The sequence below is a fragment of the Zonotrichia leucophrys genome, chromosome 8, assembly GCF_028769735.1.
Source record: "Zonotrichia leucophrys gambelii isolate GWCS_2022_RI chromosome 8, RI_Zleu_2.0, whole genome shotgun sequence".
NCBI classification, from domain to species: domain Eukaryota; kingdom Metazoa; phylum Chordata; class Aves; order Passeriformes; family Passerellidae; genus Zonotrichia; species Zonotrichia leucophrys.
In genome coordinates, this window is record NC_088178.1 from 22,402,744 (window position 1) to 22,542,368 (window position 139,625).

The 139,625-nt window shown below is 48.9% G+C and overlaps 6 protein-coding genes and 2 long non-coding RNA genes across 11 annotated transcripts; 4 read left to right on the plus strand and 4 right to left on the minus strand.

Annotated features, from left to right (window-relative positions):
* Positions 1–4,354: 4,354 nt before the first annotated feature.
* PDZK1IP1 (PDZK1 interacting protein 1) lies at positions 4,355–11,454 on the minus strand. Its single transcript, XM_064719527.1, has 5 exons — positions 11,400–11,454; positions 10,991–11,075; positions 7,117–7,225; positions 5,106–5,204; positions 4,355–4,565 (listed from the first exon to the last, which is right to left on the minus strand). The coding sequence occupies exons 2-5, from the start codon at positions 11,055–11,057 to the stop codon at positions 4,493–4,495; spliced, it is 348 nt and encodes a 115-aa protein (XP_064575597.1). The 5' UTR covers positions 11,058–11,075; positions 11,400–11,454; the 3' UTR covers positions 4,355–4,492.
* A 13,595-nt stretch (positions 11,455–25,049) lies between these two features.
* TAL1 (TAL bHLH transcription factor 1, erythroid differentiation factor) lies at positions 25,050–36,331 on the minus strand. 2 transcript variants are annotated; one of them, XM_064720242.1, is made up of 5 exons: positions 36,194–36,330; positions 34,744–34,893; positions 33,125–33,553; positions 32,293–32,384; positions 25,051–28,161 (listed from the first exon to the last, which is right to left on the minus strand). In XM_064720242.1, coding segments are annotated over exons 2-5 (942 nt in total). In that variant the 5' UTR covers positions 34,746–34,893; positions 36,194–36,330; the 3' UTR covers positions 25,051–27,742. The 2 variants fall into 2 exon arrangements, with proteins under 2 accessions (XP_064576311.1, XP_064576312.1); XM_064720241.1 differs by lacking the exon at positions 34,744–34,893 and having other exon boundaries at positions 25,050–28,161; positions 36,194–36,331.
* Positions 36,332–39,912: 3,581 nt separating this feature from the next.
* On the minus strand, positions 39,913–58,500 carry STIL (STIL centriolar assembly protein). The gene is made up of 16 exons (XM_064720102.1): positions 58,280–58,500; positions 57,168–57,275; positions 56,722–56,837; positions 56,434–56,621; positions 55,216–55,463; positions 54,322–54,405; positions 54,124–54,210; positions 52,333–52,480; positions 51,104–51,213; positions 50,184–50,298; positions 48,343–49,395; positions 46,909–47,059; positions 45,952–46,177; positions 43,888–44,080; positions 43,037–43,290; positions 39,913–41,219 (listed from the first exon to the last, which is right to left on the minus strand). The coding sequence occupies exons 2-16, from the start codon at positions 57,257–57,259 to the stop codon at positions 40,400–40,402; spliced, it is 3,885 nt and encodes a 1,294-aa protein (XP_064576172.1). The 5' UTR covers positions 57,260–57,275; positions 58,280–58,500; the 3' UTR covers positions 39,913–40,399.
* Positions 58,501–58,779: 279 nt separating this feature from the next.
* On the plus strand, positions 58,780–73,580 carry CMPK1 (cytidine/uridine monophosphate kinase 1). The gene is made up of 6 exons (XM_064720109.1): positions 58,780–59,177; positions 67,884–68,030; positions 68,899–69,051; positions 70,556–70,632; positions 70,717–70,813; positions 71,293–73,580. Exons 1-6 carry the CDS (start codon positions 59,103–59,105, stop codon positions 71,332–71,334), a joined length of 591 nt encoding a protein of 196 aa, XP_064576179.1. The 5' UTR covers positions 58,780–59,102; the 3' UTR covers positions 71,335–73,580.
* A 6,398-nt stretch (positions 73,581–79,978) lies between these two features.
* LOC135451046 (uncharacterized) lies at positions 79,979–101,481 on the plus strand. Of its 2 annotated transcripts, XR_010441201.1 has the most exons (4): positions 79,979–80,117; positions 80,818–80,931; positions 91,963–92,090; positions 100,238–101,481. It is a non-coding gene; the product is annotated as an uncharacterized LOC135451046 (long non-coding RNA). The 2 variants fall into 2 exon arrangements; XR_010441200.1 differs by lacking the exon at positions 80,818–80,931.
* A 393-nt stretch (positions 101,482–101,874) lies between these two features.
* On the plus strand, positions 101,875–103,528 carry FOXE3 (forkhead box E3). Its single transcript, XM_064720013.1, has one exon. It carries the CDS (start codon positions 101,875–101,877, stop codon positions 103,036–103,038), a length of 1,164 nt encoding a protein of 387 aa, XP_064576083.1. The 3' UTR covers positions 103,039–103,528.
* Positions 103,529–118,080: 14,552 nt separating this feature from the next.
* FOXD2 (forkhead box D2) lies at positions 118,081–120,618 on the plus strand. Its single transcript, XM_064719685.1, is given in 3 exon segments — positions 118,081–119,035; positions 119,038–119,081; positions 119,083–120,618. Coding segments are annotated over 3 exon segments (1,338 nt in total). The 5' UTR covers positions 118,081–118,245; the 3' UTR covers positions 119,587–120,618.
* A 9,024-nt stretch (positions 120,619–129,642) lies between these two features.
* Positions 129,643–139,130, minus strand: LOC135451312 (uncharacterized). Of its 2 annotated transcripts, none has more exons than XR_010441274.1 (3): positions 139,021–139,130; positions 138,778–138,888; positions 129,643–129,804 (listed from the first exon to the last, which is right to left on the minus strand). It is a non-coding gene; the product is annotated as an uncharacterized LOC135451312 (long non-coding RNA). The 2 variants fall into 2 exon arrangements; XR_010441273.1 differs by lacking the exon at positions 129,643–129,804 and adding an exon at positions 134,151–134,234.
* Between the last annotated feature and the right edge of the window lie 495 nt (positions 139,131–139,625).

Sequence of the window (139,625 nt, forward strand, 5' to 3'; positions counted from 1 at the left end):
CAGAGCCAAACACTTTAAAATCTCTTCCTGTTAAGAATCATGCTTAAACCAGGTTTGCGGTTTGAAGGGCCAAAGCTTTTGAGGGAAGATCTCACAGCACCGATGCACCGTGAAGCCCTAATGGAGAAAACTCTTCCAGTTTTCAGCTTAGCCAGGTCAAACTGAGCAGCACAAACATCCCTCCACCTTCAAACGGTGGCAGTTTCTGGACAGCAGCTTGTACAAGATAACCTCCTCTGCCAAGGCAGCCCCAAACGGCTGGGAGAGCAGCCGAGGAGCTGGGTGAGGAGCGGGGCAGCAGGCAGTGACACTGATCTAATCGCCCATTTGCCCCAGTATCTCCCTGGCAGGCAGTGACATTTCTGCGCTGTCTCAGCTCGCTCCTCCGTCACCATGGCTACAGCAGCCGCCAATCCAGGGCGAGCCCTTCCCGAGTACCACAAACCCTCTGGGAGATGCTGGCAGAGCCAGCCCCTTTGGCACGGAGACACCTCGGGGACCCCGGGACAATCCACAGCACCAAAAATTTCCCTTTTCCTTTTTTCCCTCCTCCTTTTCATTTTCTCTTTTTTTCTTTTTTTCTTTTTTTTTATTTTTGAAGCACAAACAATGGAGCTAAAAGGTTGGGTATCAGGCCGATAATCATGAATGACGTGTCGTTATTACACACCACACATCCATTATCTCCCACTCCAGCCATGTCACAGGCGGCTGGAGGAGGGCAGATAACGGGGTGCCTTCATGCAGATGGCTTATTATCAGGATGTTCCAGGAGGGGCTTTAAGACAGTTAGTGATGCTGTTTGCCAGTTAAAGATTAGAGACCCCAGAGAATAATTAACAATCCCAAAACCCAGTTTTTCTGCTGGATTCTTCAGCTTTCTCCCCCCTCCCCCATTCTCTTTAATCTATTCACTCTAGCAGGTGTAATAAAGTGATAAGGACCGGCTCGGGGGATGTTTGTTTGGCTACTACGGGTGTATAAACCAACAATGGATGGCATTTTTCTTCTGGCTTTCAGTGTCTTGAATCGAGACCAAAAACTTTGCAGCCCCCTTGCCCACACACAGCCACCCGTCCATGCTGTGCTCCTGGATCCCACCTGGGTGGCTGGGGCTTCTTCCCCACCCAAAGGACCACGGGGGTGGGACAGGCTCCCTTTTTTTCCTCTGAAGATCCAAATCACACCTCCTGGGTGTCAAGGTGCCCAAGGCCAGGATAAAAACCCCAGGTTTGCTCAGGTGCAGGGATAGAGCTGCTTCCAGCAGCAGTTTACCTGAATACAGCAAATCTGTAATTAAACTACCTTGGGATAATTTATGCCATAGGTGTCCACCTATACCTGAATACAGCAAATCTGTAATTAAACCACCTTGGGATAATTTATATCATAGGTGTCCACCTGCCCAAAGTGCTCCAGTTACAGCTGAAACATCTCAAGCCCTCATAGCTAAAGAGCCTCAGGAGAGATTGGGGAAGCATCAGAGTAAAGGTGGCTTTCAACAAGATATCTCGCTATCTGGGGCTCCAAGAGATGGGTCACAAAGAAAAGTCATTATACACCTCGTAACAAAGTGGGGATGCTAAAAATCCCCCACCATGAATATCTTCTGCCCCAAAAGAGACTATCCTGTCTGCAGCAGACCACAAACCTGGACATCTTCCTGAAGCCCAAGGCTTCAGAGATAATGGCGTTATGGAATGGGCGGTAGGATGGAGCACTCATGGTGTCCTTACCCTTCACTGGTGGGCGTGGGGAGGCTTGTGAAGGACACCTTCTTCCCCCTGTGGTGTTGGGGAGGATTTGGCCCTCGGGCAAGTTGGCTTAGGGCCCTTCAGAGAGCTCTGTGAGGCTGTGGGAGGTGCCCCTCACCTGGGGATCTCAGGTAGAGCCCGGACTCTGGAGGACATTCCCCAGCTCATGGAGGCTGTGTGGAAGGCACGAGCACTGGAACACCAGAAGTTGTCTTCCCAATCACGCTCATCCTGCCAGGGAGGGATGAGACAGCATTGTGCCTTAAAGAGCATCCCGACCCTATCAGCAAGAGATGAGATATCCTAATTATGGCAGTACAGACGAGGATCTGGGCTGTATCAGCCAGCACAGAAAGGTAAACAAGAAATATAACAATGGACCCTTAACACTCATTAGCTGTGTCAGATAATACCTCACTTTTCTCCCTTTGGGGCTTAAAATCTAATTAAGATTTTCCAACAATAAATTTCATTTATGCTCGCTCCCTTTTGTTCTTTTTAGGATCACACCGAGAAGCGTCTGCAAGCAACTGCTCAGCTCGAGGGAAGGCAGCTTCAGTCAGCCTCGGCTTCTGCTTCACACAGATAGGGGAAACTGAGGCAGGACAGCACCCTGGGCCGTGCAGAGGTGAGATCCTGCTAGGACATAGCACTGGCCCCTGCACAGGGTGCTTTCCCCGGGGAAGTGAACTCCAAAGGAGCACAGGCTGTGATAAGACCAAGCAGGGAAGCTCCTGGGCAAGCCCAGCAGTGAAGCCTTGTCCTTGCTCAGACTCACAGCCATGCCAGGGGTCCGTGGGGAAAGGGACACAGACTGAGACCCCCTGAGCACACCTGCACTCCAACCCCGCATCCAGGCATTGCAGGGTGAGCAGATCGGGCATCTGTCACACATTCACTGTGTACACAGGGCAGGGAATGAACTCCTGTTGTTACTCATTATAAGGACGACATTGTTAACTTCTTTTGCAACTGACAGGTAAAAAATTAATGGGTTCCCTTCCTCTTGCCACACCCCCAGCCCAAGTGCTGACAGGGCAGGAAGAGGCAATGACTAACCCTTAAACCCTGCTGAGAGCAGCAGTATCGCTGAACCTTGGGGAGCTTGGTCTGCTCCAAACCCACGTGATGTTTGGCACCTGTGAGTGGAAAGTCAGGGAGCAGCATCCATCAGGGGCACAGCTGGGGTGCTCCAGGACCCAGCCTGGGGCTGGTCCAGCCTCCAGCTACCCTAGGGAGGGTGGTAGACGGCAACAGCTCTGATGTGATGCTGGGGATGCAGCCATCTACCTTCACATCTGAGGGCTTGACCCCTCTAACCCTTCTGCCTGTTTTCTTCTACTCCCATCCAATTTCTCAACGGGAGCTGTGATTTCTCAATGCCAAGGCTTTGAGGGCATTTTCAAAATACTCACCTCAGGCTCTAGGGAAAATACCTTTTGAAGTGGGGCTGTTACTGGAAGACACCTGCCTGGATTTTTGCGTCTCCACTTGCTCGGGACATCAGCAGCTTCAGCTGTGGGGAGTGCACAGCAGAACCCTAGAAACACCTTGCTCCCAGGGGCTGCCAAAAATGCCCTCTTATAAACCTCCCACCCCAGTGCTGCTCCAGCTGGGCTGCCCTTGGTTGCAGAGTCTTTCTTCACTGATCAGGAAGAGGACCCTTCATGCCACTGGAGTAACTCATGCTCCAGCAATGACCAAAGCATCAGAGGCCTCTCATTTCAATCTTCAAATGCCACAGCTTACAAACACTTGTTGCTGCCATGGTGGCCCTGGCACTGCCCCCACCACAGCAAAAGGCAGGCCCTGGTTAATGAGCAGCCTGGCAGGAGCAGGTTGCACCATGGCCAGCTGCCCCAGGACAGCCAGCACTGGCCAGAGTGGCCCCCAGCCACTTCCTGGCAGCATTGATCAATGGACAGCCTCCAGCCTGGAAGTGGCTCCCACTTGGCTGTAGGGCTGCACATTGGGGTCAGTGGGATTCAGGGAATGCTGCCTTTCACCCATTAAGCAGCACTGAGAAGTGCTGGATTGTTTCTGTGGCTCGGTAACCCCACCTGGCAAATGGAGGGGAATGATGCTCTCACTGCCCTGTAAATCCCTTTGAGGCTCTGGGGCAGTCCAAATGCTGAGTATTCCCTGATGTCCTTCATTCTCCCAACTACCTGAAGGCTGGGAGAGCTGTGGTATGCCAGAAAGTCCTTTGGCTGATTAGCAGAATGACCCTCTTTGCTGTCATAGGCAACAATTCTCTTTATTGCTCACCAGGAAGATATGTACAGAGGGGGAGGTTTGTTCTGACATTAAAATGCATGGTGTAGGTCATAAAAAGGAGGGTGAACTGGGGAGAAAAGAGCAGGTTTTCCTTCAGCAGCTCCCTGGAGGGCAGCTGGGAGTGTGGGGATGTCCCAGGCACCCAGCAGGATCCCCTCTGTGTCTTGAACAGGTCAACACCCTCCTGGGACTTGGGACAACCAGGCAGGGTGACCACCAGGCAGGAGAGGTGGCACCTCCAGACCCCTCCTGGGGACTGATACCCATGTGGACACCAGCCCCAGAGGGACAAGAGCATGTCCCACAGGTGGAAAAGGAGAAGATCAGGAGGTGGTGGTGCTGTGGAGAGGCCAGGGCCCCTCAGTCACGGGGTGCCAGGGCAGAGGGTCTCTGTGGAAATGCCCATCACAGCAGCGGGAGCGGATCGAGGGCAGAGGAGGGTGGTGGGTGGGTGGGTGCTGCTACATGGCTGTGGTGATCACCCTCTCCTCAGGCTCCACGGTGTTCTCGTAGGCATGCTGGTTCTCTTTGGACCTGCACCAAGAGGGACAAGGACAATGCTGAGCTCAATCCCAACACCAGCATCCCCAAAGCCACCACTGGTGTCCTGATCTTGCTGGTGCCAGCTGTGCACAGAGGGAGGGGTGAGATGGGGACCACAGGAGGGGTCACCCTGAAAGGACCAGAGCCAAGTGTGGGGTGGGAACTGCTCTAATTGTTAGTGAGGGCTGTTTTGGCTGTCACCATCCATGTGGTGACTGGTGGTCACTTTTGGTGGTTTCCTCTGTTGGAAAGCTGTGACCTAGCACAAGAAAAATGTGGTGTAGCAGGTTGTGAGATGGTGGATGGATTGTGGGGCTCAGCTGCAGGGATAGGGAGAGATGAGGGAGAAGGGGATACTCCCTCACTGCCTTGGGCTTAGCCCCTGGGAAGGTTAAAAGCCCCAAAAATAGGTGCATGGGAAGTGTAGGACCCTGAGTGGGTGAGACCACAGCTCTGCATGTCTGAGCTCTCCCCAGAGGAACAGAGCAGAGCCTGGGAGACATGGGGAAGAAGTCTGAGCAGGTCCTTCACCTGAAGTCAGCTGCAGCTGATACGTATCTCCCCTCATGGCCGTTGGACGTGACAGCATCTGGCTTGTCCTCCACACTCACCACGTTCTCAGCACTTTCCCTGCAGGGAGGGAAGAGAGGAATTTGCAGGAGCAGCAAAGGAGCTGTGCAGGGGAGCAGTCTCTTACTGCTGGTAACACCACAGAGACAATAAACGACCTGGATGTGATTCTGTCCTCACACACCCTGCTCTGCCTCCTTCCCAGCAGAAGGACAAGGAGGAACACCCTCCAGGTTAGCAGAGGCTGTGCCAAGTGCCAGCCCCTGTCTCCACAGCAGTGACTGCCAGCACTGTGCTGGCAGTCTGCAGGACTCATTGTCAATACGTGGGATTGTTTCCTCCTGCTGACTGGTTTTTCCAGTCTACTTCTGTGTAACCTGTTACAAAACAGTCCCTGTGGATCCCGATGGACACAGAGAGAGCAATCAGGGCTCCGCTGGTGCCTCAGCGCTGGTGCAGGAGGGCTGTCCTTGTACACATCCATGTGAGCAAAGCAGAGCTACTCTCAACAGTGAGCCTGGATGGCTTGGAGAAGGAGGCACTGGGCAGGATGGGGTGTTTGGAGCCAGACTCCAAAAGCTCTGGAGTGAGCTGTAGCCTGAGCAGCACTGGGGTATTTATCAGCAGAGGGTGGGTGCAGGTCCACCCTGCCTGCACTGCCCTGCCTCCTCCAGCCCTTGCCCAAGGGCAATTCAAGAGGCTTTTCCAAGAAACAGGCTGGCATAAAGGCCCTGCCTCCTCCAGCACTTGCCCAAGGGCAATTCAAGAGGCTTTTCCAAGGAACAGGCTGGCACAAGCAGGCAGTGGCCCGAGCTGATAGCTGCTGTCACAGTCACGGCACAGAGCTGGCAGGGCTCCAGGCTGCCGAGCCTTGCTGCTGTTCTTCTGAAGAAAGGCCAGATTAATTAAAACAAGGCACCTTGCCTCCTCAAGCCCTGCTCAGCATCCTCTGCCTCCAGGCTGGGAAAAGGCAGCCGGGCATGGGCAGCAGTGGGAAACACCATCCCTGCCTGCCACTTCATGGGCTGAGGGTTCCTTCAGTGTGAGGACAAAGGTTCCTCTCAGGAAACAAAGACCAAAGTGGCCATATGAATATATATATATACACACACGTTGTATCATGCATTGGTCCAGAATGCATCCCAAAGGGATCTGCTTAAAACATCTCTGGGGCTAAAGCTAACCTGCTGATGCTCAGAGTGTAAGCCAGCTGCCCACCTCCCCAGCCTGGAGAGGCTGCAGGAACATACAGGAGAAAGGAGACTCCAGCCTAAAGCAAACCCACCAGTGCAGAGGGACCAGGAAACAGGTGTGGGTGCTTTTGGTCTTCATCCCTGTTGCCTTTGGGCTCAGGTTCAGGATCAGGTTACTGCAACTTAGCCAGCTGGCCTTGCTCACTGAGCAGGAGCAGCAGCCTGTGACTCTGCTTGGCCAAGGCAGGAGTTAACCCATACCACAGAGCCTTTTTCAGATGAATAAAGACACCACATTTGCCTGTGCCATGGGCTCCAGGTGGAGGGTACTGCCAGTGCCACTACCTCCCTTTCCTCCCAGCTCCTCTCAGTGTGTTCTCACAATTTGGCTCTGTCTGCTTTGCAAAAAAAGCTGGTTCAGGCTTATTTTCCATGGATATAAGGCACATGGGAGCTGCAACCCCAAAAGCCACAGAAAATCAGGCTGGGCCAGGTCCCTGAACACGTTCCCATGTGATCCAGCCACGATGCCACAGCTTTGCCATTCCCAGCCCAGTGCTTTCTTTCCTCATGGCAGCATTTTTATGGTGTAAGCTCCCACCTGGCAATCAGTAACAGGGATCAGAGACCAGGACAGGGAGATGAGGACAGGGAGTCTTGGCTCTCCCAGCCCATCTCCAGCACAGCAAGCACGGTGTTCCCAGTGCTGGCACAGCACAGAGGCTGCTGAAAGGGACACGTGCAGCTCAGCCCAGCTCAGAGCCACCTCCCACACTTACACTTTGTCCTTACACCAGAACCTGTTGACCACGAAAGCGATGGCCACCAGGACTAGGAACACAACTACTGCGATGACGCCCTGTGACCACGGCTGGAGGCTGCCCCGGGCTGCAGGGAGAGAACAGGATATGGTTAGAAATTCATCCTCAGCCTCATCTGCCCAGCTCATCCCATCCAGCTTCAGCAAGCCACAGATGAGAGCTTGATCCTGGAAATCTGAGCAGAATATTGGTGTGGGTTCAGGCAGGCTCACCTGGGTGATAGCAATGAAATAAAGTACAATTAACAGAGTTTTCACTGGTGTTTGCATGTGGGGTGTGGTGCCTGGCAGCTCTGGGCATATCCACCATATCCACTGACATCCACATACAAATACATAAACAAGCACCTTGGGGGCTGGTGACCCTGTGAGGAGGGAGAAAGGCCTGGGGGATATGGAGGAAGGGAGAGAAGGAGAATGTTTGCCAAAGGAAGGCAGAGGGGTTTCAGCAAACTGCTTATTCTCTGTCCTCAGATGCCACAGACACCATTCCTGGGATATTTTCCAAATACTGACTGGTAAAATAAGGATTCCGTAACAGGGAGAGTGTAAGATTTGGTTGCCACTCCCACAGCAAAAAGTTGTCATTGTGGATTTTGGTAAAATGCACCATCCAACGAGTGTCCAAAGCAGCAAATGATCTATGACTGAAATTGAAGGCTGAGGCATTCAGAGGAATAACCTCAGCACAAAGAACAGGTGGGGCTGGTGGGGGCCCAGGCAGCATTGGGGTGGAGAGTGGGGGCCTGGGAGCTGGTTGGGATGGCCCCATTTCCCCCAGGGATGGAACAGACTGACAGGTTCATTTTTCTCTATCCAGACCTAAGCAGGAATCCAGCCATGGGTGGAAAGGCTGTGAGACACATTCCTGGATGTGGGCAGCATGGAAGGGCAGGCAGTGAGAGGAGGAAACCTTGTCCCAGCCCTTGCTGGGATGGCTGCTCCTTGCCTCCCACTGGATTTTGGACAATGTAGCATTGAAAGTAGTCAAACTCATCCTTAAGTGCCATCAGATCAGCACTAAAGGACACCTTGTCCACACAGCCTTTGAGATTTAGTTACCATTTACTCAGCCCCAGCTTTTCCTCACCTGCTGATCAAAAAGCAACCCCTGCACCTGCCCCGGTCCCTCTGCAGGGGCAGCTGGGGCAGGTGCAGGGTGACACCTGCCAGCCCCAGCAGCAGCCTCAGGACACTCAGACCCAGCCAGGGACATTGCCAGGATGAGCTGCCCCAGGATGAGCAGTGGATATTTCAGTCTCCCTCAGGAACTCTACACTGAGCACTTCCTCTGTCTCACAGGAGACAAGCCTCTGCTATAAACAGAAAATAATCTTTACTAGCAGTAGTAAGAGCAGGCTGCGTGCTCCACACGTGCCAACTCCTACCCCACAGACAGATTCACACTGGCTCTGCTGCTAACAGCTCTCCTCTCCTCCCTCTGATTTTGGGGAGGGAGGCTGTCCTTTGGTAGCATCCCCAGCTCCTGGAGCCTTTACTGCAAGAGACTTTTAAATTAAAAATAATAAATAAAACAACAGCAAACCTCAATCCCCAAAACACAGCTCCTTTTTTTCTTCTTGGGAGTGCAATCAGCCTGGCCAGCTGAGTCACCAGCAGGACCAGTCTGGAGAGCAGTGGCACTGCTGGGTAAGGGGCAGTGAGAACAGCCCTGAGGCGCATCTCATTCCCCTCTCCCCACAGAGACATTTGTTGTGTTTCTGCAAGGTCCCAGGGCAGAAACTCAAGCAGGAGGATCTCAGACAGAAATTCCCTCTTGTATCAGCGTGTTTCCACTGAAACACCATTGGATCAGCAGGCAGCCAGGGGTGGTGACAGTGGGGAAGAGCAGGAGTCCCCTCCTGTCCTACCTGGTGGTCCAGGATGCTCCTGCACTGCTGCCCACCATGCCTGTGAGTGCAGCCCCAAACACACCTATTGCCTGCTGGCTTAATTTTGGCTCTCTCTGCATCCTCCCTCACTCTGCCCTTGGCTGCTGGCCACATTTATTTATTAGTTGTGGTTTATTTTTCCTGCCAGACCCAGGGTTTCCAGCCTAAGCCTGGTGGGGGTGGAGGGATGGTCAGGTCCAGGCCTTTGTGAGGTTCCTGCTGGGGTTAAGGGAGTTCAAGGGCAGCCAGGGAATGAAATCAGCAATGACTTAAACTGCCAAATTTGCATCTCGTGATCTTCCAGGGAAGGAGAGAGGAAGAAAAGTGGTAGCAGACCTCCTTGGAGCAAGCATGCTCAGGAGGTACTGGATGGTTTTGCCAGTGAAATCTCACCCTTGCGGCTGCTTCCACCAGATTCCAGAGCATCCAAAGCCAAAAGGGAAAACACCAAACCAAAATCAAGGGTTTCTGGCTTCCAGAAATCAGGCCCCTGCAGGGCCTGGCTGCAGGGGGAGATAAGGATGGTTGGGGAATGGCAAATGCCTCTGCATTGGGCTGAAATACCCTCTGGGAAACTTGCACGGGCATAAGAAAGGAGGAATGGGGATCAGGCAAGAGCAAGAGCTTGATAGGATCTATTCAGGGAGTAAAAGTTCGGGTCCCAGCCTTCCCTCGGGGGCACTGCCTGGCCGCAGTCCCACCAGCAGCACACCTTGCTGCCCTGCCGGGAGGGATGGCTGAAAGGATGAGTCTCACCTGTGGAAACAGGGCTGTGTTCCTGGAAAATGCCTCACCGGGGATGACCCTCCTGGGCCAGCCTGTCCCTCGGGCTCTGCCACCTCCTCTCTGTGTTTCCCCATGGAAATGATGGGGTTTTCCCCCACAAACACGATCTCCGAAGCCAAGCTAAGCAGTGTGGAATCTGCAGCCCTGGCAGATGTGTCTCCTCACATCTGCAGCTACAAACCAGACCAAGGGAAGTGCCTGTGCCAAAATAAACTTGTGCACTTGTTGCAATTCCATTTCCATACTCAACAGCTAATTTGAAGACACAGACCTGCTTTTTAATGCATCTTCTCTGAGTATTTGGAAAGCTTTGGCTGGCCTGTCTTTTCTGCTGTCTAAGGAAGCTGTGCCAGGATCTGAATCCTCATTAAAGGATTTTTTTCTTTTTCTTTACTCTTTCCAAGCAAAACTTTCAACCCTGCTGACAATGGACACTCCAGACTGTTCAATCGTCAGCAAGCTGGTAAACAAACACAGGAAGAGCGGTCAGGGCTGGGGCATCAGGAGGAGAAAAAGGGAGGGAATTTTCCGGGACTTTGGCAGCACCAGATGAGTTTTAATTACTCCTCATTATTTCTAGTACTAGAGGAGCCCTTCGTGATTTTCCTAAAAATAATACCCTATCACAGGAAGTTTCTCTGTTAAGTCTTTGGGAAGAGAAAAGGAGGTCAATTTGCTGAGGAAAATATTTGCTCCCTCTCCTCGCAATGATCAACATTACAGATTAACAGGAGGATCAGAGAGCTCAGGGAGCAACCTAGAGCAACACTTGCTCAAGGATAAGAGTGAGAAAAAAAAGAAAGAAAGAAAAAATCCTTAAGAAAACACATTGCTCATCCCAGTGCACAGTCCTGCCAGAGGTAAAGCAGAGCAGTTTATCTCTGTGCAAGCACCTCAGATAAACCTCAGGTGGCAGTTCTGTAAAACAGGCAGAAAGTCTCTATATCCCAGCTCCAGTAAAACCCCATGGACACCCACCCATCCAGGAGCAGGAGCAGGGATGAATTTTCCTTCCCCAAGACGCAGGGAAGAATTTTCCCTGCCCAAGATGCAGGGATGAATTTTCCCTCCCCTAGCACTGTTGTCCCTTGTCCCCCACCAGCAGCTCCCACCTGCCGGGGGCTCGCTGCCTTTCCCGGGATGTCGGGCCCTTACCTTGCTGGCAGAAGGCGGCTGGCAGCTGCAGGAGCAGCCCCAGGAGCAGCAGGCAGCGGGCGGGCATGGTGGCAGCGGGGCCGGGCTGTGCAGGGAGAGACGGGCACGGAGCGGGGCACGGAGAGCTGAGCAGGGAGAGCAGGGCAGGGACAGCAGGGCACGGAGAGCAGGACAGGGAGAGCCGGGCACAGAGAGCCGGGAAGGCAGAGGAGGGCAGGGAGAGCAGAGCAGGAGACCCAGGCACAGAGCAGGGCACGGAGAGCCGGGCACGAAGCCGGGCAAGGAGAGGCGGGCAGGCAGAGCTGGGAAGGGAGAGCCGGGCACGGAGACCCGGGCACAGAGCCCTGCCGCAGGAATGAGCTCCTGGTCAATTATCAAACGCCCCGAGGAGGAAGGCCGATGCTCTCACCTGGTTATTCAAATCCTGCTGCGGGAAGGAGGCGCCTCTTTGCCCTGTCCCGCCGCAGCCGCAGGGGAATTCGGGGCGCGGTGACTTGAACCTGACAGTCCCCTTAGGTGGGGCGTGGGAGGCAACTCAGGCACAAAACATTTGCATCGGCCCAGGAGGGAAAAAACGAGACCCAGGTGGGTAAAACTGTTCCCCTGTGAAGAGGAGTGTGGTGCCCCCCATTCCCCTCCCCACAGGAGGAGAACAGGGCAATGCCGCTGCAAAAACAGCCCAGAGCCCCAGCTCTGACATCCCTTCCCACCCTGTGGGACCCCCACTCACCTCCCTGCTTTTTTTCTTTTCAACAAGGGTCACTAATAACCCAGAAAAACACATTTGTGACTCTAAAACATCCAATTAATAGACCAGACTCCATGCTGGGTGCTGCCTCTCACCTCCCACACCTTGTTTAATGGGGACACTATTAAACAGGGCAGCCTTCATTTTATTGAGTCATCAGGGCTGGCCCCAAAATTTCTTCAATACCAGAAGAGGTAGAAATAGCCAAAGAGCTGCAGCAGGCCTCAAGGCTTGTCCTTCACAAAAGCTGCACAAATGCTGCAGGGCAGAGAAAGTTGCAGGTCCCGAGTTAAGCAGTTTCCCAGTCCATGTCAGGTTTGGATGACTGGCAAACCCACCCCACTGGAAGAATATAAAATATTTGGCTTCACAGCTGAGAAACTTCAATTGCTCCTGAAGGAAATTATAAAGTTGTGAGCCAAGGATTCCATTGTCACACTTCTTGTGAGGTGTCACAGCATCTTTGAAACCCCACAGCAGCATCTGAGTCCCAGGCCTCTGGGTCTGTGATTTCCACTCCAGGGACCCTGCCTGGGTGCTCCAAATAACACTTAATCCGCTGGGACCCATGTTCAGGAATGTGCAGCACCCTCGGAATGCTCAACCACTGGAAGTGGACTGCCCCTCTTCACCTCAACTCTTTACCCTATATTTACAATAATACCATTTATCCTGAAGACAAAGCTGATCTGACTTTGAGCTGTACAAGACTGAAGGCCAGTTCCCAGCTCTTTCCCAAATTCCTTTCCATGGTCAGGCCCAGCTGCAGTGTGGGATAACCCCACTGCCAATCCCACTAATTTTTGCTTTCAAAATCAGTGGGGCAGGGACTTTCCACTCCAGCAAGGAAGTGTCACAACAAAGCCCCATTATTAGGCCCTGTAAAACCATCTAATCATGTTACAGAGGAAAAGGAATGGCTTGTGAATGAGTCAAAATGAGAGTGAACTTTGGGTTCCCCAAGACGCGGGTAGGAAAGCGTGCAGAGCTCTCCATCTTTGCTGCCTGCCTCTTGCTTTTCTCTGCAAATGCCCAGCAAAAGCAGCCTGGCTGTTTGGAGCAGAAGGCTTTATCAGCAGATCAGAAGTCCTGGAGGAGCTGGTCCTGCTGCTGCCCCCGGGAAATTCAAGGTCTGGGACATTCTGCTGCTGCTGTCCACTCCCTGCCACGCCTGGGGCTGGCTCCTCGGGTTCCTCCTCCATACTCTGGGTTGTGTAATCACCCCAGAGCTCTGCAGAGCACAGCTCCAGGGACTTGGGGTGATTTCCCAAAGACAGGGAGGTCTCAAGGATCCATCCATGTGCTATGGTGACAGGAGATGACAGCCCAGGCCATGGGATGAAGGCAGGGCTCTGTGCCTTTTATACAATGGTATTGCTGTCAGCTCCATCCTGAGCCAACAATATTTTAACAATTGCATCTTCTCACATTTTTATGACATTTAAGACAAGTCAATGATTTTTGGCTCACTGATGAGGCCAGGGAATCACTCAGTGCTTATCTCAAAGCTCCCCTGTGCTCCAAAGCACGTTTAGCCATTAGGAAAGGAAGGTGCCTCTGTGACAAAGCTCCCGTGGCACCTCCTTGGTTGCATGTCCCTGAGTCTGGCCTGGGGGGATGAGAAGCTGCAGTCACTGTAGCAGCCTCCTTGCAGGGGCAAAGTCTGACATTTCAACAAATTATTTGCCAGCCAGGTTTCCCTTTTGGCATCCTGGCTCTGTCTTGGGAGCTGCACTGACAAATAACTGTGTGTTTCTGCTGCTGGCTGATGGAAATCGTGTTGTCTCTCTCATTTAAGCCTCCAGCAAAACCCAGCCATGGTGAGGGAAAGCCCTACAGGTCCATTTGAAAGCTGAGGGAAACTGAGGCACGGAAGGACAAATCCTGCTGGCAGCATTTGGGCAAAGCCAAGTGGAGCCAGAGCCAGCTCAATGCTCTTTCAAGGGCCACGTGAGCAGTGGTCTGTACAACAGATTTTACACAAAGCAGGGATTGGAATTTCAGACTTTACACTCATATACTCCAAAAATTCATGATTATTTCCCCTAAAAAATACATAACTTTTAGGGAAAATTAATATTTGCTCAAAGCAACATTCCTGGATGATATATCTCAAAGCACAGATGCGTCTTTGAAAAACATTGAGGGACTCTGTGTTTTAAAGGAAATAATTTTCTTTCTTCTTTACCTCCTTCACTTCCTTCCTTCCTCCCTCCTTCCTTCCCTCTTTCATCCTCTCCATTTCCTCCCTGTCTCCCAGACAAAGCCATAAAAATAAAAAATACTATAGGACAGCAAACCTGAACATTCCCTAAAGAAGATTGTGGTTTTTTATAGAAAAGTAATTATAAATTTATTACATTTCAATAGCTGCTATGAAACATAAAAATACACACACAAAAAAAAATTTAAAAAAACCCAAACACAAATCAAATGTAAAATTTCTTGCTTCTTTTGACATCTACCATCCAAACCAAATATTCTCTGCTTGTGCCAGGGATCTCCCATTTCCCATTGACACTTTTCTTTCAAATCCTGCCTGCTCTGGATGCTGCCAGGAGAGAGCCAGGAGTGACAACCACTGTGAAAAGGGCATTTTCTTGGCTCAGTGTGCCACTGTGGGTAAAAGGCAGCAGAAAAAGGCAGCTCCTGCTCTGGGTTTTCACTTATCACAGATCTGTACCCCCCTTCTCCTCTTTAAAAATGCCTTCAGACTGCCATGTATTTTCTTATCTATGTGTATTTTCTTATTTATGTAGAACACTCCAGTGCCAATGGCTTGGCAAAGGCATCCATGGCCTTCCCTTGCCCTTAAGGCTGGCTCAGCAGCCCCACTGTGGCCCATGGGTGTTTCATGGGACATTCTGGATGATGTTTTTTACACCAGATGATTTTGGGATGGATCTCTGGGCAGCATTCCCTCCCTCCACTCCCTGTGCATTGGCCTGATGCTGCTGCTCCTACATCCAAGGGCAGCTCTGGGGTCTCTCCTCTGCGCCCCCTGAGCTCCTGCTCCTCTGCCCCTGCCATCAGGAGCTGCCAGGGCTCTGACAGCACCTTCACATCAGCCTCAGGCCCCAGAACTTTGGAAAATCTGGCTGAGAAAACACCCAGATGATCCACCCTGCCTGGGAGGGCTGGGAGGAATCAAACCAAAAACCCCTGCAGCAAGAAGAAACCGCACCTGCCTCGGTTTGCCTTACTGCCTCTGTGATTCCCCCTGGCTGCTCCATCTGCCCAGAGGGAATTCTGCACCCCTAATCACCTCTGAGTGAGGTGGAAGGGAGGAATCAAACCAAAAACCCCTGCAGCAAGAAGGATCCACACCTGCCTCTGCTTTGTCTTACTGCCTCTGTGACTCCCCCTGGCTGCTCCATCTGCTCAGAGGGAATTCTGCACCCCTAATCACCTCTGAGCACGGGGGGGAAGAGCTGCTGCGCTGCTGGAGTGGCAGATAGGAAGGTTCCCAATGCTCAGGGAAGGAGAAAGGAGCTGACTTTGCTCTGGATATTCCCTCCTGCCCAGGGATATCGAATGGAATGAATAATTCGCTATCCGATCATCTCTAATCTTCATCCCATAAAATCAGCAGCAAGCTGGGAGGGTTTTTGAAGCCTCCAGCTGCATTTGCTGATAAGACTTGAGGCAGGAAAGATTGGGAGCCCATAAAAATGATAATCTCAGGCTTCAGTGTAACTTGGTGGAAGGGTTTTCTCCTGTCCTTTCATTAAGGATGGATTTCATGATCTCCCTTAAATAACAACAAGCCTCCTCACGAGGAATCTCCTGCCTGAAAACTGATTGCATCGTCATTAGGAAATAGGAGACCAAGAAGCCACGAGAAAATAGATGGAGCACAGCTGAGCTCCAGGCTAAGGAAAAGAGGGAATTGGAAGTGATTTCTGAGCAGAGAGAAGATCTTCAGGCATTGGGGCTCTGCCTAGGAGAGTTAGGTACTGGCGCTCTGTCAAGCTGCTGGGCACAAGCCTGATGTGAGCCTGGATGTGGAGCAAAGCCTCCTCTTCCTCATCTTGCACCTCCTTGGCATGAAGAGAAACATCATGTCCCATTTCAGTATGATTTGATGCAGCATCCTCTACACCAGCCCCAAATTCAGTGAATCTGGAGAGAAGGGAAAGGGAAAAACTCACCTCAGCAACCATTTACATGTGAATCTCAACTATGATGGATGAAAGGAGGAGAAGGGAAAGATGGCTGGTCTGGTGAGGGTGGGAAGTTTCAGGAAATAATTACCTCAGATGCCAGAAAATTAGGGAAAAATAGAGGAGAAATAGGAGAAAATTAAAAGTGTAAACTATAATCAGATGTTAAATTGCTTTTCTTCAGCTAATTGAAATAATGTTTTCTCTGCTACCCACCACTCTACCCCTTTCAGATGCTAATCCCTATCAAACATGGACTTACAATTACAAATTCATAGGCATTTTTCCCAGGAGCAGAAATTGCTTTGCCCTGTAACCTCTAAGATGAGGTCTTAATAGGAATTCACGAGCAGCCTCTGGTAAAGCTTCATTAGCTGGAGAGAATAGACAAGGGCAAGTTGCAGTGCTCCCGAACCACTCTAGGGAAAAATTAATTTAAATTACTTTGTAAAGTAACAAGGCCAGATAATGTGTTTCCTTCTTGGATTATTGTTTTCCAGCACCCTAATATGGGGGCAGATTAGGTTACTTTGTCTGTCTTGATGGTGGTCCGTGCTAAATTGTGATTTATGGAGGGCAGAAGCCTTTGGAAACACTGACCCCTTGGGCCAGGGCTGGATGGGGTTGGGGCAGGGACCTGGCAGGATCTCACCAGGATGTTGAGAGGCAAGAAAAGCACCTCCAGCACAGCTTCCACACAGCCTGGGAGAGAATCTCAGCTATTAAAGGTGGCACTGCAGCCTTTCCCTCGTTGGAAACTGATCCAAGAGTCCTGCTGCTTTGGGGCAGCTTTAGATTTGTTTCCTGGAGGCCATATCCTAAGCAATGCTGAGTTCTGTGTTTCCAAGGGGTAGACCAGCATGGAAAACCTGTTCCAGAGGTCCCTCAGCAAAGCTGCTGCATGGAACTGATTCCCAGCCACTAAAATATGCTGAAAATCAAGCCTGCAGCTCCAGGAGGAGGAGGCTGTGGTTTCATACACCCCTTGCCAAGCCCTCCCAAAAAGAGTCATAATTCTCTTGCCCTGGCACCAGGCTGGGTGCTCTTCACACTGGTGTGGGTTTATGGAGCTCTGCAGAGAGCCAAGAAGGGGGAGATATGGTGGTGATAAAGCCTTGGCAGAGGGGCTGGGACTCCTCTCAGCAGCCTGGGCACTGCCAGCTCCAGGCATTTTTCACCTGAGCCTTGTCACACAGAATGGGCCAGGCTGGCTGAACCCTCGGGGACTGAGCATCATTCAGCGAGGAGACAAAGAGTGCAAGGGGCCTTTGGGCAACAGACAGCACAGATCATCTCAGCTGATTAAATAGGTTCCCAGCTGATGTGGGAGTCCTGGGAGACCAGCCTGAAGCTGGGAGGATTTATGGACAGCTACCTGAATTGGAGAGGGAATGTATTGATTTTATTGCTGGCATCTGAAGGGGATCACTGCTGTTTCTCAGAGCAAAGAGGGCTGGTGAAAGATGCATCAAGGCAGAGGGGTGGATAGGTAGGTAGAGGGAACCAGGGACAGAAATCCAACCCATTTAATAACTTTTTTTGTCCACACTTACCTGGGGGAAGATGAAAACCCTCATGGCACTACTTTCTGTCATTCTCCCATCCAAAACAGGACTGTAACCCCCAAGGATGCAGTTTATACCATCCCAGCTTCCACAGTCACTTGAATTTTTTCCTCCCCATCAGCCACCCATTGCTGTCCAAGCTCTGACAAATTCTGGACCACCTTTGCTGCTGACAAGCCCTGTGTTTGGTATCTCCCAGCACAATTAATGGGCTCTTGAGTCTTCTTAACTTTGCTGTCTCACAACAGGCAGGACCAAACATCCTGGAACCTAGAGGAGCACCAGGAAAGGCCAGGTCCATGAGCAGGATGACCCTGCATGACTGTCCAGGTCCCCAAGGGGTAGAGAAGAGCCTGCATTCAGTAGGGCACCCCTGCTCAGCACTGCCTGAGGAAGGTGATTTCCTTCATCCCCACACCCTCACTGGGAAAAAGAAAAGACCCTGGGCAGAGGGAGCAGCATCCCCAATACAGAAAACCATCCTGAATATCCTTGAACTTTGAGCATCAACCAGAGCCCTGCCAGCAGGCACCAGCCCTATTTCCACGGTCAGCAGCAGAGGCAGCAGGTTTTCAGGTGCATATCTCCCCTCTTCCCTCTCAGAACCAGGGCAAAAACCTGGAATGTGAACGGGAAAAAAAAATAACCGGGCCATCGGCAATAAGTGAAATGAACCTAATAACCTCCACTTCTTTTCAACGAGCTCCAGTTGTTGCTTTACAAGTGTGCTCCAACCCTGGCGAGTGCCAAACAAAAGCTCCCCTCTCCTTCTCCCTGCCTGTTAAACAGCCCTTTCATTTCAGCGAGATGCATCTGCTGGGTGGCAGCCGCGATTACCATAACACAAGGGTAGGATTTGGCCGGAATGCTTCCCCCTCGACTCTACAACAGGCGGGAGCCTTGGGCTAGCAGGAAAATAAAATGAAAAATAAAGGGCAGGGGAAAAAAAGATTGAATGCATGAAGTCACTTTTTTGGCTGCCAACCAAGCAAACATATGCAGGTAATGGAGGAGAGGGGGAAATCGTCCTCGTCTCCTCAGAGCAGTGACTTCTGTTGCTGGGAATGGGAGTGGGAGGGACATGGAACGGCCAGAGGGAATGTGAGTCCAAGACCTAAAAAAGGCATTTCTCAGATATATTGAAGTTAGAAGAGCTTTTTGGGAAGCTTAACCCATTCCTGAAGCTTTGGAGGCTGCTGGCCCCCTCAGGATGGTGCTGCAGACACGCTGAGTACCCTGAGATGGGGACAGGGATCCAGGGCTCCTGCAGGAGGGACAGGATTGATGGGAAAGGGCTGAACAATGCCGAACAGTGCTGATGTGCCACAGCAGCTCAGAACAGGCTCCTCTTGGATCCAGCCCTGAACAGGTTTTGAGGACAAAAGGTGAAGGCCCCTGGGAGATGCCTTTGCCTGGGACTGAGGAGGAGAGGCTGTTTCCAGGACTGGCGGGACATTAATTAGAACTCAGTAACAGCCACTGGGAGGTGTGAGTCTTCACAGGGTCACCTCGCCTCTGCTGAGGTCCCAGGAGACTCGGCTGCCTGCGCTCCTCTGGCAGAGCCAAGGGGGGCTGCTGACAACAGGCACAGAACCCCCTGCCCTCACATTCCAGGGAACGAGAACTTGCAGAGAGCACCGAGACCCCCAGAGCCTGCCCGAGCTGGGGTAACAGCAGCTGTCCCAAGCTGTCTCTCTGCCTTTCTACCTCAGAATACGAAATTCTGCCGGAAAATAGCTGCAGTGTTCAGATACAGTGGGTTTAACACAGCGATCACCGGTGTGTCGTAACCCCAGGAAGACCTGTGGAGGGTGAAGAGGGGGAAAGGAGAGGGAGGAATGGAGAAGGGGAGGACCAGAGAAAGGGAGGATGGGAAAGGACAGTCTGTAACACACTTTATTTGTAAAACATGATAAACACCAAACCCCGTTATGAGCAAACCGCAGGGCGGGCGCGGCGCTCCCGCGGGGCCCCTCGGGGCGGGGGGCGGCGCCCTCTGGCGGCAGCGCCGGGGGCGGCAGGGAGGGACCGCCCGGTTTTGCTCCGCTTCGGAACCGCCCCGGTTCTGCGGCGGTTCTGCTCCGCTTCGGAACTGCCCCTGTTCTGCTGCGGTTCTGCTCCGCTTCGGAACTGCCCCGGTTCTGCTGTGGCTGAGACTCCGCCACGGAACCACCCCGGCCCCGGCTCCGCTTCGGAGCTGCTCCGGCTGCGCTCCGGTTCCGCGGCGGCTCGGCCCGGCCCCGCGGCGGGAGGCGCCGGTGCTGGGGTGCGATTGATGTTCCGTTTATCTGCGAGCGAGACTTCCCCCAGACCTCTTCAAAGGAGGCGCCCGCCCGGGCTCGGTGAGGGCTCGGGTGGGACCCGCGGGTGGGACTCGGGGCAGCGGGACAGCCCTGGGGGCTCCCGCTGGAGAGCGGAGGAGCGGGCAGGGCCCTGGTGCTGTGGCAGGGTCCCCGCAGGAGGGGACAGACACGCTCCCGCTCACAGCGTCTTTCTGCCTTCTGTGTGGGTGTAGGGCCTTATCCCCATCCCGCGGCACCTGCACGCAGCGATAGAGGGGAGCAGCTCGGAGCAGCATGGAGCCAGCTGCAGGGTGGTCCCAGGGATGGGCAGGGAGCCGAGATAGGAGCAACGGCTGCCCCGGCTCAGCTCAGCCTTCCTGCCGCCCTGGAAATACCCCAGAAAACATCCATACCTGCCTTGGGTGGTTTGGTGCCACCTGACCCAGAAAGGAAAAAAAAACAGCTCAGGGTTTGCAAGGATGAGGCAGGGAGCAGCCTATAAGTGACTTTTGCTGATGGCAGCCAAAAGCAAAGCCACCCTGGAGTTTTGTGTGGTGGGGACAACAAGCAGGGCAGCGTTGTCCCTGTGCAAGGGGGGACACGTGTGAGCATGTCATGGGCTTGGGTGGCTCAAGGACACATGCAGGACTGTATGTTCTCATCCATCCAAATGTGTGTTTAGGACTGCCCACAAATGTGCATCCATGGATGCACCCACAGGAATGGGACGTGCAAGAAGGAGTGTTTGTGTTTGTGCACCATTACAGAGCAAGAGCATTCCTGAGCAGGTCAGTGCACACCCACCTGTCCTGGGCATGGACAGGTATTTGTGGGGTGTGTGTTTGTCACTCCCTGTCACACAGGTGGCTGTGCTGATGTGTCACTCCTGACCCACCTCAGTGATGTCCCACACTGGAGCCTCACCCAGGCTTGTTCCTCACCCTGGCCCAGCATAAACAGGGCGCCAGCTCACCAACAGCACCCCTGGAAAGCACAGAGGTTTCCCCACTCCAAGCAGGTGCTTCCCACCCACAGCATCCACAGTGGCACACTGCTGACCCCATCTAGGACACCCCTGCCAGCCTCCAGCTCCCCTTTCAGGGCCATTCCTGGGGATGGAGCAGGCTGGATGCTCACAGCAGTGGTGCTGCAATGCTGGATGGTGGCAAGACACGACTGGGATGGAGTGGATGTGTTTTGTTTCAGCTACAGCAGCGTGTGAAGGGATATTTCACAGCCAGCAAAGTGCTCTGGAGATGGGACAGCTGCTGTAAAGCATTGCCTGGCTCCCAATCCCCCAGGCAGCCTTGGACAGGCAGTAGGTGAGACCACAGCTGGACCCTTCAGACATGCAGGATGGCTTCACCTCTGGCTTCTGTGGGCTCTGGGCAAGCCCTGGCAGCAGGGTCCTGCCTCAGGATCTGTGCTGCAGGTGCTGACAATGGTGGAAACAGAACAGCTGCAGGCTTGGACACGTTCCCTTCCCTTCCCTGGCATTTGGCCATCTTCCCAGATGTACAACTGGAGTGGGACACTGCTGTTCCCTGTCACAAACACGGGGTGAGCAGGGCATGCAGGCAGCACCCTTCCCCAGCCACTCTAGGCTGGATGCTTGGATTTCTGGAGCCTTTCACTCCCAACAAACCCAGCTCCCTGTCCCACATCAGGAAGAAGCACGGCTTGGCAGCCCCTCACACAAAGACCTGCCAGGTTATTTCACAAGGTGCAGCCAGGATGCTCTGCCATGCCTTTCCTGACACCCTTGAGCGTGCCCTCAAACCTCTCCTAGCCCCCCCAAGCAGTCACCTCCTTCCCTTCTTTCCAGCACTCCTTGAGCTGCACAGTCCAGCACTGAGGAGCGCTGCACCTCAGCTCTGCCGACCCCTGTGCCAAAATCCCTTTGCTGCAGGGCCCATTGCCACCTCGGCACTGCCGGATCACGCTGGTGCCATGCTGGATTTGCCCGAGGGATGGGCGGGAGAGGAGCTCCCGGGCCCCCCAGGTGCTGCCGGCCGGGCTCACATCAAAGCGCCGGGGCTTCACCCGCTCCAGACGCTCCCTCCCATTTCCTGCTGGATTCCCTGCGCCCGCATCAGCAAAACAGAGTGTAAAAATAGAGGCTGGGCTTCACCAAAACACAATGGCAAATTGTTCCCCGGAAAGGTCATTGGGGAGGCTGAGAATAGCTCCAAGAGCAGGGGAAAAGGAACGTCTACCGGGGGGACAAGTCTGAAAGTGCCTGCTGGAGCCACCCCGGGAGGTTTCCTGCATCCTCATCAGTGGTGCACGTCCCCGCTGTGGCCCCTGTGGTCTCAAAGCATCCTCATCCTCTCCCATCCCAGTTTTGCGATGGAAAATAAAAAAATGAAAAAAAACCGGAGGGCGAGTAATAAGGTGAAAGGAGTGGCAGGAGGACCAGAGAGAAAAAACAGGACTGGGAGGAGAGAGAGGATGCTGCTCGCTGCTCATCTCCGTGTGACAGCGCGGTGTCCCCTGGGCATCACCGGCCGGCTGCGGCCTTTGTGTGGCGCTGGGAATGTCAGGGATGAGCCCCGGGATGGAGGGCAGCCCGAGCAGTCCCAGAGAGCCATCAATTACTCCCTCCTGTTGTCACCTCGCCTGTCACAGCGAAGAGGAGGAGCTTTCTCATGGGCTGCCGGGGTGGGAATGTTTGGGTGCTGCCGTTTCCGTGAGCATTTTTGATTCAATTATGTGGGAATGCCCCTAATGAAGCAGGTCCCTACTCCTGGCCTCGGCTGTGTTCCCAGTGCCAGGCTGCCCTCAAGGTGGCTTTGCCAGAAAGGCTGTAATTAAAAACAGATAATGAGGATGGAAAATAGTAGCTGCCCAAATTTGGAGTGATTTTGGGGGTTTTGTGTTCCTTCTTTCATCATTTTGGATATATGAAATTCTCCCACCTTCTCTCTGGTTTTTAATTCAGTTTTATCTCAATGTCAAGTCCTGCTGTTCTCACTCCCCAGTGTCATCCATGCACCTGTAAGGGAAATTTCCTGCCACTGGAAGCCTGAATGTCACTCAGTTCCTGGAACACATTACAAAACTGGATGAACAAAACACCTTTAAATGCATCTGTTTCAAGTTTGTGAAGAAACTGGATATTTCTGGTTTCTTTCTGTGAAGAAACTGTTATTTGCCAGAATATTTCCTGCCCCACAGACCAGAACCCCCATCAGCCTGTGGTGCCAGCAGTGAGAGATGGGCCCCCAGCACTGTCCCAGCTGAGGCCAATATCACCCATGGCACCCAGGCTATTTCCCTCCTGCTGCTGCACCAATCCCTTCTGTGCAGGGGCAGCCAGGACCTTAGGATGCTTTCCCCAGCTTTCTTTTCTGTTTTGCATGAACAGAAAAAAAACTGTGTTGGGTTGGGGTTTTCCCCCATATATTTGAATCCACAGAGCATTGCACATCACCCTTTGCAACATAACATGATTGTAGAAAGAAATTACCATTTGATGAGAAATGGATTAAAGTTTGGAAGACAAGAATGGGAAGGGCTTTAAAAAATCACTTAAAAAAAAAAAAAAAAACAACACAAAAGCAGGTGAATGTCTGCTGCCTTCTCTCACATTTGCATTTTGGTGGCCAAGCAGCACCAAGATCCAGATGCTCAGGAGAAAAAGATGATGGAAGAAAGATGCTTCTTCCAGCATGGCCAGCACAAAGCCACCACCTGAGGACACAGCCCTGGAGCCTGTCCCAGCAGAGCAGCACCCAGGGTGTCCCCACCACCAGGGTCAATCAGGAGTGATGCACATTGACCATCCCACCATGGAGCAGGTGGGGCTGGAAGCCTCTCAGCCCTTTCCATAGGTTATGGAACCTATAAATGTGCACGGAGTTGCTTGAAGCCTTCACCCTGCAGGTGTTTTTTTCCCTTAAGGATGCTTTTTCCTTTGCTGGTTGCAAAATACTTGTGGCTATCAATGATATTTTACTTGAAGAAAGCAAAAGAACAGAAGGGGAGGTGAAAGGAGAATTGTCTGGGCAATGGCAGGAGGCAGGGAGGGGACAGGAGGTGGGAGGCTGAGATAACCAGTGGGTGAGCAATCAGCTCCTGCTGGGCTGGCAGCACAGAGACAGGGGTTAACCCAGATGTGCAGCCGTGATCTCCCAGCTCCAGATAAGCACCCAGCAGCCTCACACTGCCCACACCTGCCCCACGCCTTGTCCCAGAGCCTGGCATGGAACCAGCCCAGCCCTGGCTCCAGGGCTCTGCTCAGCCTGGCTGGGAGGGGACACCCCCACATCCCTCCTGGAAACCTTAAAAGCAGTGTTGGCTCCCAGGCTAATGGGGAGATGAAGTCAGCAGTGAAACTGTTGTGGGGAGGCTTTAAAAAAGCAAGGGATGCTTTAAAATGTTTGTTTAAATAGGCAACAATCTGTAATTCATAGAAATTCATAGAAATTAAAGTCAAGAAAATACTTGTGGTGCCATTCCTGCTCATCTGCTCTGTGCTCAGTATGGTGTCAGCCACCATCAGCAACATGGTGCTGTATACATATATAAATATATATATGTATATATAAAAATACACACACACACACATATATATACATATATATATAATATATATTTTGATAAATATATAATATATATAAGATATATATATAGATAGATACATATATATGTATATATATACATACATACATATATTTTAAAACACACATACATATATATATAAATGTATGTGTATATATATATATATGTATGTATCTCTCTCTATATATATATATTTTGAAACACACACATGTTCAGTGAACTGCTTAGCCTTAAACACTGCCTAATTCGTGCTGTATATTTTTCAAAGCACTTATGCACGTGGCTGTGATAATTTCTTCCCTAAAAAAGAGGAATTACTCTCACTGCCTGTTAAACCATGGCCGAACGCCTGCCCTGGCGCAAAGGGAAGTGGCGTGGCCCCCAGCAGCCCCTTCCTTGCACAGCCAGCCTGGCCAGAAGAAGGGAAAAGGCCACGGGAGCCTTTGGGGGACCCGCCAGTGACAGCTGGCTGAGGAGGGGTGGCTGGTAACGCTCCTGCCGCGGGCATTGCTTCATCGCCCGCCTTCCTTCCTGCCAGCTCTTCCCCCGCCCAGGCTGGACCGTGTGAGTCAAGCAAGCAAAAAAAACATAATTAGCAGATCCTTCTGCAACGTTTTTTGCTGCCCGTTCATGTCTTTGGCTGGCTGGGAATGCGCCACCCCAGCATCTTCACCCCACGGCATTCAGGGATGGAGCTCCAAACGAATGATGGATTCGAGGGATGAGGTGGGATAGAGGCAGACAGCGAGTGGAGGCTGCTTTGTAAAACTTTATTTAGAAATATTCTTGATATATTCATTATATATATATATTTATATATACACACACATTACAACAAATGTGTTTTCTAAATAGCACGTCCACAGTGGGTTGAGACTCAGGGTACCAGGTCTGGTTACTTCATTTCTGCAGAAAAAATGCAGAAATCCAAGGGGGAGGGTGGCAGAGAGAGGGATGGGGCTGAAAAAACCAAAATCGGTAAGGCAGGAATTCACTCACACGGTACGACACTGCCCCAGGGCGCTGCTGCCGACAGGAATGGGGGTGATGGGCCACAGAGCGAGAGGTGAAGCAGGCAGGAGGAGAGGTGGGCAGAGGAAATGTACCATTCAAATCACAATTAAAGTACAACTGTACATGCCCCGGGGACCTGCGGCACTCCCTGCTCGGTGCCTGGGGGTGTTTGGGGTGCTGACAAGGTTGTACCATTTCCCCAAGTGTGCAGCTCCCCAGAAGACACAGACAGGAAGCAATGGGTTTGTGTGGAATGAGGGGTGTCTGAGGGTGAATTATTTTATTTTCTTGTGCCAGGTTAATAACAAGGGTGTAAAACCCCACATACCCACCCAGGGTTATTCGGGAACCAGGAATGGCTTCACCTGTGTGACAGCACTCCCCTACTCCCCTCCCACCCCGAGGGCACCCTGGCAGCCCCCTGCTTGTCTCTCCTAGCCCTGGCACCAGTACCAGTCCAACCTCTCCCTCAGCATCGCCTCCTCACCCCCAGCACCTTCCCTGGTCCCTTCCTCTAATAAAAACCCCCTGCACAGGCAACCCAGACCCAAGAGTTTTCCTCCTTTTCCCCAGTTTAGGATGGGGGAGATTGGTGCTTTCCAAAAATTTGGGGGCTATGCTGGAAATCCTTGCATGGGCCAGGATCCCTTCCCAGGCAACTAATTCTGCCTAACATGCCAAGCCACATGCCAGACTCTTCCCTATTATTTATGAAGAGGCATCAAAACCAAGCAGGGATGGAAATGACAGGGCTCTGGATTAAGCCTGGATGGGCTTGCAGACACCCACTCAAATTCCCTGTGCTCCCTTGTACCTCAGCATCCTTGGGAAGGCACGAGTGTGGTGGAAGGTGTCCCCACTCAGAGAGATTTATTCCCTTCCAAAGGAGGTTTGTGTGTGGGTTTGGGGTTTTGTTCTGCTGTATCATGGTAAGGATTTCTGTGCCCTGACACGTGTGCAGGGGGACAGGATGGGTTTGGGGCAGTTGCTCCATCAGGCTCAGGAGATGGGCTGGTGAGAGGGGGCCTGATGCAGCAGGGGTGGCACGGTGTGGCTCTCAGCTCCCACTGCAGCAGCAGCAGCCTCCTGCTCCCCTGCTCTCCCGCTTCCCAAACATCCTCCTGGGGGGCAGCAGGGTCAGGGGATCAGCCAAGTCACAGAGATCAGCTTTGCAGCAATTTTATCACTCAGGAGTGCAGGCTAATCCCACTACTGTTTTACTGCTTCCCCCAAGATTCAGAGAGGCTGTGGACTCCCACCAGCCTCGACAGGTGAGGACTTTCCTAACACCAGACTAAATCCAGCACTATTGTCCGCATTGGCACAGCTGAACCACCATTTCACAAAATAAAACCAAAAAATTCAAAGCATACCATTAAAAAACCTTTTTATAACCCTATGTACACGCACACTGTTGATACATCATTGACTCATTTTGCCCCTTTTTTTTTTTTTTTTGCTTTTCTGAATTTAAAAATCCCCCAGTCCAAAGAGATACTTCACTAGCAAGTATTTTCTTCCTTTACCAACTCTGAAATTCATCTTTCTGGAGAGAAGTTCTGGCCCCACAGAAACCACTGGAAAAACCCTAGGAGACCACAACAGGCTTGAAATTCACCTGCTGAGTGTAACCAGCAGAAGAATCAGGGACTGGGAGGGTGGCAGAAAATACCTATGTACCTTTTCGTTCATGGATACTGCATGACAGTGTTAAACGGAAGTAATCCCACATCATAAATACAACAAGCCCAAACAATCCAAAATCAGATAGAAGAGAAAGGAAGAAAGGGAAGGGAAAAAAAAAGAAAGAAAGAAAAAAAGAAAGAAAGAAAAAAGGAGAGAAAAAGAAATAGTCTAAATCCTTTTAATAGTTCTTTTGCTGAGGGTATTTTTTCACCTCTTTAAAAAGATACAGTCAAAAGCTCTCGGACAACAGGAATATGTGGCCAAGCTCCTGCTCAGACCAGCTGGATGTGCTCAGGCTGGAGGAGCGCTGCAGCGCTGGTGTGATGCAGCAGTTTCCAGCACCACGTGGAGCTGGAAAGCGCCGGCGGCCTCCGCGGGCAGAGGAAGAGGAGTTCCATGCCTCACCCAGATGGATGTTTGCAAAGAGACGCTCACCAAGCGGTCTGGGAACCCTCTAAATGCCGGAGAGGCGCCAGCCACGTCTCCTTCCCCTCCTCAGAGTCCCATCCCGAGCAGTTCTGTACAACGAAGACGACCTCAACGCTTTTCTCCTCCGTACGGTCGCGTACCTAAACCCCCAACGTTCATCTGGGCTGGTCTGGTCCTCAGCCAGCGCAGGCAGAGCGAGCTCCCGGGGAAAGGCAGAGTCACAGATCCCACAGGCACAAGTTCCAGCAGCTGCACAGGCCCGGCCTGTCCCCCGTGGCCCTCGGGGAGCAGCGTGGGGGTCATCACCGCTGCGCGTTGCCTTCGACGGGGAGGATGGCGTGGTGCAGGCTGCGCGTGTGCTTCGAGTCCAGCGCCTCGTGCTCTTCCGTGAAGCTGTCCGGGCTCGCCGCCCCGTCCAGAGAGCTGCCACAGCTCGAGTTGGGGGACAGCATGTCCTGCAGGAGGTCTTCCTGGACTATCCCCGAGTCTTTGCTCACCTTGCCCCTTTGGTTTCCTTCTTCCTCCTGGTCGTTGAGCAGCTTGGCCAGGAAGTTGATGTATTTCATGGCCAGGCGCAGGATCTCGTTCTTGCTGAGCTTCTTGTCGGGCGGGTGGGTGGGGATGAGCTTGCGCAGCTCCGCAAAGGCCCCGTTGACGTTCTGCTGCCTCCATCTCTCCCGGCTGTTGGTGAAGATGCGACGAACCACCTTCGTGTGAGGGCCTGCAATGCCAACCACGCACAATTAGGAACTGGGTTCAACACATATTACTTTGCTGAATAGGCCACTGCTTTGCAAATTAACTCACTGACTAATTGTAGTGAGGTTTAATCAGCAAGGCAGTGAAACAAGAGTTTCCAGCTAAGTGGAAGCTGAGCCCTTAAGCTGAGAAAGCCGTAACTTCTGTTCAATTCAGTGGAAGGGAAAAATGGAGTTGCATCTCTTTGGATGACTCCTCAGATATCGAAATTTACCTCTCCAAGGAAGAAGGCTTAGGCCATGATATGTGTGCAGAAGGCTGCTATAATTTTAGGGTATCTCATCTCATCAACAAGGATAACTCAGCAACCATGGTCCTAATAAAAGTTTATCTCACTAGATGGCTTTATTTTCTATCCCAAAAATTGTCTAAAGGACACATCACTGGGACGGGGGGAAATCAGCTCGAGAAGAGGCTTTGACAACTCTGAGATCCAGAGGTCTTCCCTGCTGAGAGAGACCAGGGGGTTGCCAGCAGCCCTCTGAATGAAATGAGGTGATGGGATTTGTCCCATAGCAATGAGTACAGGTAGGAAGTGACCACACTGACCATGGAGTGAAGGCAGTGTCCTGCTGGAAGGGTGATCCCTGTTTGGAACAGCTTCATGGCTCACCTGAGGGCTGCCTGCTCTCTGTCATCACTGCCACAGGGCAAAAATTCCCTCTGACACTGCTTGGAGAAGGGGCCCCAATTTGCTGGACGTGCTCATTTGACCTAATTACATGTGACCTCCAATTGCACCTTGAAATTTTACAGCCATGTTTCTGAGAGGGGATGCTACGCAGGATGAAGGCACAAAGCACACCAATTCTCCTTTCAGCACATCAGGCACCTCCTGGTGTACATGAGAAAAGCTTTGTCTCTGTGCTAGGAGAGACCCAAAAGCACATCTGCTGAAAAACACCGTTCTGCAGGAGCAGCAGTGCTGTAAATCAGGATTGCAGGTCCTTGGGTCCATGGAAACCAACTCACATGAGGGAACACTACCATAACATGATTTTATTATTACATCCTTCCCATCATCTCCTCCAGGAGACATCAACAATGGAAGGTCACATCAATCTCATGAAAATCTGGAAGAATGTTCAGGGCAGAAACTCCCATGGTATAGGAAGCACCACATACAATGAAAATTACCTAAGAGTGTGAAGCAAAGCCTTGCAGGTGACACACTGGTGAGATTTACCCCAAAGGACTGTGGAGTTCCCATTCCCCCCATCTCTGTCCTGTATCCCCCACTCTGTGACACCTGCCTAACTTCTCCCTCCTGGTGGGAACAAGTCCCTGGCCTTGGTGAGCAGTTCAAGCCACAGTTCTGACATCACACGGTGGAACCAGCCCCCCGGGGCACATTTAAACACCTTTATTCTTTTCTACCAAAACTCTTGGCTGCCTTGGCTGTGGCACAGGAACCAAACAGGTGTGACTTTTTATGAGTATCCTGGTCAGGCTGTACCTCAGCAAATCCCACCTTGCACAACAGGAGAAGTGGAATTCCTTGTTCCAGCTGATCAGATACCATCAGATACCATCAGATGCCATCACACTTTTCTCTCTTTGGGGGAAGCTGGGTCCCTGCAGCCCAGCACAGCCCTCAGAACCCCCTGCCCTGCAGGGTTTGCATGGGGACACACACTCAAACAGCCAGTGAAAGCTGCCAGCCTCTCCAGTGTGTGAGCAGCCTCACAACACACTCATCACGGTGTGCTCAGAGCTGGGGGTCTCCTAAAGCCACAAACAGCCCCTGGGACAAGCTGGGGGATGCAGAAATGACAAACACCTCCCTGACCTCTAGGATTCCAGTGTGATGCTTTAACAAAGGCAATATTCACCCCCAAAGAGCACCTAATGCCCTCGGTATGAATTTAGGTACAAGAGCTCATGCAAAGGGAAGGTTTCCTGCCCCTGATGTGTGCTGTGCCACAGGATTGTGGGGAAGGTGACAGGGACCAAAGGGACCTCCAGCAGCACTGCTAATTAAGCAGTGAAGAATGTGCTACATCCTACTAAAATAATATGACATTTTTAACACTTTACTGCTATTTCCAGACAAGACAAAGCAACTGTTTTTGAATCCAGAGAGAGATGGTGCTCAAAAGCTATTTACTCCCATAAGGGTATGAGAAATAACCACACCTTGGATACTGCTCATTAAAAAGTATCCTCAAGAGGCTTTCAGTCTTCAAATATGTGTTTCTGTTCACTGAAAATTGATGACTAAAAGGCATCTATTCATAAATTAGTCAGAAATCAGGAAAAAAACACAAAAAAAACACCTGTTCATTTTCATCCAGAGGCACCCAAATCAAGCTTTAGTACATATAAAACAAATTCTGACACCAGTCAACTTCTTGATTCCTGCACCAACTGAATTAAACATATCTTTTAGAAAGAGATCAGGCTTTGGCCAAAACATGTCAAGCACTGGAGGAAATTAAAATGCCCCATAGCTGTGTTATAATAGAAAATCTACTTCTCATAAAAAAAACTTGCCTCATAATTAATTCAAGCAATCAGATGAGAATTTTTGCCTGGATTTTGTTCGAATGGATTGACTGATGCTTTTTTTTTTAATTAGAAATATGAGGGAAACTAATAAAAAGAAGCTCTTCCAAAGTTCCAGGATATACTTTTTTAGAGATCTTTTTGCATTTTTATCTTTACTTCTGGAATTTTAAAGATATTAAATGGAACAAAATTTCCATAGAATAGATAAAGAACTACTACAAAAACTGCACCACTTATTCTCTTGCAGAAATAACCACAAACACAAAGTGTCTGGGAAGACTTTCCTGCCCTTCTGCAGCCCCCAAGGGCTGAGGACCCTCTAGAATGATGCTCCTGTGTGCCCTGGATGTCACCCAGCAGGTGCCCATCAGAGCAATGAGAAAAGTGCCTCAGACCACACAGGTGCCTCAGCATGGGATTTGCATCCCTACAAATTATTCCTGTTTACACAACATAATCTGATACCCTTTTTGCCCCTCAAAAAATGTTGAGTCCAATCTTGGAAATTCACACGAACCAGAACCTGCAGGATTGGTCCCAATCTGTACGCCTGCATCAAAATTTTATGTGTTCAAAATTTTGGTTACAGCCAAGTATTTCTGTAATCCTTAATACCTAATTTAATAGCAAGTGCAAAGCTTTAGTCAGACACCGAGATTGGATGGACTTTTCCCCATAAATGGTAAAACCCAGACAAAAAGCCCTTCTTGCACTGGGGCTGTAACACCCCCTGTCCCACGGGGCTGCAGTCTGAAAGGAGCGGGAGGGGAGAGGATTCTGATTAATGCCGATAATGCCCTGAGCCTGTCATTTCGGGATGCATTATTTTAGAGTGATGCAGGTTATGATTCGATCTTAGATTAGCTGGGTAGAAGGGAAGGGACGGCTAGCTGGAAAGAAGGAGAATTAGTTGTCCAGCAATTGAAATAAAGTGTTTCCAATCGCTAAAGATAAAACGCGTTTCAGCGAATCTCGCGTGTTCGAGCTATTAACTGCAGAGATAAACAGGCCGGCCTTCCACGTGCAAATCGTTCTTGCGAGTGTCCCTTTGCGTGGGCAGAGATCCCCTTGCACACCCCAAACCTGCTGCCCGGAGCAGGCAAACCCTAAAACGCGAGCAGGATGCCCAAGAGCTGGTTTAAAGGCAGGTTATCCTTTCTGCCCAAGGCTGGGCTCTGCGGGGCGAACGCCTCCGGGCTGGAATGGTTTTAGAGACCCAACATCTCACCGCAATGGCAATGGCCCTGATCCGCACTTCAACAAAGACACGCATTTCTTGTCTTCTTTCGGATTTAATCTCTAAGCAATTCGCAGAATAGGGATGTAATTAGCCACAGGCTGAGCTGGGCGCTGACTGAAGGCAAACTCTCCCAGCACGCTGCTGGGAACCGCTGTGTGCTCTGCTTACCGGAGAGCCCCCTGCCTCCCTGGGCATCCTACTCGCGTTTTACGCTTTGGGGTTTTGGTCCTTTTATTATTTGGGGGTTTAGTCCCAGAGTGTGGCATTGTGCAGAAACTTTCCCCCCATGGCAGACAGAGACACCCCTTCCCCCCAAAATGCGGCGCAGGGGCGAAATTCTCTCACCGTCGGTGATCTCCATCTCGTACGGAGAGGGTCTCCGCTTCACCCGGTTGCTGCCGTACATGGCGAAGGAGTCGGGTTCGCCGAAAAACCCGCTGCAAAGAGAGGCGGACAGGCCGTGAGGACACACCGACATCCCCCTGGCCCGATAGGGCTGCCCCAGGGCGGGCGGGAAGCGGAGCTGCTCCGTGACCTCGGGGCGAGCTCACGGCTCACGAAGCGAGCCCGGGGTCGTGCGGTGACAGCACACGCGGCCAGCCGGGGACACGCAGCGGGAGACGCCAGCCCTGCGCGGGCAGGGGGATGTGAGCGGCGTGGGGAGTCCAGGATTGCGGATTTGGGCAGAATCCCCCCATTCCCGCCGCTTCGGGCACGCTCGGCCCCCTGACTGCAGCTCTCCCGGGGAGGCGAGCGGGGTCCGTCCCCGCACACTCCCGGGATGGCTCAGCGCCTGTCAGAGCCTTGCTGTCCCTTCACTCATCTGCGGGACTCGTCGGAGAGCAGAGAGAGCCCGGGGAGCTCGGCAGAGCTAAACCGGTTCTCGTCCGCTTATTGCCGGACCCGTTGCTCTACCCAGGACTTTACCTTCTCAAATTATTTTCCTTCGAGGAACTAATTTTTCGTTTCTTATTTGACTTTCCCCCCGCCTTTCCCCTTTCTCTCTTTGCAAAGTTTGCGTGCAAACCCACGATGATTTTACTGACGATCCCCACGCAGATGAAAGGATGCTGCTGCTGCTGCCCCCACGTCTCCACCCCGCGCCTCCCGCCGCCCCAACACCGCGCGGGACAATCCCTGGGACACCGCTCCGGGATGGGGATGGGGACACACGGACCTGTTGATGGTGGCCAGCGGCTGGCCCAGGTTGTAGAGCATGGCCCTGCCGGGGGGCTGCAGCGGGAGCGCGGGGGGGCTCAGCTGCACCATGCGGGCCTCGCAGGCGGCCTCGGCGGCGCGGCACGGCTCGGCTCCCGGCGCTCTCTGCATCGCCTCGCCCGCCGCCTCACGGCTTTTTATGTCCAGGGAGCCCCCCCTGCGCACCAGCTCGATGACGGGCACGGCGGCGGCGGGGGGCCCGGGGGAGGGCCGGCCCGCCTCCTTGGCCGCCCCGTTGAGCAGCAGCTGGGGGTCCGCCGGCGCCTCCATGCCCCCGCGGCTGCTCTCGGGCTCGCTCGTGGGCTCCGCTTCCGAGTCGTGCCGCCGGGCGGGGCGGGCATCGCGGGGGTCACTGGGGGGCGGCGGGGCGGGCGGCCTGTCCATCGTCCTGCGGAGAGAGGCAGCACTCAGGGCCGGCCCCTGCACCGGCACCGCCCGACGGGGCCCGCACCTCGTCGGGGAGAGACGGGGGAGCTCCCGATGGCCCCAAATAACTCGGGGTTTGCTGGCGGGAGGGGGGGCGGTCTGTTCGTCCACCCCGCCGAGCCGTGCGGTGCCGTGACGTCACGGGGCGCCCCGGCCCTGCCGTGACGTCACGGAGGCTGGCGGAGCGGAGCTTTGACGTCTGGCAGCGCCCCGGTCCCGCACGGTGCGGACGGGCCGGAGCCGGGGATTCACAGCGGCACCGACGGGCAGCGCCCGAGGGTGCGGGTTAAATTGTGCGGCCAAATTGTGCGGCCAAATTACAGCCGAGGCCCAGCACCCATCCCCGCTTTTCTGGGGGTATTTCTCCCCGTTTTGGGGTTCCCCACCCCCGTTTCTGCAGTGCTCGCTGCCCTTCGGAGCCAGCCCCGTCACCGCCCGGCCTGCCCGTAGCGGCCTTACCCTAACGGGCGGCCCCTTCTCCTCCCATGGTTATTTTTTATTGTTATTTATAAACTATCGAAATATACCCGAAACCACTTTTTGGGGGAGAGGGGGTTAACGCAGCCCCTAACGGAGTCAATCCCCGCGCGCATTCGCTGCCGCAGGAAGGAGGAAGGGGCCCGGCCGCGGCCGCACGCACAGCATTGTCCCCCTGCTCCCGCAGAACAAACGCTGTCGCGACAGGGCACCTCGAGCCTCCAGCAGATATCGCGATTATTTCTATGCTTTATCTCCCACTTATGCCCTCGTTCTTTTTTGGATTTTGTTGTTGTTGTTGTTTTGGTTGATTGATTATTATTTTCTATTTAAATAAGGAGCTTCGCGGAGCAGAGAGCTGCCACCCATCTTTCTCGCTCCTTTGCCTCGGGTTATTTTTATTCCGTTTCTGATAAACTGAGTCGCGAGGAAAAACACAAAAAACCAAAACCAAAAATCCAAAAAAACCAAAACCGAACACAACCAAAACAAAAAACCAATTGGGTTTTTTTTGCCATATATCACTATCTCTCTGGAAAATAAAATAAAAATAACTACAACCACCCAACCTAAAGCACAAGTTCTCTGCCTTCCCTCCGGCCACCTTCCCGCCAGCCCTCTAGAAAGAAAAATCTAATTGCCTATTCCGATATTGTATAGGAAGAGATTACTCACATGTGTCATATTTAAGTAGGGACACCGCAAGTCTCTCCTGTTTCAACAAAAGCGCTCTCAGTGTCAGGCTGAATTTACTCCTCCCACCTCAAGGTACTTACGACTTTACAGAGAGGAAGGACACCCGCATCGGGATAAAACTGCTAAATCCTGGGAGGAAGAGAAGGGGGGGAGAAAAAAAAAAAAAAAGAAAGGAGAGGGTGGATCTCGTGGGTCCGGTTTGCCGGAGATCAGTGGAGGGAGAAAGGTGCAGGGGAGAGGGAAGGAGGGGACAGCACCCCCGGGAGGCCCCTGGGAGAGGGGACAGCGGCCACCCCCGGGTCCACCCCGCCGCCGCCGCCTCGCACACGGGGCCACAGCGAGCGACGGCCATGGCCTGGCGTGGAAAAATAAAAACAAACAGAGAAAAAAAATAAAAAAGGCGTGAAAAAAAGCGCCCTATATTTGGGGCGAATTGGGCGGTTTTTTGGACACATTGCAAGCCCGGTCTTCCCGGGAGGAAATCACAGACGGGGCCGGACATCGGGGTTGTTTTTCTCCCGATGGGCTCGCACGAAGCGGCGGCGACGGCGGCGTTTCTCCCACGTCCGGCTGGAAAATTTAATTCCTAAAGGGGCAAATTAAATTCCTCAAGGGGCCGGTTACCGGCCGAGGAACCAACGGCGAGAGCTCACACCGGCGGAGTGAGCCCGCTCCCCGCCGCCCGGCCACAGGAAGGTGAGGCCGGCTCGCCCCGCCAACGAAATCACCAAAAATTAGGTTTTCCCCTACGTAAAAAAATGAATAATCCCGATGCCGTCTGTTCCCGCATTTGTTAAAAAACGAAATACGCAAAACCGCAAATATATCAGCAGAATTTTGCCTTAAATTGGGATGGTTTCGTTTAGAAAAAAATGGAGGGGGGGCATTAAATCCCCGCCCGCTAGTTTCTGCTTCGCAAAATCCTTTTGTTTTCCAGCAGCCGATCGGCAGGAAATTTCCAACCCTAAAGCGCACCTCTCCCGCAGTCCCTTTGTAGGGAAATCGCCCCAAAACGAAGGGGCGGCAGGGAGCGGGGTATGGGGGTTCCGGGGAGCAGCGCTCAGGTTGTGGCCGTGGGCCGGGCCGTGTCCCGCTCTCTGTCCCTGGGGAGGGCAGGGGGAGCCGGGCCCGGGGGTCGCTTCGCCCCCAGCGCCCCCAGCCCGTCCCTCGCTGCCGCAGCCCCGGCGCGGTGGGGCGGCCGCACCCCGCGATTTCAAAGGGGAAAGCGTATTCCTCTCCTCACCGACCCCGCATCAAAGAATAAAACAGATTAAAACCCAACCGCGGAAGAGATTTTGTGTTTTTTCTCGTCTCTCATGTGGGGCAGAAGCCCCCAAAAGCTCCCTCGCTGCCCTCCGGAGCCCCCCAAACCCGCATCCCGCCGCCCCCAGCGCCCAGACTCGTGCGGAGCCGATTCCTCTTTACTCACCATTTGCTTTTCATTGGGAAAAGTGAGTGGAGCCATTTTGTGGCCTACGCATCGCGGCTATATTTGTAGTAAGTGTTGGGTGGCTTCAGCTGGGTAGGCTCTAATTCCACATCACGTCCAGTTTCCTATTTAGTATGGAGAGCGGAACACTACTGCAATGTGGCCGAGAGAGATAAAACCCCAGCAGTGGCCCGCCTGCCCTGATAAGCTTCTAAACCCATTATTTATGAAATGATTCATTATTATTTGGCAATTTTATCGAAGGAAAGCGGAAAATTATTGCAGGGATATGCATAGGAATAACTCCGGAATGCATGCCTTCTAGCTTTTTATGTGTGTGTGCTTAGATGCTCTTAAAAAGACACTAAAAAAAAAAAAAAAAAGAGAGAAAAAAAAAGTAATAAAAAATTGCACTGTGGCTGCCCGCATCTGAATAGCGATTCTTTATTTTAGTCCTCTTGGAGGTTATTATGCCCCTAGTTTGTTTTTTTTTTTTCCTTTTTTTGCTGCTTTTTTTTTTTTGTTATTATTATTAAATATGGAACACCTACTCCGTTCTTAATTAAATTTAATGAGCCAAAATAAATTGTTAGAGATGTTGAGAGAGGGGGAAAGGGTGTGGGCTGCTTTGGGACAAGAGGAGGTAAATAAAGCACATCGAAAGGAGATGTTTTGGAGAAAACCGGCCCCAATCCCCAGCCTTCCCCCCCAGTATTGTATATTTTTGCTGAAGGGCTGAACTGGGGTGAGCTCCCTGTCTCGCCTCCCATTCTGGGGTGGGAGGAGGCCGAGCATTCCTGCCGAGCTGGGGGATGCTGGGCACCGTGAGCGGAGCGGGTACTGAGCCGGCACCTCGAGAAATTCGGGGTGTTATTGGCGTACCCTGGAGGAGAGGGGCTTGGGGAAGGGAGAAAAGAGCCCTGGCTTGCCCCGCAGCAGTGCGGGGATCCAGCGGGGCTGGGGATGGGCTGCGGGGGCCGGAGCTCGGGGCCGGCTGCGCGCCCCGTCGGGGCAGGGGCTCAGCCAGGCCCGGAGAGCTCCGGGCCCGGGCGGACACGGAGCCCCGGCTTGGGCAGGGACCCCCGGGCTGGACACGGAGCCCCGGCCTGGACACGGACCCCCGGCTTGGGCAGAGCCCCGTGCCCCCGGAGCGAGCGGTGCGGGGGCCGCGGTGCCCTGCGCGGCGGTCCCAAAGTCACGGGAGGCGTGGAAAGCTCCCCGAAATGCCCGAGGGTCGCGGCATAGACAGGGGGGAGGCAGGAGTGGCTGGAAGGTCCCAGCCCCGCTCCTCAGGGCACCGGGGGGTAACGCGGCCCCAAAGGCAGCGGCGGGGAGCGGGTTTGGACAGCTCGGGCACTGGGAACCCGAAAATCAACGAAATCACGGCGGGCGCGGGGCGGCAGGGAAGGGGCCCGGGCTGAGCCCCTCCCGGGACACCCCCGGTGCTCTCTGCGGGGCTCGGGCCGTGCGCGGGGCCCGGGGACAGGCGGCGGCCCGGCCCGGCCGCACCTGCCGTGGAGCGGGGCCGGCGGCGGGGCCGGGGCGCGGGGGTCGCCATTGTCTCCCCGCCACCTGCGCGCCCTGCTCAGGGGGAAATGCCGGAGCTGTTATTCTTCCTTTCACTCCTTCCCCTCAGCCTCCCGCTCTGGCCGCGGCCGTGGGAGAGGCTTGCACAGGCTCGGGCCGTGTCCCGGCCGCAGGAGCCCGCACGATGCCGGCGGCGTGCGGGGGGCGGCGGGGCCGCGGCGGTCACGACGCGCCGGAGAGCCCGTCGTGCCTCCCGCCAGGAAACACGACCATGCTCGAGCCGGCTCCTCTCGGCAACAGGAAGCGTTAAAGATAGAACAGCCGGGGCTGGGCGGGGGAGATTAGGAAGCCGAGCATCTTCTGAGCACCGAGGGCCATTCCCAGCCGTGCCTGGGCCCGCTGCGCTGGGAGCCGGGCCGTGCTCAGGCCCGCATTTTTAATTCATTGAAGAGGGATCAAACCCTTCAGTCAGGGTGGGGAGCATCGAAATGATCCAAAGTGAAGCAGTCAGTGATGCTCTGAGCAGGCCTAGCACCTTTTCAAGCTAGCACTATAAATATCTTCCCTTAATTATAATAAATAATAGCTAAAAACAATCTTAAAAAAAAAAAACCAAAAACCAAATCAATAAAGCCTTAACATTGCCCAATTAGCTATGCCATCACCTCACAAGCCAGCTCTGGAGCTTGGGCCTCAGTGCTCAGTCAACAAAGCCAGACCTGGCTTAACGTGTATTTTTTTACCTCAAATTGCAGTGGATGCTTCAGGGGAAAAAAAAAAATCCAGACATCTTGAAATTACTCAGCACCATATTAAGAAAGGAAAATGTTGCTTAAAGGGAAGGGTGTTTTTTTTTGTTTTGGTCCGGTAAATTGACATTTTGCTTGCTTAAAGGTTGCTATCCAGGATTATATGCTTTGTGTAACTTATTATAACACCACACCCTTGTCCTGAGCTGTGTGCAAGTAGTTTGGCTTTTGTTTTCAGATTGTTTCTAGCCCTTGAGCATTTGAAGAAAGTCTTTAAAATATTAACCAATACAGCTGTCATCTTCCTGTGTTTCCAGACATTTTACAATAGGAAACAAAGAACAAAACCCTGCAACAATAGCTCAGAGGTATGAATTGCCTCATTCATCTCACTGGAATGTTCAAAAACATTAACTATTTTTTGACTGATTCAGCAGAAAATGTGCTGGCAGATAATAAGCTTATGCCTGATCCAGGGGAGATTCAGGGACTGAGAAAGGTTTTATTTTTCAGCACAGTAAAGTAGCACCTTTCCTGAAAGGAAGCAAATACCCTTGTTGATGGAAGAGGCTGCATGAGAGGAGAAATTCTGGCTTAAAAGGAGCTGCTGCCTTCCTCTCTCTGTACTGCTTCAAAACAGTACATGGTTTATCTCAGCCCAATTCTGTAATAAATTAATTAGCAATCAGTGCCCACTCAAACATACCAAGAACACTGCAGTCCTTAGGATGTGACTGGAAAAGGCCCAGGATTTCAGTAGAGGGTGTTTTGATCTCTGCTTTAACACTCAGAACAGGAAAGGCAAGGTCAGCACCAGGCTGAACTGCTGTTGAGACAATGCCATCACTAAAACAAAGTTTGTTCCAAAGCCTGTGAGAGAATGCTGATGCACCTAAAAGGCCAGTGAGAAAACACATGGCTCCACCATCATCCCACTGTTCTCCCACCAGGAATGGTGGGAATGGGAATGAATCACCACTTCCAGCCAATTCTTCACCTTGTGCAATATTATCACCACAAGGTGAAGAATTAGATCTGCTTCATTAACAGACTGGAGTGCTTGGTGACAGAATATTTATGTGTTCATTCAGAACAAAGTAAATTATTATTTCTGCTTATCCCACCACGCAGTATCAGACTCCTGATGAGTTCAGTAGCAGGTGAACCACTGAACTTCAAGTTAACAATTTTAACAATGACTGGAAAGCCACATGTCTTAAATAAAGGCAGCATTAGTCAAGTGAAGATTAATTTTTTTAATGGAAACTTTGACCTTTATCAGCAGTATGTAATTTTAAATAAATAGAAAACATAGAGATGAAAAAAATTACAAGTCTTAAAAGTGCCAGCTTTCCCCTGTTTCCTTCAAAGATTTCATGATACAGAGAGTTACATGTGCCATTTTGGCTGAATTTGAAATAATTTTATGCAAAGTAAAGCCAAAGTTATACTTCCCTTCCCCGCAGACAACCCACAAACAGGAATCCAACCATTTCAGCAAACTTCTAAAAATTAGTGCTTTAGTTCTGTTACCCCTGCTCTGCCACACACATTATCAGTGGCTCACAGTTGGCACAAACATGGAAAAGTCTGTTTTTAAAAAGTCAACAAAAGAACACTTAAGTAAAAAATCACCACTGTTAAAAATTATATAAAAGTACATCTTGGGCTCAGGTTGATTCACCTTCAATATGCTCTAAAATCACACCTAACTGTAAACAAAAGTGCACACACATGTCTGTGCTGATCAGCACTGCCTCAGCCAGGCACTTTGAGGTGGCTGTCCCTGAGCTGGCTGAAAGTTCTGCAAGTTTTACACTGTACAACAGAGTGACCTCTTCAAAGAGAGCTCAATCCGTGGTTTCCTGTGCTCCTTTACAGAGAGGGCCCTCTGATTTGAAACAGTGGTTGCAGCCATCTCAAGGGATGTTCAGAACAGCTTTGGTAATTGCCTGAGTTGTTTGACATCAAGGATGGTGCCAACAGAATTGATGCTGTTTGACTGGTTTAACATTTCAAGGGTTGGAGTGCGCAGATTTCCATGAAAGGCCTGAGTATCTCCTTCATCTTTCCTGATAGGTTGTTCAGTGAATTCAACCCTCCCAGGTAACAATCTGGTTTTTGATTTTAAACCCTTCAGGAACTGAAGTGAGTTTTCATTTGCTTGATCTGTTCTGGGAGGAAAAATTTCATTCGTAATGTTTCTTAACACAGGGTTGTTTAATTCTGGTGGAGAAGCATTAGTAACCAACTCTCTGCTGTGACTTTTTAGGTGAATGGGAACCCTTCCATCCACTCTTCTGGGTAATTCAGTCTGGTGGCTGAAGCTGTCCAATGCAGGGGCACAGTTTTTGTCTGGCATGCTTTTGCTTTTGACAGTGCCAAAATTGCCATCTTGAGCCTGCAGCTCCTCTTCATCCTCGCTGCTGTCACTGCCCTGTATCAGCCCATATCGCTTCATGTACTTCTTGGTTGCAAAGGACATGTTGTTGGGAGAAATTAAACTCAGACCCACCATGCTCTTGTCTGTATTTGTTTGCAGGATGTCCTGGAAGGAGAAATCTGTGGGAGGGTTCTGGCCTGAGCGGCTGAGGGACAGCCGGGATAACTGATTTTCACTGAGGTACTTCAGGGCTATGGCGTTGGCTTCCATGCTCAGATCAACAACGTTGGGACACATGCTGACATTGGCAAGTAACATGGAATTTAAGCCAGGCACCACTGCTTCAGGACTTATGCACGCCAAGATGCTGAAAATAAAGCAGCAAAAAGTTACCTTAGCATTACAGGAAAAGCATCAATTTCACAATTTTGCTCACTGTACTGATTTCTCCTTCCTTCTGAACACAGCCCCATCAGGACTGAGATCATATTATCTGCACATAATTAAAACTAGCTACTCATCCCCAGAAGTATCTAAACACTGCCAGAGGATGGATGATATTCCCTTCTCCTTCAATACACACTACTCTTATATGAAGAGCCACCCATCTCTAGCAGGTTGCAGTGCTGGTTTTGGTTTTAAAGCAGGTTTGAACTCTTGATCTTTTCTCACCAGTGAATGGGACATTATGTATGTCTGATCCTACAACTCTAAATTCTACCATTCAGCCCAAATTTTATAGCTGGAAATACAAGCCAAATGACTGAGACCAAGAATATCTTTCCCAATGCATGGTAATTCCAGGATTTTTACAGAAACTCTGACATAGCATTTGTTTCCAGAAGCCTACAAGGTTCTAATTTTTGAAGTACCTTCAAATGAGGAATGTTCATTTGTTCTGTTGCCTGGTGCAGCAATTTCTTGTATATATATCATGTGTTTGAAGACCAAAAGAACAAGCTGTGGTACACCAGTAATGGTTGTAAACCACTGCATTTAGCTCACACATCAAATATTAGTTCATAAAGCCAAACTCCTCATATTAAGAATTAAGAGGCTTCCTATTTCACTAAGCACAAATTCTGAAGTTTACCCAGGGAAAATAAACTGGCTCAGCAACAACAACCACTTATTATGCTATGGAGCTGCACTGTTGTTTCCTTCTCTACTGAGCTGTAGATCTTTTCTCAGAATTGTTTATCAGTCTTGAAAGTGGCAGAAGGAAGGACTCCACCCCACTCCCCAAGTTTGAAGGAAAAAGCCCCAAGAGTTCAAGTTTTGCCTTACAGGTTCACATGTTAGCATGTTATTCACATTAAAAGAACACTGACAGACTCCAGCCAGGAAGGCAGTCCAGAAATCCCAGAAAATCATCCAATAAAATACAAGTGAAAAGGAGAGAAAAAAGGTTAGAAACTGTATGACTGGACACAAGACTTGACACATGGTTGAAGAGAAGATTAATTAGGAGGTGGTTAGATTTTTTTGTTTATATAACAGCTACACACTAGGATCAAGAAGACAATAAGGATGAAAGTGAAGCTGTACCAGGCAGTCAGCCTATGCCTACACAGCTTTGCAAGTAAATTCCTGTGCCTAAAAATCTTCCTTCAGAAGTTACTTCTCTGTTCCTTCCTCTGTTTCAACAAGGCTGTTGTTTCCCTCCCCAGCACTTTCTCTGCTCAAGGCACAGCACCCACAATAACAAGCAATTAGGACAGAACCAGTTTTGATTAGATACCAAAGACACAGTAACAAGTTCACATATACTGGGTAAAGAGCAAGACAAAGGTTAAGAAGCAATGACAAAATACACAGCTGCTTAATGTTCAGTCTCCCAGGTCCAGAGTTGCTCTGGAATACTTGGAGACAGACCAAAGAATTGCCCATAGCTTCCTTGCTGTTCTAGGCAATTACATGCACAATGCTTTAAGAATCACCAGATGCTCTAACAGCAAGAGCTACTTGTGTTCTATTCAAATATTCTGAGTTTTTCTAGCAGAGCTTTTAAACCTATCTGAAATGCCCATAGCATGAGCCAGCATTTCAGTTTTGCAGGAAATGCAGATCAAGGTGCACCCAAATCCCAGTGGCAGTGAACAGTCTTCTCCTGACTCATTAAACCACATCTTCATTTTCAGTTGGATCTGCACATTACTACTCAAAACCACCTGCATTTTTTACCTGGCATTGTCCACTTTGTGTGTATTTTCCTTCATACTGCCTGGTGAGTCCACTGCCACTCCAAGGCTCCTCAGCTGCTTGAGTGTGGCACTAATGACAGTCTCTTTGTCCACCTCTCCTGTGTGAGTCTCTGAAGCCACTTCTGCTGTACCATCAATATCCTGATATGTAGAACCATCATCAACAACAAATTCTGATTTTAAAGGCAAGTGATCTTGCTCTTCTGAGGTCTTTAAGAGGTGGTTTACTTGGCCCTACAGAAAAAGGAGCACATGGCAAAAACATAATGACATACAGGGTCTGTCAAATACCAAATTCCTGACTACACAACTTCAAATACAACTTGATGGGTTAATAGCTTATTCTAACAAAGAAGGCAAATTCAGATACAGTTCAGATGCAATCACTTAAACTCACAGCAGTGTAGTCAAACACTGCAACATCTTACACTTCAAGCTTTCTAAAAGAGTCTGTTCTGAATTTAAACACATCACATACTGATATTCTTCAAGATGAAAATATCCGCCCTTTAAGGGACTTGAAGGTAAAATGCTGTGTTATTTTAAAGGCCACTAATTTGGGAAGTTATCAGCTGAGGTCCTTGAATTAAAAAATATTATTTATTAGATAATAGAAAGTAATCCACGTATGCATGAAAGAGAAGTACAAAATAACCACTTAAACATTCAAAAAAATTGAAGAACCACAAACTCAAGAGTTTTCTGTAGAGCACAATGTGAATCTGAAAACCACAAGCAGCTTTCATTCCTGCCAACACCACATCATAAGTTCAGCAGGGTGCTGTTCTGACTGTTGCATTCAGTGCAGAATATAAAATGTGCATGAGTTACCAGTAAGTCCTGGTAAAGCTTCAGCTCCTCCGAGGGCTGCTGAGGCAGCAGCGGGGTGGGTGGCTCCGAGCTCTGCTCGCTTGTTACCACCACCTGGCTCCTGGCTCCCTCCGATGGCTCTTTCTGTAAACACACACTGGCACTGTCCTCCAAGGATGAGCCACGAGCAAGTGCCTGGGAAACGTTTCCAGGTCTGGAAGAGAACACCAAGATAGCTACATACTTCTTGAAACAGCAGAAGCATCATTATCACAATATGTACTTTATTTGTTCGTAAACAGAGGAGAACAATCAAGTACTGCACACGGATCCTAATGGGTTTTAGTTTTGCCTGCTGCTCAAGGCTTTGCTCCTTTCTGCAGTCAAAAGTCTCAAAAGTCATTTGAGGACTGAGGAAATAGAATTCCAACTGTGCAACTACAACAGCCCAACTAGTTTTCCAAAAGATGATTTGAGAGTGGCAACGGCATTCCTGGACTAGTCAAAACTCAGTGACACACTATGACTTAAACCTGATGAAAGGAAAATTATAAACAATTTGGAATTTGTTTTCAGCAGACCACTTATAAGCCTTTAGGAGCAAATATCTTCTGTATGCTCTGACACATGACTTATTTAAAAAGCTGCTTTTACCAAGGTACATAAGTTCCCATGGGATTCCTGTGGCAGTTTAAAAACTTCTCAAAGACAGTTACAAGTACACACGTGCACAGAGCATCATAAACTGAGAACAAACAAACACCTAGCTGAAATACTTTACAATAAGAGATGTGAAAGAGGAGCTACAAAGGCTAAACACTGAATGAGTTACAACACAATGCTCTGCACCCCCTCATTGGTGTGTGCATTGCATAAGCCTTTGGAGACCAGACATATCAATACTACTATCATCCCAAGAAGATCCTCAAGCAACCTCCTCCCCCTTCCTGTTCCTCCTGAGGAGACAAGTGTAAGATAAGGGAATTTCAGAACTCAACTGATCAATTGCCTGTGTTGAAAGTGATAAGATTTAAAGCACGTGACATACCAGATAGTCAATGTAGGTTATCAGCTACTGTTACACTAGCAATTATTCATCATTCCCAAAAATGTTCCCCTCCTCCTCCTCAAATGAATCTGGGTGATGCTCTACATTCTCACTATAAGATAATTTACAGCTAGTTTACTGGTTTATGAATCCAAGTTGAAGAGAACCTTAAGATGGCATTGTCCAAAAATACCATGTTCATAAGATTGATCTGAATCCATAACATTTCTGATAGCAATATATGTTTGCAGACAGCACTTTAATCAAGGACTATGAATAGTTAAGTTATAGCTTCATTACCATAATTTTTCCCAATATGACTATTTTAGGAACCTAACTTAACTGGAAGGGCATTCCCCCTCTTTTGGCTCTTTATACTTAGGCAATATTAGATCACTAAAGTGCTAAATTGTTGAGCGATCCCTACATAGAAATAGCATGCATATAGATAATTAAAAATATTTTAAAAACCACTTCCCAAATTACTCTGAGATTAGTCACTGCACTATAAAGCAACTGAGCTCAAAAATAATTAACAGCAGTGAAGTCAGTATCTGTATGCACCACTCACAAAGTAATCAGGCATAAAATAAAGAGAAATTCAGGGAACAGCCACATAATCATAAACACCTCATCCCAAGCCCCTCAGAACTCAGAAGGTTCTGAATGCTGACAAGGAAAAGCCACTGTAGGAAAACAACTGAGTATAGCAGCATCCCCTTTTCCAGTCAGGATTTAAGGTAAGAAAAGGAATGCTGCCAGCACAGTGCATGCTTTTGCAAGTTAAAGGCTTTTGCCATCAGCTGCTGCTGACAGGTAGCTAAACCTGCATGACTGATAAATGCAGACTCTAAAGGCAGATGTCTTCTGGTGAGCTGTACAATTCCAAGCATAATTAAAAAATACAGAAGGGAGAGAACACAACAGCTGAGGTCAGACTATTTATAACTCCTGAAGGAAAAAAATATTATAGAAGTAATAACTTACATAAGGCAGTCTAGCACATTATGTGAGCACAGGGTGTTTCTGTTACTTACTGGGGAGTGTTCTGATTAGCTCCTTCTTCCACAAGGTGAATACTCTCTACAAAGCTGGGCATGTCAACCACCCTTAAGGATGAAGCAATACTTGTATTACTTGCATCTTGCTCAGCATTAATTGAAATGTTTATGTCCTCCTTAGAAATCTCTCCATCTTCTTTTTTCCCTTGTGGTATGGAGTTGCCTTGTTTTTCGGAGGCTGTATTCCAAAATAAACTAGCACCTAGGACAAAATTAGAGGTTTAACTATTTAGGAGGAGTCATTACTTTTTTTGAGAGACTTTGGCTTTCTATAGCTAGAGGAATAACTTTCTCCCATTCATGTTTCTTTCACTATTTAAAAAGTGATTTACAGTTTAAATCAGCTAAAAGCTGCCAAAACATCATTCAAGTCCTAGTTTCTTCCAAAGTATACTTGATGAAAATAAATGGTTGCATTAAATAACTTAAATGCATTGACCTTGAGGCTGTTTCAAAGTTTCCTCCAGACTAAGCACAACATTTCCATGGATTTAGCAGGAGCCAATATGTTAATATGCAGCTGTACAGACACAGCTGCATAACTCTCCAAAACTAAAGCAAATACAACCTCCTCTTCATGCATGATTTACAAACAACATCAATAATATATATATTGGCATAGAAACAATTACTTTACAAAACAGTGTATTAAATAAAAAAAGATGTGGAGTTACATGTCAACAAGACAACATTTTAAATAGAACAGCTTTCTAAACCTATTGGAAAAATAACTCTTTCAGTGATGGCAATCAAAGACAAAAGTAACTCCAGCCTAAACTTGCAAATAACACCTCAACAACTTAGGTGTTGTTTGGATCTAGGTGCATGTTTGCACAACTTCTTTCTGCAAAAACATTTCCTCCATGCCCCAATGAACCACAGAAACGTCCAGAAGGAAGCGGTGCCAGTCTGTGCTAATGAATGAAGCGTTACCTGTGCTCACGGCCACGCTCACGCTTCTCCTGGGGCACGGCGGCGGTGAGGTCTGGGTTTCCATGGACACGAGCTCCCCGGCCTTCTCCCCCTTCTCTGCCGCCTCCGAGGAACCCTCCTGGCGAGCCTGAGCCTCCAGCAGGCGCTGGATCTGTAACAGTCATCGCAAAGTTAGCATCTGCACAATAAAATATCAGCTGTGACAGGCAAAAGGGAATTAATCGGGTTCTGCTAAGATCTGGACTCAAACAGGCTGCGCTGCCACAGCAGCCTGAACGCCTTCCAGTTGTCAGCAGTGCACACGGCATAAATCAAAACACCAATTTTGATGTTGGCAGAGCTAGCAAAGAAGATCTTTAAGCACATTGGCAGAGGTAGCACCAAGACAACTTGGGTAAAGCCTGTTTGCACCACACTTGCTGGAAGTATTCCCTCCCTTTCATTCACATACAAAGCCTATTAACCGACTTACCAGCCAAGCATTTATGTGCCCACTGTCCCTACACCAACTTTGTATTAATTACAAAGCTAAGCAATTAAATGATAAAATTAAGGTTGCCAGGCAATCTTCTCTCTAGGATTTTCATCCACCCTGTTCAACGATTAGCTTGCAGCTCCAGGGAGAAATACAGTAACAGTGAAGGCTGCAGTAAGGAGGGGTTTCCCTCATGCACAACCCATGCTTCAGGAGCTTGACTTTACAAACAGGAACTATACCAAAAACAAATTCCAGCTGTCATTTTCTAGTTCAAGTACTGTAGACTTTTCTGTTTGTATTATTCATTACCAGCAGCAAAATTTAAACTGTCTCTTCAGCCCCAAATTATATCCTGCAAAATACAGGGCCAGAAGGTTGATCAAGGGACTGGTATTTTGAAGAAACTTAACTTGGTGAGGCAACAGAGCACAGCAAGACCCCCAAAGTCCAGTTTTCAGCACAAAAAAGACCTGATGAACTAGGAATTCATGCTTTGAAAACTTAAGTTGTCTGCAACAGCTCAGGGAGCTGCAGGCTTGAAGGTGGAAAAAGCAACATGAGAACATTCTGTGTTTCATTATTTACAATAATTCCAAAGTCTGTAGCCTATGCAGTACTTTTTTTTTTTCATGGACAAGCATGTAAGTAGAAAAGCATTTACACAGAAAGTGTATCAGTTTGCATTACAAACAGTCTACTAAAAATAAACCTTCATGTTATGGAAATATCACAGAAATAAAGGCAAAATTTAATTAGATATAAGTAAAATGATTTTTAAAGGGACATCAGTTGGTAAGGCTAATTAAGTCCCCTCTCCATGCCCAAACTGCAACTGGTATGACAGGCTCCCTTGCTCCAACACAGATAGACAACAGTTAATTTAATTCCTTTAGCAGGGGAACTATCGAAGCATAATCACTGAGAGGGCAGAGGAGAAAGCTGACATTTCCACAGACCTGAGCTTGCAGTAATTTGAGTTGTCTGTCCTGCTGGGTGAGGAGCTGGAATGCATCTGGAGATAATCCCATCATGCCATTATCTGATGGAGCTGCAGGAGCAGGCGTGTGCAGGCACGGGGAGTGGGCTGCACAGCACTGCACGCTCGAGGGGCTCGCACTCGATGCCATCCTCATCCCAGCTGATAAGCCACTGTCATGAGAGCAGCTCCCTGTTTTCCCAGGATATCTCACATTTATAGGGCTGCTCGTGGCATACCCTGGGTTGCAGCAAACGTTTGGGCAAATGATGTTTTGATGGAACACTGCACAAGGATTTTGCTGAGCCATCTCCGGTGGGATTTCCGCTCCATGACCGGGGCTCATTTTCCCAACTCCTTGCCATGGGGTTATGGGATTGTACTGGAGAGAAGCAGGACACTGACAGCTGCATGCTGGACAGGAAGGTGGCACTTGAACTGTCACCTGCAGGTCTGGTGGCTGTCTGCAGCTCTGTGGTGACAAAGCAGAGTTGTGGAGGACTGGCTGTGTGGCAGCAGGAAGCTGCTTGGAACCAGGCACTGATGTTCTCCTCGGCAGAGGCTCATCCTGTGGTGTGACACTCTCAGGATTTAACACAAGTTTTTCCAAAGGCTTTCTGGGGTGGTGCACAGATGCATCTGGGGAAGGCCCAGTACAAGGAGTTGAAGGAGAAGATGATCCTGAACTTTTTCTTGATTGAGAGGAAGCCTTCTTACACTGCACCTGCTGCTGTAGTAGAGTTTGATTTCCTCTGCAAGGCATTGAAGCTGGAATTTTCTGGCTTATAGGATTTGGTAATCGTCTCAAAGAGGGATCTCCCACATTAGCAGGAAAGTTCTGCCTGTCTTCAGAGTGCTGGCTGGGGTGACATGTAGGTCTCATGCAACACTTCTTTTTCACAGGCTGATTTGGCACTGTGGGCAGACTTTTAGCACCTGAAGTCCCCATAGGTTTAGATGATTGTCCTGATTCTATGAAACTCCCATCCAAAATAAGTGACAGCTCTGGCACTGAAGGAAAAATTCTGGTAACCTGAAAGGACAATTACACACATAGATGATAATTTAAAAATATTGTCTGCTCTTTGAATGCATGATTTCCTCAAATAAAATGTTTTCATTTAAAAATCAATATATGATGATTATCAGCTTCCAAACCAAACACAAGTTAAACACATTCCTTAAAGACTAGAGAATCCAGAAAAAGCAGCAAGATCTCTAGGATCATTCTGAAAGGAAAATTGCTTTTATACAGTAACAGCCCTGTCTGCCAAATTAATGGTCCATGTCATTTGGGAGTACATGTCAGAATATGGATATTTCCCTTCTAGAGGTGGACTTTGTGTCACCTCTTATTATTCTTAGATACAGGAGATATCTGCAACAGAAAATATTTTGTACACAATTATCACATCCTTCTAGACCTATTTGTGTACAAATACTTATTGTATTTGTACACATTTCAGTGAAGAAAAAAGGACAGAGCAGATCTTTTGGGTAAATGAAATAAAAAAAACCACAAGAGCTGGCTGTCTCTATCTCAGACACTACAGCTCTTCCATTCAACAACAGCGAGATTCCTAAAATAGAAACTACTCTCTGTTTCCAAATCACAGCATGTACAGGAATTTAAAGTGTCTAAAATCCTGGAAAATGGCAGATTAACTACAGGAGTGGGACCCATGGTTAATTTCTTCAATTCTGCTTTCCCTTGCTAGGACATTGAGAGAGAGAAGCTTTTCTCTACAGTTCCCTTAAAATAAGTTCTGCTGCTCCAAGTGTCACATCTGAGATACCCAGAGCAACTATTTATTTAGTTACCTGTTGACTCACTGGGTGAGGACTTGGAATTGGTCTGGGGGATAAATCCTCATCTTCCACACCAGAGTCGTGATCACTTGCTGACAACTTGCTGGGTGAAGAGCCTTGGGGAGGACTGAAACCAAAATATAGCAAAGTAAAAATGCTTGCTTGTTAGAATTGGCAGCAGTAACATGAAATTTCACATTTTTCAATGTGCCATTTACAGTGCATCATTTTTCTAAGAAGCAGTTGCCATCCAACTTCTCCCTGGTTAGCTGGGGAGTTAACCCAACACTTCTAAGATCAAACAATCAAAATAGAAAAGCTGCTTTTGGGCAAGAAGATGCAAACCCTCCCTCCCCACAGCATCACACAAACACAGCTTTTAAATGACATTCTAGCAACAAAGCACTGATATATAGTAAAAAGATAGGAGGTGCTACAGTAAAGATTATAACATGGTTTGAAGGAAAATAAAGGCCATCTTCTAGTCATAGATAAAAATTTGATGGATAAGCCAGGTTCTTAAAAAAATCACTAAGTTTCAAACTATCCGGGTCTTGGAGCTCTGAAAAGTGGGAAGGAAAAAAAGAAATTTTTTTTACTTAAGTAGATTTCAATTAGAGATTTGCTTCAAAGGACAGAGCTCACTTAAATCTTAATAGAGTGAACTAAGCCTCATCAGTGAGGAAGCCTTTTTAGAAGCACCCACTGTATAAATTAAAACCACCAGTACCAAGTAGGCTTTTTTGGATTACAGACAGCTTGACCATCTTACTTGAAAAATACTAACTCTAGGAATAAATAAAAGCACAAACACAGATTTTAATGCAATAGAATGCATGCACAGCTCAACTGACACATAGCACAGATCAGATCAAAACCCTCATCCAATAAATATTTCATTTTTGCACATAAATGGCATTGCAGAGATTTACCTTTTGATTGGAAGTTTCTTGCAAATTCTGCTGAAGAACTCAGTTTCTGCATTTTGGTTTTCTGCACTCAACTCAAACTGGACAGGGCTCTTGTCTGATGCTTCAACGTTCTGGAATGAGATGTTCCATATTTGTGAGGCAGGAAACCTTCAAACTTTCAATCAGTGAGGTACTACTCCCAGAGAAACAGCTTTAAAGACATTTATATGATTATTTGCCGCTTGTCCCCTACTTTCAAATTTTTTTCAGCACTACAAGGAAGCAGACAACTTCCCTTCCTGTTTAACACTGTTCCCCTGCTACTCTGTAAAGGAGTTGGGCTAATTATAGCCATGAGCAGATGCTTCCTCACTGTAACTGCTCAGATACTCCTCCAGGGCTGCCACCACTACAGGAAACAGCAAACGTTCCTGTGCTGCCTCACACACCACAGCTGGGCAGCTCCTGGAGACAACAGCAGTGAGCTTCTGTGGAGAGATGTGTCATCTTAGAAAGCTGAGCTAGCCCTAGGCTAAAGGGAGAAGGCAACCCTGACAAGGAAATTCAGTTGGGAAGAGAGCTGAGCACACAGCACAGCACACACATTACACTCACTGCTTCTCTGACAGAGCACAGCAGCATTTACTGAGCAAATTAACAGCTCAGCTTCAGGTTCTGCACAAGCCTTGGAAAACACATAAGGAACTGAGATTTCCTAGAACTTCCTCAAACCTTACTAGCCATCTCCCAGACTTCTATCATCAAATTCTTTCAGAGAGTTACTTTGCACAAAGATAAAATTCTCCATTAGTAAAACTGATGAAATTAGTAACCTCTGAATTCCTTTTTGCATTTAACTTCAAGCAAAGCACAACACCCAGCTTTGCCCTCCAGCAAGCATTACCCAGAGCAGCTGTCAGATGTGGCCAAGCTGAACACAGCACATCAGAGTAACAAATGCTGCAGGAAGTCTGAGTCTCTGCTCACAAGGCCAGAAGGTCACTAGTAGGAAGGAACACTAACCAAGGCCAACACAGCATGATATACTTAAAAGACGGATGCTTAATGCTATTAGAAAAGTGAACAGTGCTGCCTTTGGAAGTAATTTCTCAATTTGAGGGACAAAATGATGTCACTTTATAGAGCTACATAATTTTCAAACACTGCAGATCCAGTTGGGACACATCATAATGACTCTTTTAAGGTAAATTTTGAAGTACCATGATGCAGGAGGAAAGCAAGACACTTACTTTGAACAGATGAACTGTTTCATGGCAAGTTAGGATCTGAAACCCCAGCTCAGTCTGCCCGCTGCATGGAACACACTCATAAAACTCTGGTTCCTTGTGTGTCAATGAATAAAGCACAACAAGAAAACTCCTAGATTCTGAAAAAACCCTAAAATAGAAGAAAAATACATCTTTAAATAACTTAAACATGAAGAAGGCCCTTAGATTTGCAATACAGTGAACAAATTTTCACATAGTTTAGCAAACGGGTGAATTATAGCATTTTGTGTGGTGCTTAGCTATAGATAGTGCAGAGGGATTTATGACTGTAGCCACATGCAATAATCAAAGAAAAGTCAAGAAATAGGAATAATCCAAGTCCTTTGTATTTCAAACCTTTACTATCACTTAGTACGTTAAATGAATTCCTGCAAGAGTTCAAACATAATAGAGAAGAAAACATCTGTAAGAATGATATTGTGTTTTATTTTCTTTTTAGTTTTCAGTTAAGATGCATTATAAAAGATACTTAATGACTCAGTTACCCCTAAACATTCAAAAAACATTAATTAGCAAAAAGATAATTTTTTTTTGGAAAATTTTATTGAAGGGTTTTTTTTCTATAAGTTGAGAATAGTGAGTAACAACAATCAGCATTTAACACAATTTCAAGGATAATGACAATAATGTGTATTTCCAATAAAAGGTAGGACTAATTTCAGAACAGTTTTTCTTTTTATAGTACTTGTAACATGCTTGTTAATGGCTTTTTTGTTTGCTTTTTCATTAAATAATATATGCAATAGAAAAAGCAGTAGAAACAGGATGCTTGAAAAACACATTCATGCAACTTCAAAGTTTACTTACAACTTAAAGAGTTAAAAATGTATGATGCACAGATTAAGCAGTTAGCCTGCAGAGGTTAATGCTGTTTGCATGGTTCATCAAATCTCCCTAATCCACTTCCATGATGGCATCAGTTAAAGTTAATGAGAGTCAAGCATCCAACTTGCCTATCTAATAATCTAATTGGTCTCTTATCTGTGTTTGGACATATTTCAGTTGTTAAGGGAAAGAAGTCTATTTTGTAATTGCAGACACATCTGTTCACCAAACGTGGTTGCATTTCACAATTTAAAAACAAATGTGGGCAATCAGAAGAAGTGCTTATGCATACAGCATAGAGTCTCATTTACCTGAGGTGCAGTTTCAAACTATAAACACCTGAATTCCCTCCCAGCTCCACACAAATAGAACTCAGCAAATGTTACAAATGAGAAAATCCAGACAATGAGGAATGATTATCCTCTAACATCACAATCAAAAAATACCCCAGAATGCAAACACTCTTAAAAAAAAAAACCTGAACATTTTACAGGAAGTCTAACAGGACAGCATAGGCTGCAAATCAATATGTTTCAATATGTTGGTCAGACACAACCAGGAAGACAACTTATCTCAAAGAAAATGCCCCTAAGAAAAGCTCAAAAACAAAACCCCACCACTGTTTAAACTACTGTTTCCTGCTTGTGGCTTCTTATTTCAACTAAAATGCAGTGACCTTCAGGATATTAATGTTCACCCTCTTCTGACTTTGGGATATCAGCTCAGCTTTCCAACATTTCAGTCACAGAAAATTTTTGTGCAGAAGCTAAAACCAAAAACAACATTTAAACCAGACAGCCTTACCTCTATACAACATACAAATCACAGAATTTCCTCAAATATCTTTGAGCAGAGCCCATGTTGTCATGCATTTCTGTGGAATACTTTTTTAGGTACCTCTATGTTTTACCTATAAAAGTGACTTGCCTTTCTTGAATTGAAGAACTGAACAAATATCGCAAGCAACAGGCCCAGACCTGAGGACTATAGATATGAGTAACTCCACTCAGCCAACTAGAAATAAGAAAAAAAAGTCTAATTAGAGACAGCTCTGGTACCAAATTTTTGCTATGTAATCCCTCAGATACATCTCAAATCAACGTGTGTATTAATCTGAACACTTACACTCCAACTAATGGCAGAGCATAAGCCTTGGGATCAGACTCAAGCAGTAAAAGCAATTTCCTTGTTTGGTCCATAGTAAGGTAGCTGAAACAAAGCAAAAGTTGGGTTGTTTTAGTATTTTGGAAGACAGTTTTTAGGAAAAAAAAAACCTGGAGAGAGAAGTACAAGTTTAGAAAATACTATAAGAAAATAAATTTAGGGAAAAAAATTAAAGATCAAAACTGCTCTTACTCCACACACTTAACAGCAGCTCCCCAGGTTTTCAGCAATTCCCTGGGTATCAAAGAGTTATCAAGGACAAAATTTACATAGTACTATTTGTAGTATTTTAGTGAATACTAGAATTAGTGTTCACAACAAATCCAAGGACAAGCCATGTTAAATTTGAAGAGTAACTTTCAGAGAGGCATTCATGAAGTCCCTATCCAAATAAAATGACATTCAGTTGCTTCACGCTATTTCCCTGATCTATCCGTAGTTCATCCTATTAAATTAGTTACCAGTCAGAATGATGACTTCTCAATACCATCTCAGAAGCACAAAAAGAAAGCTTTGGTTTGCATTCAGTTGCTTTTCATTGTAGGGCAAGCACCTATGGTGTTTAAAAAGCTGGAAGCTATTTACATTTATTATGTTAACTAGAGGTGTGTTCTGCCACTTTCACTGAAGCCAAAAGCAAGAATTTCTATTCAACCAGTTAATGTTTTTCTCCATCCCATTTCCTGATTCTTGTTCAAAATTTTAATACATTTCCAAGGCCAGAAGACATGCCATTATATGTCAATTATTTCACTAAAAAGCAAAGTACAGTTGAGATCGCTCTTACCCACCTCCTTTGGAAAGGCAAGAAACTGACAGGCAACTTTGACAGCTTTAGCACCACCTTTTACTCACCCACATTTGTAAGTTCCTTGAACTTGTGCAATATTCATAGGACTGGTCAAATTTCTTGCTAGGGCTGTTGGAATAATTGGGACAGACTTCACAGGGGTGTATTCCAAAATATTGGCCAGAGTAAGAGAAGCCCAGTAAAAATTAAAGGGTAGATTATCCAGGTTTTCTGTGAAAAAAATGTGAGCTCTGACAGTGAGCAGTTTAGAAAGATCCAGAGATTCTTTACTGCACAGACTCTGCTGCAGACTCTAGAAGTAAGAAAAAAAAAAAAAAGAGTTAAATACACTAAGTTATTTTCCATGATTACCATGATTCAAGATTTATTACACTAGGAATTCAAATCATTCATCACAGCTATTATTGCAGCAGGTACTATACAAAAAGACATTAGCCCAGGTCTCCAAAGCTCACTGCTCTAGTGAATATAATGAATAATGCACAATACACCTGAAAATTAGCTATGCACATCTCAGAATTGTTTTATGATGTATTAGAAAGCATGGGGTTACTAAATGATATAAAAATTAATATAATAACAGACAACTAAAAGGCTCAAGCTGATTTGCCAAAGTTTTCTTACTTGCATTCAAGAAATATGTAATTTAATATCTGGATGTATCATCATGAGAAAGTTCAGGTGTGAAGCAGGCTTAATTTGTATTATAAAATACACACTACAATAACTACTGGGAAAAGTCTACAGGAATGGAAAGTGTATTTAATAGATTACAGCAGAGCACACATCTCAGCTATGGCTGTTAACCTACACAGGGCTCCACACGTTTTGGGCGGGTCACTTGCCTAGCAACACTTCAGCAACAACTGCCCAATACTGCAACTGATTAATGACAGTTTTGAGGGGGAAAAAAGAAAAAAAAAAAAGCTGTTTTCTCTTGTTTAAGTAAGTTTGCTGCAATTGCTGTTGCTTTGCTGGTTTTGGTGGTTAGATCAGCTGAAACACTTTGGTCAGTCAGCAAGATTTTCATCCAAGATTAAAGACTGTGTGATCCTTAAACACCTGTGAGGATTAACTGACTTTACCAGTTTTCAGTACACTTTTCAATGACACTCAAGCAGCTCATTTCACACAATTAACTACATGGTCTTGGTTCAGCCCTAACCTTGCTGTGCTGGAAATCACTCTGTGCATAGTCCAGTGTCCTGCCTGGCAGACATTTCACTGTTTGAGAGACCCAAAAGCTGCTAAGGGATGCCTACCTTGAAAGCCAAGCTGATATCTTCAACACTGTGCACTATTATACTATCTGAACAAGGTCCCCAGGCATTAACTGTACATGGAATCAAGAAGTCTCCAGGAAGGGATGCAGTTGGAATTTTGCCTGATCCACCAGCAACTTCTCGGCCAGGATCAAAACGATCTACTGTCAGCGTTACGCCTTCCCCATCTTCAAAATAAAGAAATAAAGTCAGAGTCCAAGAGAAAACTCAGCTTAACTACAGCTTGAACCAACCAACACTGCCTGTCTACCTCATGTTTAGAATTACCTTCATCTACTGTGAGGGTGCCAAGCAAAAAACAGGACAATGATTTCTTTTCGTTCTGCTTAGCATGGCGATAGGCAAGCCGCAAGGTTTTCTCCACCAGACATATTTTGGGGTTTCTAAAAAGAGATAATAAGCAAGTTTAAGTCACAAATCCTTTTTAATGGTTTTTTTTTTTTAAAGTATCACTTATCCATATGGGAAGAAAATAGAAATAAATTTTAAGTTACTTTAAATTGATGCACCTTCAAGCCACTAGACTGTGTTACACAAAGGAAAGGAAACTGAAAATTTTCCAGTGAAAATCTCTATATGCTTATAACAAATACACTGCTTCCTTTTGCTTTGGGCCTTGCCATAGAACAGACTCAAAAGACAAAATGAGGCTTTGCATCACACACTCCATAATTTATTTTAAGCTTTAGCTTGCCCCAAAAGGGTATCAATACCTGTAATAGGTGATGTGTGTGCCAATGACATCGCCCATGGGGACTGGGTCCCAAAGTGCACACTTGGACAGAGGGAAACTGAAAGGGACCATCCTTTTGGGAACAAATCTAGGAAAATCAGAGATTAAAAAAAATGGATTAAGGTACATTGTTATCTTACGATGTTTAAAAGAAGGAACAAAGGCATGACACAGTAAGAAAATCAAGAAATAGAATACATAAACTGTTTGGACTTTTTTGTTTCAAGTCCAGGCCAACAAAGCAGAAACTTTGTCCTACGAAGTTGTCAGAGTTACAGTCAACACAAAACCTTTACTGTCCACCTGACAGTTTCTTTCTGGAACCTTGGAAGATGTGTAGGCCAAAACACAAGCTTGCAGATAAAGCTTACTTAGATATAATTTAGGGAAAAAAAGTGTTACCACTAATCAGAAACTCCCGTGGCACAAAAAAACTGATTTAGCAAATTTAACACTAGATCAACTTTTTAAAGACCTGTTTTAGTCTCTGTATTTCAAGTGAGCATTCACACCACTTAAACTTTGAAGACTTCTGAAATAAAGCCTTGGCTTAAACAGTATAGTACACATCTTGCAGTCATACTTCAAAGAGCCCTGAAGAAATCAGTATGTAATCACATTAACTTATTTACACTACCAGGATGAGATTTTTCCGAGTTGCCTAAACAAAGCAACATACAAAACAATTGACAGCCCATATAATTTGGCAAATACCCCAACAGATTTTAACAAATAAGCAACAAGTCTCTTTGTAGTTATCTCAAGCATGAAACTTTGCCAAGCAAAGGTGCTTCCTCTGCATTTCAACTTGCCAAGAAAGAACTTTATTTTTAAGGCAGTCCTCCAAAGAACTCAGTCACGATGCACTTCCAGCAGCAGTTAATTAACTCCCCTTAAAAACCAAATGCCAAACAAGCCTTAAGCTTAAATTTATAGAAGAGGACATTTTTTTAAAGCACCACTGTTTCAACTTGACAAGCACGAAGCAGAGACCCACATCCCGTTTTCTCCCACAGCTCTGTATACCCCGAGCCTCACTGGCAGAGGGGCAGCGGGCGCGGTGTGCGCGGCGGGGCCAGAGCGATGCGGTACCTGAGATCCGGGCCGAGCCGAACGGGGTCTGGGCAGGGCCGCAGCTCTGCCCGCTCCTCTTCTCCCTCTCCCCAGCGTGGAGCCCACCCACTGCAGGCCCCGGCTCGGCGGGGCAGCGGCCGTGAGAGCGCAGCGGCCCCGGTAGCAGCGACCGCAGCTCCAAACCCAGCGCGGCCGCTCCCGCCGCGTCCCGCTCGTCCCGGCGCCTTCTGCAGCCCCGGCCGGCCCCCTGCCCCCGCCGGCCAATCAGAGAGTTGAACCCGCCCCCTCTGCCTCACGCGGCCCAATCGGAGCGCGGCGGGGAACGGCTGGCTCGACCAATCAGAGCGCGCCCCGGGGAAACCAACCGCCAGCGCGCGCGCAGGGGGTTTAAAAATGCCAGGGGGCGGGGAGTGCGCAGGCGCACTGCGGCGATGCGGCGGCGTTGCCATGGCAGCGGGGGCGCCGCCGCCGCTGCTGCCGGGCTGGGCCATGCCGTGCCATGCCATGCCGGAAAGGGCTGTGGCGGGGCCAACAATGAACCGACACTCCCGGTCCCGCTGGAGGGCCGCGCCCGCCTCCGCCTTCCCCAGTCAGGGCCTGAGACCGTGAGTCCCCTCAGAGCCGCCGCCACCAGCCCTGCGCCCACGTGCCCGCCCCGCCCCGCCCGGACCCGGAAGCACTTTCCCTCCGCGGGGACAGCGCGGCGGCAGCGGTGCCTCAGTCACAGCCCCGGCCTCGGCCCTGCCGCTCCCCGCCCGCCCTCCCGCCCTATCGGCCGCCCCACGGCCGCCGCCCCGCCGCCGCTGTCCTGCTGCTGCAACGCCGCCGCCTCCTTCTCCTCATGAAGCCCGTCGTCGTCTTCGTCCTCGGCGGGCCCGGGGCGGGCAAGGGGACGCAGTGCGCTCGTATCGTGGAGGTGAGGTGCAGGGGGTGCGGGACCCCGGCCGCGGGGGCCCTGGGAGTTGTAGGATCCCCCTGTGGGGCCCGGGACCCTGTTTGGGGCGGTCGTCTGTGGGTCGTGTTACACAGACGGGGGTGGCGGGACCACTGTCTGCCTTTCAATCTGGTCTCTTGTCGAGTCTCCATCCATTCCTCACTTATTCGAGGCCATAAATAAAAATAGCATCTCCCCTTTAGTGGGTGAAGTGGTGGGGCAGCCCTCAGTCTAGCCCCTCTGTCCCCTTCCACCCCTGTCAGGCCGCCTGGCCCTTTCCCTTCTCCTGCCTTTTCCCTCAGCCCTGCGGGGCCACCCTGCTGGTGGTGCCTGCGCCGGTATCCACCCTGGGGACACCATTGGGGTTTTACATCCACTTTGGGGACACCATTGGGATTTTACATCCACCCTCGGTGTTCCAGAGCCCGCTCCGGCTGTGGCGGGAGCGCGGGTTGCCGGCTGTACCGGGGCCGGGGGGCAGCACGGCAGCCCGGCAGGATTCGCGGTGCCCGGGCGGTGCTGCCCTGCCGGGCCGGTCCCGCAGCCCAGCCCGAGTGGGAGGCTCCGTACACGTCTGCACGGCCACGTCGGAGCTGGGGCCTGGCAGAGGAGGTGGGTGAGGTGTCTGACAGCCTTTGGGATACGTGTGCTTCAAATGGATCAAGGTCCGCGTCCCCTGAGGCCTGTCCCATAAACGTTACAGCTGGTACAGCAGGCATTGCAGGGTGTTGGCTTTTTTACCCAGCGCCATCTCAGTAAGTTGTGGAAGTAATATGTTAAAAATAGAACAAATTAATTTTTTATTTCTGTGACACAATATGATAGAGGTCAAAGGAAATCCTGATCCCATAGATTGTTCATCTTGTTCCTTCTTTTTAAAGAGCTTAAGACTGACAGTATAATTTGACTAAACTTTCAAATTTTCAGTTTTCCGAATACATTTTTCCAGCCTTTTGAGACAACAAATATGTAAGAAAGAGCGGTGGATGATACATGTTGTAGTACTGTCCTTTTAAACACCAAAAACCGCAGGGATAATTACAGTGTATCCAGGTGGATAATTACGGAAGTAGTTAGGGATGAATGCTTTCAAACATGTGTGTATGTTGGATTTGAAACAGCTCTTTTATCTTTCTTTTTTTTTTTTTTTTTTTTTTTTACTGAGCAGTTACATATACTTTTCTTATTAAAAGCCATATAGGATCAAAGCTTATGCATACCCTCATTGAAAGATATGGCTAAGAACTGTGGTGATGGCCATGTTCCTGAATTTGTTGGTGGGAAAGAACCCCAAAACTCCTGGAACAGCCACGTTGTGTGTGTCCTCTGTTCTGGGTGTGCTGTTACAGTTTATCCATGCTGCTGCTACATCCTAGACTTCAGAGTTGTATAACTAAGTTAAGTGAATTTGGTCCAGACTAAAAAATGCCGTTATGACTTTAGTTCTGAAGGATTTAAACCTCAAATTACAGACTTGCGTTCAAAGCAGCATATTCATTAAATTAAATTGTGGCATGGAAGGTTCACAGTGCTCATAAAGCCTTTTTGGTAAGGTCAGATTCAGCCCCTGGCACGTAGAAAACAAATGAGCTTAAACTATAGGGGAACCTTGTAGGCTGTCATTAATGGCTTTCAGCAAACCATTAGTGTGGCCTCGGGGCTGAAGTACCTTATGTGGCTGCTGGCCTGTGTTTAGGAGGATAAATGCCTATGGCTGGATAGGCTGATATAATTGGATAAAGACCACTTTATTAGGAGGAGTTCAAATGAGCCATTGCTACTCAAATAGTATTTCCAGCTAAAAAAAGGAAAAAAGGAAAACCTTGGTTATGCAGTATTTATTTTCTTCTCTAAGCCTGGAAAGGGAAATCCAAATTCGAATAAATGCAGATTTGCTTTAATTCTGCTAATCCTGTTCACTACATGGAAAGAAGTTTATTGCAGTCAGTGAGCTGACAGACAGCACTCAGACCTGTTGAATGCAAAGAACAACCTTCCTGCTGGCTCAGACACCTCCAGGAGAGTCACTGGCTAAACTGGGAGGCAGAGAGGGTCTGAGGTAGTTTAAAGAACAGTTGGACTGATGTGAGTGTGCTGGAAGACTTTAGAAAAGGGGCACATGAGCAGGGAAGTGTGGGTGAAACACAGCAGAGGTACTGGAGAGCAGGAGCTTTTCTAAGCACAGATCCTCACCATGGCCCCTGGCAGCCCCCAGAGAGTCCTGCAGGCAAGTGAGCAGCCTGTGTGCAGTCAATGCTGCCTTTAGGTTGAAAGTGTGTTTTTATTTGTGTTTTAAACCCTCTTGGCAGTTTGCCACAGAGAAAAGGGGGCTGTAGCTGAGTAATAATAAACCTCATTCATGCTTGTTGTAAATGGATGGAATAATGTTAGTTTACATTTGGAATGAATCTGACCCAGTATCTTACTGTAGAGCTTGGAGGTTGTGCTGAACAAAAAGTCAGTATGAGCTATAAATATGTCTTGGTTGCTATTCATACTGGAGATTTGGGACAGAGCACATCACATGTGGAAGAAGTCTCATTTGGCTGAGGTGAGCTCTTGTATGAATTTAGCATCAAACTATTTTTATTAAAAACCAAGGGTGTCTGTGTTTTGTACAGTAAAGGGGATATTATGTACTTAGTACCTGGGAACAATTTCTCAGAGAAGTTTTGTAATTTTTTTGCAGACTGTGCTTTACATTCCCAAAAAAGGGAGATGGATATCCCATGTATGTATTTGTTAAATACTAGTGTAAATCATAACTGCTCAATATGTGTGTGCTGGAATCCCTAAATGTGGAGAAGGCATGTATGCCTGCCAAATTTGGACACAAATGGAAAACTGATTTGAGGGAAGACCTAATAACAAGTGGAAATGGGTATTGACACAGTGTAAGAAAGGGAACAGTGGGTGAGTGATTAGGATTCTTTATCTCCACAGATAAGGTTGGATGAGACAGCTGAACCAGACTGGTTTTCTCCGATACGGAGGGAAGACTCGACTCCTGTGTGTTCCACAGACACAGAATTGTCAGGGAAATGCAAATCAGCAGAACTGCTCCTGTTCTGGAGCAGGTCCTCCTATTTAGAGAGGGATGAAGCAGAATTCCCTCTTAAGTTCTTATCCTCTCCCTTGCAGCCCTGCAGATTAACTCCTGAAACCTTCCACAGCTTTGTTAGGTGGAGCTTGCCATCATCTGGGACTGTTGCGTAGCTGTCACGTGAGGGAGAATATTTGAGCTCTAGTTGAGTGATGTCATTTGAATGCAGGTTCTTGCAGTAACCTTCATGCTTTCCACAGTGTCTCTTCTGTGACTGTGAGATAATGAAATGTGCTTTATTGCTGACTTCGGAACTTTGCGTATAAAATCACTATGGTAAAGTCAAGGAAAAAAAATGCTTTCAGCAAGTCTGCGCAAAATATGCTTTCTTGTGCTTAAATTTTAAATCCTTATAACCTCTGCTTGGGATGTAAAGCTCTTTGGTTGGTGGGAAGAATAATAACCAAATCATTTGTCTTTATTCCAAGCAAGATTTGAGTTGTACTTTTTTGTCTGTTTGTTTTGGCAAGGTGATCTGTAGAGATTTGGGCTATGCAAGGCATTGCTCTCTGTGTACCTAAAATATAATTCACCTCCACCACAGCCTATCCTGTATGTTTGTGGTTAAATCTAAAATTAATTCCACAAAGTGGGATGCTGAGCCTTCTCAGTTTTATAAGAGCATAAGTTGATATCCAAATGGAAGAAGCTGTTAAGTTGCTTTGGGATATATGATAAGGAGATTTCCTAGGGTGAAGGAAACAATGCAAAGAAGTATTCATTGTATCAGAAATGCTCCTCTGAAAGTAGCAAAGGATTTAGGTTTTGCTGTCATGTGTTAATTGTCTTCTAGAAGTCTGCTGAGATACAGTGTTAACTTCCTTGAAGTAAAAACAGGATTTAAATTGTTTGCTTTAAACTCAGCTTCTGAAATCTCTTTAATGAATGTCATGTATTGGTATTCTACTTAGCCTTAAGTTCTCATAGTTGATTTTTAGAATATAAATTTATATTTCTGAACTTTGGAGGTTTTTTAAAAAAACACGGTGAGTGTTTAAATCTACCCCCTGAAGAATTATCCCTGAACATTTTCATTTTGCAGAATACTAGGCATTAAACTTTGGACTTTCTTGAACATACTGGGTGCCTTGTATTGAGTCAGTGCTCCTGAAGCACCTGGGGTGCTCTGTTTGCCCCCCTCTTCCTTGGAGGCACTGTGGGATCTCCATTGTGTGTTTTGGTTTGTTAATGAGAGGTTTTGTTTGGTTTTGTTTCCCAGAGACAATAACATATTTCAAAGTGAGAAGATTTCTTCAATTTTTTAAATTGGAATAAGCAGACAGAAAGTCTATTACTGCATTGTAACCTGTACCCCAAAGATTTAATTCCATGTGCTAGTAGGACAGACAAAAGCTTTCAAGGCTAAAAAAACCCTGAAGGCTGCAGGCTTTGCACAGTTCTGTTTTTATTTTTACTAGTTCTCAAATGGTGTATGTAGCAGATTTTGGTTGTTTATTAAGGTTGCCCAAGATATGACAGGTCAGAACCAGGGCAATAAAAGTTTGTATTTTATTTGTTTAAATCTTAAGCCCTGTGACTTTCATTTTCAAACTAACAATGATAAGCCAAGATAGGAGTCAAGGTCAAAGCAGTAATTTGTGTTTCTCTTGCTCCTTGGCTTCTGCTCTCTTAAGGAAGTCTCAAGCTGTGTGTTTAGTGGGGAGATTTGTTGCAGGACCACCAGGGCTGAATCAGAAATAAAGCCCGTGTCCCTCGGCAGGGGCTGTGGAGGAGTCCCAGCGTCAGCTGCTGCTCGCCCCGATCCTTCCTGACTGCCCGAGACTGCTGGGCACGCTCCGCCTGCTTCCAGCCCGATGTGACTCACGCATTTCCATTTCTATGCATCTGTTCGTTGTATTTACGGAAAACAAAGCCCGTTCTGTCTGCAGAGTGAAAGTTGCAAATCCCGGCTGGCAGAAGGAAGCTGGAAGGGCTGGAGGACAGGGCAGGGAAGGGCAGCCCGGAGAGGCTGCAGTCTCGGGCTGGAATTTGGAGATGTGGAGCTCACAGCTTGTGTGTCCCAGTTTGTCCTGCTGTGACTGACCAGGCAGAGGCAAATATCAAGTGCTGTTCTGATCTGCTCTGCTCTATCCACTGCTGCTCTGATGGGATTGATTGAAAGTTGAGCTCACCTTTCTATTTCACTGGAATTTATAAAATTATTTTTATGTTTTATTTTTTAAAGCAAAATGGGAGAATGTCTTGAGTGGTGTTGAAGGCAGCACTTTTTCATTCACAGTTGATTTTTGTAGGTAATATTTGGAGACCCATACTTCAAAAAATTAATTTTGAAAACAATGAGAACTTGTGTAATAAATAGGTGTGATGCTCACACTACTCTTGCCAGTTTTAGTCAAGGTGTTTAGGGCACAAAATTTTGTTTTATTTTAGGTGAGAGAAACCCTCAGCAAGTGTCCTGAATTGGAGCAAATCATCACAGCACCAGGAGCTTGCACTACTTGTGTAGCAATGAGAACTTGTGTAATAGTAACTTACCAATTTAATCTTTTTTCCTTCTTCTAGATCACACCAGTCTGACAGCATAGCAGAAAGCATTATCTCTAAAATACATTTTAGAATAGTTAATTCTGTATTTTCCCATTTCTTCTGTGTAATACCAAAATCTCTCCAGATTTTAAGTGCTTGGCATCCTAGTATTTGGAAATTGTTTTTTGACCTCTTTTTTTTCCTAAGTTGTCCTTTCATTCTGACATTATGTGCCTAGTAAGAGCTGGGGAAACTGCTTTTTCATTATTTGGCAACCACAGTCCTGCTCCCTTTCTGATTGCAGAAGAGAGTGCAGGAGTGGCAATGAGTCACATTCTGGGGATTGCATCAGGATGTGCTTGGCACTGCTGGAAGTCCTGCTGCCACAGGGCAGACCTTGTCCAGACCTGAGTGTTTGACCCATGTTTTGTGCTGTTACATCACAGTCTCTTCTGCCAGCCCTTGGCATTGCAATGATTTCCTGCAGCTCAGGACGCTTGCTGAGGGTTTCTATGACCTAAAAAGAAAGAAAACTTTGTGCCCTGAACATCTTGATTAAAGCTGGCAAGGGTAGCAGGAGCTCCACATCTCTGCTGCCTTCTGTGTGTGGAGCAGCAGCCAAGCCATTCTCCCCCCTTGTTTGCATTGTTTAAACCCATGTGTTTTCTTTGGCTCTTGGCTCAGCACAGTTCACAAATAGATGTTTTGCCCCTGAAGGAGAGGTTTGTTTTTCTTACAGCCTGGTTAAGCCATTCTGAGGGTTAGTCTTGAATATAATTTATTATTATCTCAAACAAGTCTATTTGTACAAAAGCACTTTTAAACACTTCTGTCTTTGCTTTCCAGTTCAGCTGTTAAAAACTACTTTAGTTTGCTCTTGCAAAAGATGGAGAATTAAAAAAAAAAATTCTGACTCAATTTTGTTTTCATGCATGAAAAGGAAAATGCCAAGGAAAATTAAATGGTTTGGTAATCCTCTAAAACCTAAGGGATTATATTTTCCTCCTGTTTTCTTCTTTGTAGAAACCTGATGTTAAAAAAATCATCATTCTATAACTTTAGCAAGAAGAACTGCATGTTAATTTAGCATTCAGCAGAGTAATGTTTCTTGCTTATAAGGAACAATTTATTCTGGTTTATGGCTTCTGTAGGTTATAAATATTTAGATTTGCAATTAGTTAGGCATATCCAAATGCAATGTACATTAAAGCAAGAGTACAGTGAGCTTACAGAGGATGTCTGTGAAGCTTTTCCTTCACACTTACAGCAAAATCTTGCTTCTGTTTTTTGCCAACTGTGTACAGTTTTGGAGATTTAAGTAATTATATCCCTTCTTAAATTATGACTATGGCAGAACTAACTTTCCATGCTTTTGTGGGTGAAATTGGAAAGCAACTGAAATGTTTTAAAGTCATTTAGTGGGTTGTGTAATATTTCTGTTGTACTTAGTTCAGTAGCCAAGTTTTTAAATCCAAAGTTCACAGCCTCGCCGAGTGTGTAGTCACATTATTATGCCTCTCAGACACCTTGTTTGAAATTTGCTTTGGATGTTGCTGCAGCCAAACTGATAACCCTGAAGTTTTTTGCTGCTGCTTTTGTTTTGTGTAAAAACTTCCAGATGAGAATGTATGTGTGTGCTGTGTTTTGGATGTAGAACTAGCTTAGGTAATAGCAAGGAGATGTATTTATTGCCTGTTTTGATGGACTTATATTTGGTCAAGGAGCATAGTGCACTTTGTTCATTTTCTTGCAGTGTTAAATGAGCTGAGAAAATGATTATTTATAACCATGCATTTCTCTTTGGTCGGAATGTATTTGTTTGCTTGCACTAGGTATCTATTTACAATGATAAATGCCTGAGAAATTCATGTCTAATAAATACTTCCATCAGTATTTTTCATAAGTGACAATTTTAGCTGTAGTTTGAGGTGAAAGAGCAATGGCGTGTGCTGTTTTCCTGCACAGTGCTATCATATTGATGGATCTGAACCTGATCTCTCTGTTTACTCTGTGTGGTGTGGCAGAGGGTGGAACCAGTGTAGTTATTGACTTTGATCTACCACGTCATCCTTAGGAGAAGTCACTGCTTTTCCCCAAGGGCTGCTCTCCGTGGTCATCCCAGGGAAGGAGGTAGCAGGGGCAGGGGGACTGTTTGTGCAGCTGCTGTGTTATAGGTGATTTCACCAAGGCTGGGGAGGAAGCTGGTGCTAGAACCACAACTTGAATATAAGGATTTCTGATTTAGCCTGTACTTGGGACATTCCTCCAGCTCCAAAGGAACTGCAATCACCCTATGTGTTTTCTTTCAGTAGGTAATTAAACAAAATTCTTGTCTTGTTTCTAAACATAACAAAATTGCTCCTGAAAATGGTATACAGAAATACCTGACCAAAGCCCTGTTGAGCATTTTACCCAAGGATGTCCAGTTCTGGAGCCCTCATCTCAAAAAGACATTGGGGTGCTGGAGTGTGTCCAGAGAAGGGTAATGAAGCTGGTGAAGGGTTGGAGAGTGAGTCCTATGAGCAGCAGCTGAGGGAGCTGGGGGTTTTAGCCTGCAGAAAAGGAGGCTTAGGGGAAACCTTGTCATTCACAACTCCCTGAAAGGAATTTGTACTAAGAGTCAGCCTATTCTCCCAGGCAGCCAGCAACAGGACAAGAGGAAATGGCCTCAAGGTGCAGCAGAGGAGGTTCAGGTTGGACATTTGGAAAAATTTCCTCACTGATATGGTTGTCAGACACTGGAACACAGAGTTGGTGGAGTCACCGTTCATGGAAACATTAAAAAAATTACTGCATGTAGAACTTAAAGCTTTGGTGTAGTTGTCACTATGGTGTTTGGTCAAAGGCTGGGCTTGATGATCTTGGAGGTCTTTTCCGTCCTTAATGACTCTGATTGTTACTGTGTGTGTTGTGTGCAGAGTGTGCTCCTCTGTCAGATTGCACACTGAAGGTGGAACAGATCTGTCACTAGCAAGATGCTGTTCACTGGGTTTTTCTGCTGCAAAGCAAGGATAAACAGGGCTGGCACTGCTGGCTGGTGTTGGGTTTGCACAAATGCTCTGCCTGAAGGGAGCCTGTGTTTGCTTTGCCTGTTGCAGAAATACGGCTACACTCACCTTTCTGCCGGTGACCTGCTCCGGGACGAGCGGAAAAGGCCGGGCTCCCAGTATGGAGAACTCATTGAGAACTACATTAAAGAGGGGGAGATTGTGCCAGTTGAAATAACAATCAGCTTGCTGAAGAGGGTAAGGAAAAGGCTATTTCCTTGCAGGGTCACTCCTGCAGAGTAAGCAACAAAGCAGTGGCTGTGTTCTGGCAGAACTGCTTTTCCTCCAGTGTGAGCGGTATGAATGGGCAGACACGGAGCTGCTTCTCTCAGCAATCACTTGTGTTTCTTTCTGACTGCTGGAGAGCTGATGGCCTCTCTGGGGATCTGTGAAAATGGGTTATTTTAATTTTCCTTTATTTCTTAGTGGCTCTAGGAAAAGCAGTGAAACTGTATTTCTTATTTCCCTGCACTAGCTTTTGGACCTCTTGGTCCATTCAGTCATATTTGATTGGAGGCCAGAGGCCTTAAAGGCACTAAGATTTGTAAGTTTTGTCAAAATAGATAGTCAGGTGAAAGAGAAGAACACCTACTGATGTTCTTGTGAAAGGAAAAGCTTCAGCCTCTATTGGATGTCCATGAAATCAATGGGAGTATCTACTTTAAGTCAAAAAAAGGCTGCTGTTCATGGCACTAAATTTATCTGGAGCTTTTCCCTTCAAATTAACTTTAGATCAGGGATATTCTGATGTCTTATTGTGTAAAGACACTTCCCAGAATCTTGTAGAAAATAAGCTTTAAAGCTGGGATTTATTATGAGATTTGTTTGTTATGGGATTTTTGAGCTTTGTGAAAGAATTGATTCAATTTGAACAATAGTTGTGTTGGTGCATCAGTGAATTAACCAGTATGCATTGAAAGTGAAACAAAAAGCACATTTTGTAAATCTGCAATAATCCTAAAATAAATGCTTCTCAACTTACCATGTCAACATCTTGGGGGTAAATTAATAAGTAGATAAATCAGCATATGTGCAGGAGATTGTGAATTGAATTATCTTTTATCAGGCAATGGATCAAACAATGGCTGCCAATTCCCAGAAGAACAAGTTTTTGATTGATGGATTTCCCAGGAATGAAGATAATCTTCAAGGCTGGAATAAGACTATGGATGGAAAAGCGGATGTCTCCTTTGTTCTCTTTTTTGATTGTGACAATGAGGTAATGAAGTGTGTAATTCTGTAACTTCCTTTCTTGTAATATTGTGGGAATCATTCAAGAAGAACAATTAAACTCTGACAGGGAGGATGGACTAATGTAAGAGTAGAAGGAAAACTTGGCCTGGGTGTTTGAAGGATTTTTTGGCAACTTGTTTTAGCCGATGAAAAGCTGCCTGTTTATTGAAATAGACAGCTAATGACAATTGGTATAATCATATGGGAATAAATTATATTGAGGAAGTACTCCAGGCAATTGTATTCTTAAAGAAAATTTATCAAAACTTTAAATATGTTTTACATAATTATTTGGTTACTTTTCAGAAAATGTTACTCTGTTCACCCTTAGTTATTTGTTGTTTAGTCCAAAATTACCTTGATGCAATGTCTGCTTGAATTCTGAAGTGCAGCAGCAATCTTTATTTTCATACTTATGAGCTGTGCTATGGGATAGTCAGTAATCAACATTTTATTCAGCAAGTCATTAAATTACAAGGGCATTTTGACAGTGATGCAGTGCCTTCATTTAATAAGTGCCGTGATGTGCTGTCTTCTTAATTTGTCAGTGCCCTTGAACATAAAAACTGTTATGAGCATCCCAGCACCTTAAGCTGACTTTTTTCCTGTTACCCCTTTGCCTAGCTTCCTGAGATTTTGGCTTTTTATTGTTTTTTTTTTTAATTTATTTGCAATAATTTTGTAATCTTAAAGAGCACATGAGGAATTACTATTTTTCTGTTTTAACAGAAACAAGATAAATAAGACTAAATAAGACTAAATAAATTTTTTCACTTGTTGGGGCATTAATTTTGTGATTCCACTTTTTTACTAGATCTAAAATACACAATGCTTCATGATCTTTACTATGATTGTACTGTCGAGGAAAAATAATTTTTAACTCTTGTCCTCTTGCATAATTTGGATAAATGTATTCATGGAGTGTACATGTGTCAGCTTTGCTTATTTAACTAAAGGTTTAAAAAACTTAGTTCATTGGGACACTTCTGGCAATGGTTAGTTCTTTATTTTTTACTTAGATTTTGAAGTCTTCATTATAATAATGTCAGGTAAGAACATTTTAACTGACAGTAACTTATTATTGTCAGTTTGCCTTACAAAATTCTTGAGAGAACATACAGTGACTTTCCTTTAGTGCAGACATATATTAATAGTCCCATTTGACATGCTGCTTTTCAGAAAGCCTGAACACATCCTTGAAAATCAGGTAATTTTCTTTTTTTTATGTCTCATGTTGGGAATCCAGTCAAATCACAGAGCTTGATGCTGCTTTTACTTCTTCTGACCCCAATCCCATTTTCATAAACTGGATTGTGGATCATCCTTCTCTAGAAGACACTTCCTATGTGACTTCTGGTTACATCCACCAGTTCTGGGCTGTATTTTGTGTGCCAGGCCAGTTTAGATTTGCAGGATTTTTGATAGTTCCTGCTCTCAGGATGGCAGCTGGTGTTCCTGGCTGCAGTCATGCTTCTGGTGTTTTTTTGTAGATCTGTATCGGCCGCTGTCTCGAGAGAGGCAAGAGCAGCGGTAGGAGCGACGATAACCGGGAGAGCCTGGAGAAGAGGTACTGTCCTAAAAACTTTTCTGGTCCCTTCTCTTGATATTTTTCTATGTAATGTGATTTTTTTCTCCCTGTGCTTTCTCTTAGAATTCATACATATCTGCAGTCTACTAAGCCTATCATAGATTTGTATGAGAGAATGGGAAAAGTCAGAAAAGTGGATGCCTCTAAATCTGTTGATGAAGTAAGTATATATATGCCAAAATATGGGGATGACAGGGTGGCAGGGTGTATATTTCTGGCTTTCTTCTGAGATGTGTGTCTGTGTGTGTGATTAGCCTGCTCATTAAGCGCTGATGTTATTACTCAGGGATGCTTTGGAGCTCTTGATTTGACTCTTGAAGGACTGAGTAAGATGTGAATAACTTGAGGAAATTGATCTGTTCTGCTTGAGTGTGAACTGGACTGAACACATTTCCAGTGTTTCTGTGTTTAACAGGGTCTTGCCTTTTACATTTTCATGAGCTTTTGCTCTTCTCAATCAGTGTTGCTCTTCTGTCTGCTTCCCAAAATTGATGCCAGTCCCACTGTTAAAGAATTACTGTGAATGTTCTAAAAAACCCCTATATATTTTTGAAAGTATTGTCAAATACTGTTTAAGTTGGTTTAACTTGGAGTAACTGTTAGATCAATACTTCATAAAATTCTTCTTTATCTTTTTAGGTTTTTGAAAATGTTGTACAAATTTTCGACAAAGAAGGCTAATTCCCAGCTTGAAACTCCATTTCAACTTGTGCTTGAATCTTGCTTGAATAGCTGCTACTGCAGTCCACTCTTTGTAATTATTTTAAAAAGATTTTTTATTTTTTTTTCACATATCTAATGATGATTGGTAAAACAGCTGATTAGAAATGGATCTGTTTTTTAAATAGGAAATCATTTCTTGTGGCTATAGTATACAAGTTTCAGGGTTCTCCATTAGTGCAAGTTCAGTTACTCACATGGCAGAAACACAGTTAATACATCTTTCTGAACAAACTGTTTATTCTGTCACAGTTCTGTGCCTGTCATGGGCAGTCCTTCTTCTTCCTTATTGCTGTACACCTACTTTCTTTTTAAAGATCAACTGAACAGCAGCATTAATCAATGAAGGACCCATAAACCTTGGGTTTTTTTGGATTCTTGGACCAAATTTAGCAGGTTTTTTTTAAGTATAATTTTGCCCCAAATTCCCTTATATCCCCAGACCTGAATTCTCTAAGTCAAGCTACAGTTAGTGTGAGAATCTGTTTTAGCAATTGTCAAAAAACTATGAAATATGCATTTCAGGAACAGACATACAAAGTACTTTATGAAAAGTGGTGCTTCCTTATGACTCTGGATGTAAACTGTCTTGCAGGTTTTTGGATGACATGACCCTGGATTTATCCTTGTTTTAATTTGCAAAAGATTAAGAAAGTCAGTTTAACATTTCAATACTCATTTATCTTAAATGATAGTTATGTTCTTAACTACAGCATAGTCTTCACAAGATGGCAAAGTTCTTAAAAAGTATACAGTAGGCAAAATCTGACAGTTCTGTCTTTTGTAACAAGTGGAAGGGTTCTTCTTTATTATTATTGAAATACTGTGTTACCAAATGCTTTAAGGTTTGTTATCTGGGGAAATATTTTTATGGTTAAACTAGTGAATATGTTTCCCTAAAAATGTGTAATTTTAATAGCTGTTCGTTTGAGAAGTTTGTAAGTTATTGCACTTTTGTTACAATGTGGTCAGATGAGGGAAAGATAATTGCAGAAAAAAAGTTTCAATCCCTGAAACAGTCCTGCTTCCCCCTGTTCTCTTGAATAAGCCAAGTGCAGTCAGCAGGAGGAGCTGGGGTGAGCAGGGAACTGGTTGAAACAACCTGGTTGAAACGTTTGCACAGATGTGGTGCAATTTTGTCTTTTGTTTAAGCTTTCCTGTCCCCTATATAGTATGCGTAGGTCTGGAGGGGCCCAACCATGCATTCCTTTTGTGCCCTAAGCTTCCACTGATGGCATGAAGATGAGAGTGTTAACTGATTTTAGTGCTAGAGTGGTTGTTCCTACATTGACTGACACTCTGATTGCTTTGTGACATGCTAATTACACAGAATTGCAATTCGGAAATCTTAACGCTCAGCTTTTCTTTAGCCATGACTTTCTCTATTTAGGAGAAGGTTTAAATTAAGCATAGTTTTTAATTAGAATCAGATGTATTGGTCCTCATCTTGCAGTCAGATTTGTATTTTCAGGAATTCTCACCTCGCTGAGGTTGTTGAGGCTCCTGGACTGGGCAAGAGATGGGTGCAGAACCAAGGATAAACTGCAGTAGCTTTTCCAGTCTCGTAGGAGCTCAGGCAATGGACTGGCCACAAATAGCTGTTTACTACTGCTGAATATATGGACCATGACTGCTTTTGTGAGTGTGGGGGGGCCAATGCTCCCACTTTATGAATTTCTTGTTTAAAAAAATAAAAGAAGAAAACCTAGAATTTAACTCTTCCTGTATAAGTATGCTGACATGGATAGGATCCAGCAAAACTGCATGTTTTAATATGAAGGTTTGAATCAGGTTTTTTCAAAAGATACTTCAAACTGTGTTCTTTAATCCAATTAGTGAGATTTCATTAACTCTTGCTTCTAAGTTACTGCTTTTTACAAGTTCTGTTCAGAATTTTCTCTCATCATACACTTTTCTGTGTATTTAAGTGCTGAAACAAAAAGATCCTGAAGCAAGTTTTAGAACAACTCCCAACAATGTTTTGGCAATATTGAATTTGGAGTGGATTGTAATGTGTCTGTGCAAGGACTAGATTTTTTGTCATTTTATTTATTGAAGATGCCATTAAATGTGTTACCACTTCTTTCAAGATGGACTTACGATTGAAATAAAAATTAAAGGCAATATGCGAATGTGTTGTGTCCATTTAGCAGCAAAACTGTATAAAGAATTTGAGGAGATCCAATAAACTTTGTTCTGTGGCTTAATGAGTGCTTGCCTTACAGTTATCTGTCACAAGGGATATTTTTCAAATAAATCCATCTACATAAAGTAAGTATTTATTTGAGTTAAATACTTCATGTCGCCACATGCACAGGTATGTGTATAAAAGTTCAGTTTTCACCATCAAAACTGAAGTCCTGAAGATCCTTTTAGGCACAGGAGAAGATCAAACCTTTGCCTGTGGCATTGATACCTTTTCTTGATTTTAGAGGTTTATCAAATGACTGTGTTCATATAGTAGTGCAGTGATAATTCATTTGGCACACATATGAAAGAAAAGTGACTTGGAGTGGTGTAGGAAACACAAACCTATTGTGCACCTGCTGTTGGAGACATTTCTGGCCTGGATTTCTCAGAATTCCTTGCTCAATCAGCAGCTGATCCCCTGACTGCCATTCTCCTGGCTCCACATGTGTACGTGCTATACTCCAGGCTGTTCTTAAAGGAGAGTTGCACAGCATAATATTCTCTAGAAAAGACACTGAGAGGCTGCCAGGCTTATTTTAAAATAACCTATTTTATGTAAAGGTCTGTTACAAAAGAGGTTGTTTTGTCATGTGTAGCTTCCCATTAAACAACTTGTTGAACTTAAAATTATAGAATCATTTGGGTTGGAAAAGACTTCTAAGGCAGAACATCCCTTCCAACTTGAAACTTTACACTGGAAAGATTTGCAGAGCTGGTTTGAAAGGGGTGGGGAAGAGCAGGGGATTTTTCAGTTGTGCCAGGTACCTTTCTGCTGGGAAATCTGCTGAGACTAAAGTTGCTGAAACCTCACCCTGAAGTTGTAGCACCTCCTCAGGGATGGGCTGAAAGGGGCAAAGCTGCCCATTGGATTTGCACCTTTTGGACAGAGATTTTGAGTTAAGTCTCCCACTTTGAGAGCAGGAGCAAGCAGAGAAGACCATAAATACACACTTGAGGATTGCCTCAGTGTAAGATATCCCCCACTAGGAACAATTTGTCCTTAATAAGAACTGGCTCATGAGGGAGTTGTGAGATCTTGTGGAAAATCCTGTCTCTTACAACAGTGGGGACATGTGTGTGCTGCTGCCCAGGCTGAGCTGGGGAGAAGGGGAGAGTTAAATGGAAAAACCACTCAGCTCAGAGCGGAGCTGCCAGCTGTTGTTACCGGCTGGCAGTTCCTGCTGCCAGCATTTAGGAAAGTTGCAGCTTAGGGGATTACTTTCCTCCTCTGGAGTGAGCTCCAGAAGCAGCTCAGTCCCTGCTATGGCACAGATGTCTCTGAAGGCTGTGATCTGTGACAGCTCTGCTGGCCTTCTGCTCTGGGGGGCAACAGTTGCTCCTTGGCACAGGCGGGTTATTCCTTCAAGCTGTGGTGCAGCAGGACTTGGAGACCCAGGGCTGTGCCCTTGCCACAGTCCAAACATTCCAGTTAGTGAAAACTGCGAGACAATGTGAAGAGGATTTGCCTGATCAGGTAACAAAGGAGACAAAACAGTAGATAATATAAAAATACTAATACATGGTTTCATATAGCAGCAATGTGTACACCCTTGTGATCTGCAGACTTTTATAAGCCTTCCAGTGAAGATAGGGGAGCATAGAAGAATTTAATCTTACATCTCTCTGATATTTTTCATGGATTGCTTAATTTAAGATGGTGGGTTTCAGCCTGTGTATTTGTAGAGTATTTCTGTTGGTAACAATAGGTGTCTTTATTGAGTCTTCTAATCTCCTCAGCTGAGGTATGCTCTATCCTCTTTGCTTTCTGCCTTTTAATGCCTTTTCCTTACCTTTCTGAATTGCAGATGCTCTTTGGGATAGGAAAAGGCGTGCTTTTGCCAATCTCTATCTGCTTGCTAAATAAAGAAAACCTTTAAACCTTCCTCTGGAGTAATCTGAACCTGTTTCTGACATGAGCTTGGTACATAAGCTGTTACAAAACCAATATAAAGCACATTGTTTTGGGGTTTTTTCCCAGCTGCAGGAAATCTCTGTGTAGTACCTCTGCTCTTTTCTCCTGTGTGAGTCAGATCAGCTATGTCTGCCCTGCTCCAGCACAGTGCTTAGCAGCAGCTGCATGAGAAAACCTCCTCAGTCACTAGGTGTTAAACCAGCAGTGACGAGTTGTGCATCAGTGGAGGCAAGTGAGATGGTTGAAGAGGGGAGAGAAGATGCTTAGAGAAGCTCAGTCAATTCTGCTTCACTCCTAAGACTTCAGCTTTGGATAAATACCTGTTCTACAGGGCAGCAGTGCTTGTGGGGTCCTGCTATTTCATGATGGTGCTGTATAGAAATTAATGCAAAAGCACTTCCTGCTGACAAGTTCTTCATCTGCCCTTGTTAAGCCTGCCACCTTTAATGCCAGGGGTTGTGGAGACAGGAATTTTTCTTCAGGATAGCACTGTAGAAACTAAACTGGGCAGGATGAACGCAGCATGAGCCTTGCATGTGAGGTGGGACATGCACAGTGGATTTCACTGTGGGCAGCAGTGCCAGGCATTTTCATCATCCTGGCTTATAACTGCGTTCAGACAGCAAAGCAGAAATTTTCTCTTCCCCCTCAAATGTTTGGCAGAAAGCTTGCTTTTGTCTAAAATGCTTCTTAAGCCCTGTGTGAACCCTTCAGTCCTAAACCAAATACCAGTTTGAGTTGTGCTTTTTCTATCCAATTTGCAAATAGGAGGGTTTGGTTTAGTTTCTTGTAATAACTGCTGCAGTGAGACAACTCTTGGAAAATACAAGGCACCATCCCAAAAGATATTATCTGCTTTACTCTGGAGGGCTTTTTAGCACAATGCTGTTTCTGTGTGGTGAGAAATGGCACAGATTGCTGTGTGACTACCAAAATGTGATGGGCTGGGTATGGTACGTGAAAATGGTGTCTTGGACAACTTCTATTTAGTGCCAAGAGGTATAAAAAGAGATTTGGGGATAGAATTATATAATGTTTTAGGATTAAAACTTAATCTATGGTGGAGGTCTTCAGGATTATCAGGATCTATGAGGGTATATGGATGATGTAATATCTGGTGGTCCTCTCTCGTGGCTGAGCAGAGGGCAGCTCTTTAGGTTTCTGTTCAGGGCATTACTACTGTTGTCCTCTTAAACCAGAACCAGCCGAAGTTCCCAGCTATGGTCACTTAAGTATACTGAGTGTATATTTAACTCAAATACCTCTGTTCTGTCTGAATACTCCCTCCAGCTTCTTTTGGATCTGATGGAAATCATCAGGGAGAGGGAGGACTGGCACAGTTAAAGCTGCTGCTCCACCTCATGTTCCACACACAATTTTTTATGAGGGTGAGATACTTTCTGGGAGCTGTAGTGGCTTCCTTACTTCCATTTTCCTTTCCAGGCTATGCAAGCTGGATGCACAGGAGTTCCCAAGGCACAGCAGTATCTCCATACCCCAGGAACCACCTTTTTCTTTTTTTTTTTTTTTTTTGCTTGTTAATCAAAATGTCTGTGGAAAAGAAACAGGGATGATTTCACCATGTTCTTTCTAATTTAAAATTTTCTGTGGAAAGAAAGTGCATTTGACCACTTCCTTGCAACAGCAAGCACAGGGGTTTAATTGCTGTTCCTGAAGCAAGCATTGCTTTTGGCTTACTATGTGTGACTCCTTGTGAAGCTTCCCTGGGCTCTTGGATGCTGCTCTTGCCAGCAAGAGCAGATTGCTTCCAGCAATAAACATCCCACAAAATTATGTATGTTCTTTAAGAGAAGTACCAAGATTTTCTGCTAATTGCAAAAATACATAATGGATGCTTTCAGCATCTGCTATTTATTCTCTAACCAGCTTTCATCCAAAAGTAACCTTTAAACAAACATTAAGATTGAGAAGTGTAACTGTTTCAATGTGTCACACATTTCCACTCCCTCCACTTTAATGATGTTTGAAACGTGCGCTTAGAGTTGACTTCTAGTAAGAGGCAGAAGTTGTTTATATCTGTAGCTCGGAGATGTTCGCAACATGGAGAAGGTGGTGCTTGGTGCCAGAGATGATGGATGTCTCTGTGCTCTTTTTTGGGAGCCAGAGCCCAGCAGAGAGGATTTTTCTCACACGACAGTTGCTCCGATGCACCACAAGGAGGGGTGCAAGGCTCGCGGAGATGCAGCTTGGAAGGGGCATTCATGGGATGCACAGTATATTGAAAGAACTATTTTTTTAGTTTAAAAGCCTGACTATTTTAACGGTGTAACTCAAACAAAAAAAAAAAAAGAAAAGAAAAGAAAAAATCCTTATAAAGAAATAGATTTTTGATTCGTTTCTTGTTGCACTGAGATGGATATGCTATGTTGGTAACTTGACAAGAGTCATTGCCATGCCTCTTTTTCTCTTTTTTATTTTTAGTATTATTTTTATTATTATTTATTAGTAGTAATTTTATTTAATTGCATCTAATGAGAACAACTAGATGGGGACAACTTAATTAACTTAATTATTTTGGCTCTTCTATGTAACTACATTCATGACAGCATGGACCAAAAGGTAACTTTCTCAGATAATCTTGAGTGAGAGTTTGCCACTAGTAAAGGAGTTTGATACTTGGTACCAGGACAGAGAAGTATTTCTGGTGTCTCTCCATCCCAGAGTGCCTCAGAAATGAGCTCTACCCTGGGATGGCAGAGGGGACACTAAAAGTGAAGCTGCTGGGAAGAGCTGAGTGGTAAGCACCTGATTCTCTTCCACAGGAAAATTTTAGAGATAAAAGACTGTAGCAACACAGTCAAAACCTTAATTGCTTTGTCCAGTGATAGATGTTTTTTGTCAAAATCTTCTAGTTATTAGAAGATACTGATATTAATATTCTATTATTCCATAGAATAATGGAATTAATATTCTATTAATTGTTCTATTATTATTCTATTAATATTCTATTATATCCTATTATTCCTTCCAAATGACTGTGGTGGAAAACCATGGCTAGTTTACTCTTCAGGCATGGCTGTGCAGATGCTGCCTGAGTATCCTTCAGCAACAACAAGCCCATGCTTTCCCAAAAGGACCTCAGGGCAGGGGAATGGGAAGAGACAGAATGGGGTTAGCATCTTGGCCCGTGCAGGGCAGGAATGAGAAGCGTGGAGGTGCCAGCAGGGTTAGGCTTTGTTTTGACAACACTTTGTGCTGGGGCATGGCCAGTCATTCTGACCGTGGGGCACGAGCAGGACTGGTACCAGCAGGTACCCCCAGGCAGGCTCAGCATCTCTGCTGTTCCAGTGACATCTGGAGTGACATCTGGGTCTTGTGGCACTCCCCAGTAGACAGCAGAGCACCACTGCTGCCCAGGGCTCAGCACTGAGGAGTTTGCAGCCCCTTTGCTGCAGATCTGTTCCTCTCTGCTCAGATGTGTTCCCATCTTCTGAGCAGACTGCATTACAGACCAGGAGATCAATGTACAAAGGGACCCCCAAATTTGACAGAAGTACACTGTACATGTCTGGCAAAAGGAGAAATGGCCTCGGTAAAGAGCAACTGCTCAAATTTAACCAAACTGGCTCCCAGCTCACAACAGTTAGCAGGACAAGGTCCCTTAAGAAGGGCAGGCTAATTGGGGTTTAGGAGAATTCAGTGCATCTCTTCAATATGCCTCCAAAGTTAGTCCAGGTGTTTAAGTCAGGATGTTAATTCTGCTGTTTTTCCAAAGGACTGAGAGGAGAGGGTTTTTTCCCTGGGAAAATTTGCAATTTTTAGAGCACCTGCTGATGCTGGTAGAGGAGTGCCTCAAGAACAATTTATCATAATTGTATGCAGAGAGAACCAAAACTAGCTTGGATGTCCAGTTGTCCTTGAAGGATGTGATATCTGTCAGTAGTCACATCCAGCCTGCTAAAGCCCATCTGTCCTGCAGAGTAAAAGAGTAGGTAATTTTGTTTCAGATGACATGTGTTTTTAAAAGTTAAAAACATCAGTTAATGACAATGATAAGGCACAAGTGACATAAGCATCAATAATAATAATTAAAAGTCTTAGCCTTAATTTCGAAAATTAAGGGAAAATGATGCATCCATTAACTGGCACTGTGATAGAGACTGCTCTGGAGAAGGGAGATTTGGGGTCTCTGAGAGTGAGGATAGGTTTCTGCTGTCTGAGCAGGCACAGGGTCACCACAGCAGCTAATGAAGGTTGGAGGAGGCACATGAAGACCGTTAATTAGCTGGTTATTATTCTTCCATTATGAGCAATTCATTAACTGCTGCCTTATCTAGGCTGCTGTTCCCCAAGCTGCCCAGTCCCCTAACAACCGAGCTCTGGGGAAAAGGGGGACACGGGAGCCCCCACAAACAGCACAGGAGATGCTGACAGCGGGGAAATGGGCAAGGTCTTTGGCAAACACCCACATGTGAGAGTCCTTAGCACTAACGCTGATGTGCTGCTAATTGCTCTAATTGGTTCCAGCAGCGAGCCCAGCCCAGACGGGTGAGGACAGGCTTTTACCAACGGGGCTCCTCCTGGTCCCCAGGATTGGTGTGGAGCCGCTGACAGGACATCGCACACAGCGGAGGAGAGCTGCTCCTGCAGCCCCAGCCTGGGATCCGGGCAAGGAGCAGAGGTGAGAGCTCTCGGTTTGCTTTGGTTGGTGCTGAAGGTTTGGTTGTTATTGAATCCATTTGCTCGGGGCAGAGCTGCTGTGTCCTTTGGGCTGTGTGAGTGTGGTCTTGACCAGTGCCAAGGAGCTCCATTTCACAGGGCATTACTGGGGACAGGGTGCTCACTGGGGCCCAAAACCTCAGGATTCCTTAGGCAGAGGTCCTTATCGAGCTCAGGTCTTTCCCATGCTCTCGGTTCCTTTTCCCCACCCATAAATGCCCTGAAGTTCCCAAGCTGCTGAGGAGTTTGATGACTGAGGAGTTACTTAAGGGGAGGGCCTTTGGTGCCCCAAAACCTTCGTGACTGGAAAGCCTGCCAGGCACTCATGGAGCATGAAATCCAGTTAGAAATCATCTGAAGCTTGGGTTGGGTTGTTTTTGTCTCTTTTTTTTTTTTTCTTCTTTCTTTGTTTCTTTTTTTTTTTTTTTGTTTTGTTTTGTTTTTTGGTTTGTTTCTTTCCAGTAACCACAAGGAGTAGGAAAGATGGTTTAGTTTTTTTTTCTCTTTTTAAGTGGACTCAGATTTCTGTATCATCTCTTGGAGCTTCATTTAAAGGGAAAAAATCCTACCCAAGTCCCTCTGACTCCAGTATTGAAAGCTTTAAGGAAGCATGCCTAGCTCAATTCAATGAGAAAACTTCCTTTGCTGTTTCTGTTCTGCAGGCTTTAAATTTAAATGGACAAAATGAGTAAAGGATAGCAAGTGAACATTTCTAGCATCCCATGAGGTTCTGGGGGTTGAAGCCACCACCAGCAGAGTCAAAAGACTTTCTGGAGGTAAATAAAGCCCTGAGCTCTCCTATTCTTTTAAAGAAGCTGCCTCCCACGTGTGACCTTGGGTGTGTGTTGATGGGAGCCTGCTGCAAGGGTTTAGTCTGAAACCAAATCCCTTCTCCCTCTGCCTTTCTCCCTGAAATGGGAGCTGTCATCATCCTGTTCAATCTTTTAAGTCAGCCTGAATGCTGATTGTCTTTCTTTACTAAAAGGAAAGAGGCTGGGATGCTGCATGAGGCCGTGGCTCTGTTTTGAGGTGTGCTGTCACTTGCTCTGTGGCATTTGCCTGGTCTCCTCTGCCTTGTGGCTCCAGTGAAGGTGCATTCCTGATGAAAGGTTTGTTTTAGTGAAAGTGGGGCTAATGGGAAGGCTTGCAGCCTGTGAACAGACCTGTTTTGGGGTCACTGTGGTCTCTTAGAGCTCTTGGTAGGGAGGGGAGGAATGACAGACACCCAGGGTGGCTGCAGGTCCCCCATGCTCTGTGGGTGACAGGCACCCTGGGCTCACCAGGCACTCCTCATGGGTGAGAGCACAGCTCTGGGGCGGGTGAGCATGAGGCAGGCAGAAGTTGGGGTCCTGCTGCTCCCTGATGGAAAACACAGCCATGAAACAGCTTGAAACACCCATCATGAGTAACAAATGCACCAGCAGCTGCCAGGAAGCTTTTGGGGACCGACCAGCATTGGGATGCTCTCTGCTGAGGCCTGGCTTGAGAGCGTTGAGCTGATTCAGCGGGGAGATGATCTAGCCCAGGTGAAACATAATCCCTCTGACAGGGATGGAATAAGCTCTCACAGCTTTCCCTGCTGAGTGGGGTCTGTTCCCTTTTTGGCCCCAGCCCACTTGACAGGGCCATCTTTAACCATGTCAGTCAAAGGCAGCGGAGAAGGGAAGGCAAACAGGAAGAGCTCAGGGGAAGGGCAAGTTTGAGTGACCTGAGCATGGGGTGGGGACACAAACCACTGGAGCGTGGGTGAAGTGAATGGCTCCAACACTGAAATTCTCAGTCTTTCAGTGAACACAAGGAGGGAAAAGCTGTCTGGCTCCAGGACAATACCTGGTGGCTTGCGTAGAGGAAGAGCTCTGGCACCGACCGATGTGTGAGGCTGATGAGAAGTGATCTGGGCAGGTCATTCAGAAAATCTGGTTTGCTGGCCTGGGAAGGACATAATCACCTGAGACTGATGTTATCTGGGAGGCTGTGTTGAGGAGGAAGCAGTGAAATGGGCAGGCAAGCAGCCTCAAAGTCAAGCCTTGAGATCCCAGGGAGGGGTGATGCTGGTGGGAGAGGGGATGTGAGATTGTGTTGTGGTTGCTAACTTGATCCTCTCTCCCCCCAAAAGGAAATTTCATCAAAATGTGTAGTTTTTAAGAGAAGTTTTAGTTTTTATCTGCACGCACACCTTTGAAACTAGAGGTTAACATACCATAGATCCTGGCTGGGAAAGGGTGAGGCTCTGGACATCACTGTGTCACATCACAGGTCCCAAATCCTACAAGATCCCAAACTGTGGATTTCAGTAGGGGCTAGGCATCCAGCTCCTGATTAGTGGAGCTGGAGTGACTTTCCCAAAGATTCTGGGGCACAAAAGATAAAAACCTCCAAATCTCCCAGCCAACATTAAAGCATTAAAGCATTTTGTCTCTTCCTTAGCCTGCATTAACAGGCAACAAACTCATGGTTTTTATTAGCACAAAACCTTGTTCATATTGGCTGCTTTAATACTGAAATTGGTGTCTTTCTAAGTTAATCATAAAAATGTCTTGGTTTATTATTATTTTCATTGACATTCTTATTTCCAGATGGCAACGTCATGAATAGGAGGGGCCTGCTGAATAAACAGCTATTGCCTTTCTTTGTGAAGAGATTATGTTTTGTTGTGCTTGCAAAAATGACTTCTGCTGCCATGTGTTGTCCTTTAAAAGCTAAAGAATAATAAATGAGCAAGAATCTCAGATATAGTGCCCATTTGGAAGGAAAAATCAGGTTTGGTATTGTGTGCGTCGTTCAATTTATTTTATGTTAATTTGATCTTTTTCTTTCTTATTTTGATGTAGCCTGATTAGTTCCACATGTTTTCCCCTAAGGATTGGACAGTAAAACTGCTTGTCTGAGTCATCAGCAAGATAAATAATTGGCAAATTCAAGGTCTCATCTCCTAAATCATTCCACAGTTGCTTGTGGCCCTCACAGAGCTCGGTTGCTTGTGCTCTCAAGTCAGTGTTTCAGTCCCCAGCCTGGGCTTTCACTGCTCCCAGGAGACCAACAAACCTCTGGTTACAGAGCCTCACATCAGCTTGTCTTGGCACATCTGCTGGAAGAGCACGGGGAGCCGCTGGGATCCCGTGGTCAGGGCTGGTATTTACAGCCAGGGCAGGGCAGCCTTCCCAAAATGGGCACCCTGGAGAGCACCCCTGGCAGCTGTGCCACCCCCCTGCACGGGGCTGGGGTGTGGAGCTGCTGGGGCATCTCCTCCTCACTGGGTTCGCTGACCCACAGCTCAGGGATGCCACGCTGCCCTCTGTGACTGAACAGGCTGATCCTGAAAAGGGCCATCTCAGCATCCTTATCTCTTCCAGCTGCAGGTGTCAGTCCCAGGCCCAGCTGGCCTCAACATAACCCCACTCACGGGTCCTGTAGAGTAGCCATGAGATAGAAAATGAGAGCATGAATCCCTGTGGTCCAGCTGTGTGTGAGCATTGGGAGGTTTGAGATGGACACGCATGGACACATTGAGAGGTTTGATATGGACACTGCTTCTTCATACGTGGTGGTTGTCTGGTTTCTGAGGGAAGCATGAATCCCTCTACTTAAGAGAAATGCTGGACTTGAGTTCCTCTGTCCCCGTGGGTTATTTCTGGCTTGGATTATTTTTTTAAGCAGTGCCACTTGTGTCTAGTGGAAATCATATCCAAAGCATAACCCCCACCACGGCTGGAGAAGTTGTACTGCTGTCCTGGGAGTGTTAAAGGAGCTGAACTGGATGGTCCCTTGTCTGGATATGTTGTTTTTGTTGGTTTATTTTGGGGGAGGGAGTATGATTGCGTTTTAAAATGAAAGAAAGTGCCAAATGCAGAATGAGAGACAGCTCAGTGGTGAACTCTGAGCTTAAGGAAAAACAGTGTAAATCTGGAACAGTCTTCAGAGTGGGCTCCAGGCTTCTTAGCAGCAGAGTCACAGTTTCTGCTGAATTGGAAAAATAAAGCAGCCCAAATGCTTCTCGTGAGAGGTCCTGGCCCCTTGGCTCGAGTCAGGCGTGTTTGGAGCAAATCTGATGCCTTGAAAGAGAAGCCACAGAGCCCCAAGGAGACCACTGGGGATGCTGGGCATGGGGATGCAGAGCCCTCCCCTCCTTTGCATGGTGTTGTTAAAGGAAGTGAAGCTGAAGGAGAATGAGTGGATTGTGCTTTGCTGGGAAAAAAGGTCACCTTAACACAGTGCAGGGTGTGATGGTGACACCTGTGAAATCTAAACTGGCTCACTGAGCTAAAGCTGGGCAAAGCTGTGTGCTTTGGTGTACGTGTCCCCATCAGGACCTCAGCTCCCTTGGCTGCTGTGGTGGCAGGTTTGGGTGTGGGCATCCAGAGCCCTCTCAGGTCCTCCTGTGGCAGGTGCCTGGCTCTGGTGCTGGGTGCAGGCACTGCTGACAGTGTGGGCACCTGCTTGGTTGGGAGTGTGACCCAGATTTGGGGTGGTGCTAAGCAGAGCATTGTCCTCCGTAAGACTTAAATAATCCCAATTAAAACAGTGATGAGAAACTCAATGGGCACCTTCCTGCTGGGAATAACCTCTGGTCTGTCTTTGGTTCTCTTCTTGCTTCCCTTGTTTTTCCTGGAAGCAAATTGGTTGCGCAGCTGAGAGCTTTATTTTTGTGGGTCTTGCTTTTTTTATTTTTTTAATTATCAAGATCTTTCTGCTTGGGGAGTAGTTTCCTAAGAGAGCACGCTGTGTGTCCATGTACAGCACATACCATGGGGTGTCAGCATGGGGCTGGGGAGCTTCACCCCAGTTCTGGAGCTGCCTGGGTGCTCCCAAGAGCTCATCAGCCACTCTGTGCCAGGGAAAAGGAGCTCAGCCAGCCCCTTTCATGGATATTTCCCACGCAAATGATGAACTACCCTGGCAAGACAACTTGGAGACAGCCACCAAGTCTCTTTTTCTTTAATCATTGTCTTATACTCAGTATAAGCTTTCTTCCTTCTCTTCACCCTCTTAGCATTTGATTTTGGGTCTAGGTGTAGCTTCTCAAGAAAACAGCTGTCCTCTCTATCAATGCTCAGACTCTTCTCATCCTCCTGTTCCAGCTCAGGAAAAAATGGATTGGTTCGCATTCTTCTTTTGGGTCTAGAGGGTCCCTCCATGTACAGTGAATATTTGGTGGTGCAGCAGAGGACTGGAACATGCAATTTGGCAGTCAGTGCAACTGGCTGGCTTGAATTAAGTGTTAAAGTTTTGCCAGTTGTCAGTGTGCTGAGCATTTTGTATCATTATAAGATTTTAGGAGTCCCAATGCAGATTTTCTATGTTTTGCTCTCTGAGATTTCTGTGGTTTCTCTCTGTAGAAAGAAAACTTGCCCAGCAATTTGCTGCACACATTTATGCCCTTCTTTTTTTAATGTACAGTGGAAACAAGCATCTGAAATCATTCTTCTCCTTCTGACAGCAACATCTGTAAAACCTTAATGCTGGAAGGAGGCAGGAACCAAGAGATTTATAACCCCCTGCTGAAATATTGGAACGACCTTATTTCCCGGCAATTAGCTCTGCTCAAAACATTTTTGTTTCCTATTAGAAGCAATCTACTAACGTTTACATTGATGTGTTTAATAGTTGTTGGCCATCTCTGAACTCAAGCAGGCAAGGCAGGAGGAGAGGGGAGGAATATGCTCTGTAAACCCTGAGAGTATTTGTGTTGTATTGTATGTTGTCTGTGTTGATAGTGGTGAAAACGTCCATCGTGCTGTGCTCCAGAATGGGAATGATGTTGTTTGGGAAAGGGGAGAGAGCTTTGGGTGCTGGCCCAAAGCTTCTCTTTCACTTCACCATACCGATTGCTGGAGAGTGGATCTTGATTCAGCTGCAGCCCCTGAAGAGTGGAGGGGTGAGGAAAGAAGAGGAAGGAGCAGCACCTACATGCAAGATGGTGTAGGAATGAGTAAGATGAAATGGTGAGGAATTGGGTTAAGGAAGGGGTGAATGAATGGATCATTCCCCTTCTTCAGTGGATGCATTGATCTCCAGCAGAGACAGCAGCGCCTGAGACCTCTCTGAGGCCATCAGCAAGAAGCAGATTGTTGAATAGGTGGCTGAGTTTGGGTTTATTTGGGTTTTTTTTTCTTTGTGTGTTGGGGTTTTTTTGTGTTTTTTTTTTTTTTTAGGATATTGAGAGCATGATGTAATGGGATGAGAGTGAGAATCAGATATTTTAGGTTGAGTTGCAACATGAGGAAAGCCTCATGTCTGAGCGCATTGATAGCCTGGGCTGGAAGTGGTGGCAAATATTGTGGCAGTATTGTTTTGTAGGATCAGAGGAAAGAAATGCCTATTTTCTCCTTGGCTTTGAGATCAGGAAGATTAATATGTATCTAGATGAGGTCCCGAGTGGATCTGAAAAAGATGAATTGTTTAATTGTTGAAAAACGCAATTTTAGGGATGTTGAAACAAAGTTGCACTTGAAATATTGGGGATGTTTAAGGACAGTGTCTTGTGTCTTTGTTTTGAAATTAACATGCTTTGAAAATGGAAAGAACATAAAAATTACAGTTGTGGATATTGTTAACTGAATGTGGGATGTCCTCTGAGGGGCAGCATGGAAGAAGAGATTCTTGGGGAGATGCTGTAGCCCTGCAGGTGATGGATGAGCACCCTTGGCATTCCACAGGCTTTTGTTGTCTTTGCTTTCTGGAGGTTTCCTTCACCATGAGATATCATTTTAGGAATTTGCTCCAGGATGGGCAGCAGATGGTGTCAACTCAATTTTGCTGAAGTCATAGATTATTCACTCACTTTGGCTGAAAATGAGCTTTTCCTGGCCCAACTGCTCTCCCCGCTATGCCTCAGTTCCCCAGCCCTTAGGCTGTGTGGCTGTGAGTGTTTTATAAGGTCAAGAGTTTAGCTGGACACCCAAATGGTCTGGGTTAAAAACTAATCCCTTTTGGGGGTGTGACAGTGAACTGCAGGCATTGGGGATGGTAACTTCTCAGGCTGGCTCTGCTTCGAGAGAGTTGTACATGGATATTCCATCATGCAGATGATCTCTCTCCATAAATCATCCCCATGGCAAATCCTCAGTCATGGATGTGCTGACATAAATACTTACTGGCACAACTAAAGGTGAAGAGAGTCTTTTGATGTGCGCCCCAAAGTGTACCTGCCCCCTCTACCACCCTTGGGACATGACTGGTGGAGTTTGGGGCACCTCTGCTACATCTGGCTGCTGTGGGGATGAGGGTTGATATCTCTGTGTATCACATTCAAGCCCACCTGGTCCCTTAGTCTTCATGGATGGCTGGAGCATGAAAATGCAAGCTGAGGAGTGGGACATCAAACCTGCAGTGCTGAGAGGAGCCCACCTCTCCTGCTCTTTGCTGCAGAGGGAGGGTGCTGCTGTCAGTCATCAGCCTGTCTTATTCAGGCATTCCTGGCACAAGTCCCTTCAGGTTTGCCTCTTTGTGCACAGTCTGGTAATTCCTCCTGTGAGGAGTTTATTTGTCTTTGCTTTTTCTTTCTGAGAGGCTGGACCAAACCCCTGCTCCCCATCCTCCCCTCCTGAGACACGGCCTGAAAAATTATCCTCCTCTTCAGCTGCAGACAGAGTCCCTGGCACATACCTTGGACTGTCCTGGACAATCCCTGCCCAGCCAGCTCCTGCAGCAGCAGGAAAACTTATTTAAGCACCAGCAGGAGCAACACTGTGGCTGAACACCCAAGGGGAGAAGGGAGGCTGTTCAGGAATCCTGGTCCACTCAGCAAGGGATAAACTGGCCATGGATCAATTTATTCTTTAAGGATCAGAAAGTGAATGGCTGAAGCAAATTAGTGTAGGATCTGGTGAGAGGCAAAAACTCAAGTGAGTTTTATGGTAGAGGTTGGTGCTTTTCTGAAAGGGACAAGTTGTCTTAAGAGCCTCTTTAATACATCTTTCCCTGTGGAATTATTTCTAATATCTACCCCACACAGACTAATTGTCCCTTAAATAGTGTGGCAGGGGAGCACCAGGGATGCTTTTTCCCCTCGTTACCAGGTCTGTGTCCCCCAGACTGTGAGTGCTGTACCTGTGCTGTGCTGCTGGCATCACAGCAAGCTGAGGTTGGATTGGACTCTGGCAGCTTGTTTGGTTTGGATCTTGTTCCCAGAGCTTCATCTGGTCACAAGGGCTGTGCAGCTGGGAGGAAGGATGCAAACTGCTCCCCACTCCTAAATAGCTGAAGGTGTTTGGGGAAGGTGATGTGTCCATCTCACACATGGCACCAAGGTCTCATCCCATGCAAAACTGTTCTGCTTGCAGGTGGCCTGGGAGCAGCTTCCATGTGTTCCCCCTCCATTTTGAGGGCATCTCCACTGCCTTTCTCCTCATCTGCTGGACAAAGAGGCTTTTCAGTAGTGGAGATGCCTTAATTCAACTGGCTGTTTTAACTGAAGGATGTTTCTCTGTGCTTTGGGTGTTTCTTTGTGCCAGAAACTGTCACAATGTGTGGGAAAGTCCCCTTTCCCTTTTCCTGAAGGACAGGTTTCTTTTCACCTCCCAGCTGCAGGCAGGCTCAGCACACACATTTATTTAGGGCCAGGGATGTGTGTGTGCTTGTGTTTATTTTATTTTTTTGAAAGTACAATGTTGTGGTGGCTGACAGCTAATCCTAAATTTGGGATACCTGACATGGTATTGAGAAAACAAACCTTCCTGCACTTAAAATGAGTGACAGGCCAGGTTTGGCCCCAGCAACCTTCAGAACTGGTTTGACCTTGCAACCAGATCTCCTGGGCTGACTGACAGCTTTTTACAGCAGCATTAGGGCTGAGCTGACCTTGTTTATCTGGGGATTCACCTGGGAGACAGCAGGCATGCCCAGGGATATTAAGTCTCCAGCTGAAAATGTTTGCTCAGGTATTAGGGGGAGAGTCAATTTAGGCTGAATGCCTCCTATGTGGCACCAGTCACTGCTCTGAGGGACACTGTGCCCCTGGCTGATGACAAGTTTAGACTTTCTCTAGAAAGTGGAATCTCCTTTGAGTGGAGCAATTCCACAAAAATTGAGACCAGATAGGACAATTAAAAATCCCTCATTATAGGCTTGACTTTATCCAAATATCACATTTTGTGCTCAAGTGTAAAGTCAGCTGCTGCTCTGAGGGACAGCCAGCCATAGAGCCTGTCTGCACCACCCAGAGCTGTGCCCTTCCCTCTGTTTTTGTCCAACCCAGGGCCTTAGGTGTCCAAGGAGCCTCTCCTGAGGCCCCAATGTCCCCAGGCAGAGAAGGGAGGAGGGCACAGGAGGAAAAGCTGCCAAGGAGGAGTAGGATGTGGTGGTGTGTCCCACAACTGGAGATGAAGAAGCAAGAAGCTCACTGGGTTATGCAAGTGCCCCAAATCCTGAATATTAATTTCTCTTCCTGACCCACCCTGCTTGGCCTTCCTCTGCATCAAGGTCTCTAAAGGCAGAGAGCTCACATAAGCAGGAAAGGACCTTTGTATCAACCTGGGAAGGATGTCCATGCCAGCTGGTATTCCTGCATGTTGCTTCTGGGAACTGGTGGGGAAACAGCAGCTGAAAGTGCCCTCTGGATGTGTGGATCCTCACAGCACAGCACCAGCACTGCTGTTGGTCCCTCCTGAATCATTCCACCCTCATCAATGAGCCCAGCAAAGAGGGGAAGCACTGCAGCAGTTTGGCCTGGAGGGCTGGAAATGTGGCTGCTGCAGCGTGAAGCCTCCCTGTGCTGGGGGAGCCTGGGATCCTGCTGCTGAGCTATTTATTTAAGAAAAAAAATATTATCATTTCAGGCGTTGGCAGCATGGGGTGTATCAGCCATTGTATCAAAGATGTGGTTTTAATGCACTTTCCTCCGCTTAAATGCTATTTGCCTTCTCCTTCAGGCAATTGAATTTAAGAAAACTCTGGTTGCCCAGGTTTTGTTGAACAAATTGGTCCCTGCACACACAATTCCCAGGAGGAGCCAGCTCTGCAGAAACTCTGGGAGCTGTCACTTCGGTGCATGGCTGGGATGGGCTGAACGGATTACCCAGCTCTGCATAGTCTGCTCTTTTATGTGTCTCAAAGCAGTGGGAAGCCAGGAATAACCCCTCGGGGTTCCTCTGAGCCTGGCGTTTCTGGAGCCTGGGGTCAGATGACTGTTATTGTAGCCAAAGGTGTTTAACCCCAATTGATTTTGACAAGCCCTATTAGCCAATCCCACAATTACTTATCGGGTTTGGAGGGGAACGTTGTCGATTTGAGGCTGGATGCTCTAACCTGAGTGCTGCTGACAGGCTGCCATAGGTAGCAAAGCTCTTTCTGCAGGAATTGATGGAAAAATCTCCCTGTCAATCTTTGGGGGCCAAATTCTGGCCCTTCCCCAGGGCCCAGCAGCTCTCAGGGGTATCAGAGTCAGCCCTACAAGTCAACAGGTCGGAATGGGGTGTATGAAGCCTCCTACTGGGCAAAGTACAGAGCATCCCTGGATTGGGCTTGTTTGTAGCACATCTCACATCCCAGCCCTGGGAAACCATGCAGACACCCCAGGACCTGGTGCAAAGCATGGGAGAGTCTCTGGGAAGCTGCCCAGAACAGGCTGAGGGGTGTTTGTGCTCCCCTTCAAACTGGCCTGTCCCCCAGCTTGGTCCCAACTTGTGGAGAGGGGAGATGAGGGTGCCTGGTACCTGTGGCCGTGTGAGCAGGACACTGCTCAGCATCTTTGCGTGCTCAGAGCCAGTGTTTATCCCATGGGATTGGGCTCAGAGCCCCAAAGCCCTGCAGGCTGGAGCTGCTGCTGGGCAGGCAGAGGAACTGCCTGGAGACTTGTGTCTGTGAGAAATATCAAGTGATGAGTTCCCCGAGGCTCGTATCCCAAAGACGCCTGAGATCATTTGGATGTGAATGGGAGTTATGTGCCTGAGTAATCTCACAGGATCTGGGCTTAACAACATCGCTGAATTTCTTTTTTTTTTAATAGGGCAGCAACTGGGGAAATAAAAGCATGGTCTAAAAAAAAAAAAAAAACCCAAAACATTTAATTAGCCCAATATTTTAACGAAGCACTATTGCCCTGCAGGTCAGGTGTTTGCAGCCGGCTCGTCACCCATCCCCGGGCACAGAAATGTCACTGTCACCTGTACGAGTGCAGTTCAGCCCAGAAACGCTTTTGGGCAGCAGAGCTTTCCAAGCAGCCTCTTGGAAGCCGTGCAAGTTTCACACTCACTTTTGCGTCTCGGTTTCTTGGGGAGAGGAGAGGAGAGTCCCTTCTTAGGGAGAACAAAGAGCCGGCATCAGTGCCTGGCCGGGCTGGAGCGAGGCCTGGAGACTGCCCCGAGCTCTCCGGGAGGTTTTGGAACAAACACCTTGTAAAACGCAAATATTTGAATAGCGACGTTCTCAGCCAATGTGCCAGGTCGAGGAACAACTGCTTATGGTTTTTGCTGGCTGTTTGAAACTTAAAGGGTGAATGTAAGGACTTTCCAGAGACAAAAGCAGTGAATACACCATTTACATCCTCATCCTGCAGTTAGTGAGCAGGATTATAAACCATTTATTTAACAAAGGGACCCTAGTTAATCAGCAGTCTATTTATTGTTTCTTCATAATTTGGCAGTAATTCATAACTGTGTCTTGTTTTTCATTATGGGCACAATTGCACTAAGTGTGCTTGCTCCCCATGTACCATCTCTGAATTTTATTTTCCCTTTGGAAATTGCTCATATTCTTAAATAAAGGATCATATTAAAATGGAAAATATTTATTTCAGATGATGGCTTTCAAAAGAACCATTTCCTTGCCCTGTTTTGGATTATTAAATAATTTTCTATGTTTTATTGCAGGTTTTTTTAGCTCAGCCTTTGGAAACCTGGGCGACAGAAGAGGTGGCTGTAGGTGTTGGAAAGCACTTGGGGTCAGCTTTGCTCATGGATGTCCTGTGTAACTGGGTAAAGTCACTGAATGCCTGAAGGTAAAGAGGATATTTATGCTGATTTTAGTGCTATTATCAGTTATTTGGCAATGTGTCTCTGGTCTCTCTGCCTGCCTGTGTGGTGTGAAGGAAAGCTGAGGTTGCTGTGCTCCTCCCAGCCTCACCAGCCTGCTCTTGGCTCTGGTGGTGTCCAAGCCTGACTGAAGGGACTCTAGAGTGGAATTTGGAGATCCCATGCCCCAGGCTGCGTGGCTGGGGTTGTGGTTTTCACCTGGAGATCCTGAACCACCGAGGTGCTTTCACCCCTTCTCAGGCACAGAAGTCATTCCTCCTTCTCCAGCTGCTTGTGTGACCTCAGGACTCCTGGTTTGTGTGAGGAGAATGGGGCTCTTTGCCTGCCCCCAGTGCCAGGCAGGGAGCTGAGGCAGCAGCATGGCCAGGGAGCCATCCCTGGGCTACTCAGTGCCAGCACAAATCAGGCCACAGAGACCTGCAAAACCTTGAACTCAGTAATGTCTCTTCTCCCACCCACTGCAATATTCAGGGCAATGATGATATCAATGAGAACTCTTGCTGGTGGCTGGGACAGAAACAAATTACTTTCCCACTAGGAAAAGGTCATCTGTGAAATTTCATGGACAGTTCCCCCCACTCGTTAAACACCCCCTTCCCTTGGCTTTTTTTTTTCTTTTTTAAAAATTTTATTATTATTATTTTTTTGGTGTGTAATTGCGTGTCAGACCAAGTGCACTCAGAATGTGAGCAGGGTCTGATACAAGGAGGGTGAAATGAGATAATCCATGTTTTCATCATCCATAGGCCTCTCTTTTCACGGGCCGTGGGCCGTACTTTATTAGGCTGAGCAGCTCTGGGCCTGCAAGAAAGAGGAGCCCTTTCTCATCCCGATGAGAATAGTGCAGTGAATGGATTCCAAGTGTTTACTCAGCATTTGTCTCGTGGTTTATCAAAGGAATGAGGAGGAGGTGCCGACAGACCTTTTGTCCTGCTGATGTGTTATGACAATGTTCCATGAATATGCAGAATGGCAGAAGGGATTAGAGCCAGTACAATTCCCCTCCGGCGCTTTTTTTTTCTTTTTCTGCCTTTTTTTTTTTTTTTTTTTTTTGCCTGGGATGTTCAGGGGTTTAAGTGTGACCTGCTCACAGTCAGGGCACTAAACATCAGATTTTCCTGCAGATAGGGGTGTAAAAATCCCACACTTGTCCAAAGCTGTTAGCATCTGGCTTGAAGGTTGGGCTGCCTTAGTCACTCGCTGCTCTTTATGAAATTTTGGCTGGCAGGAACTGCCTGGCTGAAAGCTTTGTGTTTTGGGAGACATGGAGATATTGGGGCATAATTAAAACTTGAGTCAATCAGTGACACGTGAAGCCCAGGGCCAGTGGGGCTGTGACTGCTGCTCTCTGCCCTGCTGCTGTTAGTGCAGGCTGGCAGTGGCACCTTGCTGTGCTTTCCTGGTGCTTCCCAGAGTCCTGGCCCAGGATTTTGGGTGTGATTCACCCAACAGTGCTGACACCAGGCATCTTCATGTGCTGTTTAAATGGGCAGGTTAGTGAGATAACCCTTGTACACACCTCTGAGGTCATGAAATTATCTCTGTGCTCAATATGGGGTACAGGGGGAAGGTGGGAGCAGACATGTTGTTGCACAGGTGTAAATCCAGCCTTTGGTGCTACTGACTCCTCATCTCAAAGTAAATGAGCCATGGCCAGCAGCTATCTGCTGGTAGAGTTCTTTTTTAGGTGCAATTATGCAAAGATGTCCCATAGAAGAAATGACTCTCCATTGGTTTCCTGCATCCCAAGAGTCCTTTCTGCCCTGCTGCTTAAATGCTCTGCTGGGGAGTTCCCTAGATACTTAAGGGGAATGATGACTTTGTGTCCATGTTGGGCCTTATCCTGGGAGGAAGGGTGTTGGACATGCTCAGCACTGGTCTGATTCTTCTTGTTGAAGCCAACAGACCAAAGCACTGCTGAGAGCTGTTAAACACACCTGAAATCTCCTCCAGCCCAACCAGAAGGTTTAAACTAGCCTGTCCCACCCTTGCCACATACATGTAAACTGATTGTTCTGGCCCTTCTGGTGCCCTTCTGGTCCTGCCTTTCTGTTTGGGATTTTGGTTGCTCTGTGGAGTGTCTGGGAGACTTTTGGTCTGAATCAGAAGAGAGGTGGGATGCAGTCTGCTCTCTCCCATTGAGCCCATGGGAATCACCCTGCCTGTGATGAGATCTGCTGTGGGGACATCCAGTGAAGGCCACTGGGGAGAAATTGGTATCATATCCTCCTTTAAGGCCACTCCACAAATGACCAAAATCTAAGATTCTGTGCAATGACTTCAAAGTGCATGATGGTAAAGTGGCACAGGAGAAGAGTCTCCAGCCAGGACAGACTGGTGTTCATCCCATCATTTCCTACTGAGAAGGGAGAAAGGGATGATTCAGACTCAGATCCGACTGGATGGGATATTAAAGGGATATTTGAGCAGTGATGCTCTGAAGGTGGCCAAGGACACCAGGCTGCTCTTGGAGTGTGTGTTGTGCAGGGCTGAGGTCTGGATCCTGCACAGAGCATCCCATGGCAGGCTTTACCTGTGGCTGCTGTTGCCACTGTTTTTTGCCCTGGAATGGGTAAGAATGGGGGAGTTTCTTCACAAGCACCAACCTGAACAAGGCCTGTGAGACCCTCTGGAGCATTGAGTTTCTGTTTGCAGAATGAGGCATTTGCTGAGCAGGGGGCTGGCAAGTTTGTAATTTGAGTGTGTGTTGGGGAGAAAGGCGAAGAGGCAGAGCCTCCTTGCAAGTCCTGGCACTGGCTGTGCAGAGACACCTGCTGCTGCTGTGGCACGTTTGTCCTCCCTGCTGCAGTCCCTCTCCACCCATTGGGAACACAAGCAATAATTAGGTTAATGGATTTGGATGCAGTGATCCCAAGCCCAGCTCTTGGCTGGTGGCTCCATGGCAGCAGCTGGTAGTGGCTCCTGCTGGTGGAGGGTGTGAGCTCTGGTTTGCTCACTGGGGAGGCTCTTGTTTGGTCTGTGAGGAAAAAGTGAGTTCCCCTCTCCAGAGGCCAAGGGCCATTGTCCAGCCAGAGCTGACATCCCATCTGTGGGGTCTGCTCAGCTCTGGGATGTTCCATGATTCACCTGATGATGGGGGACCTGAGCTGCCTCAAGTTTAGCTCTTAGGCCAGCCAGATTCTGGAGACTGGACTAAAATAAAAGAGAGCTTTTTACCCCATCTGCTGGCTCTTGCCACTGTCAGCAACAGTCTTCCTTTGGCCTTTGGGGTGTGCACAAAAGACCACAGTTTTCAGGTTATCCTTTACAATCTAGACTCCTCAGTTGTGTAAGGAATAAAGAAACCAAAACAGTTAAATGGGGCAAATCCTTTCCACTCTGAGAATTCTGTGATGAAAACACGAGGGTTGGCAGCCCTGGGAAGAAGGCCAACCTTGGTTTCATGGGACATTCACAGCACAGACACCCCACTGCTGAAGCAGCCTGTATCACCTCTCTGCCTTCTCACCAGGAAATGATGTGATGAACACCAGTCTCTCATGACCGGAGACTTTTCCTGTACCACTTTTCCATGCACTTTGAAGTCATTGCAGAGTCTTAGATTTTGGTCATTTGTGGAGTGGCCTTAAAGGCAGATAAGGCTGTCACAACCTCAGCCAGCTTCTCCACCAACACAGACACGTGGTGATCTCTTCCCATTTGGGACCAAAGGGCTGGGCAGTGAACAGGTGTGAAGATCTTTGTTCTTATTCCCAGATCACCATCCCATGGCTTCTCTTCTGTGTCCTGCTCCATCCCCACCATCTCATGAGACCCTGTTTGCTGCACAGCCTCCATTCACCTGGTCCCAGCAGTTTATGGGGGGCCCTGTCCCTGCTGAGTTTAGTGTTCCCCCTGCACCACCAGCAGGGGCTTCCCAGAGGTGCCTGGCTGGGCTGGGGGGATTAAGGAGTCTTTGTTTCAAAAACATTTTCAAGTGGTGAGAAGAAAAACAACCTGCAGGTTGGGCTGCAGGCAGATCAGGCTGAAGGTGCAAGACAGAAGGGAAATGTTTCCTGACAGAGGTGTGCTCCTGGCCTGAGGGGAGGGAAGAGGCAGTTATGGTTGGAGTCTGTGAGATCACTGCTGGCCGGAGCACTAAACAGAGGAAAAAGAGAGCAGATAGTGAGCCAGCAAAGTGGGATTTTAACCATCTGCCCAGGTTTGCAGCTAATTGGTCTGGTAGTTATAAGGAGTAGCAAATCAACGGGGAAAAGGGAAAGTTTTGCACTGAAGTCCTTGCCTGGGAGCTCTGGTGTGCAGCATCTGGGGCGTTGGATCCTTGATTTCATTGACAAACCTGAGCCTCAGCAGGCTTGGGGAGCTGGCTGGGCGCAGAGTTTGGGCAGCAGGAAAGCCAGGAAGCACTGGGAAGAGGCAGAACTTCCCAGTGTGGGGAAGATTTGGGATAATGCATGGGATGAGGAGGAGGGAAACAGAGTGGCAATGCACAAAACACTCCTGCTGAGTCCCCCAGTCCAGGCTGAGTTTCCCTGCCAGTCTCTGTCCATTCTTGTGATCCTCAGATGGATTTGTGCACTGTTTGAAACTGTAGGCTGGCAGGGCAGGTTCACCAGGAGAGTTTTTTTTACAAACACTGTAGTTGTATCACAACACTGAAGCCCCTTTGGGTTTCTATAGAATTTAATATTCCTTCATGAAGCCAAATAATTAAATATTATTTACTAACCCCATGCATGGCCCACACTTTGCTCTTCTCAGTGTCTTGAAGCCAGCAGGCAGGACAGCTGAGAAGCCAGGGAGAAGGGAGCAGCTCAGCCTGGCCCTTGTGTGTGGTCTTCCCTAAAGCTGGGTTCTGGCCATGAGGTATGGACCTGGGGCAGAAATTTAAGGAGTATTTTGTTCCAGAAAGAGGGAAAATGAAATACTTATTCACCCTAAATATTGAGGCTTGTCTTGAGCAAAAAAAGCAACAAAGTTTATAGAAGTGAAATCGCCAAAACTCCATACCAAAATTTGTCCCCCAAGAGTTTCAACAGTTGAAGTCCCTTGTAATCTTTTCTCTTTTCTTTCAAATTTAAACAAAATGTGCTTCTTTTAGGAACATTATATTTTACAAAAAGTAACAAAAAAAAAAAAAAGGATTTTTTTTCTCCTTCCATCCCCTTTTTTTTCTATAGGAATAAAAGTAAACCTAGAAATATTACATCAGAATGATCTTGGAAGAAAATCTGGACTGGTTATAATGGGAAAAACCCCAAACTTGCCCAAAAAGGTGCAGAATACTTAAAAAGTTTTTTTATCTAGAACTTTTCCCTGTTGTTCCACAGTTTTGATACATGCTTTTACCTATACTTCTTGGGAAGAATTTATTTTGTCTGGACCTTACTGTGCAGTTGCCTACAAATACATAAGTGACTCAAAGAGTTAGTTCTCAGGAAGACTTTATTTGCTTTGGTTATCAGTTTCCTGCATCTTGAAGACATGGGATAGCTCAGGAAGGGTGTTTATTTTGTGGCTCCTTTGACCCCAGCCACAGCCTGGTGTCCTGGGCTGGTTTTTGGGTGGCTGCTGGTCCTGAGCATCTTGGTGGCCCCACTCCTGGACATGTGCTGGGCTCACAAGCCACACAGTGAACCCTCCAGGTCTGCTGTTTGCTTTCCTCCTGCCTGAGAGTGGCACCCCATGAGGGAAATGGCCCAGGAGGAGAGGATTTCTCACACACTCCAGAGCTGTCATCACCCCATGCAAATGTGCTGAGCTCTTACATGGTTCTCCTCGGTGCTGCCTAGAAATAGAACAAAAGGCAATGAGCAGGAAATGATGCACAGGGAATTCCACCTGAAAATGAGGAAGAACTTTGCTGTGTGAGTGACTGGGCACCAGAACAGGTTGTCCAGAGAGGGTGTGGAGTCTCCCTCTCTGGAGATATTCAGGAACTGCCTGGATGTGATCCTGTGCTCTGGGATGATTGTGCCTGGGCAGGGAGCTGGGCCCAGATGACCACAGTGCTCCCTTCCAGCCTGACCCATTCCATGATTCCATGACTGGGCAATGTGATTCACCTGCTGGCGGCAAAGCCTTCCCACTGGAGTACCTGTGGGGGAGGCTGTCTCAAGGTTCTCCATCTGGGAATTTGGAGCCTGGGTGGATTCAGACATGGATACCCAGGGGGTGGGAATGGGCTCCAGTGTGATGTCAGGGCAGTGCTGCTCCTCCAGCTGGCAGCCAGGGAAGTACCTGAACATTTGGTTGTTGGTAAGTGATGGGGTAATTCAGGGCCATCCAAAGAGCACCATCAGCATGTTCTGTGTCATTGAAGCATCCCCTAGGGGCCACTGCAGCCTCTGAGGCTGGAGGGTGCCTTACATTGTTCACTGTGGAATTTCTAGGGAGAGAAAGCAGAGAAGTCATTGCTATCAGGGCTCCCACTCCCTCTTTTTCCCTGCACATCCCAGGGGGACTGAGAAACAGATGCCTGGTTCACAGGTAATTGGAGGGCTCTGGAAACAGGGATGATCCAAATGCATGTGTCTTGTGCAGACATTGAGGCAACAGTTTTACTCAGGACAAGACAAAGCCACTGGTCTCTCAACATGGCTAGCTAAAGATCATAAATCTTTCACCCAGGTACTCCCATACTGCCTGTGCTTTAGCAGAGGATTGTTTTGATTTGGGGAAAAAACCACACATTTTTCTAACCCATGTGATTGCCAAATGTAGCTTGGATATGTGGCCTGGGTACCACAGATGCAATTCATGCATGGGGGGCTTGAAACAGAATCTGGCTGAGGGTGCACAGCCCCATTCCTCTGCAGTGAAACAAGTTCACCTGTGCTATAAAGTGATTTGTGTGTACAACATTTCTAGAGGAGGCTGCAGCTCCAGTGCAAAACAATTCAGGAGCTGGAGGTTGAAATCTCTCTGTGTACTCAGGATGAACTGATGCAAAAGGCAGCAGATGCTGGCAAAACTTACACTTGCTTAGAAAAGGTGATTTATTCCCTTATCATCACCTCATTTTAAAGAGAGGTCCAGATCACATTTGTTTGGTAGCCACTTTCATTATTGTCTTTCACTTTTTAATAATTGATCTGGGCCAAAGAGCACCCTGAGTGAGAAAACATATGTGAGAATCAAAGTCTGTGTGTTCTGGCCTTCCTTATTCCATGGTAAAACACAGCTTCCTGCCTGTGTGCTCCTGCCCACCCCTGTCCTGCTGTTTTATCAGTCTGTCAAAGCTATTTTGACATCTGGGTCTTAACACAGTGACGTTGAGAGCAGTTTGAATGGTCCCATCAGCTTTAAAGTAACTACTCACCAGCTGGAGTCTGAGCCAGCCCATGGCCAGGGCTTCTCCCTCTGTGTGTAAAATGACATGAGATCAGGGCCTGGGACTGTAAACACTCACAGCAGCTGGGTCTTCACAGCCCATTGTCCATGAGATGTTTTTCCTCTGCAAGATCTGATCTCAGGTGCAGGCAGCTCCAGATCCAACCTTACGGGTGGGTTTTCTTTTTCAACTAATTTTCAGTTGTTAGGAATAAAAGCAAAACAAACCAAACACCAAAACAAACAAAAAAACCCCACAAAAACAAACAAAAACCCCCAAACAAACAAGTGGGAGATAGTGAGGATAAATAAGGGCTGTTTGATATGATTGAGAAAAGCTGCTCTTCTTTTGCACTCCATAACCCTTTTCCCTCCCAAACCCATTCTTGCCTGATCAGAATACATTAAAATCCTTGCATCAACATGAAAATCTCACCAGCTAATGTTGGCAAAGCTGAAGGTTTCCATCTCCCACAGTTAGGTAACTTTCTTTGTGCAGCCTGGAGTGATCTTTAGTGACTCCCTTGTTGGATATCTGTCCTGCTCCCCTCTCCAATGAGTGGAAAAGTCAGATCCTCTGGCTGAAATGAACCACCTCCATTCAGGTACTTGCTTGATTTAAATGTGTGCTTCAGGAGAAATATGAATTTTCCATTCTTTTTCCCTTGGCTCTCACAAGATGAATGAATGGACCCAGCTGCGTCTTTATTTGCTTTCCTCCCTGAAGATCTGTGTCTGGAGAAAGGCACCCTTCACCCTTTTCCACCTGCTCTCTCTCCTCCAGCCAGCACCAATATTCCTGTTTATCTTCATTTGGCAGAGTGGAAGCTGAGGCAGTTAGCTGAAACAGCACTGGTCCCTGTCAGATCAGGACTGGACCCACCATTCCCTGCCTGAGCCCTGGAGAGTGGAAGAAGAACCACAAATATGTGCAGGAAAAAAAAAGCACAAACAAAACCACATGCAGGCACAAGAAGGGAAATGAACAATGGTGGGAGATAACCTGGATGGTGAATTTAAAACCACTAGCAAATACTCTTCTCCAAAAGGTTGGATGGCTTTTTAGCTCAAAAAAGGAAGGTAGGAGGGTGATAGGACCTGGTCAAGCTCACCTGCTTGCCTCTGCGGAAAAAGCCTTTCATTGTGCTCTGCTCTTGGAAATACTTTCACACAAGTTGCAAAGTTGAAAACTTCAAGTTTCACTCCCAGCAGGACATATGAAGGGATCTGCCACTGCATTCTTGGTACTTTTCATCTGTGTCCCTAGGACATGGACACATGGCCATGCCTAAGGCTGGGAGCTGGTTATAAAAGTTCCCCCTGGCTTCTCCAGCCCACCCTTAATCAGTGGCTTCCCTGCCTGCTCTGGGCCAGGGGCTCCTTGGGCAGGCATTTGGCTCGGAGGTGACTCTCAGGAGCAGTGGGTGAGCACAGTGAGGAAGCTCACAGGTTTTTGGTGCAGCTCAAGCAACCAGCAGCCCCTCAGCCCTGGCAGCGGCACATGCCGAGGATGAAAGGCTGCGGTTCTGCCCAGCCAACTCACCCTGGAGAACTGAAGAGGTTTTCCTGAAACCCAGTAGGTTCCAGAATTCCAGTAGGGAATTCTGAAACTGGTGTCTTCCTACAGCTTCACACTGTGCAGTGATAAAGATATCCTTATTTTCCCTGTCCGTCTCCAAAGTGCTGCCCTGTCCCTCATCCTTTGCCCACACTCTGGGCAGCTCTGAGCTCTGCGGACCATTTCCCTTTCTCCTGGGGAAAAGAAAAAAATATTTTCCCAGTATTTCTTACCTCGGAGGTCTCACCAAGATGCAAAATAACTAAACCGACGGGTTTAGTTTCGAAGACAGTCGCTGGCTCTTGCCGGCGCTGAGTTGGGGCCACCTCTGAGCGCTTTTCACGGGAGAAAAAGACAACGAAATCCAAGCGCAGGAGGGGTTGCGGAGGGAGGTTACCTGCTCCACTGCTGGGGGCTGGCAGCGGCACCAAAGTCGCCCCGGGCTGGCCGTCGGCACTCGTGTTTTTTTTGGTTTTTCTCCTGGGAGGAAGCAGCAGTTCCGAGCACAGCGAAGCGCCGCGGAGAAGGGCCGGGACGAGAGGCGGCGGCAGCGTTGGCCCCGGGACCCCCGGGGGAGGGACCGCTGGGGGCATGGCCATGGAAGGAACCCCAGGAGAGGCTGGGGGATTTAGTCCTGGGATTTGGGACCCCTCCCCGGGGGCCTCCTCCTCCCGCCGGGGCAGAGGGGCCGGGCGGGCCGGCACCGCACGCCCCTCAGGGGGGGCGACAGCCCTATATATTGCCAAGCTGCTCGGGACCGAGCTCCCCATCGCAGGGAGCTGCCGCCGACCCTGTCCCCCTCCCCTTCCCCTCCCTCTCCCCTTCCCCTCCCCTCGGGGGGGCTCTTTCTCCCACCGCTCCCCCCCATCCTCCGAGGAGGAGGAAGGCGAGGGCCGTATATGAACGCGGCCGGCTTCCCGTGCCTGCGAGGCATGTGCACGCTGCCGGCGCCCAGCCCCGCGGCCGCGGCCAGCCCCGGCTCCCCCGGGCCGCCGCGGGGCTCTCCGCAGGCGCCGCCGGTGAAGCCAGAGCCGCGGGGCACTGGAGGCAGCCCGGCCCCGCCGCCGCCGCCGCCCGAGGAGCCGCCGCCCGCCGCCGGGGGCCGCCGGAGGAAGCGGCCGGTGCAGCGGGGCAAGCCCCCGTACTCATACATCGCCCTCATCGCCATGGCCATCGCCAACGCCGCCGAGAGGAAGCTCACCTTGGGCGGCATCTACAAGTTCATCACAGAGCGCTTCCCCTTCTACCGGGAGAACCCAAAGAAGTGGCAGAACAGCATCCGCCACAACCTCACCCTCAACGACTGCTTCGTCAAGATCCCCCGGGAGCCCGGACATCCCGGCAAGGGCAACTACTGGACACTGGATCCGGCCGCAGAGGACATGTTCGACAACGGGAGCTTCCTGCGGCGGAGGAAGCGCTTCAAGCGCACCGACATCACCACCTACCCCGGCTACATGCAGAACTCGAGCGCCTTCACGCCCCCGCCCGCCGGCCGCCCCGCGGCCCCCACAGCGCCCTACCCCAATGCCCTCTGCTCGCCCGGCTACGGCCCTCAGCTCTCCGGCAGCGTCTTCCACCCCTACGCGGCCGGGGCAGCCCCGCCGGCTCAGCATCCTAGGATGTTCAGCATCGACAGCCTCATCAGCGGGCAGCAGGCCCTGCAGCCCTCGCCGCCCTCCGAGCTGGGCCACCCATCGCTGGGTTTGCCAGGGGCCGAGCTGGCTCCTGCCTGCTCTGCCGGCAGCTCCGACCCGCCCTGCTTCCAGGCACAGCCCGTCAGCCCCGGCTTGCTGGGCCGGGCCGGCCCCAACTCCCTGGCGTACCCCTACGCCGCCTCGCCCCCGCACCTGCCCGTGGCTCAGGGCAGCTACTCGCCCGGCAGCCCGCAGCTCTACGGGGCTCCCAACAGACTGGGCCTGCCGGCCATGCGGGCCCCGGCCTGCGCCGAGCACGGCGAGCAGCTCCTGGGCCTCTCCGCCTCGCCCCTTGGCCAGTTCGGCTCCAGCAACACGTACATGAGGCAGCCCAACTTCCCCGCCGGCCTGGAGCGATACATGTGATGGAACTGAGGGAATGGGCCCGACATCCCCGGGCTCCCACCGGCGGCTCTGGACAAGCGGACTTCTCCCTCCCCTGGGCTCAGCTGGGGTGGATCGGGGGTCCCGGGCTGTGTGCGGACACACGCGTGTGGGAGGACTCAATTCCTCTCTCTCTTATTCTGAAGCGGAGGCAAGGTGGTATCTGTCTGTCTGCTCTCGGAAAAGGAGTTCTGTGGCTCTGCCAGACAGGGCTTCCCATCTTGTCCTTGTTCCCAGGGGATGCCACCTGCAGCATCGCACCCCGGGGGCCGGCAGGAGCACACTCAGGAGGTGTGTGCATGGTGTAACATGCAGGAGCTCCCTCTCAAATGGGCTTTTTCCTCTCTTCCCCGAGTGCCTCCCGTGTAACTGGAATGAAGTTATCAAAAAAAAGCCCCCAAACCACTAAACAAGTTCACTGGATTTTAAATGAATATTTAAGATGTTTATTATTTCCTTTCCCTGTAGGAAAAGAAACCCCAGCTTGACTACTCCTTTTTACTATTTTTAAAAATTACTTTTATTGTTAGAAAGGACTTTTTTAAAATAAAGCTTTTTCTTCCAACATGACCAGTGCTGCTGTTCCTCTGGCTCTGGACAGATCTTGGCAAGAGGAAATTACAGTTTTGTAACTGGTGGGAGATGGATTCGTGCTGCTGTTATGACACTGCCACATCTTACGTTTTTAGTGATGCTTCTTAAAGCTCTTTCTTTTATTGTGTGTTTCTTAAAACCAAATGGTAATTCCTATAAGGCTTGCCCACACAGCTCTTACTTGACTTGATAGTTTCCCATCTACATAAAGAGAATGTGTCTTCTCTCCAAAGAATCCCTTGCAGGTGAAATTCTGATTTATCCCATCAAATTAGGAGATCACAGTTTTTCTTCCTAGCAACAAAACCAATTAAAAATCAAACTTGTTCACTGGCTGGGCTGCTGCTATTTATTTGTAGGACTCCCAGCCAGACCACCTGACAAGATTTGAAGGGAGAACTCCCCATCCCCAGACTTACATTTTTTAAGAATTTAAACATGCTTTGGGTAAAAATGCCAAGCTAGGATTTCTCTCCTTTTTTTCAAAGGTGTCTTCTGAAGCAGAGCAATTTTCTGTAGTCCCTATGGCATTCTCCTTTCTAAGAAGTTGGAAGTCATATGGTCTTTGGTGTAAAACAGCATCTCATTCCACAGCTGCTGGGCAGGAACAAAAGCTGGTGTGCTGGCAGGTACCATGGAATCAGCTTTTGTCCACAGCTTGGGACATTGTGGCTTTTCATTCTTTCATTCTAGGTGCTCCACAGAAACAGAGTGGGTTTAGTATGAGAGTGGAGGGAAGAAAATGCCACCTTTTCTTCTTGGTTTCCTTACAATTTGGCCTCCATCTGTCTCTAAAAACTGGTCTGCCATCTTCAGCTGAGATGCTGAGTGCTGATCTCCTCTCTGGTCCATCCAGCTTTACCCTTTCAGCTTTCACCTGGTCCCAGCAGTAGCTTCTGTGCTTTTCCCCTGGCAATAACCCTGCTCAGAAAGGGCATTGTGAAAGAACTCAGCCCTTGAAATACTTTGGCTCTCTCCACACAATATCTATAGGCAGACATCTTCTGTCTAATGGAAATTTGCAACGTGCCATGCCTGCCTGTGACATATTGTCTGCAGAGATCACCTGGGGGGGGGTGCTGAAATAATCACTTGCAAGGACAGTCAGCAGAAAGGACATTTGTCATAGCTCACATTCATTCCCAGGGCCCGATCCTGCAATGTTTTGCTAACAAAAGAACTTTTGGAGTCTTGCCTAAGTACCCAGGGTGTCGGAGCCAGACATGTGCCAGAAGCACTGGGTCTGGTGGCTGATGGGGCTGTGACTGCACTGGGTTTGTACCCTGAGAAGGAGGGCTGCTGAGGCAGGGAATGACCAGCTACTGACCTGAAATAAAACCAATATTGGCTGCAGGGGGTGGACAGGAGATGCTGGGGTTCTGCCTGGGTGGGATGCCCTGGGAACAGTTGGCCAAGCTGTGACAACTCAGACCAAGCTGAGCTGGCTTGGAGACAGCAGGGAGCTGGTGTTGGAAAGGTCTTTCCAAGATCCTGGTGTCTCTGAGTGTTAACTGAGGTGCTGGGGGAGCCAAGAGGGCTGGGCTGAAGGGGGCTGGGCTGTGACTTGCTCCTGTCCCCCAGCTGCCTGTGCCCTCCTGCTGTGGGGCTTTCTGGACAGTGGCATCCAGCTCCGGATTCAGGGATGTGTCTGCTAGAGGTCCACCCCTGTGCTGTGCAAGAGGGGGTCTGGTGTGAGTCCCCACAGTGACTGACTCCCCCAAAACCTGGCTTAGACTGAGCAGATGACCCTAAAACCTGGCGTGTTGGGACAACCCCTGGTGGGCAGCACTGTGTTGCACATCTTCCCTGGAATATCCCTGTCTGCCAGACAGCCCAGAGCCCCCTGCAAGCACCAATAAACCACCCTCGCCGTGGGCCTTTCACTGCCAAACAGCTGGAAGACAGGGGGAACAAACCCCTTTTCTTCTTTTTCCTGTAGATATTAATCCTCACATGCACAAAACTCTGGCAACCTGTATTGTGATTGTCATTAAACTAATGCCTTAAGAGTGTGTTCTTGGTTAAGTTAATGTATCCCAACGAGGCTTTTAAGCTTCCATTTCAAAGCTTTGTTTACAGTTAGGGTGAATCTAGCAAATGAGTAGGATTAAGGTGTCATGTAAAGCATGAGCCTTGCTGGGACAGAGTAGTTTTAAGCTTTGTAAAGTTTATACCTGAGCTCTTCATCTGTTTTAGTGTCTCTTCGATGTCCCTGTTGAGTGAATAAGAGGGATTTGAATGAAACAGGAGTAACTGTCACTCAGATTTCAGTTGTGAAATCAAGTCTCCTTGGAAATCCTCCCCTCTTTATTTAGGGAGTTAAGGGAATATTATGTAATGACAGTTGTAACAATCTCGAGCTCACACAAAAGACAGCGGGTTGGTTTTTTTCAGAAAAAAACTTTCTGAGCTTTCTGAGATTGAGGAAAGAATGTCATACCTCAGGGTGATGGCAAGAGGTACTCTGGACTTCCCCATGGTGGGGAGAGCCCTGTCCTGAGCCTGTGAGATGCTGATGGGGGAGGTGGAATCCATCCCGAGCACCAAAGAGGTTTAGTGGTGATCTGGGCTATCTTCTCTGACTTCTCAGGGAATAACTCCTTGCAAACCAGACTGATTTCAGATAACCCAGGCTGCACGTTCAGAAGCACACAGTCAAAATGAGCTGCAGCTTAGAAAAGATGTATGTTTTTCCCTGGGAAACTCTGGCTATGCAGGGAGGACCAATTGAGCTGCCGTGTCTGTCTGTGCCCAGCAGCATTCTGCATGTTTTATGCTTGTACCACCTTCCTGCTGCTTCCAACAGGTTCAAACAAGCAGTAACAAATGCTCTTTCCAGATTATATTCCCAAACTACAAATAGTGTTTTCCACCCTGTTACAAACAAACACAGCACTAGCTGGAATCTTAGTTGAAACACATTTCCTGAAGAACTGATCAGTCCCTCTGGTAGTGTTAGGTTTTTTCTGGATGCTGCCAGCTGCTCATTGACAGTCTCAATGCTGGAAATGTTACACCATAACTTGCTGTTATTCCATGCAGTACTTGGCCCTTTGCAAATACTCAGCTTGAAGACATTCAGTGGTGTTTCTTGGAGCTCAGAGCTGAGTTGGTACAGTCAGGCAGTGATGGGGAGATGTGCAGTGGGTGCAGTGGGACTGGCTGAGGTTGGTTTGCCAGGTGATGATGATATTTTAACAAATTAGCATCTGGGGGTCAGCACTGCCCAAGCTCTTCGGGGTGTTGGGGGTCGACCACCACTTCTGCTATGTAAAATTTGGATCCTTTACATTTGGAAAGTTCCTGCAAGGACAGGAGGAGGTGATGGAGCTGCTGCCCTCTGCCGCTTTCCTCCAGGGCTGTAATGCAGCAGAAGGGGAGCGGCAGGGGCGACACTGACCTCCGGAGGGACAGCAGGTGTGCTCAGGCCATCACTGACCCACGGAGGGACAGCCGGTGTGCTCAGGACATCACTGACCTCCGGAGGGACAGCCAGCAGTGCTCAGGCCATCACTGACCTCCGGAGGGACAGCCGGTGTGCTCAGGCCAACACTGACCTCCAGCGGGAAGCCCTGGGAAGTCGCTCCCGGCTCCCGGGGGTGCTCAGCACATGCCGGCAGCATCCCGGCCTTGGAGGTGCTGTTCACGGCTGACGGGGATCAGGACATCGGGGAGTTTTGGGTTGCGGTGCGATGAGACACAGTGGAGTTTGTTCGGGGAAGGCTGGATACAACCTCCGGGCTTAAAACACCAGTTAATCACTTGGGGAGGTCTCAAAGGGAAAGGGTTCTCTGCTATACCTTCTTTTACCCTTTTCCTAAGCCATCGCTGGGAACAGGACAGAGCATTGGGCTGTGTTGGCTGTCCCCTGCAGCAGCTCTCCTCCCCAGAGTGCAAACAGGGAAAGGAGCAGAAGCACAGTGAGAATCTGCGTCCTTGATGGAAGGGGAGGGGCTGGTGATGACAGATCACTCCTCTGCAGCAGCCAGTCTCGTTGGCAGCCTGACTTTGTGTTTGAAATGTGCTGCACGATTGTTGAATGGCAGAACTGGGGGGCTGGCCTGGCTCTTTACAGCACCCCAAGTGCCAGGCAAAGCAGCAGAGCCTGAGCATTGGCAGCACAACACCTATAAGCTCCTGGGAGAGATCTGGGATGAAGTCATTTCACAGCCTTTGTACTGTGCTTGCTGAAGTGGTTCCACTGCAGCAGTTGGGTTTATGAATGTGATGAATCAACTGTGCCATGCCAGCACAAGCAAGCAGCTCTGGCTTGTGGCAGCTCTGGGTGCTGCATGGAGAAAAGGTGCCCTGAGCTACTCACACACCTGGGAAAAGTTCATTTTCCATTTGTATCAGCACTGCTGAACCAAAGGCAGCGGGGTGTGACCTCTGCGGAGAATGGGCCCGGTGGTCTCAGACATTTTGGGTGTTTTCCATCTGCACTACAGTCATCTCATCTTGGTTTTAAAACTCTTCTGCTAATCAGGTGTTGGAAACCAAATCAAATCTGTAGACCCATTTTCAGGAGGTTTCAAGTGATCTAATCTGGCTGGAGCAAATGGGCTTCAAAAAGCACAAAATTGTCCAAGCTCACTGACCTCCCTGGCTCTTTGCTCAGAGCAGGCTGTGGTGGTGTTCACAGGGGTCTTAGGATGAGGATTTGACTCCATGTTTCAGAAGGCTTGATTTATTATTTTATTATATATATTATATTAAAACTATACTAAAAGAATAGAAGAAAGGATTCCATCAGAAGGCTGGCTAAGAATAGAAAAAGAATTATAACAAAAGCTTGTATGTCGGACAGAGTCCGAGCCAGCTGACTGTGATTGGTCATTATTTAGAAACAACCACATGACACCAATCACAGATGCACCTGTTGCATTCCACAGCAGCAGATAATCATTGTTTACATTTTGTTCCTGAGGCCTCTCAGCTTCTCAGGAGGAAAAATCTTAAGGAAAGGATTTTTCATAAAATGGGTCTGTGACGGCAGGTCATGGGTTTCAGAAGAGGAATTAGTTCACCTGTACAGGTCAGGCCAACCCAGGTCTTGGTTGTATCCTTTTCAGATGTTCTCTGCTTGAAAGACAGGAGTCTGAGAAAAGCTAAGGGGACTCATAAGCTGTACCTCATTATTTTCAGTTTCAGAAAGATGCTTGTATGGAGCTGTAACTCCCTCCTGAGAGCATCCCATGCAGCACTCCTCTGTAACAGAAATGTGTTTACCCATGGGAAAACAGGAGCTGCCAAGCCTTCTCATCATCCAGAGCCTTCCCCCTCAAGAAATCACAAGCTTTGCCATCCCAAAGACACAGTTTGGGGGGAGCATTTTCTTGCCAGACCCCAAACGCATCCCGGCAGAGCTCCGTGCTCCCTGGCGGTGGCTAAAGCGGCTACTTGGTGAGGATGCTCCCCTCAGGTGGCCACGGCAGCGATGGCAGCGGGCTGTGGCTCTGCCCCTGCACTGTGGGCAGCACCCACGAGGTGGCAGCCAGGTGACAGCCAGGCCAGGCCCTGCGGCCCGGACCCCACCAGCCGCAGACCCTCTCCAAGCCGCATTTGCTCCTGCCTGGTTACTCATTGTTGGATTTCCCACAGTGTTGGTTTAAGCACGTATCTGTCCTCCCCGGCTCCGAGCCCTTTCTTTCCAGGCTGTCTGCTGCTTGGATTCTCCCCAGCTGATGCTCACCCTCTAAGTATAATTGCAATACAAAGTAGTTTCAGAATAGCGTGCAATAGTGGCTAATTATTTGGAACAATTATACATAACAAAGACAGAGCCAAGCAGCAAGAGGGCTTAATTGTCTGGCCAAGCATGAAATAGCACAGGATTATCGCTCACAGGGGGAGGGGAGGCAACACAGGAGAATTGCCCCATAGAATAGGCAAGAATCCAGCCTGCTCTGGAAGACAAAGTTTATTGAAGAACTTGAAAATTCCCCGTTGAAGCATCTTCTGAGATGGCAGAGAAGACATGAAAAGGATAATGACCCAGAATATGGGCTTAAGGCACAAATCCCTCCACTGACAGACTCCAGGCCTGCAGGCTCTTAAGAACATGCTTAAATTTTAAGCACATGAATAGTCCCCTTTGACGGCTCACGTGCTTAGAGTTAAGCTCAGGCATAAGTGTTTGTAGGATTGGAGCCCAGATTTTTATTGCAGCTAGGCTCTTCTCAGTAATGACAGGAAAGAGGAGATGTATAAAGTGCAGGAGATCCCAGGCCAGTGCCATGAAACCCTTTGCCCCATGTGAGTGACAAGAGCCTGCAGTGAGCCACAGGCACATCCACAGCTTCCCTCCCTGCCATGGAGCTGGGGGAGAGAACAACAACTGTGCAGTGGTGAGAGAGCATCTCCAAGCCATGAGTGGAGCCTGAGAGTCCACAGGTGAGAAGGTGTGGAGGTTTCAAAATGGACAAAGGTCACCATTAAAACCTAAAAAGTGCTGCTGGAGTTCAGCCTTACTTGGGAGCATCAGAGAGCAACATGTTGGAGAGTTTCTGAGATGGTGTGGAAAATGAGAATAATTTTCAGTAAAACTAATGAAAATTTATATAAAAAATCCTGTAGAATATGAACAAATCAATGCAATTGCAGCTTCTCTCCAAATAATCCCTGCTAAAGCATGCACCTACTTTGTCTGCAGAATAAGAGTGAGATCTTTCTTCAGTGTGAGATCTTTCCTGCTCTTTCTCCATCTCTGAAGGTTTTGGTTTTTGCAAGGCTTCGCATTTTTACAAGACAGCTGCCTGCTGGGGAGTAGCACTTGTCCCTCTGCTTGAACCCACATCACTGTTTTTCAATTGTCTTTAGGGCTGGAAGAGTTTGTTTTCATTAGTGGGACAACAGCCTTGTGCTGGTGACTGCAGATGTGTTGTGGTGGAGGCGGTAGAAAAGGAGAAAGGTGTGGGATACAGAAGCTGTGAGGTTCAGGGGGCTGACTGAGCACAGGAGCTGTGGATGTCCCATGTCCCAGACCTACAACCACATTGAAGCTCTGGGTGAGACTGCTCATGCCAGCAGCACCATGTGAGAGCAGTCCAGCCTGGGTACGATGCTATGGAGGAGATTTTTCTTTGGGAAAAATGAGTGGACATGAGGATCTGCCCCACAGGAGGCCAGGCCCCTCTCCCCACTGTTGGCTGTGCCCTGCACACCCCTGTCAGCCCCCCAAGGCTCCACAGGGATGTGCCCCACAGGGTGGGAGCTGCTGGTGGAGGATGTGGCCCCATCATCGCCTCCCTTATTGCACCTGGGGCCTGGGCTGTGCCTTGGCCATGGGCACCGCGGCTCCAGCCGTGCTGGCAGCCACTGGAGGGCATTGTCTGCTCCATCTCCTCCTCCTCCTCATCCCGCCCCGTGTGCCCCTCCCTGCCTTTCCCAGGCACCCACACTGCTATGGAAACCCTCTCACCGCCTTTTTCTCCTTTTTACCCATTCAGGGCAGGGAAGGGGGGACTGAGCAGCTGGCAGCACCTCCGGGGAAGGGTCAGCCAGCTGGTGCCGGGGTGGGCTGGGATGTCCCTCGAGCACCCAGGACCTTCCCAAACCACCCCGATGCCTCAGTGCATCACCAGCCTGCCACGGCGTGCCTGTGCAGCAGCTCAGAGCAGCAGGGCACGGCTGGAGGATTTTCTCTGGAGCCAGAGGTTAATTATGCTTTATTGGATAATTTTCAGCTGCCAGCGCTGGCAATGAAAGGGATTTCCTCTAGATGGCACGCTTATCTCTGCACTGGAGGGAAGCCCACCAGCCTGCATCCCCGCAGGACCCCGGCCATGTATTTTCAGGGAACGTTTAACTTATGTCCTCTTATATCACAATTTGAATACTCAATAGCTAGACTGTATAAAAGTCTGGAAAATGGTAATAAGAAAAGGCATTTCATATTGAGCACTGCTGGGATCCAGTTAGCTGGGTGATGCTAAATATCCATCTTGAAGAAATCATAGAAATTTCCAAGTAACATAAAGCCAGATGTGAAACATCAGCCTTCCCTTCATCAGCCCTCAGTGCTGGTTCTTCCATGTGAGTGATCCATTTTCCTCTTCCCTGCAAGAGTAAGCAGCAGTGTACCTGCAGTAAGTGCAAGAAGTGGGGATGTGTGTGTATGTGAAACCTCAACACCCCCAGAATGGCTGGGTTAATTTTAATCTGTGTGTTGATAGGTTTCCCCTCTCTTGCCCCTGTGCAGCTCAGGGTAGCAATTTCTTCCAGTGGTTTGAAGAAAGGAACTGAAGTTTAGACCCATCTGGAGCTGAGATTCACCCTTCTGTGCATATTCAGCCACAATATTAAAGTGATACATTTTAGCAATTTTTCCACCTGGCAGTCCTTTACTAAATAAGAGGAGAGGGTTAAGGGGTTTGGTTCTTCCTCTGCTTCTCTACACGTGTGAGATGCATCACGTCTCTTCCCATAATTTAGGTTACAATTGCTTCTGTCTGTTTATTCAACTCCTTCCCAAGATGGGAACAGGGAAAAGGAGCCCTGTGCTATATTTCTGTGCAATATTATATAAGGTCAAGAGGCAAAATGTATTTATGAAGCTGTTTGTGAGGCAGCTCCTTAGATATGAGCATGTTCATGCAGGGCTGATTTTTCAGAAGGATACAGAAATTGGAGATTCTGGATACTTCCACAAAGACTCCTATCCCCAACCATTATCTACATGGGGGGGAAAAAAAAAGCTAAAAAAAAAAAAAAAGCTAAAACCTTTTTATACTGATCAAGCTATTTTCCAGTAATTTTCCACTTTGTCTGTCATTCCCTCCTTTGAAGGCCCTCTCTGTATTGCTTCTGGCACCCAAGTTGAAGGTCCTCAACTGGCACTTTGGCAGAAATGGACTTTTGTGATCTCAGAGGGTGAGGTGGGCATGAGCTGCTGAAATGCTGAATGCAGAGAACTCAGCATCAGGGATTTCCTGGACAAGTTTGGCATGATCAGATGCTAACATGGAAAACCAGGATTCAGAAACCTCATAATGAGTTTCTAAATCCTTGTGGCTCTGGCCATTTATTCAGGTTCTTGCACTGGTGCACCCACTTTTGGAAAATCTGATTCCTTCCCACATATATATGTCACCTCCCAAAAAACCCCAGAAAATCCTTCCTTCTATTTTCAGGGGATTTTGGAAAGAATGAAGTGATTTAGCAGGCTTGTTTTCACAGGGATATTTTTCCTTGTGTGGTAGGCACAGTTACCAGGCTGTTCTATACACATTGCCATGTGCCAGAGCATAATTGCCTTCCACATGCATTGGCCTTTGGCTAATGTGTTTTTTATGGCAACCAGGAGAGCTGGCTTTGGTGAGTCTCAAAAGTGCACCTGGTGGTTTATGGCTTGAAAATGCTGTGTTCCTCTGAGTCATGTAAGTGTGTGTATCTCTTTTCATGTCAGATTGATGAAGAATGGTACGAAAAAAGGGCTTAGAGCAAGTCAGAGTTAATCAGCTGAGTGTTAAGCTGTGTATGAGCTTTTCTAGTGGGCTCCAAACCCACATGGGATGGGATCTGTTATGAAGAGAGAGCAGGAGGCAAAGTTTTGGAACTGCAAGCTCAAAACTGAGGTCCTAAAGCCAGATCATTGCACTTAAATGAATGTGTTTTAACCATGTTTCCCACTCGTCTGAGGAACAGAAAAGAGAGGGATAACTGTGCTCCAAAGTTTCATGGGGGCTCAGCCCTGCAAGGAGGGTTCCTGGGAAAAGCCTTCACTGAAATCCAGGCCTTTTTTGGTGTGGATTTTGAGACACCTACGTTTGAAAAGTCAAGTCAACAACCCCGAGCTGTCCAACACCTGAACGCTGCAGGGATGGATATTGGCACTCGGCTCCGGGGGTTTTCAACCTGGGAATTTCATGTATCGCTCACGATCTGTCACCGCCATTCCCACTGACCTCCCTGTGCTGGGAGCTCGTGGTGTGCAGGCTGCAAACTGATCTTTGCAGCTGGGAGCTGGCAGAGAGGGGCTGGAAAAAGGGCTGAACTGCAGGGAGCACTGAAGGGCTGAGCCTTGGATATGGAAAGAGGAGAAATAATATCAAAGGAAATCACATAAGTGGAAAAAGAGCCCCCTGGGGCAGCCCAGGCAGCAGCAGGTCCGTCTTGTTCATGTTTTCAGAGAAGCTAGAGGTCAGCCAAGCTTGATAACGAGGTAATAAAGAAAAATCCATCACTGAGCCTTGGGGGACTTGTAGATGCGGTTCTCATCAGAATAAACGAATTTAGATGCCGCTCGGCAGAAGCAGCAAGAACGATTATGGATCACAAACCCAACAGATCATCTGGAAGGGTGTGGGAGCAACATTGGCTTGGCTGGAGCTGAACTTTCCTCAATTCCCCAGAGCTTCACCTCCCGGGGCTTTCCCCGTGCTAAACCCCCACTCCGGGAGATGCTCTTTGGGTGGGCAGGGCAGGAGCAGCGATCGCACCCTGCGCTGCTCCGGGCTTCGTGTTCTGCCCTCCGGGTACAGCCCCACCAAAGAACGCCCTGGGCGGACGGTCAGGGCAACAAAAAAAAAAAAGGAAAACAAAGAAAAAAACCAAAAGTTGTCCGGTCGTTGTGGCCAGTTTTGCAGCTTTGAGGATCTCCGACCCGGGCGGAGACACTGGGACACCCAGGGGGAAAACTCTGGCCGTGGGGATCCACCTGCTGAAGCCGTCAGCAGGGCATCAAACACCGACCCCACACGCCTGGATCAAACACCTCATTAAGGCAGGCGGGAAAGACAGTGAAAATCAATTTAAAGGAGAAAAAAATATCATAATGATCGGTTGATGGTCTTTATTTTTTTATTCTTTCTCTACTTTTGAGACTTTTTGGAGACTCTCTCCACTCCTGCAGCACTCATCCCCACGCACGTTTGATTCAGGAATTTAACGAGAAACGTCAAGCTGAGTTGGCTTCAAACGGGAAGCGAGGCTGTCTGTAAGGAAATACTGCAGAGAAGAGAGCAGAAAAATTAAAAATCTGCCCAAGGAAAAACGCTTCCCTCCCAGCCTCGCATGGCCGGGCTCAGCGGGGCGATGACAAAGCAATCTTTTCGTGTAGATCAATAGGGTTTTTCTTTCGGGAGACCACATCATTTCTTACTCCGGCGCACATTAAAACGCGCCCGTCTCTCCGTGTGTGGATGCACGGCCGGGAGTGCGTGTGTGTGTGTGTGTGTGTGTGTGTGTGTGTGTGCACCGTGTCTGGCATCCCACCATCTGGTTTGTTTCACTCCAGGGTTTCCCTTTTCTAAATCGTCTCGGGACGGGTGTAGTTTAGGTACTTTTTCTCGTTTTGATTCGTTTCTGCAGCCGATCTTGCGTGGCAAAGCCGAGGCTGAGACCGACTCGGCGAGCAGAAGCCGTTCGGAGACGGAGTGCGCGGGATTCATTCTCACTACCGTTCTATTGTGGATCATCCCCCACTTATCGGGGACCACAATGTGCCTCGAAACAGGCAGGAATGGTGTCGGTGCCGGGTAAGCGGGACACGCCGCTGCTCGGGGAGCGCGGTGCGGAGCGGCAGAGCCAGCTCGAGGCGGGAGCAGGACACGGCACCGGCCGCATCCCACCAGCAGCGCCTCGGATCAACCCTTCTCGCCTCTCCCGTACATTTCCCACCTCATCGGGGTCCCCACGGCCATAACTATAGCAGCAAGCGGCTCCACCCGAGTTGCCGGGGGCTCCCCCCGGGGCGCTCCCACCTCTGCAGGCAGGGGGAGAGCCGGCGGCCGGGGCAGGGCAGGGCAGGCAGCAGACACCCGCATCTGTTTCACTTCGAGCCGTGCGGGAGGCAGCTGCCCTGCGATCGGGGGGTGGCCGAGCATCTTCTGGCCCGGAGCATCCCCCGGGCGGTGTCCGCTGCCCCGGCCGCTCGCAGCGCGTCACTTTGCTGCCCCCAGCCCTCCCCTTGGCCGCCCTGCAGAGGCACAAGGCGCAGCTCCCGGCGGTTCCTCGCTGCCATGAAATGCACCAAGTGGAAATTCAATCGCCCCGTTGTGTGTGTGGTCGAAATCTCTGGCAGCTGCTTCGGAATTTTTTATGACACTTTCGTTTATGTAGGGGAGGCATAACTATTATTTTACTTAATAAAAATGGAAAGCGGCTCGGGTCTTTTCGCTCTCCGCTCCCTTCCATTAGTTCTTCCCATCGCTTTTCCACCGGGCTGATGAACGGAGAGTTTAAACAATGTTGGTAGGAAAGATGCGGCGTCTCTGAGGCATTTCTCCGTGTTAGACAATTATATATACTTCTGTATATGAAAAATAATATATCGGGAAAAGAAAGAAAATAAATATAGATATAGTTGAATATATATATATATGCACACAAATTTATGAGAGGGAGATATATGCGTATGTGTTGTGAACACAGGTTAGGAGCATCGAAGAAGTATAAAAGTGAAAGCTCAGGAAAGCTCCCCCAGAGCTGAGACGCGCCCGCGGGACAGACTTCCCACCTTCCCAAGAAACTCTCAGCACGCTTTCCCCTCTACTTTTCCACTCCGATCGAGAAATTCTTCCCGATGTCCGCGCTGGAGGCGAGAAAGGAGGATGCGACCGACTCCGCTCTCTGAAATCGCTGCTCGCACTGGAGATGTGCGGACGGAGGCGTCCGCTGCCTCTGCCCTCTCCTCGGGGTCCCACCGAATTCGCCGAGCCTGTGCACCGAGTCGTTAGGGCTTGAGTAATTGTGACCGGCATTTGGAAGCGGGGCCGCGCAGCTGTTTGGCCCGGCTCCCCGGTATTAGTGCTGGAGATTTTATCACCAAATGCTCGCACCTGTTAACGGCAGAGCCTGGCAATTCATCACCGCGGATTCTCACACTGCCGAGCGTGGCCATGCCGGGGGGACATCTCCTCGTGGTACCCCCTTGGAGAAGCCCATCCCCTTCCTCCCTCCCCGAGCATCCTCCCACGGGAAAGCAGATTCATGTTTGCAGAGCCTCCAAGGGAAAAAACCAAACCAAACCGAACCAAAACCTAACAGCGCGAGCGTGGTTCAAAGCGTCTGCGATAGAGACAGGGACAACCTGCTGTCACAGCCACCCACGGGCCATGGGCTGGGCAGCTTCAGCCGCGGATGTGTTCACCGGACTGCGCCAGGGAAGCGCAAGGGGGGCAGCGGGGCTCTGCCACCCGCGGGGACATCGCGGTGGCTCCCAGGCCCTCGTGTGCCTCTGTTTAGCAGGAAATTCTCCGCGACAAGGTGGGTGTCTGCTGCCTACCCCCTCCTCCTGCCAGCCGTCAGGGAAGCGGAGGCAGGAGATGCCGGGCCCGCAGGATATTCCCCATCCCAAGGGGTTCCTGGGCCCGGCCGGGCCGCCTCGGAAAGTGGTACCCGGCCCGGCCGGGCGGGGATGCGGGGCTCTAGAGCGGTCCCAGCACCCCGTGGACACGCACGGCCTTAGCTTTGATTATTGCTGGCGGGGGGAGAGGCTCGCAGAGCGCTGCTCCTCGCCCTCCGGCCCGCACCTGCCGGGCGCAGCATCCCTTCGGCGGGAGCCTCGGAGGAGGCGGGTTTCCAGCAGGGTGCTCCGGCCGCCATGACGTGTCGGTGACGTGAGCGCGTGGAGAAGGGGAGAGGGGATCCCCAAATTCACAGCACCCCTCAAGGGGGCCGAAGGCTCGGTCCTGGCGGGATGAGGGTCCCTGTCGGCGAGGCTGCGGGAGCTCTGCAGCTCATCCCGCGGCTTCGGAGATGGGCAGCCCTCGGGGGGAGAGCGGACCCTCTGCGGACCCCCGGGCGGAGGAAAGCGACCGTCGCATCGCGCAGGAATGGGCTCTGAGAGCCTTCAGCACCGCGGGGCCCTCGGGGCGGGGAGGGGCTTTATCCAGCGTCGGTCGCCCCCCTCCTACAGCAGCCGGCTCCAGACAAGCTGGGGGCATCCGAGCGCCAGGGGAGAGGGCAGCGCCTTTCCTCGAAAGCATCTCGGGCGGGGGACACGCTCCCCGGGGACCGGGCCGGGCAGTCCCTCATGGTGCCCCGTGGGGGCTGCGGCGGGCGCCACGTGATGCCGGGGCGGCCGTATAAAGGCCTGGGGAGCGCTGGCAGCCGGCGCAGTGTGGGAGCGTTTCCACCGGGTCCCAGCTCGGGAGGGGTGGGGAGGGGGGAGCCGCCTTCCCCACTTCTGCCCTCCCCCCTCCCTCTTCCCCTGCCCCTCCCTTCCCCCTCCCCCTCCCTCCCTCCCCCTAACCAGACAAGGCCAGACAAGGAGCCGTCACAAAACCCACTTTTCTTTTTTTTTTTTTTTAACCTCCCCCCCCCTTTTTTTTTCAGTTTCTCTCCTTTTATTATCATTATCACCATTATTTATTATCGCTGCTCCCAAGCGCCCTGCCCGGCCCACGGGCGCCCCGGTCCCCCCGCCCCCGCCCCGCGCCCCCTCCGCCGCCCCTCCCTCCGCAGCCACCACCCCGCAGCCGGCAGCGCGGCCCCGCCAGCAGCGGCGCGGCGAGCGGGGCGCGGAGCGGAGCCGAGCCGGGGCGCGGAGTCCCAGCGGCGGCCGCAGCCCTCCGGCACGGCCCCGGGCCCATCCCGGGAGCCGCCGCTAGGTGGGAGGGGGAGCCCGGCCCCGGCCGCCCCGGCCGCACAACAATGACTTTGGGCAGCAGCGGCGGCGGCGGCTGCGGGATCATGTCCGAGCGCTCCCCGGAGGAAGAGCCGCTCTCCGAGGTGGAGGACGCGGATATCGACGTGGTGGGCCCGCCCCAGGATGGGGGCAAGTACAGCGAGGAGGAGGAGGACGACGAGGACGAGGAGGAGGAAGACGAGGAGGACGGCGGCGATCCGCTGGGGCTGGCGCTGCCGCGGAGCGGGGCCGCCAAGGCGCGCATGGGGGGGTCCCCGGAGCGGCTGTCCCCCGCCGGCGGCTCGGAGCCCGCCTGCGCCCGCGGCGCCGCGCCCGGCGAGAAGGCGCCCGCGGGCGGCGGCGGCGGCGGCGCGGGAGGGAAGAACCCGCTGGTGAAGCCGCCCTACTCCTACATCGCCCTCATCACCATGGCCATCCTGCAGAGCCCCAAGAAGCGGCTAACGCTGAGCGAGATCTGCGAGTTCATCAGCGGGCGCTTCCCGTACTACCGGGAGAAGTTCCCCGCCTGGCAGAACAGCATCCGCCACAACCTCTCCCTCAACGACTGCTTCGTCAAGATCCCCCGGGAGCCCGGCAACCCGGGCAAGGGCAACTACTGGACGCTGGACCCCGAGTCCGCCGACATGTTCGACAACGGGAGCTTCCTGCGGCGGAGGAAGCGCTTCAAGCGGCAGCAGCAGCTGCACCCGCCGCACCCCGAGCTGCTGCTGCGGGCCGGGGCCGCCGACCCCGCCGCCTTCCTGCCCGGCTTCGCCTACGGACCTTACGGCTACAACTACGGCCTGCAGCTCCAGGGTTACCCCCACCACCACCACCACCATCCCGGTGGCGGAGGCGGCGGCGCCGCGGGCGCCTTCCCCTTCCCGGCGCCGCACTGCCCGTTACCGGCTCCGCCGCCTCCCGCCGCCGCCTCCGTCTTCTCCGCCGCCTCGGGGCTGCCCTCCTTCCTGGGCGGCGAGCTGAACTGCAGGAAGTCCTTCTACCACCCCCAGCTGAGCCCCACCGCCCTGCCCGCCGCCCTCCTCCAGACCCTCAAGCCGGACCCCTCGCCCGCCGGCGGCGGCGGCGGCGGCAGCGGCGGCACCAACCACCCCTCCCGGCCCTCTTTTTCCATAGACAACATCATCGGGGGGGCCGTGCCCCCGCCGCCCAGCACCAACCCCAGCGTCGCGCCCGCCGCGCCCTACCCCGCCGGCCAGGCGGGCCCCCCGGCGCAGGTCCTGGCCGTGCTCAGCCCCGCCTTGGCCCCGGCACAGCCCCAGGTCAGCCTGGCACACGAGCCGCTCCTCCAGCCGGCCCAGAACTTTTCCAGTAAAATCACAACCCTCAGCAGCTGTCATTTTTAAAGTGTGCTGGGGACTGGGGAAGGGGAGGGGGATGGGGGGGAGAGTCGCGAAGCAAACGGCCCCTTTCCAGCTCTCCCCCGCTCCTCCGAAACTGCTCCCCTTCCCTCTCCCCGTGTCCCCCCCCATCTCCTCCTGTTGTGTTTTAAGGTAGGAAATATTTTTTTTTAAATTTTTACTTAATTTCCAGGCTCAGTGGCATCCAGATCTGTTTGTCTCTCTTTGCTCGGAAAAAAAAAATAATAATCCAACAAATCGGGAGGGCGGGAGGAGGGAAAGAATAACACGATTTGGTCCTACAAGCGCCAAAGCGTATTTATAAAGTGGCCGTAACATAAGCTGGGACCTGGGCTGCTCGAACACGCAACGTCGTGTGAGGGGCGGAGGGGGGGCATGTGAAGAACGAAGCGGTCTCGGGGTCGGAAATGTTTCCTTTGAGAGGTGCGGGTTTTCCGCGGGGTCCCCCAGATCGGCCAGGGGAGTTGCGGACGGCCCCGCTCGCAGCGAGCGCGTTTGGGTTCCCGCACGCCTCCGTGCCGGGTGGTTTTGCCATGTGTGTCCGTCTCTCCCCTGCTCTCAAAGAAAATGTTTTAATGGTCCGATCTTATTTTTAGTTTCTTTGAAGCTTCGGGTTTGGTTTGAAAAGGCACTGTTTAAGGTTTCTTTGTTTTTGAGAAGAAGAAAAGTCGGTGAAACTCAGGACTGCGGGGGTTTTTTTCCCTTTTATTTTTTTTTCTCAATTAGACATTCAAATGCACGTTTAAAAGAAAATCGGATCCGTCAGGAAGTTTGGAGAATTCCCATACTATTTTTTTTTTTAATCCCCGTTTTCCCACCCCCTCCGTGCGTGGGTTTTTTGGTGTATTGGTAATTATTTGTATATAGATTATTCGGGAGCTAATGAGCGGAGTCCAGTTAACTCTTCACTGGTTGTGCATCCGTCATATCTATTTTATTGAGAGAATCTGTGAATAATTTGATGTGGAAAAGGCAACAGAATTTTGTCCACCGTTGGTGTAAATTAATAAATGTTTGTGACCTGGTTAAAAAAAAAAAAACAAAACCAATTCAAATCGTTCTTTGCCATGTCCTTTGTCACGCTGAGAGCCGAGAGCCCCTCTCGGGCCTTGGGGAAGCCAGAGGCTCCCAGGCTGGGGCTGTTCGGCAGCTGGGGCTGCGCAGCCCCTCCGCGGCCGGGCGCGCATCCTGCGCGGGGCTGCTCCCCGGGCTCCCGCACCGTCCGGATAAAAGATCCGAGAGAAAAGATGTCCGGATATATTTATTTTTTTGTTAATATTATTTTTTATTTCTTGGATTTTGGTATCTCCCAAGGAAAAAAACAAAAAACAACCAAGCAAAAAAATAGCACATAAAAACCCCCCAAACAAAACCAAAACCAAAAAATTACCCCCCGTGTTTTCAAGGGGAAGGAGGTGGCGGCCGGGAAAAAGGTTCTCCCTTCTTCACCCCCTCCCCAACCCCCCCCCAAACCTTCTTTTATTTTGTTTGGAAAAGTTGACACATGCGAAAATAAGTTGGAGGGTTTCCCCCCCGCATACACGTCCCCCTCGGGCCTGCAGTATCTGAATGACCGAATGAAACTTGATCTCTACCTAAATTTTGCAACAACTTACAAAGTAAATAAACATCTTAAAGCGCTCCCTTCTCTTCCAAACTTCTCTCCCCCCCACCCTTCCATTTTTTTTTTTTCAGGGACCAAACGTGGCTCTTTGGTTTGCTTGTTGGCAGGGACCCTGATCGAAAGAATCGAGGCCTTTCTGACCGGGCAGCCAGCTGAAGGAGAAGGAGAAAAAGGGAAAAAGTGCTGAGCCGTGCGAGGCAGGGAGCGGGGCCGGAGCCGGTGCCCGGGCACGGGGCTTTGTGCGGGGCCTTCGGGGCTCAGGAGGAGCAGGAGCCGGGCGGTGTGCGCCGGGAACAGGGGGGGGATCGGCTTTTCTTTTCTCTTCCCCCACCCATCCCTTTCTTATCCCCCCTGGCTGCCCCTGTCTGTGCCACCCCGAACCTCCGCGCAGTTTGTTGATGTTGTTCCTGAACGTGCCGCCTCCCCGCAGCGAGCGGTCTCACATCTCGCCTTCACACACATTTGCTTTTGAAAAGCGATCTTCGTGTCCGGCACTTGGTTGTCTCCCTTTCATGTCCAGCTCCTACAAAAGGGGCTACAAGACTCGACATGGGAGAAAAGAGGAGGCCAATGAATCTATTTTCCAGATTGCCAAGCACATGGTTGGAAATTGAAGGGGCTTTTGTAGCATTTCCCCTTCCTCCCTCCCTCCACTCTCCTTTTCTTTTGCTTGTGTGCAAATTGTTCAATTGCTCTGGCAGGGGTGTTCCTGACAAGCTCATTACTAGAAGGTGCCAGACCCCTCCTCTCCCTCTCCCCCGAAGTCTTTGATGAAGTTAAAATGCGCTGATAGCTGCTCTCGGGGCTATCTTTGTTCAGCCTCTTTTAATAACCGAGCCTGCTTTGAGGAGACGGGATCGGAGGGAAGAAAGCGATGTGCAGCGAGGCTGGGTGGTGGTTGTGCGCCTGGCAGAAGGGGGGCTGGTTATTTTAACATAAAGTAGCGATTTTTAAATAATTTTTGGTCTTGTTTGTGTGTGAAGCGCAGGAGGAAAAGGAGCCAGGGGTGCCAGGAGCGGATAAGAAATGGCAGTGGATGCCCGGAGGGATGAAGGAGGCGTGTGGCCCCTGCAGTCCCGCCTGTGCAATGGGTTCTCCAAGTTGGTGGTCTCGGGGCTGGAAGGGATGGAGGGGGGTCCTCTGCAGGGAAGCGGTGTTTGCCTGGAGAGCCCCTGCCCCACACGCTCGGGACAGGGGGATCGGGGGGGGTCTCTGCCACTGGGACACCTTTCCCCGGCTCCGTTCGTCTCCTTTCGCCTGGCGGAGTCATTGAGGGCTTTTAAGCCGCCGTACCCGGATAGGATTGAAGCTGACCTGACTCGGGGAGCGGGGGATCCCCCCCTTAACGCGGTACCCACGCAGGAGGGGTCGCGCTCGGACCTGCGGGGGCTGCGACCGCAAGAGCCGCCGAGGTTTTATTTTGGGGGGCAGACCCCCAAGCGTCTCTAACATCAGAATTTTCCCCATTCCCTGAATTTCCCTGAAGCTCCGCAGCTCGTTCCGTGCCCTGATCAGTCTCACGCCGCCTGCCAGTGTCTGCGTGGCTCGGGGAGCGCCCCCGGGACCCGGCTCTGCCCGGAATGGGGGAAGGACCCGGGGGTCTCCCCTGGCTCCGGAATGCCCTGGCCGGGCTGGGCTCGGGGGTTTCACGAGAAATTTCTCCTCTGCTAGGCGGGACGGATAATGGCCCCTAATTACGGGGCTGGCTGGCTCCGCGGCCCCGATCTTCACGGGACGTTATTTTTAAGCGTTCGGCGAGGATCATTTTTCACGCCTCGCTGCCTAAAGGAGGGTTTTATTTATTTATTGGAGGGGAGGCGAGGAGGACACCAGCAATAACCGAGCACTGAAAGGAAAATAATTAGCTGTTGCAGTCGCTGCTTGGGAGTCCCTGGCCAAAAAGACGACTTAGCATTTCCCTTTTCCTCCCCTCCCGTGCGTAGGCTCTGTAGCCCAGGTTCTCGGCGCTGCTTTTGGGAGTTGGTTTTGTCAGTGCTAAACCCTGGGCAAAGCCCTCCAGGAGCCCGATCCTTTTCTGCACGTTTGGGTATTTTATTTTTTAACACTTCTCCCTTTCGGATCGGCGGCTGTTTCCGAGTAGAACCGGGGGAGTGCAGATTTTCCTGCCTTGCTTTTGGCTTTGGTCAGGCATTCATGGAGATTTTATTTTTATTTTTTCTTTTCCTAATGTGCCCCCACTCCTCTGCTTTCTATATGTGAGATGAAAGGCTCGCAGCAAAACCGCGACGCTCTCTGCGCAGTTACTCCGCGGCGGATTTCCGTGTGTGCGCAGCCCGGGAGAGGCGGAAAACGGGGGATTCTCCTCGGGTTTGTCGGGGCGGGATAAAACGATCCTGCCCCGGAATATCCCCGTCGGGACCGCAGCGGGAGGGCTGTGTGTGTGTAATTTCTTTCTCTGCTTTCGCTTAACTGAGCCGCGGCGCGGATCCCGAGGAGGGGAGCGAGCGGCCCTTCCCTCGCCCGCTGCCGGCTGTGGGTGCGGGACCCCGGCCCCGCTCGGCCCTCACCCCCTGCCTCTTCCCCTGGCACCTTCTGCTTTCCATTACTGCTGATTTGGAGAATTAGGAAAGGTCAAGATCTTATTCCTTTCTCCGGTAGTTTTTTTTGTTTTCTCTTTCTAGTTTCTCGCGGTCCCGAACAAAAATAAATCATCCTGGATTATAAAAACCACCTTAAGACATCAAGAACATCTTTTCCAATAATTTGATCCTTACTCCAGGACTGCCCTGGTCTTTCCTTGTGACTGCGGAGAAACTCCCGTTTTCACGGTGAATTTAGGATTTAATAATAACGTCCAATCTCCCTGTGCCCCAGTGCCCGACCTGAAGACATTGCCCTGCAGCATCTTCTTTCCCTCCCCATCTCTCTTTCGTTTTTTTTTCCTTCCCCGAGCAGAATGTAGAGAAACGAGATGGTTTAAAAAAAATAAAAATCCCGTTCTCCGATCTGGAGAGGGCAGGGAGAGCTGTTGGCTCAGCCGCGGGAAAATTGCTTTGGAAATTAAATTGGTGCTTTTGAAATCTCCTGGAGATGTTCGCGGTGGGTCAGGGACCTGTGCTCGCCCTGTGTCCGTCTGTCAGGCGAGGAGAGGGGCAGGGGCTCCGCGCTCTGCCCTCACCTCCCGGACTGCGGCTCGTCTGCCCTTTCTCCTCGTCGCCTTTTATTTATCATCCGCTCTTTTTTCACTTTTTATTTCTCCTTTGTAATTTTCGATCTTCTTTCTTTCTTCCCTTCTTTTCGTCTTTCTATGATTCTTTTCCTCTTTCTTTCTTTCTTTCTTTCTTTCTTTCTTTCTTTCTTTCTTTCTTTCTTTCTCTCTTTCTTTCTCTCTTTCTTTCTCTTTCTTTCTTTCTTTCTTTCTCTCTTTCTCTCTCTCTCTTCTTTCTTCTTTCTTCTTCTTTCTTTCTTTCTTTCTTTCTTTCTCTTTCTTTCTTTCTTTCTTCTCTTTCTTCTCTTTCTCTCTTTCTTCTTTCTTTCTTCTTTCTCTTTCTCTCTTCTCTTTCTCTCTTTTTCTCTCTCTCTCTTTCTTCTTTCTCTCTTCCCCTCTCTTTCTCTCTCTCTTTCTTTCTTCTCTCTCTCTTTCTCTCTTTCTCCTTTCTCCTCTCTTCTCTCTCTTTCTCTTCTTTCTTTTTCTTCTCTCTTTCTTCTCTCTTTCTTTCTTCTTTCTCCTCTCTTCTCTTTCTCTCTCTTCTTCTCTCTCTTTCCTCTCTTTTTTTCTCTTCTCTTTCCCTTCTTTCTTCTCTTTCTCTCTCTTCTCTTTTCCTCTCTTTCTTCTCTTTTTTCTATCTCTTCTTGTTCTCTTTTTCTTTCCTCTTTTTCTTTTCTTCTTCTCTTTTTCCCTCTTTCCTTTTCTATTCTCTTTTTTTCTTTTTCTCCCTTTTATTTCTTTTTTCCTCTTCTCTTTTTATCCCTTTACATATCTTTATTTTCTATTATTTTTCTATTTTATTTTTCCTTTTTATTTTTCTATTTATCCTTTTGCTTCCACTCTCTTTCTCCTTCCTTTCATCTTTCTCCCTTTCTTTTTTCCTCCCCTTTCTCTCGCTGTCTGTCTCTCCTGCTTCACCCACTTTTTCTGGGGTACATGGAGGGCCGCTTTCCCACTCTGTCCAGATTTCCAGCTGTGTCCATGCCCGGGAATCTCTCTCGGCCGCAGCGAGGGGGGTCTCCGCTCCTTTGAACCAGGAGCGATTCCGGCAGCGATTCCGTGCTCAGCGCTTCCCCTGCCGTGCCCGGTGGGCTGTGGAACAGCTCAGGGCGAGTTTTTGGAGCGGGGACCCTGGAGCCCACGCCCCACACCCTTCCACGGCCCCGCCGGTCGCTCCCCCTTCCCGGGGAGGTCGCTCCGGGACGCGCCGGCCCAGGCGGGGTCGCGGGGCTCAGCGTGTGCCGGTGCCGCTCCCCCTTGGTCCTGTGAGGCACCAATTCACACTTTATTGATTTCTTAAATGAGATGTACATGGGCTCCGCAAGCCCGTGGCAGCAACAGGTGACGCTGAGATCCAGCACGGGACAAAACCTGCTCGCGGCAGGGTTTTATCCGCACTTTCTGATCCTTCCTCATCATTCGGATGCTAATGATGTCCTCGGGTGAACGGTACCAGGATGCGCCCCGAAATAGCCCGGCAAGGGGCTCAGCCCCACTGGGCAGCCGGCACCGAGCAGCCTGGAGCCCGGCGGCCTTTCCCGGATATTCCCGCTTCCCAAGCGCCCCGGCTGCCCGCTTCCCTTCCCCCGGGATCCGCTGAATTAGGTTCATGAGCGAACCACACTCATCCCTCCCTGGCACTGCAGCGTGAAACCTGCCAGGGACACAAACTCCCCGAGGAGAGGTCGGCAGGGAGACCCAAGGGGCGCAATGAGTTTGTCCGTCAGTTTCTCCACGGGAGATTTCGTGTCGGTGCCTTGGGATCTGTCTCATGGCCGGTTTGGTGGTGTTTCTCCCGCCCTCGATCCTTCCTGGTCACCGAGGCTTGGACTCCATGACGCAGGGTGGCAGAGAAGCGCTTTTCGGGGCCGTCTTTATCCGTTTCATTCATATTTCGTTTTCCTTGCTTTAGCTCGGCTTTTGAGTGAAATTAGATTCCTCTTTCGTCAGTACCGCGGGTTTGAAGCGCCTTGAAACAACACCGGCGATTCCTTTCACTCTCACAAAAATTCCCAGATACTTCACTGTTCCCCGCCGACGGAGGCGAGCGGAGAGCGCTCGGAAAGGCCATGGATGAGCCCCCGCTCACCCCCCGCCCTCGCAAACCACTCTTCAGCAGTGAGAGAGAGCTTTCTGCGGGGCACACCATCGCCTTTCTTTCCAGCTGCACTCCCTGCAAACTCCGTGGGAATTTTCCCCCCACCCGGACGAGATTAGCTGGGGGCCCCCCATAATGTCGCCCCATCAGCCCTCGCCAGAGCGAGAGGGGGGACAGAGGACAAGACCTCGGGTGTGGGGACACTCCGCAGCCAGTGGGGAGCTGGGGGCCGGAGCCCGGCGGGCCGGGCATGGAGGTGCCGCCGCTCACTCTTTAAATTGAAACAAACCAAACAGAGAAGGAAAAACTTCCTTCCTCTGGGAAGGGGCCGAAAAATGTCAGGGTTCAGCCAGACAGGCCCCCCTCGCCTCGGACCGCGGCTCCCCTTCAGCAGGGTCCCGGTGGGGCGCGAAGGGGCGAGGGGAGTGAAATGGGAATCAGCTGGTGGGGCAGTGCCGACCCCGTCCCTTCGGCCTGCGATCTCCTTTTACCAGGAGAGAAACGTGGCCACAAAATAAAGGCAACAAAAGGAGCGCCCAGGGCTCGGCCAGAGAGCCGGGGCCGGGCGGGATGCGGAGCCGAGCACTCTCCGCCGGCCCTGGGACATGTGGGGACAATCCCTTCCCATGGCGAGCAGAGGCGCTCCCCCAACGCACCTTCCCACCCATAACCGCCTGAGATTTCACCGTGTTATTCTTAAAATGCTCTTTTCTCTTCTTCCTCCCCATTTTTTTTTCTCTCTCTCCTATTTAATTACTTCTCTTGCAAAACCAGAGGCCGCTGCCACCTAACGCGGCACTGAAATCCACGTCTCCTCTGTGATTTACAACCCAAATCCCAATCCCATGACCTTTCTCTTTCCCCCCCGCCCCGGGTCCCCCATCCTCGGTCATGTGGGACACGAGTAAATTTATCCACCCTAGTGGAAAGGCCTCCCTTCTGCAGTTGCTCCCTAGAAGCCCGACACGTTTCACAAGGAAGATAATTTCGGTTTCCCACCTTTCTATCTCTTTCCTCCTTCTTTTAAACTCGGTTTTAATTTCGTTTTCTCCCCTGTCCCATGAGGCTGCCATCTCTCCTCAGGCATGCTCCTACTCTGGGCGCGTCTTTCAATGAGTCCCTGCCAAGAGGGTCACTTCAGAGGGAAGTTTGTGGCGGCTCTTCAGCTCAGGGGATCGTCAAAAAGAACATTTCTGGCCTCCCTGGAGCGGGAGCGAGCTGAGCCCAGGCTGTGTCCCCTCTGCTCTCCCGGGGAGAGTCCCACACCCACGGACACGTATCGGGGGACAGGGACCCCTCTCGGCCCTGCGGTAGGGGACACCCACCCGCGGCCTCCTCTCCGTCTGTCCCGCGGCTCCGGCCGGTCCTTTCTCATAATTTCAGCTGCTTCTCCCTTCACAGCTCCTGTGGGGCACTGACCGCACCCTCGTGTCCCCCCGGGGGCCCGGGGCGCAGCCCCAGCGCGTTTCCCAGCAGCAGCCTGAGGTGGGAAGCTCTGTCCAAGCTGCGGGGTGGTCCCGCATCCCACCCTGGCCATCTCTGCGGAGACGTGGGTGGCAGCCGCAGTTGTGTGCGGGGGAGGGAGGCAGCTCCGGAGGGTAGTGAGGCTTCGTGCCCTCGGGCCCTGCAGCCCCGGACCCTTCCCCACCCGCTCCGAGGGGTCAGCTCGGAGCATCCCCAGTGTGGCCGTGGCCCTGTCCCGGGCGGACACTGAGCGTGCTGCTGCGAGTGTCGCTGCCTCAGCTCCGCCGTCTGGGCCGGCCGGAGGAAGCCGCTCGGCCGCCGCAAACCGTGTGTGAACCGGCTGCGGGCGGCGCCGCTTCGGGCTGCGCTGAATTCTTCCCCCTCCGCCCTCTCCTTTTTTTTCTTTTTTATTTTTTCGGCTCTGCCAACAGTGGACACGTTTCCCTTTCTTCCCGGAGTGGGGATTTAGCCCAACCGCAGGCAGGTGTTGGGCACATTTTGTTGGAGGCAACGAAACCACGGCTCTGAGGGGAGCTGTCCTGTCTTTCCACTCGGTCCTTGCTGGGCAAACTCTCGCCCACGGGCTCACAAGGGAAAAAAAGGCGAGAAATTGATAGAATTTATTCGTTTCCCGACCTCACTGAGAGATCGGGAAAAATATTCTGGAAAGCGTCACTGAAATCCTGCAAGGCTCGATTTCAGGCGCTGCTATCAGCTGTCGACGAGGAAAACGGGCAGTATTTCTGTCTTATACGGAAATTAAACATATGGAGCCTCCCACCAGATCCAGATGATATTATAGTCGATATTCCCAGAATTTTCCTTCTGCTTTTGCACTATATTCCTTGATAGCACTTATTTATGTGCCTGGGACAGAGAGCAGAGAAATATTCATCGAGAGGGAAGGGCGTCTTGTGATAATCGGTAACAGGGGTCCTTTTTAAAAACATCTTTTCTGGCCCCAAAATTCGTGGGAAAAAATAAAAAAATACGTGAAAGCACCGTAGCAGAACCGATAAGAAATAATAAAGGCAAATTAATCGGAAACGAACGTTTCCTGGAAAATCAAGAGGCGCAAAGCGGATTTCCAGCGCGGGGCCGGCCCGAGGGAGAGGCTCTCACCGCCCAACCCGCAGGTGCCTCGGCGGGGCTTTAGAACCTTTAGAACCTTTAGGTTTGGACCCTTTTCCCCGCTCCCTCCCAATGCTCGGGGCAGGGATGGATCCCTGCTCCTCATCCCCGGGCCCCTCTCGCCGTTCGCGCCTGGAAATTGCGCACTTTGGTCATTTTCGCCCCATTTCAGGGCTTCCCGCGGCCGCGTTCTCTGGGAAGGTTTGACACAAACCAACCTCCCGCCACACACAGTTTGTTTTCCGCTGGGTGCCCGTGTTATTTCCCGGGCTGCCCCGATGGGAAGGTGCGGAATTTTGCCGGGTTGCTGCCGGTTTTTAAAGGAGGGAGAGGAGGGAAGGGGGATAGGGGGGGTGGCGGCTGCCGCCTCTATTTTAATGTCATTATAGTTGCCGTGGCAACCCATTGGATCACTCCTCCTGGAATGAACCTTGTGACAATGGTTGGTTTGCGAGAAATCGGTAAATGTGCAACCGGGGGACACAGCTACATTACGGCGAACAACAGCGAGGGTTTAACATGTGACCCTTCCAATTATGCTGATGATACCTCGGTGCAGCTGCCTCCGCCGTGCTGCGAAGATGCGGCTCTTTGCGGGGGGATTTGGGGAGAGTTCCCTGTGTTTCAGGGCACAGCCCGGCGGGGATGGGGCCGCAGCCCGCACTGCTCCTGCACTGAGAGGGGATCAGCATCCCTGCATCGATGTGCTCACAACCACTAAAAGAAAAAAAAAGGAAAAAAAATAAGGGGGGAAAAATAAAAGGAAGAAGAAAAATCTTCTTCGGGGGAACACGGGGAGAGTTCAATATGGAGGGGATGCGACTGTAGGGCTGTGGAATAAGGACCTGCTTTGGGGGTGGGCAGAGACCCCCCGGCCCCGGAGCACACGGTACATCTGTGGCACGGGCTGCTGCAGGGAGGAACGAACGAAACCCGCCCCCTCCCCGGAAAATAAAAAAAAAATAGTTACAAGCCTTAAAATATGGTTCAGAGAATTACAAGTAATCAGAGCTGCGGGGGTCAGCAGTGCAAACTTTTTAAGACTAATGTTTATTTAGAAAAGTGAGTGGTGTCTGCGTTGCTTTTCTAGTGCCCCAGCACAAAAGTCCTAATGGCTTTTGCAGACTTTCCATCACAAACTCCTGCACAGGACGAAGGGACCACCGCAGAAAGCAGCCCCGAGCTGCCCCTTCCTGAAGTATCATCGGCTCAGGGTTTATAACCCCCTCGCCCGCGGTTCCACGAGTCAGTGACGATATTTTCTGCGCCCCCTCCTCAGTTTTGCGCCTCTTTCGCGTTAGTTCGGTGTAACCCGAGCCCTCCCTAATAGCGTGGAGGAGAGAACCCGGGGGATGGGAAGGGCTATCCCCACCTCCCTCCGCAGCCCCGCTCAGCCCTGGGCGGCTGCGGTCCTGAAGGCAACGCGGGGCTGCAGCCGAGCTGGAAACCTCGTTAGGAAGAACCCGGGGGCAGAGGCAGGAACCGGCTGGGCGGGCTGGCCGGTGTCCTGAGAGAAGGCAGAGCTGGCAAATCCATTCTCCCGTCTCATCCCTTCCAGCCGCTCTCCCCAGAGCCCAGCCACAGCACCGGCCCTTGTGCAGCTTTGGGTGTCTCTGCTGAGCCCATCCCAAAACTCATCCTGTGGATAGAACATGATTGCGAATTGGGATTTGACTGCCTTAGCAGACTAGAGTCTATGTCTCAGGATGCTCCTTTTGCTCTCAGGACTGGAAGAATAAAACCAGCAACTTCTCACACCTCTGGGGACAATTCCCCCTCGACTTTAAACAGGAGCTGGATACAGGGGAAACGCAGACCTGGAATCTCACTGGAAGCCAGTGGCCTCAGCCCTAGGTGGGGGAAAATCCCGTGTTCAGTTCCTTCCCTCCTGCCCTTGACAGGTGTCAGGACCTGGGAAGGACAGGCAGGACAACAGGATGTTGTCCCCTCTCCTGTCACCAGCGTTCACAGCTCATCACTGAGCACCCAGAGCAGCTTTGCAGGAGAGAAACAGGGTGGCAAGAGGAATGGGATGGAAGGGGGGGAGAAGGGGGCTGGATCTTGCTCCCTTTCCAGCCAAGTGACTGTCTTGTCCTGATCCTGAAAAGGTAAGCTTGGTTTAACCCCTTCTTTGGTCTGCATGGGGAAAAACATAGCTCAAACCTGGGAAGGTTGAACCAAGAAATGGCACTTGAAAGTTCCTCCAGAAACACACACCTGAGGCCGGATCCTGGCTCTCCCTGTCTGAATCAAGCACAGATACTCAGCTCTGTCAGAGCCAGGTCCAGGATTGATGTTGTGCCTGGTGCTGCAAGGCTGAGTTTGGTGGAGGGAAGACATCATACACATTAGTGCCATTTCTAAACTACTGAAATGTGCCTGACACTTGAGGGAAGATCATCTCCTCTCTCCAAAGGGCTTTCATTTGAAGGGCTTGACTCTGCTCTCAAACAAGGTGATAACACATTCTGGCCTTCTGACTCCCATTATCTCCCCGAGGGCCCTGCACCTCCTGGGGAGGTGCTGGAGCACCCAGATCAGGTCACTGCAATGGCTCATGGAGTGGAGAACCCCCAGGCAGGACCTGGCACTTCTCTTCAGGTTTTGGAGACCTGGTGCAAAGCTGGGCAGTGGGAAGGGGCTGGGTGACAGCAGCCCCTTGCTATTCTGTATCCCTCTATCCCCCTTACAAAGCAAAAATGCTGGGAACATGGTTCATCCCTAAATTTGGAACATTTGGGCTGGAATCTTTTGGATGCATTTGAAGAGCGGAGGCAGGGAAGAAGGATGCAGGGAGGGGCCTGAGAAGGAGAAAGAGCCACAACCTTGGCATGAAGTTGATTTGTGTGAATCCTGTCCTTTTGTGGCCGTCATTGTCCCTGTACCCAGGAGATGCTGCAGCCGCGTGCAGGTGAGGCTCAGCCATGCCAGAAGCATCCCACAGGTATCACAACACTGCAGCCACTTGCCTTGCCCCTCTGTTTGAACCCAAGCTGTACCTCTCCCTGCTGGGAATTTCAACCAACTTGTGCCACCAGGGGTGACGGGAGAGATGGAGCAGGTGCCAATGGGTGCCCCAGAGAGCCCATGGGCCAGTGCAGCACAGCCCCTCCATCCCCAGGGGCTGGGGCCACTCTGATGCTCCAGTGAGGTTTTTCATCTCCCTCCTCAGTGTCAGCAGAGCACGAAGGCAGGGGATAGGTCAACCCCTCTGTTAATACACGTGTTTTAAATAACTGGTATTTTTATTTCTTCCCTTCAGTGTGGTGGGCTTGGCACACAGCTTTGTTTGCACAATCATCCTGCCCACATATTCTGCTGCCCAAGTAAGGAGAAAAAGATCCCGTGTGTGATCTGGAGGTGTGCTGTGCTGCTTCTGACATGTAAATATTAATCAAGAAACAACAACAGAGAGACAAAAATATCCCTCCTACCCTTGAACCCCTTCAGACCCCTTTATTGTCCAGGCATTTGTTGCACTTGGACTGGCTTTTCACTTTCTCCTCTCAGAGAGGCTCGCTCCAGCAATGGTCCCCAGATTCCTCAGCTACATCCTACTGAGGGAAAACATTTATTGAAGTTTTCAGCTTATTAGGGAAATACATATTTCTGCTTCTTTTCCAAACTCCACGGACATCTTTTCGGAGCCAGCCCTGTGTGTCAGCATGGGGGAAGGCGAGGCATCCCCTCTCTCTCCTCTTGCAGCTGTATGAACTTTGAGTACCCCAAAACACCATGGAGAGGGAATTCCTACCACCACCATGTGCTGCACTGGTGGACAAAAGCAGTGAGTATGTGTGTAGGTAATTTTCCTCCATGAAGCTGTGCTTCAGGCTCACTCACACCTCTGAGGAAACACAGGGTACTGGGACAAACCATCCAGCTCCCCAGGCATCCACAGCTCAGATGAACTTTGCCAGGGCAGCATTGGTGAGGTGAGAGGGCACAGGGAGGCGTCCAGTGAGAGAATTGGACAGCCTGTTTCACAGGAAGAAGATGAAATACTTTTCCCGGGGTTATCCTGTAAAACTCACTCTCTCATGGCTCTCACTCTGCTGGCAGGTTCTCAGGTGGTAACAACCAAGTGCTCAAGTCTGGATGTGGCCTTTAACTTCAGATGTCCTTCAGCCTTCAGCTGTCAGAGGCTGGCAGAGAGTAGCAGGGAGAGAATCATTCTGTGCTCACTGTTTCTTTTATTTTCTTTCTAAGCATCTATCCCTAGACACCGCTGGAGGGGAGATTCTGCAGCTTTGGATGAAATCCCACAAATTTTCATGGAAGCAGAACAGCAGGAAGGCAAACAGGAAAGAAGAGGAGTAATATACTAATCTCAGGGGCACTTGTTGCATTTCTCTCTTCTCTCTGCTGCGCTGTTTCCTTTTCCTCCAGCCACACACTACAGGACCACGCCAAATGAATTAAGGGATTAAACCATAAGGGAGAATTAGGATCCTGCTGATTTGGAAGCAGAAAACCAGATGGGCTCATTGAACTCTAGATGATGCAAGAAAACCTTGGGTAGAGCTTTGGATGTAGGTCATAGGATAATTCAAGTTATTGGGAACCTCAGAAGATCTCTGGTCCAACAGCCCCAAAGCAAAGTCAGCTTAGATCAGACTGCCCAGGGCTTTTTCCAGCAAAGTTCTGAATGTCCCCAAGGATGGAGATTCCCCCACACCACTGGTCCTCTGTGTTGAACCATCTTCAGGTTAATTTTCCCCAATATCTAATCCAAGCTTTCCCTTCTGCAATGTGTATTTGTTGCCTGTCCTTCCATGTCTGTGTGTACATCAGGGAGATGTCCAGGTTCATCAGGAACCATTCAGGGCCTGTTGTACCTCCCCTTGAACCAGATTGTTTGGCACAAATTTCCTGTCTCAGACAGAGGTTTGTGGGCCTTCTGAGCACCTTGGATTCTGCCAGTGTGAGCAGGCCTGTGTGGGAGGTGTCACCTCTCCATGGTGCATCAGTGCTGCCTTTGAATGGCTCTCACCTGTGTAACAGGGTCAGGATTGGCTGCAACTGTGACTGCAGACATCCCAAACAACATCCAAATATCCCTCCCATAAGCCACTTTCAGGATCACCCAGGAGGTGCTGGGTCTGGAGAAAAAGGACATGTGGTGGCCTTTGTCCTGCTGCATCCACCTGGGGAAACAAAGGCATGGATAACAAAGGTCACCTGTTCACCTTCATGGCTGACAACTGAGCCAAGAAATTCCTTCTCCCCAGTGCCCTGAGCACTCCTCCAGACTGCCTGGGGTCACACAGCATGAGGCCATGCTCAGACACAGCCTTTGGTGACAGGCTCACAGGCAGGTGGACCTCTTCCAGTACATTTTGGCAGCTGGGAATCATCTCAGTGAAAGACAGAGCTGTGACGTGTTTGGCTGTGCCTTGCAGGAGAGAACACAAAAATTTTAAAAAAGATAAAAAATAAAAGAGAAAAGAAAAGAAAAAAGGAAAAAATGTTGTCTACAACATCCCAGACTGTCCCTGATTCTAGGAATGGATGTGAGGGCTTGTTGAGGAAAAAGGTAGCCTGACCTTGTGCAGTGAGAAAGGGAGAGGCAAAAGTCATGAAACAGGGCTCTGTTTGGATTCAAATTCGATTTGCATGGTTAAAACTTGCTGATCCCATACAAGGTTCTTCTGGCTGGGAGCTGAACTTGGTTCCACAGCCAAGCTTTCTTCTTTTCCAGAGAGTTCAGCATAAATCAGAGTTTCACAGCCGTCTTTGAGTGCAAGGAGCAAGAAATCACGTTTTGTCTCCTGTCCAGAAACTCTGGGAGAAAGGAGCTGTCAGAAACCCAGGAACCAGACCAGAACTGCTGGCATGTGCTCTGTGAATCCTGCTGCCTGGCAATGCCCTCACCCATCTGCAGCCACAGCTCCCTCAGCTCCCATGTGCTGCTTTTCCCAGACGAGATCCCAGCCAGGCTCCTGACACCCAACAAGTGGAGCTGTGCCCTGAGCAAGGGGTACCAAGCCAAAACATCTTTTGGGATGGGTTACACTCTGCCCTGCATCTCGCCCAAGCCATTAAGAGGGTTTTAAAACAGACCCAGACCTGGTGTGGTGTCGTGTTGTGACCATTTGCACTCCCCTGGGGTCACACCATTAGGGTCTTTTTTTCCTTTAAAGGATCAGCCCAGAGAAGTCACCCTTCCATGTGCTTTTCTAACTCCCTTGTCACTAGTCTCACTAGGAATTATTTTCTGAATATTTAGGTAGAATTTCCCTTGCTGTACCTTTTGCTTTCAGAAGCATGGTGGCTCCATTGTCTCCTTCTTCTCTGACTGAACAAACCCATCTCTCTCCATATCTTCCAGCTTGACAAAGTACTACTGATTTTCCTTGTACAGCTTCATAAGCATTTGAGGGAGAGGGGCAAATTTCCACAAACACTGCATGGGTCATGTCCATCTGAGCATTTCCTGGCAGGAAGGGAGGGTTTTGTGGAGGTGGCTGCAGAAATCCTACCAACACCTGCAGTGGACCAAAAAGCTCCACTGCTGATCCTGCTGAAACAGAGGGGTAAAGCCTCTCTGCTAGAGCCATTCCCTGCTAGTGAGATCCATACAGTCCATTAAAATTAGGGATCTTATTATGGGCTATATAAAAAAGGTAAAGAGGAAATGAGAACCTTATGAAGGGTTTCTTATGTGTGCAGATGGCAAGGGCATCTGAGGCTAAGAAAGCCTTTCCAACAGGCTTTCTCCAAACAGAAATGCTTACTTTACAGGGTTTCCTCTCTTTTAAAAAGAGATAAATAGATACAGGAATATCTTTTCTGCACAATTCCCACTTGCTAACCAGCCACACTGTCCTTGGGATGGAGAAACAGACCCTAACCCGTATCATGCTCTCTCATGGTTTCAGCTGGGACAGAGTTAATTTTGTTCCTAGTAGCTGGTGCAGTGCTGTGTTTTGGATTTAGTATGAGAATAATGTTGATAACACTTAGCTGTTGCTAAGTAGTGCTTACCCTAAGTCAAGGACTTTTCAGTTTCCCAGGCTCTGCCAGCATGGAGGTGCACGAGGAGCTGTGAGGGAGCACGGCCAGGACAGCTGACCCCAAGTGACCCAAGGGATAATCCATACCACAGATCATCATCCTTGGTATATAAACAGGAGGGAGTTGGCCAGGAGCCACTTATTACTGCTTGAGGATGGGATGGTGAGCAGTTGTGTCTTGCATCACTTGTTTTTCTTGGGTTTTAGTCCTCTCTCTTTTAATCTCCATTACTATTATTAATTATTTAATAAGGTACTGTTACTAATTTCAATTATTAAGCTGTTCTCAGCCCATGGGTTTTACTTTTTTCTAATTCTCATTCCTACCCCATTGGGGTGAGGGGGACTGAGCAACAATCTCCATGGTATTTAGCTGTCTGCTGGGGTTAAACCAAGACATGCTCTCAGGAGAAGTCTCCTTTTCTCCTAGCACCAAATTCAGCTTTCAGATGCACTTGTAGGTCATACTCAGCTCTCTCCTGAAGCAGAAGGAGCACACTGTGTTTGCTGCCTCCTGCAGCCTGACTGAGGACTGGGAACACATCCATCAGCACACAGGAGTTGTTTGAATCTATTGAATCAGGAACATGGAGAGCTGACCAAAACTGGGAATTCAACCTTCCAGCAGTGGCCACTGCTCTGCCTCTGTTGCAAAGCAGCAGAAACCAGGGACCTCAAGCATGAATGGACTTTGTGTCTGTAGCAGAACCAGAGACCCTCAGAGTCTGGGCATCTATTTGCTTGGTCTAACCACCTCCTGGGAACATTTTTAACCTGTCTCATCCTGTCCCCACATGCACAGCAGAGCCAAAATGGGACAAGGTCCCAGAGCTGCTCTCTGAAGCTGTAGGATCCTATGGAAGCCCTTGGCTACTGCCTTAGGTCCTTCACGGGCCCCAAAAACAAGCAGAGCCAGTAAGCATCCTTGGAGCAGGATTCTTATTTATACAGAAGTATAATCTCTCTCTAAAGGTGTTGTAGGAGAGTGATTCACATCCCTCTGTGCAGGCTGAGAGCTGAAGAACAGTGAGGCTGAGTGCCACGAGCAGGGGTGGGCACATAACCTGTGGCAGAGCAAGAACAGCAGCCCAGCAGTGTTGTGAGCCCCTGCCACCTCTGCTTGTCACCACTGCTCAGTGTCAGAGCTGTGGCCACCTTGCCTCCTGCCCACCCAGCCAGGCAGCCCACTCCCTTCTCCTTCAGACTCTTAAAATAAGACTCGCAAAGCCTCGAGCGTGGTTTCGATTTCATTAATAAATCCCTGCTTGCACTTGAAGCTGCTGTGCCTTTTAAAACATCATCCATGGCTCTGGTTACACTCCTGATGAAAGCAGGCATGGCCCTATTAGTTTTCATGGCAAACAGCACTGCCACGTCCTGCAATCCTTTAGGCACTTGCTGTAACCCAAGTTTCACAGGAAAGGGAGGGGGAAAAAAAGGCATCTTGAAAGGCAGTGTCCTTCTCCTTCCTTGCACACCAAGGGCACTGCACACTTGAATCCCTCTCAGAATCAGCTTTCATTAATTAATACCATTTTAAAAATAGTTTTAATTATTTTTAAATTGCTACCAACAATTACCTGCTGGCTCTGCAACTCCCACCTGATGCCTGTGTCCCTCCAGCCCTGGGATGGGGCTGTACCAAGGGGCAGGAATGGGGATGGGGTGTGGAGAAGGGAAACAGGAGCTGCTTCAGCAGTGAGGAGCAACAGCTGTTCTGGAGTGCAGTCTCCTCTCCATAGCTCAGAGAGGAGGGAGCTGGGGAGCAGAGTTAAGTGTCCACAGCCAACCAGTGTGAAAAACACACCCCATGGCAACAGGTTTGCTCTGGGTCATGAATCCCAGACCTGCAGATGGGTAAATCAAGGCACAAAGGGTTTAATGCTCACTAGTGGTAGAGGATGGGGAGGACAAGGGGAACTGTTCCAAAACTGCTGAAATGAGTTTCCAAATGCCTTCAGGTTTGCTCTGTCCCTTAGGCAATGCTTGGAGAGCTTTGTGGAAGTGAGTTTGCAGCAAAAGCAGAGAGACCATGCTCAAACAGGCCATCAGTAAACCAGCACAGAGATGCAGCAGTGTTAGGCAGAGATAAAGGAAATAAAAAATGAAAACAGACAGAAGGAAAAAGATATTAAGAAAAAAGAATATAATGAAATGAGAAAAAAGGTGAGAACAAGAAGAAGAGAGGGAGGAAAGGGAGGAAGTCCCTTTGCATCTTCTGAAGCAGACAGGTGCCAAGGGCCATGATCCCTCTCTCCTGCCCTGGATCACACATCTCCACCTGTGTCCCAGCATGTTCCCTGCCCCACAGCAGTGCTGGCTGTCCTGCCCACCCCAGAGCTAAGCCTGGCAGCTGTCAGAGGGGCGGGATGGCCAAGCCCTGGCCTGGCTCTCGCTGCTCGCACAGAGCAGCCGGGAGAGGGTGGCAGGTGAGCGAGGCACAGTCATTGCTACAACAGATGGTAGAGGCATGACATTACATGGCAGGGCTATTATTTATTGAGTGCTCGTGTTTGTCATGGCTGAAGATGACATCTTATTAAGGAGTCATGACACTGGGCGATTTTTTTAAGCCTAGGGGCCAAGAAGGCTAATGAACAGGGATAGCTCCAGGAATAGACAGAGGGAAGGCTGTTTTCAGGTCACAGGCAAAGCTGACTAATGTTTCACTGACCTGATTTCTGGGTGATTTCCAGGCACATCTTGCTCCTGCTGATTAGGGGTGGATGCTTCTTGCCATGGCCTGACAGTGCTGGCTCAGGGGAAGCTGTTTCCTCAAGAGACCCTGTGGCAAGGGAGCAAAGCCTGAGATGTGTCATGAGAAAGCTCCCACCCACGGACAGCCAAACACCAGCACTCCTGCAAACAAGGGCATGTGGTGGGCAATGGCTTTTGGACAGGTTTCCCCAGATCTCACCTTGAAGGAGGTTTGGAGGGGAGCTCTCAGAGACCACAGGCAATAGCTGGGGGACTGTGGCACTTTCACTCCCGTGTGATGCTCGTCAGGACAGCTAGACCCACAGCAGGGCTGCCTGGCTCGTTCTGACCCTCTCAGCCTGCCCTGGCACCAGCTCTGCAAGGCTTGCCCTGCTCAGCCTGAAACAAGAGCTGTGTCCCTGCAGCTCCCATGCACCGGCTCCTTATCGCTGACCCGCTCTGTCAGTGCAGATGCTTGACTAATGTTCCCTTGTAAAATGTTGTGTTAAGCACATTCCAGGCGCTGACATTAAATACCCGGGCCAGGGCAGCGCTGAGCCAGCCCCAGCCACACGCCGCTGCTGCCGCAGCCAAATTTCCAAATTTGCTTTTTTCTGCCCCGTCCCCGGCTCCCCCTGCCCTCCCTGGGGCACAGCCAGCGTGGGCAGCGGGGGAAGGAGGCAGCAGGCAGGACCGCGGCTGTCTGGCAGATGAAATAATAATTACCCCGGCAGCCTCTGGCCTCCCTCGCATTCCTCTGTGCTAACAGCTCGGCTTATTTTGTTTTCATCCGCAAATATTGACTCGTCGGGTTCTTTTCACCTC

What these genes read in the sequence shown, in the direction of transcription:
- PDZK1IP1 (XM_064719527.1), bottom strand. Translation starts at nt 11,057, where the DNA reads ATGCCCGCCCGCTGCCTGCTGCTCCTGGGGCTGCTCCTGCAGCTGCCA. An exon ending in TTCTGGTGTAAGGACAAAGT is followed by an intron (nt 5,205 to 7,116) that starts GTAAGTGTGGGA and finishes CCCTCCCTGCAG; the next exon opens with GGAAAGTGCTGAGAACGTGG. An exon ending in TCAGCTGCAGCTGACTTCAG is followed by an intron (nt 4,566 to 5,105) that starts GTGAAGGACCTG and finishes CTCTTGGTGCAG; the next exon opens with GTCCAAAGAGAACCAGCATG.
- TAL1 (XM_064720241.1), bottom strand. An exon ending in CCGCTGGCCACCATCAACAG is followed by an intron (nt 32,385 to 33,124) that starts GTCCGTGTGTCC and finishes CTCTCTTTGCAG; the next exon opens with CGGGTTTTTCGGCGAACCCG. An exon ending in CGAGATGGAGATCACCGACG is followed by an intron (nt 28,162 to 32,292) that starts GTGAGAGAATTT and finishes TTGGCATTGCAG; the next exon opens with GCCCTCACACGAAGGTGGTT.
- STIL (XM_064720102.1), bottom strand. Translation starts at nt 57,259, where the DNA reads ATGGTCCCTTTCAGTTTCCCTCTGTCCAAGTGTGCACTTTGGGACCCA. An exon ending in AGTTCTTCAATTCAAGAAAG is followed by an intron (nt 52,481 to 54,123) that starts GCAAGTCACTTT and finishes CTTCTATTTTAG; the next exon opens with GGTTTTTTCAGAATCTAGGA. An exon ending in AGCTTTACCAGGACTTACTG is followed by an intron (nt 43,291 to 43,887) that starts GTAACTCATGCA and finishes CTTTTTCTGTAG; the next exon opens with GGCCAAGTAAACCACCTCTT.
- CMPK1 (XM_064720109.1), top strand. Translation starts at nt 59,103, where the DNA reads ATGAAGCCCGTCGTCGTCTTCGTCCTCGGCGGGCCCGGGGCGGGCAAG. An exon ending in CGGGAGAGCCTGGAGAAGAG is followed by an intron (nt 70,633 to 70,716) that starts GTACTGTCCTAA and finishes GCTTTCTCTTAG; the next exon opens with AATTCATACATATCTGCAGT. An exon ending in CCTCTAAATCTGTTGATGAA is followed by an intron (nt 70,814 to 71,292) that starts GTAAGTATATAT and finishes TTATCTTTTTAG; the next exon opens with GTTTTTGAAAATGTTGTACA.
- FOXE3 (XM_064720013.1), top strand. Translation starts at nt 101,875, where the DNA reads ATGAACGCGGCCGGCTTCCCGTGCCTGCGAGGCATGTGCACGCTGCCG.